Source organism: Lutjanus erythropterus, chromosome 17 (assembly GCF_056507025.1).
Source record: "Lutjanus erythropterus isolate fLutEry1 chromosome 17, fLutEry1.hap2, whole genome shotgun sequence".
Classification (NCBI taxonomy): Eukaryota; Metazoa; Chordata; class Actinopteri; order Lutjaniformes; family Lutjanidae; genus Lutjanus; species Lutjanus erythropterus.
Window position 1 is genome coordinate 13,280,737 of NC_139333.1, and position 144,179 is coordinate 13,424,915.

The 144,179-nt window shown below is 39.8% G+C and overlaps 6 protein-coding genes, 1 long non-coding RNA gene and 1 pseudogene across 18 annotated transcripts in view; 4 read left to right on the plus strand and 4 right to left on the minus strand.

The window, feature by feature from the left end:
* Nucleotides 1-16,436: 16,436 nt before the first annotated feature.
* prr35 (proline rich 35) lies at nucleotides 16,437-24,520 on the plus strand. The gene is made up of 4 exons (XM_084740947.1): nucleotides 16,437-16,520; nucleotides 17,489-17,521; nucleotides 21,445-22,997; nucleotides 23,223-24,520. The coding sequence occupies exons 3-4, from the start codon at nucleotides 21,601-21,603 to the stop codon at nucleotides 24,031-24,033; spliced, it is 2,208 nt and encodes a 735-aa protein (XP_084597073.1). The 5' UTR covers nucleotides 16,437-16,520; nucleotides 17,489-17,521; nucleotides 21,445-21,600; the 3' UTR covers nucleotides 24,034-24,520.
* Nucleotides 24,521-25,806: 1,286 nt separating this feature from the next.
* LOC146311885 (uncharacterized) lies at nucleotides 25,807-31,992 on the plus strand (annotated as a pseudogene). The gene is made up of 6 exons (XR_014772202.1): nucleotides 25,807-26,323; nucleotides 27,100-27,945; nucleotides 28,368-28,930; nucleotides 29,016-29,636; nucleotides 30,011-30,104; nucleotides 30,205-31,992. The product of XR_014772202.1 is annotated as an uncharacterized LOC146311885 (transcript).
* A 739-nt stretch (nucleotides 31,993-32,731) lies between these two features.
* Nucleotides 32,732-94,621, minus strand: mpripa (myosin phosphatase Rho interacting protein a). Of its 8 annotated transcripts, none has more exons than XR_014772145.1 (26): nucleotides 93,802-94,621; nucleotides 90,991-91,068; nucleotides 86,729-86,794; nucleotides 63,548-63,699; nucleotides 61,583-61,667; nucleotides 56,741-57,041; nucleotides 54,803-55,364; nucleotides 52,148-52,289; nucleotides 51,865-51,981; nucleotides 50,340-50,396; nucleotides 50,153-50,221; nucleotides 49,938-50,027; nucleotides 47,425-47,534; nucleotides 47,238-47,276; nucleotides 44,897-45,677; nucleotides 44,687-44,803; nucleotides 40,069-43,788; nucleotides 38,623-38,770; nucleotides 38,429-38,534; nucleotides 37,756-37,915; nucleotides 37,147-37,254; nucleotides 36,983-37,069; nucleotides 36,702-36,864; nucleotides 36,092-36,165; nucleotides 35,736-35,818; nucleotides 32,732-34,138 (listed from the first exon to the last, which is right to left on the minus strand). XR_014772145.1 is itself a non-coding variant. In XM_084740074.1 (26 exons), exons 1-26 carry the CDS (start codon nucleotides 93,919-93,921, stop codon nucleotides 34,067-34,069), a joined length of 7,503 nt encoding a protein of 2,500 aa, XP_084596200.1. In that variant the 5' UTR covers nucleotides 93,922-94,621; the 3' UTR covers nucleotides 32,732-34,066. The 8 variants fall into 8 exon arrangements, 7 of the variants coding, with proteins under 7 accessions (XP_084596200.1, XP_084596203.1, XP_084596204.1 ...); XM_084740074.1 differs by lacking the exon at nucleotides 35,736-35,818 and adding an exon at nucleotides 57,965-58,018 and having other exon boundaries at nucleotides 56,741-56,966; XM_084740077.1 differs by lacking the exon at nucleotides 35,736-35,818 and having other exon boundaries at nucleotides 56,741-56,966.
* Nucleotides 94,622-97,811: 3,190 nt separating this feature from the next.
* LOC146311887 (actin-binding LIM protein 1-like) lies at nucleotides 97,812-120,953 on the minus strand. Its single transcript, XM_084740825.1, has 20 exons — nucleotides 120,599-120,953; nucleotides 113,505-113,633; nucleotides 110,038-110,221; nucleotides 109,832-109,941; nucleotides 108,982-109,108; nucleotides 107,978-108,071; nucleotides 107,342-107,429; nucleotides 107,146-107,204; nucleotides 106,866-106,922; nucleotides 105,452-105,529; nucleotides 104,486-104,659; nucleotides 103,239-103,268; nucleotides 103,004-103,133; nucleotides 102,755-102,844; nucleotides 101,726-101,773; nucleotides 100,973-101,037; nucleotides 100,293-100,346; nucleotides 99,824-99,895; nucleotides 98,880-98,960; nucleotides 97,812-98,538 (listed from the first exon to the last, which is right to left on the minus strand). Exons 1-20 carry the CDS (start codon nucleotides 120,912-120,914, stop codon nucleotides 98,425-98,427), a joined length of 2,100 nt encoding a protein of 699 aa, XP_084596951.1. The 5' UTR covers nucleotides 120,915-120,953; the 3' UTR covers nucleotides 97,812-98,424.
* Nucleotides 120,954-124,063: 3,110 nt separating this feature from the next.
* On the plus strand, nucleotides 124,064-131,916 carry LOC146311888 (GTPase IMAP family member 8-like). Its single transcript, XM_084740334.1, has 8 exons — nucleotides 124,064-124,575; nucleotides 125,565-125,620; nucleotides 126,085-126,138; nucleotides 126,575-127,617; nucleotides 127,709-127,765; nucleotides 127,851-127,901; nucleotides 128,396-129,604; nucleotides 129,890-131,916. The coding sequence occupies exons 4-8, from the start codon at nucleotides 127,206-127,208 to the stop codon at nucleotides 131,536-131,538; spliced, it is 3,378 nt and encodes a 1,125-aa protein (XP_084596460.1). The 5' UTR covers nucleotides 124,064-124,575; nucleotides 125,565-125,620; nucleotides 126,085-126,138; nucleotides 126,575-127,205; the 3' UTR covers nucleotides 131,539-131,916.
* Nucleotides 125,454-129,040, minus strand: LOC146311889 (uncharacterized). The gene is made up of 3 exons (XR_014772161.1): nucleotides 128,901-129,040; nucleotides 128,488-128,671; nucleotides 125,454-125,762 (listed from the first exon to the last, which is right to left on the minus strand). It is a non-coding gene; the product is annotated as an uncharacterized LOC146311889 (long non-coding RNA).
* Nucleotides 131,917-133,550: 1,634 nt separating the features above from the next.
* Nucleotides 133,551-139,331, minus strand: mfsd1l (major facilitator superfamily domain containing 1-like). The gene is made up of 13 exons (XM_084740335.1): nucleotides 139,195-139,331; nucleotides 137,938-138,038; nucleotides 137,648-137,757; nucleotides 137,478-137,533; nucleotides 137,237-137,380; nucleotides 136,543-136,701; nucleotides 136,338-136,453; nucleotides 136,112-136,212; nucleotides 135,914-136,025; nucleotides 135,665-135,802; nucleotides 134,457-134,596; nucleotides 134,243-134,354; nucleotides 133,551-134,151 (listed from the first exon to the last, which is right to left on the minus strand). Exons 1-13 carry the CDS (start codon nucleotides 139,214-139,216, stop codon nucleotides 134,011-134,013), a joined length of 1,452 nt encoding a protein of 483 aa, XP_084596461.1. The 5' UTR covers nucleotides 139,217-139,331; the 3' UTR covers nucleotides 133,551-134,010.
* A 2,082-nt stretch (nucleotides 139,332-141,413) lies between these two features.
* Nucleotides 141,414-144,179, plus strand: part of eme2 (essential meiotic structure-specific endonuclease subunit 2) — a 3,682-nt gene continuing 916 nt past the window's right edge. The window contains exons 1-7 of one of the 4 annotated variants that reach the window (XM_084740477.1): nucleotides 141,415-142,118; nucleotides 142,421-142,542; nucleotides 142,658-142,750; nucleotides 142,856-142,980; nucleotides 143,112-143,190; nucleotides 143,340-143,455; nucleotides 143,616-143,805. In XM_084740477.1, coding sequence (XP_084596603.1) covers nucleotides 141,602-142,118; nucleotides 142,421-142,542; nucleotides 142,658-142,750; nucleotides 142,856-142,980; nucleotides 143,112-143,190; nucleotides 143,340-143,455; nucleotides 143,616-143,805 — 1,242 coding nt within the window. In that variant the 5' untranslated portion in view covers nucleotides 141,415-141,601. Of the gene's footprint in view, nucleotides 142,119-142,420; nucleotides 142,543-142,654; nucleotides 142,981-143,111; nucleotides 143,191-143,339; nucleotides 143,456-143,615; nucleotides 143,806-144,179 lie in introns of all 4 variants that reach the window. The other 3 variants (XM_084740476.1, XM_084740475.1, XM_084740473.1) reach the window with 3 other exon arrangements.

Sequence of the window (144,179 nt, forward strand, 5' to 3'; positions counted from 1 at the left end):
AAAAATCTGCAGAGCCTTGGGTACATGTGCTGGCCAACAGAGGAAATAATTATTGTTCTAGTAAATACTTTTGCGGTTTGGGATGCTTCATTGCAGCATACACACACATACACACACACATATATATACCTGCACACAGGACTCATCAGTCTGATCTCATTAAGTGGAAGTGCTGTAACTCCAAGCTGTTTGGGCCAAACTTGGAGCAGTTTACCTGCGTTCAGATCCTTGGGAATGGTGGCTGTCTGGCTCTGTCTGGACTGGTCCTTAACAAGTCTCCTCAGGACAACCACGCCACCATTATCAACTACTGCTACTGTTTCTCTCCTTCTCTCTCCGTCCTCTCCCTCCGATCAGCTCTCAACCTGTCACTCTCACTTAGCGTCGACATTAGCACCGGTGGTTTCCTCATCCTGGTTCTCTTCACCCCTCCCTGCCACCATCTCCCCTTGGTGCGTTTGAATACATATCTCCGATATTCAGCCCCTACTTAATTTGACAGGCCCCTGTTTTGTCAGTCTGACAGGCCCATAGCAAGACACTAATAGGCCACGGAGACCACCAGCAAAGGCACCAGCCAGGGAGGCCCCTGCGGTGCCAGTCCCCATCACCCTCCACGTCTCTCGGGGCGATGCAGGCAGGAGAGAGGGGGTCAGGGGTGGGGTGGTCAGGCAGCGATGCTGTCACACCAGGCCACAGCAGACTGGACCAGGCCTCAGTACTGACACCCGTCATTGCTGCTCTGTAACCCCCCCTACCACCACCACCACTCAGTACACACACACATACACACACACACACAAAGAAGGGTAAAAAGAGCAGCCAGTGGGTGTATCTAGGGATCTAATGACTGCGCCTGCCACTCACAGCCATGACTGCAGTCGTCACAGAGATGGCTGCTGAGAGAGGGAATTAACTCCACGCTGTTTGTTTGATGATGGACCCGTGGTGGAGCAGCTGGGACGGAGGAAGCTTATCTGTGTGTGTGTGTGTGTGTGTGTGTGTGTGTGTGTTTCCCTTTAGGCTGTCTGTCTGACTGATTGTGACCTGTTACTCTGATCATAGCTAATTGGTGGCCGGTGGTCGAGGGAGGTACCCTAAATTTCAGACAGTGGCTGTCATTCTTCTTTTGTTTGCTTCTGAGGCAGGTGAGTGGAGAGTCGAAAACCTGACATCGATTGTGCCATAGACTTATATAAGTAGGTGCTGCATTGGCCACCTTTTTGCCAGGATATGTCAATGTTGTCAGTATTTTTCTTAGGTCCAGACTGGCCTGTGAGCCAATGCATTCCATTTTTTCTGTATAACAAACACTAGAACTTCCACTCTCAACTGATTTCAGTGAGTCGTTATTACATGCAAAGGTTCACGATCTACAAGAATAAGTTAGAAAAAGACAGTTTCAATACCACATAGACCACAATCCCTTAAATATAAAAATGACTCATTGAAATCGGTTGAGAGATGTGAACGTTATAGTGCTTTTTATGAAGAGAAACTGTAGCTACCCCTTTTTCACGTATTGGTTCACAGGCCAGTCTTGACCTAACAACAATGCCAGCAGCGTTGAGGTAAAAGTGGCCAATTGCCAACTAGGTATCTATATATATATATATATATTTACATATAGTACACCACTATAGGTCAGACTGAAATATCTTAACAACTATTTATCAGATTGCCCTAAATATTTGAAGATGAATCCTACTGACTTTGGTGACCCCTGACATTTCCTCTATTGCCACCATCAGGTTACCTTTTTCAGTTTTTAGTGAAATATCTTAAGAAGTATTGCCATAAAATTTGAAACTGAAATTCATAGACTTATACCAATACCAGACAGATCATTTGAGAATTTCTGAATGTGAGGTACTGGCTAGGATGACAGCTGCTAACAAACCTACATCATTTACTTTTTTGAGGAATGTATCTTACCAGCAAGGATGCTGTGCCCAACTCTCCTCACTAGTAAGCATACGTCACCACCCCACTATGAAGAGCCACCCTGAAGACTTTGAATTGGTTTGGCCATTGAGGAATTTTTTTAACTCTCTAATTGTTTCCACATAGTTTTAACCAAAAAAGCTGGAAGATTGTCCTCAGTTTCTATTAAGCAAAACATTTAGAGACCAACGTCTGAGTCTAGATTGCCATCAACATTTATACAGACATTCGTGGTGCCAAGAAACTAAATCTTACTGGTGACCACCTGATATGTCCTCTACTGCCACCATCAGGTTGGCATTTTTTGTTTTTAGTGAGATATCGCAATAACTATCAGATGGATTGCCATTAAATTTCAAATAGAAATTCATACCGCCTAGAAAATGAAATCTCACATTTTTGGAGATCCCCTAACTTTTCCTCTCCAACACCACCGTGAGTCAAAATTTGGGTTTTCAGTGAAATTCCTAATAAATTACTGGATGGATTACCATAAAATTTGTAACAGACATTCAGACATTTTTCTAACAAACCGGCAGGTCTTTTTTTTTTTTTTTCTCACCGATCTTGTGAAATATCTCAACATCACTTACTGGATTGACATGCAATAATGATTCCCCTAAGTCTAATGCTGATGATTTCCCCTCTGGCTGCACTATAAGATATGCATGCACATTTTTCTCGTGTGTGCAAAATCTGGACAACTATTGCATCGATTGCAGTGAGATTTTTACAGATATTTATGTCTCCACAGAGCTAGTGTGACTATAGAAAGATATGAATGAGGCTTTCTGTTTTTTTCAGGACTCGAAGACTGGCTGTCAAAGATGTTTAGAGTTTTATTGTGCTTTTGTTCTCAGACATTTTATTTTTATTGTGCTGCTGCCAGTTGGCGTTGTCTGCAGAGGGATGAGCACATCATAATATTCAGGGACAAACATGAGATTAATGGGCCACATTCTCCAGAAGCGCTAAAAAGTAAAATTTGAACACCGACAAAGCCATGACAACTGGGCAAACTTGATCTGCTGATGAAGATCACGTGATATAATAGATACTCCAGTCAGCTACTGAATGCACTCTGTGGTGAGACTGTTTTACTGTCAGTACTCATTTAGCCTGAGTTTTCATTGAGAGGCATAATTCAGCGCATAGCAGAACAAAATGATTCATGACATTTTAAATGTCCATTTTCATTATTTTAAACTTCCAATGGATTGCTGTCAAGTACAGGATCAATAATTAAAGCAAAATTCTTAAATGATATTGTCAGTCAGTTGCAATCATTCTGGATTCTTCTTGTCTTTTATTTTGACTGTTAACAGGCGCTGTGATAGAGACAGAGAGCGAGAGCTCTAGAGGACGTCAGGGCTGGGATGAGAGCCAGAGACAGGGGGTCTGTCGGGGGACTCCCGGGGTCTTCCGTTTGGTGAATTATTAAGGTTTACTAATACTTCATAAATCTCCTCTTTGTCCTGTCCATTACCAGCCTGTCACATCCTCTCGCCGCTCCTCCACTGACTCACTCGCTTCATCTTAATGACAGAAGTTAAACTGTGTTCCAGAGGAGATGGGGGATGAGGGGATGAGGGGACTCTGGGAGGTGGGGAGGGGGCAACAGCACTCTGCAAGTAGGCCCCAGGGCTGGATGGCTTGGTGAGGGTGTGCGTCAGTTCAGATTGTGTGCTTTGCGTGTGTGCTCCTGCTTGTGTTTGTGTGTTGTCTTGTGTGTATTTAAAACTGAAGTATATAAATGTGCGCTTGAAGACGGTGAGTGAGTGACTGGATCAGAAGAAGAAGTCAGTGTGTATCATTTCTTAGATTCATGCTTCCTCATTAACTCCCCACGCATCTACACCACCAGCTCACTCCCTGCCCCCCCCCACCCCCACCCCCCTCCATCTCTCCTCCTCCCAAAACAGCAAACCTTGCCTCAGTGCGTGCCTGGCGGACTCTCTCCGCGGTCTCGACAGCCGAGCTGGTCGTTGCCCCGAGCGCTGAGGAGCTGTCGCCTCTCGTTAGTGTCGCTGTGGCGACCCAGAGTCCTGCCTGCCTGCTCCTTGATTAGAGAGTGAGGTGGATGGAGTGTGTGTATGTGTGTGTGTGTTTAGTAGAGAACGAGGGGGATGCTACTCAACTCTCCTCCTGCCCGCAGAGCTGCTTTTAAAGATCAGTGATTTGGTCAATTGGCCTGGCAACTCCAATCCCACGGAAGGTCACTGATGACTCAATGGACCAGTCAGTGAGGCAGGCTGTCATGTCACTACGTGTGTGTGTCCGTGTTTGTGTGTACGTGTATGTGTGTGGTTGGGAGATGCTAAGCCCCTGACAAAATCAATAGGGACAAAATCTATAAAGATGTGATCAGGATGTCAGAAATTCCATGGGCTCGTCCACGCTTGTTCTAATTAGAAATCACTCATGAATTTCTGTACCGTTAGGACAGGTGAAGTCATGGATTTCACATAAAGATGGGCCATTTTAATGTATGTGCACAGAACAAAGCAATTCATAACTAATTACAACCAATATTATATATTGGTGTAATATATAATATATTCCACATTATTTTTCTCTCTGCTGTCTTTGGTTTTTGTGCTCTTCCTCCTCTTCCTTTTCCTCTGTTGACGTACGCTTGACTTATTCTGTTTTAATGTTTTATTTCCCTGTAAAGTACTTTGAACTACATTTCACTGAAATGGTGCTATGCATGGCACATCCTGGTAGACGCATATATATAACCACAACATCCCCGGTCGCCCTTTTGCATGTCATGGCCCATCTCAATTTCCATGTGCTTTTAGGGCTCCCTACTAACAGTGAGGTGAAGTCTAGGGCGAGAGACAAAATTTTTTGTTTGTTTTTTGTTGTTTTGCACAGTGAACTATATCTCTCCTCTCGCACAATATACATCATCAACACCAACATCACTGTCCCCTGTAACATTATCTGACCTTAAGTGTTTTATCCAGCAACTCCTGATCTTTTTCTCAGCCAGGAAGAGAAAGAAGAAGCAAGAACTGACTAATACCTCAGCAGTCTTATAACAAACAGCAACTTTTTTTGACTTGTAAAATTATCTTTTAAATTGCTAAATGTCATGTTGGTTAATCATGGTACAATTCAAATTAAAAAAATTTGGCTCTCGCCATTGATTACCGTGGTCCACTGGAAGAGGAGGGACTTCAGCTATCGTCTATCGTCGACTTGGTGAGAAGAGTCAGGAGGCATGAAGCTGTTGAGGAACAAGCGTTCAGCATAATTTAACTTATTTATTCCCCTGTTTTAAACAAGACTTGAGTGAGGTTATACTGTGTTTAAATAAATTCATAAAATGTTCAGTCTTTTTGCTGGTTGTTCTGACACATTCGGCATCATTATTGCTTTTGCTGTTTGAATTTAATAGGCTGCTTGATTCATTTCCCCAAAACATGTATTTGATTGACTGAAATAATATCATAAACATTCCATGACTAGTTGACTTTTGGCTTTAATTAACTAACTTCTAGTTTATCTTTACTATAAAGCATTCAATGACGACAAAAATGTGTCCAAAAAGACAAATTGTCCTAACTAATAAACTGAATTTTACTACATACTAATGTGAAATATGTAGTGAAATATATCTTAAAAAAACAAATCTTGAGTTCCTTTACTGCATGTTTAACAGAGGAAGTGGGAAGTGCAGTTCTGTTAAACAAAACAATGTTTGTAGTCCGATCTCATCCTGTAACCTAAAACTGTGATGGATGGTGGTTGACCTTGTGAAAAACTTTGGACAGCCGACTGTCTGCCTGTCTGCTGCTGGATGGCCAGGTCAGTGAGTCGCCAGACCCTGAGGGAGCCATAAATACTGCGTGTGATTTCACTTCCTATATGCCCTGCCCTGGGCACAGCTGTCCATCTCTGGACAATTTCTCTGCCCAAAGGGAGGACTGACTGGCTCCGTGGACCTTGTACACAAGCTGCCCATCTGTTTGGGACCGTCTTTCATTCATCCCCTGGAAAACTGAATCAGACAACTTGGTTCATTTTGGATTTAACACATTACATTAAATTAAATGAGCAGATTGGCATGAAATTTGGGATATTTGGTAGATATTCATTGTGCCCAGATGACCCATCCTAATTGGTGATCCATGACTTTTCCTCCAGTGCCACCATCAGCTCAAAGTTTATTCAACATGTTGGTTTGCACCCAAATACCTGCAAAACCAATGATTCTGCAGTGATTGTTAGTGCTATTTAAAAATGTTATTAATCTAAACATTAATATGCCTTTGTTAGCACACTGACATTAGCATGTAGCTCACATATAGCCTCACATAGCTGCTAGCATGGCTGTAGACTCTTCTCTTGTTCAGTATAGTTTGTGATGCTCTTAATTAAGGTAACACACTGTGAGGTTTTCCTCGCCACTCTCACCAAGTGCTTGCTGATGGTGGTAACTATTGATTTTTCATAAATATTATGGAGAATACAGTCTAGACCTGCATGAAAGTGCCCTGAAATAACCTCTGTTACAATTTGGTGCAATTTAAATAAAATTAACTTTTGGACAATTCTGCAAAACCCCACATTACATTCAAAACAATGTTGAAGTTTTTTCTTTTTCTTTTTTTTGCATCCAATGTATGCAACAACGCCATGGTGAAGGTAAGGTTAAAGTTAGGTGACAAAAATATACTAGGCTATGGTTAGGGCAATGTCAGGATTATCGTTAATTAAAAGGCAAACATTAAATGTAGGTTTATCTGGATTCTTGCATGAAAGACAGGGTCACTACACAACCACCCATCACTCTAGGCCTCTTTTTTGCACTGACATTAGATGTACATCAGGAAGTACTCAGCTGTCCAATATGGATGTACTACACTTATGACTGGACTTAAATATGTAATTAGCTTTTTTTAAAAAAAAAAAAAAAAAAAAAAAGCCTGCAAAAGGTCCTTCACTCTAAGACAAAAATACTAAAATCAATCATTTAATATAAAAGATGCTTCAAAAAGACACTAAAAGATCACACCTTCTACATCACCCATCTACTGTGTATCACAGCTCCAAATTGTTGGATGTGAGAGGAGAGAGTCTGCAAGCGGCAGTGAGAATACGCAAGAACGACAGCCAGTGAGAGGGAAACAAGACTTCCCTCTAGCTATGGCTTCCTGACTTGTTTATTTGCTAACTGGGTGGGGGGGTTGGTTGGGGGAGAGGGTGAACATATGGTTTGCTAAAACATGGACTTGTAGTTGGGAGGCCGAAGCACCCTTAGGGATGGAGCTGACGGGCTTTGGTCCCTGTCTCCCTCAATTCCTCCCGCTTGGACAGCCAGAGCCGAACAGCCGTCCTCCAGGAGTTAGCAGCACAGCCTCTCGCTCCCTCTCCCTGCTGCTGCTGCCCACACCCCCACACCCATCCTCAGTCCAACCCAGAGATGGTGGAGAGGGGGAGGTGAGGGGCCACTGGCTTTGGGGTGTACATGGTGGGGGCCCTGGCTGCAGCTGGGAAACTGGCTGACACCATCCTCTTGTCCCTGGTCCCTAGAGTGTGGTGCTGCGCTGAGCCCTGTTGCTGAGGGAATAAAAGCCCTGGTCCCTGCAAGAGGACATGCTGGTACTGCAGTCCCAACACATATGGACATTTGCTGTGCATTAGTGTTCGGATTCTGGACATGTTTGTCGCGTAACAGATACTCTCTTCTCTGGGAATTTGTCAGACCTCAAAAATAGTGAGGTCAGGAGCTTTGGTTTTAGGTGTCCAGGGTTGTCAATAAGGGATTAGAGAGTAATAGATTACATGTAACAGGATTACATAATACAATAACAATACAATACAACAGAAAAAAGATATAATCACATTACTGATTAATTTAAAATACATTTTAAAATAAAGAACAATATGCTGCCATGTGAAATGTGTACAAATCAAAACTGTTCATGAGTTCAGCACCACTCTGGTCTCAAGTGAAACCGTAGCTAATCTTACAGTTACAATACTTACTTACTTACTTAGTAGAAATTTCATTTTGTCTTTAAATCAGAAAAGGGGAACATTGAAAATATTGATTCAATACGGGACGATGTATTTTGTTTTACAGTACTAGACAATGCCATATAATATGGGATGGGTGGCAACCCTAATCACAATACACAGACCAGCTGCTAATGTTCGCTACCCAGAAATCCAGTTAGCTAAACAATCTGTCAATAATATGCTACAACTATTGAAAAATATTTTGGTACGTGGTATGAGGTGATGCTGGTGAACAGTGTGTACAGCATACTTAACAAAGTATATTTAAATGTGCATTATTACCACTATTAATCTAAACACACATTTCCATGTAACAAATGGGCTAAACAGTTTCTCCCTGTTTGATATTGAGGTAATCCAAACATAACAGATAGTAATCAAGTTACATTACTTTAATATTGTGATACCTGGATTAGGTTACCGACTACATTTTTAACAGGTAATCGTAACTGTATCAGAATACATTTTTAAAGTAAACCTCCCAACCCTGTCAATGGCCTACCAGCTACTGCAGCTATCTTATACAGATCACTGCACTGAGATAGACAGTTGCACATTCATACACACACCCTCAAGGTCTATGTGTTTACGGACACACTCGCTCGCTGGGATCAAGGCGCTAATGTACACACATGGTCTCACACATCCTGCATTGATGAACAAACATATGCACACACTCACATAAAACTCCCTGTGGGTCAGTGACTTAATATGTGCATACTTATACACACACACACACACACACACACACACTGGGTCAGTTGTTGATAGACTTACACGTGCACACGCCCGCACACACCCTGAAGGTCAGCGCTGTGATGGACAGCGGTCCTGATGTGCTCTGACAGACTCGGCTGCTTCCTTTCATTTCCACTTGCTTTTCCCCCATCAGGTGACACCCACAGGTGCCTTGGCGAGAGAGACCCCGCCTCCTGCGGGTGTGTTTGGGGGCAGCTGGTGGAAACGGAAAGGTGGAGACTGAGACAATGAGAGAAAAAAAAAAAAGCAGGCGTCCGAGGCACCAGCTGCTTCCTGTCAGTGACCCGCAGCGCAGGCGTTGGTGTGAACTCCACCTCTGCTCACACTCAGATATATGAATGATAAACAGTGAACGTTAGGCATCAGCTGCATCTCGGTGCGAGTGAATGCCTCCGACAGACTGATACTGATTCTGGGCAAAGTTGCATCTGTATCCGATGTTAATACTCAGAGAAGGGCGTCAATCTCTGCAGAGAAAAATCCAACGAGTCATATGTCCAGTCATGTCTGAACCTTCACATCTGCCCTTTTCAGATATCAACCCAGCTCACATCGAAGGCCGTGTTTTCACCTTGGAAAATAGCCAGCGTTCGTCTTGCCCTGTTCTGTATAATTGTGTGTGTTCATTTAAGTGTGAAGCTCAAAATGTCTCATTGTGTGCTCCCAGCACTGTTCCCTGACATACTGTGGGGGCAATTCACCTCAGAAAAGGACACGTGTCTATTTTGTCAAGACTTTTGGACGGGGAGAGGGGGTCTGATAACTTAAAAGTCACCAATGACCTTTGAATGCTTATTCGCTTGCTTTCCACAAGTTAGATGAGAAGATCGATACAGTCTCAAATCTGTCAGTTAAATATGAAGGTAGATACAGTCAGCATCGTTAGCCTAGCTTAACACCGAGACTGGAATCGGGGGAAACAGGTAGTCTGGCTCTGTCAGGAGAAAACAAAATCCATCAACCAACACCTTAAAAGTTCAATAATTTATACTCGAGTTATGTATTATCATCACTATAGGTTTGCCAGGCAACTAGGAGAGACCCCAACTCCTGGCCAAGGTTGTCAGTCTTTCTGCTAAGCTGCAGACTGCCCTTTTATAGTTAGTGGTCAGCTCTTAAAGCTAACTCTCCAAAACAAACAAGTGCCTTTCCCAAAATCTCAAGCTATTCCTGTCCACTCCTTCATGAAAAACTTACGGCCTTATCCCAACAAATGCAAAATTTTTTTTATCATGTTGATCGAGGTGAAACCTGCAGGATCATTTGTGTTACTCGTGCAACACAAATAAGCGCAAGTGATCAACCTGTGAATATTTGCCCTTCTACTCCAAAAACGAGGAGAAGAGGAGAGGCATACCTCCATGTAGGTATAACGTTTCTTTCCACAATTTATTCCAGTCATTAACCATGACTGAAATAACCATGCGCATGCCTTGTACCTGTTTTGGAAGTCCCAGATATATTTTAAAAACCAAACACCATCATGTCCAGATTCATAACATCACACAGCTCGTTGAATTTCACCGCCTTCTCCAGGAACTGTGTCTGGATGACTGCTGCTTCCAGCGCTACTTGAGGCTAACCAGGGCCCAGGTTGATGACCCTTTAACTAGGATCAGATTTGTCGGATGGACACCAAGCCGTTCTGTCTTAGTGCCTGTCGATCTGTCTCTGGAGAGTTTCATTATTGGTTTGTCAAAATCAAGTTAATCTGGTTTACAACTATGAACCCAAAATGAACTTTTGACATGATTGCATTAAATAGATGCCATAACAATAACATCATAATGTATTTTTTTCAAAAGTCATGAAATCAGGTCTGTCTGCAAGACGTCTAGCAAAATACTTTTAATGCTTGTTTTCTGAATGAAGTTCCAATCAATCAAGTTTATGGGTGGAGGCTTATGTGACAGCATCACAATTTTTTTTGCGCTAGTGAAAATAAATAACATAACAAATATGGGAATGACACATTTGCGTAATTCATGTCATTTTCAGCACCCAGCTCAAATATGCACCTGTGTATTTGCTAACTAGATGGTTAGCATTGTGTTTGCATCTTAACATTGATGCTGCATTTAATGATACCACTGGACATTGATGAGTCATACTTTGGAGGGAAAGACATCAGCCCAATCGTAGCCAAAAAAGTAGTTTGCACAGTAATCACATGCTGTACATTTACACACCACAGCCATCTGCAGCTTGAAGGATAATCTAGGCCATTATCATTTAGGTTGCGGAGAAACTAAGCAGTTTGAGAGACTGTATCCAGCTGGAGATTATGAGTTCAAGCCCCTGTTGGTGAGATTTGTCCTGCTGAAGTGTCCTTGAGCAAAACACTGACGCTCCACTTGCTCTGGGACTGCTTAAGTGCCTGGAAAGAAAAGCAAAAAAAACTAGAAATGTTCAATTTATGCCTCAACATTGTGAAGAATTAGCTCAATTATACATGGAGCAGCTGCAGCGTATATAAACTATATTAGTGCAACAATGATGTAAGACAGTTATTAGCATGTTAAAGAATATTATTAAGAATAAAATATTGTAAAGCACACTAGATGCCAAAGACAACCGATGGAAGTCACCATGGGCATGAGGTTGTTTTGTCACTGTGGCTGTGTGTTAGTGAAGCTTTTGGCTGTTGGAGTTGTTCTCCTTTGAAAACGAGGGGAAAAGGGGGAAAAAGGGGAGGGGGTGGTGAATAATTGATAGTGGCTGAGAGCGATATGAGTTTAGTTAATGTGCCCAGCAGCGCAAGCTAAGAGAGGAGCTGTTAGCTATTCCACCTCAGGCCTAAAACTCAGGCAGTGGAAGGGGCTGAAGACTCATCCTGGGTTAGAGGCCGCAGTGTTCAGTCATCCATCTTCCGATCTGTATATCTTCCTATTTCACCATATAGTCCATCTTGTCGGATGCTGGATGCACATGTGTGTTGAGGATTTTTCTCTTAATTTGCATGTGTATGTATGTGTGTGTGTTTGGGCGCGTCTGCACAGCTGGATCTCCCTGGTAGCGGTGTTGTTGCAGCCCTCAGGTTCCTTTCTCTGAGTGGTAATAGAGTGCTCCTGTCAGCCTCCCCAGATGCCGCTCCATAAGGACCCTCAACTCTCTTAACTCGCCAGGAGAGTTCTGTGCTCACACTGCAAGTCTCAGTTTCTGCGTGCTCCTACTTCTTCTGCTGAAGCTTTAGCACTGCGGTCTGCGTTTGGACTGTTGGACTGTACTTTTATTCTTGGAATAAAAACCTATCAGGAGAATGTCTGTTCGTTTATTATCTGTTTAATGAAGAAGCAATCAAGAAGCCAGGAAAAATCAGGAAAACAGGCCAAATCAAGGCGCTGTGTAGTCCTTCGTACACTTCTACTTTCTGACAAAATAAATCATTTGTCACATAATGTTGATTTAATTATATAATTAAATACAGGCTAAAGTTGTTCATAGTCTTCCATAGTAAAATAAATAAACAATGTTTTATGCATAACCAAATTTGGAAGATTACAGCTGATACTTTGCATCACAGAAGTAATCATCTCATGTCCCGATCACAATTCTACCCACTATTTAAAGCTAGCTATATCGCATGGCCAGACCTGTCTCCACACTCAGCACTGACTGTGGACAACAGCACAGTGGGTGTGTAATTTGTTTGAAATTCTGTGGATGTTTTAGATAAAATCCAATAATATTTTTAGTCATTCTCACTCATTTTGCACAGGGAGAAACATGACATTTTCTCATATATTCTTTTGTCAACTACATAAGAGAAGATAAGAGAAGACTTTTGATCTTGAGAGAAGCTGTTGTGCAGCAGTTGCAAAAAATAAAATATCAAATATCAAGTTGCCACTATCTAGTGAACACATTGAAATACAGAGGACTGTCTCTTTGGAATAATTTACCTATATCTCTACAATCAATTTCTACATTATCTTTGTTCAAAAAACATCTGAAAAAGTTTTTAATGAGCAAATAGCAGTTTTAATGAGCTTTTTTTTTCTTCCTTTTTTGTTTGTTTTGTTTTTATGTTTGTTTATTTTTTTGTTAATGCATCACACCCTGTATACTTTCATTTCTGTATATCAGTTTTATATCTATTTAGTCTTGACACCTTGTCTTGAAGTTGTCCATGTTAGTTATATAGGGGAGGTATCTTTATAAGCCTTTTTGGCTTCCAACCTCTCCTGCACAATGTTTTAATCTTTTTGTTATTTTATTGTCTTTTTGTATATAAATATACACATATATATAATGTGCAAATAAACTAAACTAAACCAAACTAAACTAAACTAAACTAAACTAGTGGCTATCTTGTTTATCTAGTGCCAAAAATATAAATAAGGTTAATGGTAACAATCATAAGTTGCTCATACTGTATACCAAGCTTGTTTTTTTTTTTTTTTTTTTTTTTTTTTTTGGTGAGCTGCATATAAAACACTCATAATCATATTATTATCTTTCCTCCTAATCAGAAGGTTTCATGTTTATTCAATGGAATATTTTCTGCATACCTATATTCCTTACACTCACACCTATACTCACACAGTTCTTACTACTACATCTGTAAATCATGAAGGTTCTTTTTATATGCATATTTTATGTAACATTTTATTTATTTACAAGAAAATATTTGGGATTTGTAGAAACTTTGAGATCTTTAATTGAATCTGAGGATTTTTTTTTAAAGAAATTATTATATGCAATAGTGTTCATGTCCAATCAAGAGCGTTAGATTTTATGCAGTCTACAATATTTAGCTTCTCTAATACCAACAGTCTGTCCTCACACCACATCAGAGTTGTGGATGTGACAACAAAGAGTCTGAAGGAGGTGGCAGCACTGGAGGAGTCAGTTCTCACTTAACACACTAACACTTAACAGGAGAAACTGACAGTGTCTCCCAAGTGTCCCTGTAGCTGGACAGAAGCAGTAGCTTGGTCTCTTGGAAAAATAACTGACATCACCTCCCATGTGCCCGCGCTTTAAGAAGCGGAGGATCTTTTTCTTGCTTCTCTACTTCCTCCTCCATGTCATTGTGCGCTCCTGCCGTTCCTCCTGATTTACCAGACATCCTCTTTCCCCTGCTGTCACATTTGGTACAGATGGTTAGGCTCTATGGAGTAGCCTGTCAGTCTCCATTTGGCCGCCTCCATGTGACAGCGGCTCTGATGGCTCGTGAAGGGCCCCCGACTTTCCCAGCACACGGACACTGACATTTCTCAAAGGGGCTGGCATGCGCGCTTCCCACCCAGCCAGAGGAGGGAAATGAAGAACCTGGAGTTGACCCAAAGCCCGCCACAGGCTAAGAGAGCCAGGGATGATGGAGGGAAGAGGACGGAGTAAGTGGAGATTGAGAGGTTGGGGTTCGATTTAGAAGAAGAGTAGGAGAAAATAAAGAGGAAGGGGAGAAAAGGGTTAAATAAGAAGGGCAGGTGAAGTGAGAGAGTACAAAGAGAAGCGAGTCTGAACTGTCAGAAGACACACATGTCAATCACTGCCCATGGACATGATCCACCAGCTCAGTGAGTAACCCATCCAGTGTCCTGAACCACCGCAAAGTCCCTTCTGAAGGAGGGTGCTCTAATACAAACCTCCACTACATACCTCAACCTGCCTGCATGATGTTGGTGATGTACGTGAAGTGAAAAACTCACAGCCAACCCCAAAAACTCTTCAACCTCCACTGGCTTACTTTGGTATTTTTCAACCATATTTTCCCATGTTTTTGTGTTCAAATGATTAATTTTGTTTTTATTTTTATCAAACCAGAGTTGCAGACTTTTGGAACAGCAGAAAGACAAACCAAGACAGTACTTTGTTGCTGATGAGTTTGAATGAAGCATGTTTTACAATAATAAAATTAGTGTTTCTGTGAATGGAGTCTTTTGGCTTTGACAAGGGCAATAAAATAGTGGTCTCGCTTTATACTGGACCAGTTTTAAAAATTGATGTCCCCATTAGTCCCTCATGCACAAAAACAAGGGGAAAATGGGTTGAAAAATACCAAAGTTACCCTTTAAACACATACACACATAAAAACATGTTAGAAAATCATAGAGTGGCATTTAGAATAGTCTAAATATGTGTAATTTCATTAAATAGAGTTCAGACATACAGTAGTTTAGGGGAATTTTACTGTTGATCCAACTTTCCCAGAGCCAGAAATAAATACATACATCTAAGTAATGTAAAACTGCAATACTGACTGTCTAAATAATCAAATAACATGATTGTGATCCCATAGATATGCAGGAATTGAAGAAAATAAGCAAATAAACAAATGGGGAAATTTTCACTCAGCTTTTTTGAAGAGAAGCCCCCAGTCTCAGATTTTGAAAACGCCAGATACAATGCCTTGCAGATTACCCAGACAGATCAGCAAGACTTAAACTTAGTCTGTATTCAGACGATTAACTGCGAATTTCAGAGCAGCAAGAGGCAGAGATGCATCAAAACATCAGTAGCATAAACTGAGAAGTGTGAGGAATATTCTCTGCAGCAAATGGTTTGATTCCCCCAGTTAACCTGCATCACAACCGAAGGCCTTTATTGTTAATTACAGGTTAGATACAAGGTTAGAAGAAACTCACTGTCTGTCACACACGACACACTTGCTGAGCAGACTCTGGTTGTCTGCAGCTACAGCGACATTAGGCCTTGGAGAATTTCCAGACAGGTTTGGTAACATTCACTGAGAAACGGCACAGACTAGGGGTCGCTCATATTGTCTAATGCCCTCCTGGTGTTGTGATAATACGTGATTCTGTATGACGATTAACAATTTCTACTAAATTTATTGACTTTTTTTTAAAATAAACAGTCAAGTGTAGACATATGAAGAGAAATGATATTTTTTGCAGTAAGTCTATTTAATGTCTATTTAAATAACCTTTTTGGTAACACTTTGTGGTAAAATAAAGGTATATTTATGGTATAGTAAAGGTACATGAATGGCCATGAATTCATTCATAGTACTTCATGAACGATCAGGAATAAACATGATTACTGCAATGACAATAAGTCAATTAATAAAACAACTAAGTTATTTCAGTTATCATGATTTCTGAGTTATTAATGATGCTCATGTCTTCTTGGTATGTCTGCAGTTTAGGCATTTGTGTTTGAAAAATAAAAGCAGAAACAAAAGCATATATGGTCAGAATTTTTGACTCACAATTATGACACAATTAATCAGCTTGTAACTTGAATCAGTATATGTTTTTTTCTGCATGAGGTCATGTATGAATTCATGATAATTCGTTTTCCCTTAACTTTAAAATGGCTGCATGGTTCCAGTCCTTTACTTTTATTCCGCCTTGATGCAGCTAAAATGTAACTATTAAACACTTTTAATCGTTTCAGCCTCCAGTGCACGTGTTTTATTTAAACACAATAAAAGCATACATGGATCTGTCTTGTAAATGACCTAATAATGGGGGGGATTAACCCAGACAAATGTCATCTCTACCTTCAATTATACAAACCATCACCAGCCTAACCTTTGCCAATATTGTGTAAGTTGTTATATTGCATCCTGGCTGCAAGGTAGAGACCACGTTTGACAATCCAGAGGGGGGAGAGCAGAGGGGAGGAGAGGGGGAGAGGAGGGTGAGTGGGGAGCTGCTGTATTGTAGCGCCTGAGGGCAATGCTCCCAGTCAATATATATCTGCACAGTCGCTCCTGCGCTCCTATTTGAGCGGGACGCGCTGCCCTCAGTGTGCCACTGCAGAGGAGTGACAGACAGGCTGCCAGCCACACACACACACACCGGGACGCTCCAGAGGTACGGATGAATCCATTTCTACTCCACTGTCAGGTAGCTGCAAGCAGGATAGTTTGTTAAGATTAACTCATATCTTTTATAAAAAGGAGAGGCCTGTTGTACAAGGTAAATGGTGTGATTTTCAATTGCATGTCTTTTATTTTGTAGTTTAAAAAAATAAAAGTAATTGAATTTGAATGCAATTATGTTGCAAAATTAATATAGTTTTAATATAGTTAATTTAGTTTTCTCTAATCATATATATGTATACACTTTTGAAGTTAAAATGCATGCACTGTATTGACACTCATTTTACGTATGCAACATATCATTATAAGCTTAGATAGATTCTAATGCATTTCCTTTGACCAAGAATCTATTATATTAATTAATCTAGTATTAATTTATCATCAGCAGTACCATCCAGTGTTTGACTGTCAAATTTAAATACTTTTTTCTAATTCAAAAATACAATAAATTTATGGTTTTTGTTTGTGGAAAATAGTGTATTTTTTTTTAAAGTTGTTTGCTTGCAAAATCAAATTGAGTTAGAAGCATATTTGTTTCTGGCTTATACTGAAAATGAAACATGAAACGGAGATCAAAATGACTGATGGCTGGATCTCAACCGATATATCAGTTGACGGATGTTATTGGCCCCATCGATATCAGCCTAATACAGCTATATTGCAAGTTGTATTGTTTGTTTTTATATTTGTAAAGCACTCTGATTTTTGAAAAGTGTTGTATAAATACAGTTTTTTATTTGTTATCATTATATAGGTTTATATATCGGTATCAGCATATATGTTGTCTGATATTAAACTTTTTTCATATCATATTCTTTTTGTATTTTATGTATATTTGTTCCTCCCAAAACTCCGACAGGCCCTAATTAGGAGGATATTTGTTTCTGGATTATTATATTGAAAACATGAAACACAAGTTAAAATGACTAATGACAATAAATTCTCTTTCTTCTTTTCCAGACGACCAGCTCTTCATCCTGACAACCATCATAGGTAAAGTGTTTAATTTAAAGTGTAAATTTAATGAGGCTTAAACAAATTTGACTCACAGTCCTTGTGTGCAAACAGCCCGTCCCGTTGGCTGTCAGCAGTGCGGTTGCTGTTGCATGTAACTTGTCAAAGCTTTTAGTGTGGTGAACCTCCTTAATTGCAACAATAGATGTTCAAGCGGTCAGGCTTGTTGGATCATCAGCCCTAAAAGCTTAAAACAAGACCGCAGGGTTTGGATATGGGGCAGCAGGGGGGCCAAAGTGCACAGTCAGTGTGAGGAGAGGCGGGCTGATAGCAGTGGCCAGAAGAGGAAAAAATCTACTGTAAAAATGATTTTTATTGATTGGATCGTAGCAGCAGCTGTTAGGCTCCATTATGAGCTCAAAGCCCAGGTCAGAGCCTGGGGGCGGACAAGTGAGCCAATCAAATGGTCAGCCGCTAAACGAGCCAATTCTGGGGGTCCAATTGGGAGAGCAACCTGCCATCCTGTGTTAGCCTCACTGCGTCTCTCATCATCACCCATCACTGGGCCGTGGGGTTTATAGATGAGCTTGTCCGCTGTCTCTCAATATAACCGACCATCCATCACCTGTGTTTGCCTCACTGGCCTTTATCTCAAAACTTTGTCAGGAGCAGTCTGGCAAAGTTTATTTTTACTTCAGTTTGGACCTTGAACATCACACAGACTTTCATCTGTGAATGACCTGAGGGGAAAAGACAAAATAAAAGCCTCAAAGCAGAGTGTTTTAAATTGAGAAGCACACTCCTCCTCACATCTTCTTTCTTCCACCTCAGGGTTCACCCGACGGCCTGGCTTAAAGTATAAAAAGATCACAAAGTTTCTGTAATTTAACAGATGAAAAAGAGCGTTTATTGGAGGGTATTTAAATTTATTTTAGGGGAGAAAAGAAGGATATTAATTAAACTAATGCCATGGAATTCTTGTCTTGAATGGATGATGAAGAGGGACAAAAATATGTCTGCAACTAATGATTATTTTCATCACCAGTTAATCTGAAGATTATTTTCTTGATTAATTGCAGTGGTGTAGAGTACTGAAAATGTGCACTCAAGTACAAATATTATTACATTGCTAAAATATTACTCAATTACAAGCAAAAGTACTGGTGTTAGAAATGTACTAGAAGTACAAATGATCTTTTAACTTTTAACCATTGATGTTATGGTCACCTCTCTGAACTAGGGTTGCAAATTGTATTTGTTTTCCTTAACAAATAGTTGAAAACCCTAAAAAACGGATTAATCATTAATAATATTTTTTTCTCATTTTAAGTCTATTTTTCCTTATTTATCAAAAGAAAAAGTACAATTACTGCCATTCCAATTGATTCAATATCCATGAATACATTTTTAATCAGTAAAATTCTGAATGCTAATTAATCAGTTAATGATTAATAATTAACATCCTTACTCCAAATGTGTGTTGTCACAGCATTTTGTTTTATTTTTTGTTTGTATATCATTGCTTTAATTGCCATCTTATTGGCTACTGAAATGCAGATGAAATGTTTGGATATTAGTTCAAATTCTACTCAATACCCCCATGATTTTAAAAGCAGATCACATTTTGTAATGCATGCTTAACTGAAATTGGTTTGATCAGTGTTTCCCAAAGCTCAAGCTGACGTCCTCAAATGTCTTTTGCTTGCAGCCTAAATATATATATAGTCTACTATCAAAGATAGTATAAAATATATAAAATATTCACATTTGAGAAGCTGAAATCAGATCATTTTGACTTTTCTTTCTTTAAAAATGACTTAAACCGATTTAGAGATTATCAAAATAGTTAGAAAATAATTTAAAAATCAGTTAGTCAGTACAGCTCTAGACAGAAATAAAGAGCGATAACACAGAAAAGGCAGTGAACAGTTAAATGTGTAAATAGATCACTTTAAAACTCTGGCTCTTTAAGTGTACAAGCTATTTGCTACACATTTCATAGATTTTTAACCTTTATTTAACCAGGAGAGTCCCATTGAGAGCAAGCATTGGAAGAATTGGCCTAAACAGCAACAAAATCCCAAAGTTACAAACAGAAACTCAAAAGGAGACAAAATATGATATAAGCATCGAAAACTCAAATTTCAAAAAGTTTCTAGGAGTGAGTTACATAATCAGTTAGATTAAAACCATTCATATCCTAAGGATTCTGTTTTTAATTCTCTCATTTTGGATTTAAAAGTATTTAACAAGAGTTTCTGCAACATATTCCATGCCGAGAGTGCAGAATACACACAAGGCCTTTGTCCAATTTCATAAGGATGCAAAGAGTATTGCAAAGACATTCGGCCTATTGATGAAAGGATGGCAAAAGAAAAAAAATGTAAATGAAATAATAAATAAATTAAAGATGTTCTTTTTACATTCCTGTTGTGTATACAATATATCTTGTGCCTGTACACTGTATAATAACAATGTACTTATGCTATTACTGCTTATCGAGTAATAAAGTATGACTCAACTGAACGTAGAGGTATTAAGATGAGATGAGAGTACAGGAGAGCAGTTGAACTTATGCACCATGTCCTGACCCAGATCCCAGACCTGGCACTAATGACGCCCTATAGGCATGACGCCAGGCTCTCATTAGGAACCAGGCCTCAAACCCCCAACTCCTCTCTCCCTTCCACAGCCGCTTCTATGCAACCCTCAGCCTGGCCGCGTTCTGCCTGTAGCCCGCCTCCAAGGGTGCGGGTCCTAAGCCCATACTAGGCCTGTGAATGTTGTGAGGGCCCCCTGCACAGGTGCAGAGTCCCCTGTGACGGCCCGGTTTATTGCCCCCCAGCCGTGGACCCTGCTAGCGCCTGGTACTGCAGTGGAACTAATGAGTAGTGGCAGGTACAGTGAGAACAGAGCAGTGTGGGCCTCCCTGCAGTTAGGTTAGTGGCAACCCTCAGTTTAGGCAGACAACAAATGTGCTCTCATAATACACATATGTGCATAATGATATATACCACCCTTCAGTGCACATTCAACTTTATCTTGGATATTTAGACTTCTTGCACATCTGCGTCTCTGCAAGCTGTCTCCACTTTTCAGAACAAATAAGAAAATTAAATTGGATCATGTGGCTAAATTCATATTGATGATATGGTTTATTTGCATCCAGGTGAGAATAGAGACACTGCAGCTATTCAACTATTCACATTTGACCCCCTTAGTTTAGCTTTGCAGGATGTTGCAGTGGATGAATGGATTAAGCACAGGATTAACTTATTTTTTAGTCTTCGCTGACTTATTGTTTTCAGTTTTTTAGTAATTATTTTCAGTTTTCAGTTGCAGTTTGGCTACGTTTGGGCAACAAAACAACTTTGTTAGGTTTAGGAAAAGACCATGGCTGTAAACAGTTGCTGTATAAATAGTAAATGTGGCCAATTATATTGCTTATTTTACCCTGGGTGTAAATAACAACATTGCCTGTTCCAGTTGAAAATAGCATGGTTGTCTGAAAGGCTATATACAGTACACCTATATATAAATAGCAGCGTTGGAGATGATTGCCAACTTATTTTCTTTTGATCGTATCATCGATTTAATTTATTTACTATCTTTTACATTATTTAATCTTGTCATCCTTCCATTTATGAAATGTGTAGCAAACAGCTTCTACACCTGCAATTTAAGGAGTTGTAAAGTGATATATTTACCCATTTAACTGTTCCCTGTCTCTCTTGTAGTCACTGTTTTAATTTCTATCCCTTTCTCCCCCAGTGCAAATAGCATTGTTGGCTACGAACACTTGGGCTACATACACCTATATATAAATAGCAACACTGGCCTTTCCACCCTGGGTGCAAATAGCTTCTGCAAATAAAAATACCTAATCTATCAATTTGTTGAGGTTTGGTTGTTTTAAAGAATATAACCTTTATTCATACAAAAACTGTCTTGTGTGTTCACAGGTTCAGGAAATGCTCTTTTTCATCGACCTACCAAACTGAGGAACAATCAGCATCCAGTGAAATGTACCCTGGGACAAAAGATATAAAATCGACAAATCTGTCTTGAATTATCATTTTAATACGATCACACAAACTGTATAAATACCAAGACCCATCATGTCCAAGGAAGACACTTGTAAAGTGACGTCTGCTAGCAAACACAAGGAGCGCAAGCCTAAGAAGCCTCACTATATTCCCCGGCCATGGGGCAAACCCTACAATTACAAATGCTTCCAGTGCCCCTTCACCTGCATGGAGAAGTCCCACCTTTACAACCATATGAAGTACAGCCTGTGCAAGAACTCCCTCTCTCTGCTCATAGAGTCAGACTGGCCGTATAAAAAGGGCAACATCCTCCACCCGGAGCAGCTACGACCGTTTCAGCAGGCACACGGCCTTCAAGCTACGGGGAAAGATGGGCTAGAGCAGGCAACAGAGGAGAGACAAAGAAAACAAAGGGCCATGGAGGAGGAAGGTGAGGACAGGGAAAGCCAGGGAGTAGAAGATGAAGAAGAGGGAGGACGAGGAGAGGGAATAGAGGTCCCTGGGCTGACAAAGGAGAGCTCCAGTAACAGCAGAGGAGACGCCACAGAGTGTGCTACCAAGAAAACCAAACAGCCAGAGTCAGAGCTTCTGATGGCGGACATGCTCTCCCTGGAAGATCAGCTCTTGCGAGCGCGCTCAGTAGAGGTAGAGGCTCAGCTCAAGCACTATAAGCTATCCAAGACATGTCTAACAGCTCCTGGCCTGCTGTCAGAGCAATGGCGGCTGTTAGCGTCCAGCCACACTAAGGCCAAAGCTGAAGGTGCTCAGCCTCGAGTGAGTAGTTCAATCCCCTGTTACCCTCCTCCACCAAACCTGGTGGATTACCAGGATCCCACTGGACTCAACCTGTCAATGCTCGGGGTGGGCTACCCCATCAGCCCCAGCCTCTTCTCTTACATGAACTCAGCCATTCCCACAGCTGCCACAGGTGTCACTGCCCAGACCCACGCTCAGCTCGCCCAGCTTCCCTTCCTGGCGTCGGCCGCTCAGTTGGTGCACCCAGCCTCCAGCACCCACACAGACAGAGCTCTAATTCCCCCTCGTCTCTACTACCCCTTCCTGTGTGAACACACGTTCGGTCCGACCTCCAGTCAGAGCGATGCCAGCAAAGTACTCAAGACGTCCCCAAACAGTCTAGAAGCAAATCCGCTGTCTGGCTTCCAGCCTAAAGTTAATCTGTGGAAAGTGCCTGCCCTGCGGCCAGGGACCACCGCAGTCTCCCCTGTGGGCTGGGTGTCACCTCAGAGAGACTCCCCCGACCAGGGCTACAGGCTGGGGGATAAACTGCAGGCAACAGCCAAGGAAGGTAAAGGAAGCTGGGGTCTCAAGAGGACAGGGGCCCCACTTGGGAACCATGAGGCACCTGTGGAGAAGAAGCCAGCCATAGGTTTCACTTTAGACCTCCTGAAGAACATTCAGACTGCGTCGACTCTCAATATGGCAGCAGACAAACTTTTCTTCCATGGGAGGTAAATATTTCCATAAAATATTCTTGTTTTGTATCATGTAATTATCTACAGGGAAATTTGTTAAACTGTACTCTCTAGGCAACTCGACTTGCTTGAGGTCCCCCGAGCAAGTCCAGTTTCCTTTGTACAGCTCCTAGATAATCCCATGACCTGGATGACTGAGAATCTTTGTAGACTTGTTAAATTGTAATTTCAAATGTTGAAAAGTTTTTCTCCTGTCCTCAGTTTGCAGGATTCTCAGCTTCAGACCCGGCCCACTGAACTGTGGTACAATGATCATCTCACCAGTCCCAACAGTGAAACATCCTCTCTTTCTACCTGTGGGGGAACCAACAGCCAGGAATCGACTGCTGCCCGGACAACTGGGGAAGGAGCTTCAGAGTCTGTGGCTGCTCTCCTCAGCGACCTCTCCAAGGCCTTGCAGGAGTACCAGGAGGCCGAGCGCAAAATCTCCCACCTGGAGAAGGAGGACCTTCCCGCCCAGCGTCACCTCTGGGAACACCTGAGCAAAATCCGCAGCGAGCTCTCCCACATCCACCAGGCACTGGAGCGGACAGCTCGCCAGAGCGATGGGCCTCTCGACCTGTCAGTGAAAAGGGGTTCATCAGATTCGGTCGGTGACCACACTGTGAGAGAGGACAGCAGCCTAAGAGACAACACAACGGAGACAGAGGAGGAGGATGAGGAGCTGGAGGATAAAAAGGACGAAGATGAGAGTGAGAGCGAGAGGAAGGCCATGAAGGCTTCGTTGGAGAGTCGTAAGCAGTCGTTGGACATGCTGATCAAGATGAGTCAGGCAGCGGTGGTGAACACAGAGGTCCTCACTCCTGGTGGTCTTGGCATGAGGCCCAGTTCTGCTGAGGCTTTATGGCCAAGCAGAACCACAAAGTGTGAGGCGGACTCCAGCGTCCTACTCTGCCCTGATGGCCGATCAGTGGTGTTCACTGACATCCCCAAGACCCCAAAGAGACCCCCATCCATACAGCGACTAGAAACCCAGTGTCCTCTGAGCCCTTTGACGGCTACTGACAATTAAACTTATGTTCTTCTGACTGTTACATTACTGATTCCAGTTGTTCAAATGCAGTTGTCTTCATTATTACTGGCATGTCTTTGAGTTTCACTGACGGGACAAGGAGACTCTTATTCTCAGTTCAACTTCACAAAAACCTCAAACATTTTGCACCTTATAAGACATATAGAGAATGAAGAAAAGTCTTAAAAATGCACTACGGACATTGATTGTTACAATAATGTTCTCCTAAAAATAATTATAAAATGTTACATCAGCACTTAATAATTTCCATCAGGATAATTTGAACAAATAAATCAATTACAATCATGTTGAGAGACAATCCTTTGAATGGATTTGTAAATATTGTAAGTACAAATGTAAGTAAAATGTTTTAAAGGGTAAATGGTTTTATATGGATGATGTCATGTTGGACTGCATCATTTCACTTGATGACAATAAATTGTACTATACACACTGTATTTCTCTGAATAAACTGAGTAAAAACTAAGAGTTTCGTTCTTTTTATACACTGAAGAGAAAAGTTGAGAAAACTGCTGTCACTAGATTTTTGATTTTTGAATCAAACTCAAACTCCTAAGTTTTGAAATAAACCAAACTCAGTTCAGCTGGCCTATAATCATTTGTTGGGATACTTAAAATGTTTTCTTCTATATAAATTTGAATCTTTTAGATAAAAAAAAAACAGTACAAGTATTTCAATAATTGTTCACATTGAGCTGTGAACCTGATTTATCCTCATTTGAGTGCTCAAACATTAAATGGTGGCAACTGATAACATTAAATTATTAACCATTATTCACTTTCACTGCAATGAGTTTGCTCAGCCACTTTTGAAATACATATTTTAAGGCTTTCTAAAATATCTAAAGAAAAAAATTATCACATACACACATTAGCTTTGGGCTCAAAAATCTATTGATATTGCCTTGAAACTCAAGTGTTCTCAAGTGTTTATTTTGCAGTGTAAAAGTGGAATAATAATAAGAAAATGGAAAATGGGAAGAAAAAGAAACTAAAAACAAAATAAAATGAAACAATAGATTTTTAATCCAACTGTATAAGGTACAACATTAAGAAAAGATGTGGCTAAATACGATCAACACAATAATAGAGTCTAAATAAAAGACAAACAGATTCATGGTGGCAGCACCACCTGACTCTCCTCTATCTGCCCTGATGTAGGTGGGTGGCTGTGCTAAAGGTGAAACAGCCCCTTGAGCTAAAACACCATCAGCGGGGTCACCTGTGCCTCTGTTTGTGGATCCAGGAGCCCCGCTGCAAAGGTCAGGGCCCCATGGCCGAGCTCCACATAGACTAAACGGAGGATTACCTGTCCCCTCCAGGATGGACACCTAACACTGGGCTATCCTTCGTCCCCTGGCCCCTTCACCACCTTCACACTCGAGACACAACAGCAAAGGTCAGCCGCCACGACCAGAGGAGCCCACAGTGGATGCTCAGCCTGAAGAGGTCAAAATGTCTGCACCATCTGTTTCACTTTTGTCACGTTATTACAAATATTATACCTGTAATCTTTCTTTAAAACAACACACTTATTCTAGTAAATATTTGCAAATATTCAGAATTTCAGTTATCATGCATAGTATATATATGTGTATATATATATATGTTAAGAAATGTTAAAAGCATCATAAATATCAGCCCACCACATCAAATGTTTGTTGTTGTTTTTAAATCAGATATGTGTGCATTCATGAATAAAATCATACAGTAGAGCTGTAAAAAAAAATCCTTTGGCTTTTTAACTGATGCTGGATTTTACCATAAGAGAACAGTTTATCACTTCAGGAAAATAATCTCAATGTTGGTACAATGTCTCTGACTGGATTAAGGATTTCTGCTAAATACCAGTTTTGATGGCTGGAAGTTTTAGACACAAAATCTCTGCTGTATTCATTAAAATCAGGTTCCAAGTAGATAGCGCCCTCATGTGGACAAATGATTTAGAGCCAGATGGAGAACATGGTGCATTCAGCACTTACAACAACTAAAAACACTCTGATGATCTTTATATCACACAACACATATAACACAATCAATCACAGTCACTGTGTCTTTAAATATCATTACCACATGCAACTGGGCAGTACAAGAACTATCTTACTTTTGAATACAGTGAGTATACACACAGCCATATACAACATCCTTCCTCAAAGAAAAAAAAAGAAAACAAGAGACTGATTATTATCAAGACAGAGTTTAGAGAACTGATGCCAGACAAGGAAGTGCAGTTGAGAGAATTAGAGCAGCATAAGAGGAGTGTAAAGGGGTAAGTTCTAATGTTTTAAAATTGTTAGGGTTGGGACATGCAAAATGTTTAGCAAATATTGAAAGATGAAATATATAATGTTACAGAGTTGGGGTATAAGAAATATCAATAGGAATATGATGTAAAAACGTAAAAGAAGAAAATATGACTTTTACAATTAGTTCTGTAAAAGTTATTGCATTAATACATTATTGGTAAAGGAAATGTCTACTGTGCCATTGTAAGGCCAGATTTCTTTTCCTTTGTTGTCTGACTCCGACCTTTCACTGACAGTCTGTACATTAGAGTATTAGTGCCAATCATAACAAAATTTTAAATCTTTTATCTTTGAGCTTGGTGTAAGGTAGCCTATCATAAGTATCTTCAAGTCAAACAACTCAAATCCAAGTAACATCATGATCATTAGTGTTAAAGTTCAAGTCTGTTTTGATTTTCTCAAATCTGGTCCAAAGTCATCAAAGTTGTGAGTCAACTCTGACTTGAGTTCAATCCTTCGGACTCCAAAACCAAAAGCAGAGCTGCAAAGTGTGTAGGCTCCTGTTTACTAACAAGTTAATCATATCAACTTAAAAGGTGATAATATGACACTTTGTTTATCCCCAAGAGGCCAAAAAAAAAAAAAAAAAAAAAAAAAATCAGGCATGTCAGGTTTAAATTATTTGTCTTTTCAAGAAGCGTTCAGTGCAGCTGCAGTGTGTTTTTAACTTCCCCATGATGCATTGGCTCTTCTCTGAACATATATTTAGATTTTTTTGGTCTGTCCCCTGTGCGGTCAGTGTCAAAGGAACTTCCAAGTAAAGATGGTGCGAACTGCCCTGTTCCTGCTTCTTCTCAACACCTCGGCCTGCTGTGGTTTCGGCTTTAAAGGCTGCTCTCAGAACTTCCCCTCAACAGACATCATGTGGTGCTTCAACAGGAACATTGCTAACCTCTCTGAAGTCATTAGCATGATCCCAGATAACGTAACAACAATCAACCTGTCCAAGAACAAAATCCGAGTCATCCCACCTGGATCCTTCAGCCAGGTGCTTGGCCTCAAACACCTGAACCTGAGTGAGAACATGCTGGTCTCTCTAAAAGGAGGAGAATTCAGAGGCCTAGGTGTCCTGGTTTTCCTTAACCTCAATTGCAACAACATCTCACACATCCACTCCAGTGCCTTTGATGGACTCACCAAGCTACAAACCCTGCTTTTGACCCACAACATACTTCAAACAATCTCTCCAGGTCTGTTCGATTCCCTCCCAGCTATTGAAGAAGTGGATCTATCTCTGAACATGCTCGGGGCATTCAGCTGTGGAGAGTCCGGTGGATCCTCCACTCTTATGCGGCTTGATCTTTTCGCAAACAACATCCAGAGGGTGAATGTGAGCTGTTTTCCTGCCCTTGAGTACATCCGACTGTCCAATAACTCAAAGCTGGAGCTGCAGGCGGATGTTTTTGCCTCCAACCCCAGGCTGAAAAGTTTGCTTTGTCAAGGAGTTAAAGCAGAAATGCTGCTAGGACTCTCTGTGGAGACAAAAAAGAATCTGTCTTGGGTGGCATTTTCTCTGTTCATGGAGAAATCTCCATTGACTATCTGTAGATTGATAAAAGGCATGGACAAACTTAAGAAAGTAGAGGTACGTGCACTTGCTGATCACCTTTCTTATGCAAAATCTATGAGCCTGTTCAATTCTTGACATAAATATGTGCTCAGGGTGATCCAATCACAAGTGGACAGTTCTAAGTCAATTAGATGTGTCACATCACAGATGATGAAGAAAGGCATTAATGGCAGAGCCAAGAGACACAAAATGTGCATCTGTTATAAAATCCCAGCTCACCACTGTGTGTCTCTCCTGTATGCCTGTAACAGACACTGCTGAAAGTATATGGTCACACGCAGCCCTGATCACACAATCCTGGGTGCGTTCACACCTGTACTTAGAGTTGTCCACTTGTGATCAGATCACAGAAGACGCATGTTAATACCAGGTTTAAACAGGACCTATGTGTTTCCATGTTTTTTAAAGACATGTTATGTGCATTTTATTTGACACAGATTGACTTGAAAGGATCCAGGTTACCTCAAGCTAACACCAGCCTGCTGGACTGTGCCACTCCACCTGTAATTGTTATTGAGGATGCAAACTTTGGGAATGTTGCCCAGTTGTCACTGGGAAAGGGAAATACAAGCAGACTTGATCTCATCAACTGTGGTTTGAGGCAGATATCTCGTACCACATTTGACGGTTACCAAGAACTGCAAACGCTGCAACTGAATAAAAATAAGGCCATCGTTCAACCGGACACATTCAAAGACCTGACCCACCTCACCTTTATAAGCTTCGACTGTAACAGACTTCGTGACATTGACTCTAACTGGTTCATCCCTCTGAAGAAGCTGACTCGCTTGTCTCTCGTGAAAAATGAAATCACTGAATTACCACCAAAGGTATTCAGTGCCCTTATTGAACTTCGGCAGCTCTACTTGCAGTTCAACCTGCTAAAATACATCACCAAGAAGACCTTCCATAAGCTGCGGAAGCTAACAAAGCTAAATCTCAGTCTAAACATCATTGATTTCATTGAAGAAGGCTCCTTCCAAGACCTGACAAGGCTCAGGTATTTAGTATTCTCTGCTAGGACGTTCATCTTTCATGAACCTTGTCCACCTCTTATTTATTTATCATATCTATCTGCATATTAGTTACCTGGACTTGAGTGGGAACCGCATCAAGAGGCTGACACCATCCATTCTGTCTGGCCTGGTCAATTTAAGGTCTTTTGTTCTGTACAACAACCGCCTTCATTTTAAATCCTATGAAAGTCCTTTCATCAACCTTAATTCTCTGGTGGTATGACATATTTTTTAAAGTCAGTTATTGTGAAATGTGATGCACTGAATGCACAGATCTGTATTTTAATCTGTTAACCTGTCTTCCATGTCTTATTTTGAGTATCTGGAGATGAACTACCAGGGGCCCGGAGGTCGAGGCATTGGTGACATTGGACCAAATTTCTTCCAAGGTCCAAGTCAACTTATCTCGGTCGCCATCGGGCACAGCATCAAGATCGACTTCCATCCTGACGCCTTCGTTCCACTGGTCAATTTGAAATACCTGTACATAGCTGGAGTGGTTATGAAAACGACCAACATGAGTGCAGTGTTGTCTCCTCTGAAGAAGCTGTGGAAGTTGACTCTTTACAGGGCAGACCTTGATGCTCTACCAGCTAACCTACTGCCTCCAAATAACACACTGGAAGTTCTCCAAGTCCGGTCGAACCACCTCCACACTGTGGACAAAACGATGCTGGATGCTCTGCCCAGGTAGAGGAGATACTGAAATATCTAGCAAGCAGCTCTTAAAAAAATAATTTAGGATTGAGAAATACGTTGCTGTCTTGCCAAGAGTTAGATGAGAAGATAACACTCTATACAGAAACTAAGCTACGTGTCATCTATCTTGCACTTTTTTAATCTGTAACAAAACTTTACATCATTGCGTTGATGAGTGGCTCAGTCTGAGCTACCAACCCAAAGCATCAGTATTTAACTGGGAATGAGACTCAGCAATCAGCTTTATCCAGAATCGCTCACCATATGCTTCTATGTCCACCTCACGTGTCCTGGTATATAGATATTTGGTGTGAATTTAGATTTAATAAAGCCATCTACACTGGTGTATGTTTTTATGTTTCCAGATTGCGTGTTTTGGACATTACAGATAACCCACTCAGCTGTACCTGTGATAACGCCTGGTTCAAGAACTGGGCCATCCACAACACTCATACACAGGTACAAGAAGCTGCAGACAGTATCAATGATATATAATAACTAAAACTACATGGGTGTGGCTTTTTTTTGTTTCTTATTTTTCCTGTTAAATTCCCTCCAGGTGTCCTACCTGTACAACCTGCAGTGTGACAACAACAGGAGAGCTCCCTACCTGTGGCAGTTTGAAGACAAAGCCTGCTCCTATGAACATGTTTCCTTCTCTCTCTTCATCACCTGCTCTGTGTTGGATGTGTTGTTTGTGTGTGTGTGCCTGGTCTGGCACACACACGGCCCTGCTCTGCGCTACCTGCTGCTCATCCTCAGGGCGAGGCTACGTGGACGCAGGGGGGCAGCAGGGGCCAAGTTCCAATATGATGCATTCATCTCCTACAGCTCCAAGGACGAGGCCTGGGTGATGGAGCAGCTGGTGCCCAATCTAGAGAGGCCGGCCGCTGGAGCACCGAGGCTCCGACTCTGCCTCCACCACAGAGACTTCCGCCCCGGTGCTGCTGTTCTGGAGAACATCGAGGCAGCCATCTACAACTCCCGCCACACCATCTGTGTGGTGACGCGTCACTTCCTGAGGAGCGAGTGGTGTTCGGTGGAGTTTCAGCTGGCCAGTCTGAGGCTCCTGTGTGAAGGCAGTGACGTCATGCTGCTGGTGTTCCTGGAGGAGATCCCTGAACACTGTCTGTCTCCCTACGCACGCCTGCGTAAGATCGTACATCAGAAGACCTACCTGCTGTGGCCCGAGGAACCTCAAAAGCAGGACGCCTTCTGGGTCAGACTGGTAGATGCTTTAAAAGACAATGAGGAGAAGGAAGAGGAAGGAGGAAGAGGTGGAGATGATGAACTGGCACGCCTAATTGGCTAGAATAAATGTAAAGTGAAATTTCACTTTACTCAAGACAATCTTTTCACAAAATCTAAATACATTTACTCAAATACTGGCAAATATTGTACCTTGTACTCCTCTACAGTTATTTGACAGCACTAGTTACTTGTTGCTTATAACAAATTTTGATCACGAGTAAAAAACATACATCCAGCAATAAATTACAATATATTGTTATAAGTTAAGCTACCCAGCAGTATGCAAAATAATGAATACATTAATACATCAGTAATTATGATCCAAAAATATGATATCTGTTATCCTGAAATGGTCTATTCTGCATAACCAGTGCTTTTATTTTTTGTGCTTTAAGTGTATTTTGATGCCAATACTTTCCTACTTTTAATTAAGTAAGATTTTGATATTACTTGTAGCACAGTATTTTTCACACTGTAGCATTTCTACTTTAACTCAGGTAAAATATATGATTACTTCTTCCACCACTGGTATTGAGCAGTGTTTCAGTACCCTTTTAATTTAAAGGCTGTAATCGTAACAAGTGAAAATGAAATGAAAAATAATAACCTAGTAAAATCAATCACTCTAATAAGAAAATATAGTTTCAGAATTAATAAGTAATAACAAGAAAAACAAAACAACCCAATATCATATGTAGGCAAGTTGTTGTGTTGTTGCATTGGAATTATTAAGTTATACATGTTAATATGTTTATGGATAAATCTGTGTACCTTCGTGTTAATATTTACCATAATTGCTGCCAAATAAAAATTGCCCCATACAGCTGGGTATTTTTCCTGAGGAGCTTTCCACAACTTGTTAGGTGCAGTGTGCATTGTTCGTGTGATATATGTGGTTGTTTTCCACATGAAAAAAGAGACGAAAGAGAGCGAAAAAGAGTTGGCAGCTATTAAAAGTTTAACTGTAATTTCTTTTCTGCGGTTTGTTAAGTGTGTGTGCTTTTCATTTTAATGTTCTTGGTAGTTAATATATAAATTAAGGCACAAAGAATACATTTCTAATGCTTGTACACTTAATGTCTACATGGCTTGTGGATGTTGCATTATTAGGAGCTGCTGAACTGCTTCGGAAAACTTATTTGGTTAAATCTGTACCACTGAGCCATTAAGGTTGGTTTAAAAGACTATTTGTTCTTTTAAACTACTTTGCTTTTGTGACTAATATTTCAGAAATTGTGTCTTAGACAGCTATGATACTAATAAAGTAAGCAGCGAGAAGGACTCTTACTCTGTTCTGTTCCTTTTATATCACTGCACTGTTGGAAAAGTACTGCAGGAAGTGCAAATCTATTTTTAGCTTCTAGGTGAGCTGTATTTACTCACTCCACCTGGTTGGTGTGATGAATTACTATCTAATAAAGCTCACCTGACAGACGCGTGGCGAGGCTTGAGTAAGTTTAGTTTGAGTAAGGAGCCTCTAATAGAAAGAAACTGGAATAACCATCTCACATGTGCATGCCTCCACCAACCAGTCAAGTTGTAGTTTACATCCATGTCTGTCCAGACTCAATGTATGTAGTGAAGACTTGGAAGGAATTCATTGTGATGTCCACTATATTGCCCTGTAACTTTGAAGGAAGTGAATTAAAGGTATTAAAGGTATTTTTTGGCAAAATAATATAAGCTATCACTATATTAAGATTTTTCCAGTGAATAATTTCCAGTGAGAACATAACAATTAACCACAATTCACTAATTGGTTTATCATTATGTGGATTTCCATTATTTCAGGACATCAACTGATGGCTGTTTAGGGGAAAAATATTGCTCCAAGATTTCCAAACACTTCATTTATTTGACGTTATACATTCAAATGAAAATAAAAAATATTCATATATATTTCATATAGAGCTAGTGAGCAAGGTACAAGTTTAAAACAAAACACAGAAGTCTTCCGTGTGGCATATATATATATACAAGGCGTGGTTTGAATACTATACAGTGTGTTTCCATAGCTGCACAGGTTTCATGGATGTTTAATATTCTTCACTCAGTTGAGGCACGACTAGATTTCAGTGAGAGGTCAGGGATTGGGCCAAGTGCTTCAAGACTGCCGCTTACAGTAAAACATTTCAATCTCAACACCTAAACAGTAGGACTTGCAAAGCAAAGCTTATTAGTGTTAAAGAGTTCCACACTAAAGCATAAAGTAGGAAAATGAGGCAACATGATCATTCTGCAATTCAAAGTTACTGTACAGTCATGCAAAGTCCTAAATAGTTTAAGTTTTTCTGAGATGATAATTCTCACACCAAAGTCAAAACTGAGCAAACACAAATCCAGGTTTTAAGAAACGTAAAAAAAAAAAAAAAAAAAAAAAAAAAATCCAGTATCACTAACAAGTTACGGTTGTTCACTAGATTTGACAGAAGTCAGGATGTTTGGTTGCACTGCAATAATTGACTTGAAGTCACTACACCAATTTGAGACAAAAAAAAAAGATTCCTCAAGTAGTCAAGTGATAAGTGCAATCCCACCCTGCTCTTCCCCCTTCACACACAGACACTCAATTTTTTATAAAACTCTCATACATAAGCAAGTTAAGCATCACATTGATTTCCACTATCAATCAAACCATAGTTATAGTACAGCAGATGCCCCAACAATCAATAGCAAACCATACTCTTACATATATCCAGTAGTTATGTACAACAGAACTGGTGCAACATTAAACACATTAAAAATTATTAGATATAGAAACTGTAACAATAATAAAATACAGCAGATACTTAATTCATATTGGGAAATATATATTATTCATACTGTGTATTGCTGTCTGTTTTGGCATTCTGGAGGATCAATAAAAATGCTGTCATGTATCCCTCTCACAGCTTATTTGACACGTCTCCAACTTGGACAGATTGTACATCTATGTATTTTTTAAAGGAACCCTACACAGAATAGATTCAATAAAACTTTTTTCCATTAGTTAAAAAAAAAAAATCAAAAAATATGACAACTTATCAGAGGCATGGAAGCAGCAGGTCCAGGTTGAGAATTGACCTTAACAGATTTCCTATAAGAGTCTTCAGCTGACGCTGGCACGGCTGCAGCGATCTGACCACAAGACGAGGTCAGGGAAGAGAAAAGGAAATTCAGATTCTTGATATTCAAATCTTTTTGGAATCTTTTGCCTCAAAAAGCTTCATACGCTCCTGCACAGTTAGTCCCTCTTTCAGGCTCTGTTAAAGATAAGAAAAGCAAAGTAATTTGTTTTTAATTGATGATAACGGTCCAAGTGGGCAGAAAAGGGGAACAAAAATAACAAAAAACAAAAAACACACACAGACACCACAAAATAGTTATGTTTTATGATAACCAGCTATCAATCCCAGACACATCTGCTCTGGATGACATACTTATATGATGTACAGAAAAAGTGGTTATGTTGAGATATGATCATGCCACACAAGAGTCCCTTACAGAAGCCCTGAAGTGAGAAAAACAATTCTGCTGATCCATTTTCTAAGTCTGATCTAAACTGTTATCTGACTGTTGAAAAAGGTTTAAAAAAGAATGGTTTTTGCGAGGATAATCTACATTTCCTTTTTTTTCACCTGTGAAACATGTGGGGAAAAATAGCAGGTGATTCAGCAGGCTATTTTTTTGTTAGGGTCATTTGTCCGGTGTTTGTTGTTGTAATACTCATTTCAGCCACAGGAGGCTGAAATGCACCACTACCTCATGTTGGCTAGAAATGCATTTTAATTGGCACAATTCTGGTGTTAGTGCTAAAATATATTTAAAGGTAAAGGTACAGGTCATCCAAAAGAAAGACATGTCAATAATGTTACATACATTATACGTATATAGAGTGAATAGAGGAATTAGCTTTTTAGTCCTATTTTGAACATGGCACACTTCAGCCCCTTGTGGCCAAAATGAGTATGACAACAACAAACACCTTGAAAAGTATTTTTTTTCAACTGCCAACCCTTTTTTTAAAAATACCTATTTTTATAGATGAAAAAAGTCACTTAAAACATGATGTCGGCAATTTCTTTCCCACAAAAACTAGATTAAGGAACATCAGACCCAGAAAATGGATCACCAGATTGTTTTGTCTTACTTGCCACTTAGGGCTTGGGTAGGACCTACTGGTGCACACAACAGACAAACAGATTCAAAGACTGAGGGTTTGAAAACTCAAAACAGACAAAAGACAACAATTACATTAAGAGAAAACAATGTTGGAATATATGAGGTATGTCGCATAAAAAAAAAGAGCGCTCTTATTCCTCTACATAATGATCTGAGATAGTTCATTAGTGCATTGGTATTCACAAACTACTTTTCCAGACCCAAACAGCCTTATTCTGCATGTTATCTTGCTGTAAATCCACCTTTCTGCACCTCTAAATCTCACTAACAGGTATGATAACATATCTTAAATGATGAGCTTTACTTATCACTACAGCCACATTTCCAGTCTTCAGGCTAAACTATAGGACTGCTGGCTGTAGGTTCATATTTACTGTAAAAAAAAAAAAAATATACTGATTTTCTCACAACACTCACAACACAAGAAAAAAAATATGAATGTGTATTTCCCAGAATCCCAGTTATTTTTTAAACAGAGAGAGGACTGCAATCAGAAAGTGTTTTTTATGACACTGTGTGACAACTGCTAATGCTGACACCTGTGATATTCTACTGAGGGGGTGGACACTGCAAATGTCTTCGGTGGTGCAGGTTGGGGCAAAAAGGAAGGGTGTAGGGAGGGGAGATCATGCAAGGGTGGTTAAGGGCATGCTTTGCTCTACGTCATGCTATACCTACAGCACATCTTGGGGCGGGGGTTGGGGGGGAATCATCCCACAATGGGACTGTCAGCTATCCCATGAGACCTGTTCAGTGACAGACTGACGGACAAAACAGACAGGTGACAAACTTACAGGACAAGAGTAAAAATGTCCCGAGCGACCGACTGTGGAGCACATTTCTACAGCACGTGGTGGCTCAACAGTTAACAGTGATAAATTCTGCATGACAAAAGCTTCGACATCACATCACACAGCAGACTGACGATGGTAGCTTTAGAGTGCATTGATTCTACTCCAGCTGTTTGTGTGAATTTGAGACAAAATGCCTGTAATAAGGGAAGGAAAAACAATTTAACTGAAGCTGACACTCACCTTCGACCGTATGCCTCTTGATTGCTTAGATTGCTTTTTCATGAAATCTGGATTACTTTTGGATTTCATGATATCTGAAAACACAATGAGGTTATACCATTATTATCATTAACCTCAAACAGCAACGATAGACACAAACAGCTATGCTCATATTTCTTCTTAACTCTTAAATGCATGCCTTGGTAGTATATTACACCCTCATTCATTTAATTTAAGTAAGCACTCACCTCGCCGGTGCTCATCAAACTATTTGTTTTTAACAATTTTCTGGTGTGAAAATGATAAATAGCATTTTTGTCAAATTTACAGGGTCACTATAAAAATGTTAAACTGAATCTGAGTTGTAATGAAATGGTTATTTTTCTTTTTGTTAAATTTATCCACATATCAACATAATAATAATGATCATGATGAACAATAAACCATTTAAATTTACTCTTTAAAAGATCCTTAATAATCCCCACAATGCAGTTTTCAATCTAAACAACAGTGACAAAGCTGGTCGTCATTAAAGTTTATGACTTCAAATTGGCTTCATTACTTAGAAAACTTTGGACATGCAAAGAAAAGTTGTGAGTAAACAATGATTAAATTAACATCATATATTTACCGTATCCAGATGTGACCGTTCCATCAACAGTCCTCTCGCCTAAAGCTTCTGTGGCAATGAGCAGCTTCTCCTTCAGTTTGCTGATGTCGCAGTCAGCCTTTGCTTTCACAATGCTGAGCTCTGTATAGATGTCCTTATATTTGTCTGTGGCATATTTCTTGTCCTGTTGAAATGAAATCAATGTTACTGCCTCTTTTCAAATTTTGTTATAAGACATGAAGAAATACAGGGACATGGCTTCACTAAATTGTTTTCAATACATTAAGATTAGTTCTACATACCCTTAATGCAGACTGCAGTTCATCTTTCAAAGAGTGGATTTCCTGTTTTAGATACTGGATCTCTGACTCCTTAATTCGTAGTAAGACCTACAAGATGGCAGAAAACCCTCATAAGATTAAAGAGCAAACTCTGGTTGTGTGTGCATGTGTGTGTTTAAACATACCTCCAGTTCATACACATCTTTGCCCTGGGTAACTGGCGACAGCGCCGTTTCACCACTGAAACAAGAGCGCATCCGAGTGATCTCTGCAGTCAGACGGTTGTTTAATTCCTGTTGGGCAGAATAAAGTTACGTTATCACGGGTGGATGGGTGAAATGTTTTTCTATGTACACGCAGTGCCTGGCCAAAAAAGTCACCACCTGAATTTAACTCGGCAAATAGGTAAGAGCCTTCCATTGGATAATTACTGCAGTGATATGTTTCAGCTGGCAAGAAGTTATTTAATCCTGACTGATGCAGTGAGTAGCTTCTCATTTCTTAAACAACCGTGTCAGAAGACACATCCTGTGGTCGTGGAAAAGATGTTAGTCTGTTTTAGATGGTCAAATTATTGGCCTGCATCAAGCAAAAAAATAAAACAAAAAAACAAAACAACTAAGAAGATTGATGAAACTACTAAAATTAGGATAAGAATTGTCCAATGCATTATTAAAACCTGGAAGGATAGTGGTGAACCATCAGAATCTTGAATGATCGTGATTGGAGATCACTTAAACTTTTGGTGAAATCAATCAGGCGGTGTACAAGTGCTTGTGTGTGAGGATTCAAACCTGGTTGTGAGCGTTGAGCTCCTGGTTCTCTCTTTGACACTGCCTGAGGGCCTGCCTCTCGGCCTCCAGGGCCTGGGCCAGGTGAGCGTTCTCCAGACATTTCTGGGAGTACTGCTCTGACAACACCTCCAGTTCTCTCTGGATGGACTGCAGCTCCTCCCTGAACACCATCACAATAACATATCAGCTACATAAAAGCTCTTTTGCAGGATTAGCAAGACTGACGAGACTAAGCACTTACAGTTGTCCTTATTGTTATAAAGTTAACAGGCAAACAAGCATTTTCTCTAAATCAAGAAAAAGTCAAATGAACATGCAGGAAATATCAGACTTCTGATTCACAACAATTTAAAGGGCAACACCATTTATACTGTTTTTCTGGGTTTTTCAAATGGAAACTCTGAGCCATTGACCTGAAAAAGCAGTGACATAAGTTACAGCTCTGATGCCCCCCCCTCCCCCCCCCCCTCTTCCTGTCAACAGGTGGTTTATATGTAATAACGTCCTCATACAGAAATCTGTCAGGTCACAAATGAAAATGTTTAACTCTAAGATATTGTTGGAATGCATAAGGGACTATACTGGGAGGCTACAGAATGATATGAAAACCTAAAAATAAATAAATAAATAAAGGACTGTCCAACAGTTTTCATGTCCTTCTTAAAAAACATACTCATATTGCAAGCGGAGTTCATCAATGTCAGAGTTCAGTCCACTCAGTTGGGAGCGATGGGTCTTCTCCATTTCCTCCTTGTGCGCATTCTTCATAGCTTCAATAGCTACATTAAAGTCAGATCACACACATTTAAATAGTGGTCTTGTTTAAAATATAGCAATTAAGGGTGGAAATATGGTTTATTTCTTTACCAGCGATTGTGGCAGCCGTCTCCTCAGCCAATAGTCTCTCTCGCTCCTCCATAAGTTTGGAAATCTCCCTCTGATGTTGCCGCTGGAGGTCTTGTATGACCTTCTGGTGAGTTTCCTCCATTGCTGCAAAGCCACGTTCACACGTGGCCTGTGGGAAGAAAGGGTCAACAATCTGTCATTATAAAATTCATTTTGTACTTACCACCTACATTTAAATTTGTGACTACAGATTCAGTGAAATATCTATTACTTGTTCACTAGACTACATACTGTAGTGTGTCATGCAAAATCAGTGATAGCAGGCATGCAAGCTTGTTATGATCTAAAGCCCAGTTCTTTTAGTAAGAGAGCAAGTTAAAGCAGTGATGTTCTATACCAGTGGAGCTGCATTTGTTTATTAAGAGACTGAACTTCCTTCTATTATTGAATGTGGGAAATGGTATGTCTACTGGGAAGCCATGCTGGAGGCAAGACATTTTACACTTTTTACATGTAGGATGTTTAAATAAGGATATACTTAAGAACTTCAACCAGTGGATTGCTTTGTTTCATCATTATATAAAACTACAAGGGAAGTCCCAACCAGATATTGCCTATGTAATTTGTTTCATTTTATTCACAAAGTGATGCAATAGAATTGTATTGCAAAAAAAGACATTGGTTTCCCTGTATTTCAGCAGTATCTCTCAAGTGCATTAATCTTCTGAAGTGCTGCTGATAGTTGAAAAACTGCACTTAAACTTCAGTATTTTGTTCATATTTTAAATTAAGACATGAGTGCCTAAATCCTGCCCACAATGACACTCATTTCTCCATTGATAATATATAAAACACTACTTTGTTATAGTATTTTCTTGATTTTCTGATCTCAACAGCTCTAGTTAAAAAGTCTCCAAAGCTACTGAAATTCACTCTGTGGAAAATTGAATTGCTGAACCAAATGTCACAAAAAACCCAACCAATAATTGACAAGGAATTTCACTGAATAGTGGTGCCAGAGGCTAAGTCAGGGGACCATAGTCATTCAGATTCATCACTTGGGAGCCATGAATATCTGTACATTTTGTGCCAATCCATCAAGTAGATGTGGATGTATTTCAGAATATAATGATGATATATTTTACTTGCTCTCAACTTTAGATGGAAAGTCAGAATCACTTAAGGCAATTCTAAAAATAAGTTTCAGAGTTTCTATTAGAGGCTGTGTAAGGGGCTGGGGGGGTCAGGACATCCCTCAAAACTACAATCACAAGCATATTACAAAAAACAAACTGATGTAATCTTGGTGCAAATTACATATATCTACAAATAATCTCACACCATTTCCCAACTCAAAATCCTCTGTGCATATTAGTAGATTGATGAACTATTTAATTATCTACTACTGTCTAATTTATTTAAAAAAAAAAAAAAGATTTGGCTAAGGTAAAATGAAAGAGCAAAAACCTTAAGACTTTCAAAGTCTCTCTGGTATTTCTCTCTCAGGCTGGCCACATCTCCCTCTAGGTGCTTGTTCCCCAGTTCGTCCCTCATGGTGTTCATCTGAGTCTCCAGCTCCTGGATCCGATCCTTCAGAACCACCATGGAGTCCACCTCTGACATGTCCTGTGCGTTCTCCCCCTTCCCCTGTTCCTCCTCTTCCATTGGTGTAGCGGCCTCGTCACACGGAAGCGAATGGGAAACGTCAGGTCCCTTTTTGTCCTGTTGGTACTCTTGGACACGCTGAATGTTTTCCAGATACTGGGAACGTAGCTTTTCCAGCTCCTCTTTGTGGAGTTGCTGGAGCTCACAGATCCTCTCTTCAAACTGCTCCTCCAGCTTCCTCACATGACTCTCGTGCCGCTCCTCCATGGTGTCCATATCCACCATCAGAACCTCCAGCTTGCGTTGACTGTCCGCTGTGGTCTCCATGAGGGCCAGCTCTGTTGAAGCACGGCCTTTCTCAGCTTGGCTTAGCTCTTGTTTGTGTCTTTGCTTCATCTCTTCAGTCTCCTTCTGGAAATGCTCCTCCAAGAGGGCCAGTTGCTGCTGCTGCTGGGAGAGCTGGTTCACACGTTTGCTGATCTCACTCTTTAGTGTTCGGTTCTCCTTCTGGAGAGTGTCCACTGTTTGTGTGAAGTTCTTACGCTCCTCCTGTAAGGATGCTTCATATTTCTCCTGGATTAAGCTGACATTGTGGGCATGCTGCTGGACAAGAGCGTCCATGTTCTGACCTGTCTGTTTACACCAGCCCAACTCTTGCTCATGCATGGCCCGTAACCTGCATGCCACATAAGCCACTTGAGCCTGGATGAGGGCTTCGCGCATACAAAGTGAGGTACTTGTGAAATTATGTGAAGTCTGGTGCCCTAGAAGAGCATGGACCATTTTAGCCAGTGCAGGGTGGTTCCCACCACTTTCTATCTCTTGAGCATACTTGTGGAGGATTGTGGCTTGTCTTTGTAGCTCATTAGCCAGTTTGTCATGTGCGTTTTGCAGCGATTCAATAGAGTCAAGACCGCAAGACGGCATTTCTCCAGCCAGGTGTCTGTCTACTATTTCCTCAGCCATGTCTCTTGCCTCTTCCATTTCAATCTGCTCCATATAGGGAGCAAGCTCAGGGGGGTGAATGTCAGCTAGCTTTTGTTTACTAAATCCAAAGTTATTCTTGACTTCTTTTATTACATTTTTTAAATCAGGCCTTTTGGATGCTTCAATAATTGTTTTCAAAGCCATCTCCCTTTGATGTAGGTTTTTTCTGGCTTCAGTCAACTCCCTTTTCAGTATTTTGAATTTCTCTTCATAGCAATGTTTAAGGTTTTGAATAGAGTAGGCTAGTTCTGCTTTAATGAAGGTGTTAAGGATAACAGTGGCATCAACATCTACATCAGCTGAAACATTGCCCTCTTTGGATTTAGCAACATCCATCTCAGCTTTCTCCAGCTCTTTCCAGAATGCACTCTCCAACATCAACTTCCTGGTCAAGACATCAGCATAAACTATGGCCAAGCAATCTTTGTCAGTCCTTTTAATATTCTCTATATCTTCCCATATCTCTGCAAGAGCTTGTAGGAGGTCAGACTTTGATGTCTGTATTAACAAAGCCATCTTGTTCAACACTACTGCCTCAAAAGACAGAGTTTTGGCAAAGAGATGCAATGCTTCTTTATCTAGAGTCTCTGGGGCTTGACTTTGATGGACAGCTGGTGATTGTTCTTCCAGCACCTTTTGTCCTTGTCTAATGTACAGTGATGCATTAAACAAATCGTTCTCTATATCTGACAATGAATGCAGCTGTGAATCAGTGGTATCATGAGAGCCATTGAGAATAGTCCTGACTTTCTCTCGACTATTTTCTACACACATTAGGGCTTTGGCGTAATGCTTATTGGCATCACTACTTTGGACCCCACTTCCACAACTAAACTCTTTATCAGGGTTAGGCTTTGCTTCTGTCATCTTTAGATCAATCTTGGACATGTGTTCTGCTTGGATGGACCGTTGCTCTTCTAGATTATGTGTGAGGTTTCTGAGTTTATCCTCAGTGGCCAGTAGTTTAGTCTCTAGGGCATGTATGATAGAGATAAACTTCTCTGGGTCACTACTATGAGGGAATGCGGCATCTGAGGATATGTCTTCATTTACATCCTGATTAACTTTTTGTCTTGTGTCCCCAAAGGTACTAGTGTCCAGACCCTCTAGATTTATGTATTTTTGGCACTGAATACTGGAAAAACGTATCCTTGGTCTCTTAGCTTGAGACTCCTTATCATCTGGGGAGTTCTCTGTCTTCGATGTCTTGTCAAAGGAAAGTGGGAGCTGTGTGTTTGGTGATAAGGAGGCAGATGTTTTAAGCCTTCCCTTCTTGCTCTGTTCTGGGATTTGTTGCCTCTCCATGCGAAGGTCAGCATAGCCCAGCTGTAGGGCATTGAGATGCTGCTCGAGCTCGGCTATGCGGTCCTCTGCAACCACAAGTTTGGCTTGCAGATCCTTTTCAGCACTACAGGGCTCGACCTTATCTAAGAGGCTTTGACTCATTTGACAAAGAAGCTCCTCCTTAGCTTGCAACTTCTGTTCGGTTTCCTCCAAGCTGTTGCCAAGTGCAGTCATTTTAACAAGGGCCTCTTTCAAGTCGTCCTCTTTTCGTTCCACCAGCCTCTCATACATCTCCTTAGTTTGCCGGATCTCTTCCTCTTTTTCTCTAAGGAACTGGCTCATTTTCTGAAATTCCTGGGTAGCCCTCTCATATGAGTGCTCCAGGGTGTTGTAATCAGCCTCTTCCGTTTCCAGACGATTGCGGAGCTTATTCACTTCACGGTCAGCTTCTGCTATCTGGTTAAGAAGCTCCTGACAGCGGCAAGTGAGCTGACCTTTCTCTTCTTCTAGCCTACGCACACTCTCCCTCAGTGACTCAACCATGTCAGTCTTCTGGGCCAGCTCCTCCTGCAACTTTAGCATTTCCTCCCTGCATTCTTTCCCTCCTGAGGCCTGCCTCCCTCTTAACAGGGCCTCCACCTGCTGCTCAGCCTCCAGCACTCTTTTCTCCATCTCTTTCTGTGCAGTTTCAGCCTCGGCTAATCTTCTACACAGATTCTGCCTCTCTCTCTCATGACTCTCTAGCATGCTATGCTGCTCCATCCTCAGGCGCTCCTCCTTCAGAGCCTGACCTTCTTCAGTAGCACTTAGCCGAGCAGTCACCTCCTGTAGCCTCTCCTGCAGCCTCTGTATCTCTCGCATATGGTCTCGTTGGAGGGCTTGCTGGCGCTCCAGATGCCTAAGGGCCTGGTTTCGCTCTAAGAGGCTGGCCTCTACTTCACGGAGTCTATCTTCACTGTCCCTGAGCTGGGCTCGTAGAGTGGCTTCATTACGGCCATGCTCCTCTTCTTGGTCCTTTGAACGCTCCTGCTCTAGCTTGAGCTCATTGCGCATTCTGACCACAGCCTGTTCACTAGCCAAGATTTCAGCCATTGCAGAAGCTAGTTTAGCCTGTAGAGCTTGAATATCAGTCTCATGGCGGCCAACAGCATCCTGGGCTTCTGTGTAGCTTCGCTTTAGTGCCCGAATCTGCTGTTGTGCAAGGTCCTGCTTGCGCTTTTGGGCCTCCAACTCACCCTGCAAATCTTGATTAAGCGTGTGCAAGCGTTGCCATGGCACTCTGTGCGGTGAAGAGGAAGGGGGTGTTGCACTCTTGAAAAAGATTGATGAGACAGTTTCATTAATGACATCAACTTACCCTACCATATACGGAGAACCACATCTCGGGGTTACCAGGAAAGTAAGTTTCCTCCTTTCTTGATCTCACTCTTGCTTTTGATAAGCATTTTTTCCAAGCTTCCACTGTGCTTTTTCAGAGGTGACTTGGAAACTGAAATGTTTACATGAATACCACCAACAAACCAACAGGAAAAAAAACTTGAGTGGGTGGCTAATATAGTGATTTAAAAACAAAAAACAGACCAACTAATTAAGTTCTGCAAAAGTAAATGTGATGTGATACAAAAAAATGAAAATCTGGTTCTGTGAAAAATGCACTGTGTAACTTAAAACAGCACCATTTAAAAAGAAATTAGTTAAATTATGCATTTCTGAAACACCAAAAAGCATGCAGAAATCAAGCTGGGCAAAGACACACAAACAAAGCACAGATAAACAGAGAGAAAAAGCACAGCGCAAGGCTTATTGATGAAGTTTCTTACCTTAAGCATATCAGATCAAATCAATTATGTTCCCAGGAGATGTGAAACTCCGTAAAAACAGTTAGTGAAAACTCATGCCAAGAACACCACAACCATGCATATCAGTTTGAGAGAATAAGCACCCACACCTGTTAGTAGAATTTTATACAAGTTAAAGTAGCCACACATGAATCTGATCTATCGTGACCCAGTAGGCTGCATAGCAAAAGTACAATCTACACAGTATTGTGGTACAGTGTACAACAACTACTGCACCACGTTGGATCAGTATGTGTATACTATCTTTTAATGCTTAATCAAAAAATTTTAATGCTTAATTTTCTTAGTCAAGTTTCATGTTACAATGCTATTTGAACACAATGACAACTTTAAACACATACTAATCCTACCTGCAGTACATAGCCCTCTCTGGCACTTTGTTCTCTCCCTAGTGCATTTTCCAGCTGCTCTTTTAAAGCGTTGTTTTGCTTCTGTAGCCGGTCCAGCTCCTTCTGCTTCTGTCCCAACTGAACAAAGTAAGAAAGAGAAAAAATAGTGACTGACTGACACAAGATGACCGATTCCATAGATATGCATATGACAACATCAAGGAAACACACCTCTTTGTCTAGCAGCGCAGCAAGCTCATGTGCAGGCAGTCTGTCCGAGTTTCCAGAGTTTCCTAAAGCTGTGCTGATGGGCACTTGTTTCTCTTCTCTTAACGGTGTTGTCTCCACCTGATGCCATCGCTGCTCAATCTCTTCTTGCACGTCTGAGGTTCTATTGTCCTTCTTATCTCCACTACTAGGATGCATGGCTGCAGGGTGGTCTACTTCCATCTTTCCTTGCTCTTGGCATTCAGGCGTTGATGGCTGTACCGGTGATGTAGTGTTTAGCGTGGAAGTCATGGTGACAGTAACAGTATTTGGCATGTGGGTGGCACTGTTTGTGCTTTGTGGAGGGATACCCCTCCTAACATTCTCCTTTTCTGCTTCCTCTGTTGTAGAAGGTGGGTGAGCACCTGAGACAGAAGAGGTTTGGAGCGAGGAGGTAGAGACAGGAGAGGATGCTAATGAGGAGGGGGAAGAGGAGGGAGAGCAGTATGAGGAAGTAGTAGAGAACGATGAGCTGAGGTCGACTGTGTCTGCTCGCTCCTTCACAGGCTTTTCTGGCTTTTCCATTTTGAACTCAGTCCAGTCAAAAGTCTTGGAGCGACCTTCTCGTCTGCGCTCACGGACGCGGCTTTTACGGGGCTCAGACGGCGGGGTAGAGGCATTGTGTCCAGCTGGCTGTCTGTGGACATCTGATTTAGGGGCCTCAGAACTAGGGCTTGACTCAGGAGTAGTCAGTGGACATGTCTCCAACATCACTTGGGCTTTTATCTTCTCATCAGGGAGGGATCTAAATGAACAAAAACACAAAAAATAAAAATATATAAGACAGTTTATTTAACAAAACGTGATGATTTTTTTTACATTTACATCAGCTGAAGCTACACTTACATAAAGCTTTGCTGGACAAACAACAATGAATACATTTCTGGCAGAGCAGCATCTTCTAATTGTGCACAAAAGCAAAACGCATCAAAACGCTTACATGGCACACTGCATTAGGCTGAAAGCAGCTTTAGTGTTCACAGTCATGATCTGTGGTAAGCCTGATGCCAGCCTTTGGCTTTTATGTTAAAGGGACAGTTCACTCCAAGGTAATAAAAATACATATTTTTCCTCTTGGCCTGTAGTGCTATTTATCTACCTTGATTGTTTTAGTGTGAGCTGTCTAGTTTTGGGGATACTGATCATAAAGGTGTTTTATTTCTCTTTAATATAATTAGTTTTGGCAAAGAGATGTGGAATTCAAAGCACAAAAAAAAAGGTTGTTTTTTTTTTAACTCTTTCCAGAAATCAAGGCCTGGATAATCAAGATAATCCACAGAGCTTGTTGTGAGCAGTTTCATGTAGGAACTATTTTCTTTCCACCACTCTTTGTGGACAGTAGAAAGAAAACGGCTCTTACATGAAATTGCTCATAACAAGGTTGGTGGATTATCTTCAGTAATGGCATCATGATTTCAAGAATGAGAAATAATTTTAAAGTTTTTCTTTTTTTTTTCTTTCAAATTTTTTTGTGCTTTGAACAGCACAGACTGAGTGTTATTTAGCTCCACTATATTTGTACAGAAGACAGACACAGCCGATAGCTCCACAACTTGGAACTTCACATCAAAACAATCTAGATGGATACAAGTTAGAGGAAAATGTGTAACTGTCCATTTAATGCAATTTGTATAGTAGCTTGATGTGAATTACGTGTGTCCAGTAAACTGCACACTGACTGCTACTTGTAGTGTTGAGAGGCAGAGCATCTTTTAAAAAGTGACCTGACGGAATAATCTATTTTCACCGTGTTGTGTGGAGGTGTCAGGAGGTGTGAGTAAGGGGAAAATGAGAAGGGACAGTGCTCAAGAATGAGAAAGAGGTGTCGTTGAGGCGTCCATGCAGAAATACCAAAAATATCACGCATTCTCCCTTTGGAGACATACGGGCAGAGTAAGGAGTGTGACTCAGTACATGCGGGTCAGAGCGTGTATACAGTATCACATGTGTCAAGCCTTCTGAAAGGCAATAGCTTCTAGGTAGGTTACAAAATCCTCAGGTGAACTGTTCCAGAAAAAAAATACTTTTACATCCCCACTCTCTCTCTGTTCACTCTATCCATCTTCAGTTGTGACCATTTCCAAGAGTACAGTCACGGTACAATGTCAATTAAGGGGGGTAGATTATTCCAGTATGTTGATGTGATTGCAGTGTGTGTCTCTACAGTGGCACAACTGACAGGGAGACATTACTCAACAATCACATGACATAGGGCAGGACGACAAACACGCTGGGGCTGACATTGCTGAGCAATAACATCACTGTTCGAGGAGGGGGGAGATATTCAACACACAAGCATTCCAACCTGGGCTTCAGAACGGATAGTTTCAGAGAGATGTTTTTCCTGGAAGCAGGTTGAAAATACCGGTTGAAAGAGGAAGAGAAAGAAGGAAAGATGGTGATGAGGAGAGAGGGATTAAAATAAAATAAGTGAGAAAAGCAGTTGTTATTATCTGCCAGTGTTTAAAGTGTTAATCCTCTTTGGGTATTACCGGGTGACATCAGGGGCGATAGTAGGTCGCACATTCTTCATGATGGCCTGAATCCAGTTGCGACGGATTCCAGAGGTCATGGCCGACAGGGTGCATGCTCCCTCTTTACACTGAAAGCAGACAGGCATCTCTTTTGAATGACTGACAGGGATGTGACAAAATGTCGATTAAAATACCTTTTTGACACAAACATCTAAACATATGTTTTTGTACAAGCCTTAAATAAAAGTAAAACATGCAGCAGTGGAATTCCTGTTTCAGTGGCCAGAACAATTTCTTGCTCTTCTTTCACGGACTGTAACCAAAGGTGGGTAGAAAACTTAGATTTACTGCATTAAATGCCCTTCAGTAACTTATTTTACATAACTGATCTGTAAAAAGCAGCTTTAATTTAGATACTTATACTTCACTGTCAGGTAGCCACAACCCCACTGAGAATGCTGTTTTAAACTACAGCCGTTTGTGTTTCTATGTAAATGTGTTCTAACGTGTGCTGTTTGGACATGACTTCTTTTGTTTAATGTACCCTTTTAAATAGTTTTTTTTGCACACGTAAGCGAAGAAACATTTTTGCCTTTTGCATGCATCGGCAATGAGGTATCTTCACCAGTATCTTCACCAGTAGAATAATGGTGAAAAAAACTGTGAAATTAGGTAAAACGTCCTTGGTTTCACTTCTCCTTAGTTTTATTTTGTTGTACTGTTAAACTACACTGACCTCAGGTTTTGAAAGCTTGTTTTAGCACCAGAAGCAACAGACTGACACAAAGCTGAAAAGAGAAGTAAGGATTTTCAGGTTGTTGTCACACCCACAGTTTTAACATCATCTAGACTAGTGACAAAAGTAACAGAGGATGCTTCTGTTTAATGTGTCAAACACTCTGTACTTTCTGTGCAATGAAATTTAAATACCACTCTGCGGGATGAGATAACAGATTTTCTAGTTTTGACAGTCTAACAGAGGCAACAGTTGTTAAATGTTGAACTGTTTACTTTATGTGAAAAACAGTATGTTGCTGTTTTTGTTCTGACGACCCAATGCATAAGACCCTTAAGGGTTATTGCTCTGTCACAAATGTCGATATCTTGAGTACAGTTTAGAATGGGTGTGTAACTGATGCTGTCAAAGGTTTTCACAAAACCGCAACTCTCAGTTCAGTGAGCATCGCTATGTCAAAGGTCTATAAAAATCATCTCAAAGACAGACTTGGTAAAATGTCCTATTATCTATTAATCTAGTCAATACCAATCTATTAATCTTGTTCAACATCGACAAAAGATAAGCATTTCTCTCTTATCCCCCATCCCAGTGCCACCCTCATCTATGGTCAGGGGTTTGGTTTTTGTTTGGCTTTACCTTCTTTCTTTTTCTCAGTATGGTTGATCATTTGGTTTTTCTCTGTTACTAATTAATTTAACTTGTATTAAAATCTATAAAAATGCAGTAGACTCGAAAGAAACAACTGTCTGGACTATTAAACATTTAATTATTGAAATAAATAATAGCAATTACAGAAGAAAAAGTAGTTTGGGTTATATATAGAGTGACCTCTAGTGGAAGTTAAATGATTTCTACAAGACCACTGTTATTCATGAAAGCTTCCGCACGTCAGAATTTTAACTTGTGTTCAAGTCGACACTGCTGTAGGTGCAATGACAGAGCAACATCCCCTTCCAGTCTGACCACAGAGCTGAGGGAGTAGACATAAATACTGGAGTTATTAATTTCTCGACACCAAACCCATGTTGTTCTCAGCCAGAGAGATAATGATCCCCTTGACTTCTCTATTTCTGACTTCCTCCAAAAAAATAGCTGGGGGAGCTGCTTCAAGCAAATGTAAACAAAAGAAATGCCCCTGCAGCTACCGTTCTTCTTTTAGGATTAGTATGGCAAATTTAAGTCTATATGTGGCAGGAATGAAAACCCCCACTCATCAAATGGATAACGAATGCACTGCATCGCAGCTATAAGCGTCCGGTAAGTATTTTGCCAGCAACAAGTGCTAAAAATGTTTAATGGTCAAAGGATTATATGACGAAAATATTCTGTCATAGGGTTTCCAGCAGGATCCACAGAACTGCACAACTGTTATGCAATTATGATTCATAGAAAAACTACCATAAACAAAAATGTTTTGAGTGTTATTGAGAAATGTGAACAAGGATGGGACTTTTGACTGCATGAGGTTAGATAAACATATTGTGCAGGATGCGGGTCACAAGGGTTCAGAGCAACAAGCAGGACTGGCGACGGCTGCAGCAGATTTAGACCACCATGATGTCAGCCTCTCACAGAGAGATGACAAGTCAAGTGACATCCGTCATGACAGACAAAGAACCATTTCGGAAAGAGAAATGGCAAAACCTGATCCCTAAACTTGCACCACATGGTGTCTAAGGCTGTTTATAGACTGACAGGAGACAGCAGAGCTCAAGTGTGTGGACAATGAGTTTCATCTTCGCTGGTGACTGATGACGCAGGACAATCGATGACATGAAGAATCAACACTCACCAGGATTTGGAATCCATAATTCCTCTGGACTGGGAACTCTTTGACATCATAACACGTGGAAAGGTCGATCTCGCCATCCAGTTCTGAAGCCTAAGGATAAATGCGAACAAGAAAAAACAGAGAAAACAACAACAATAAAAAAAAAACATCATTAGTTGCCTATTCATTCAGAGTACTGGTCAAAAACTACACAGTCTCATTAAGACAAGTTTTACCTCCTCGGCTATTGAGTCCTTGTAGTACCTCAAACTCTGATCTGTCAGGACAAACCAGTGTTTCTTCCACTGAGGAGAAAAAGACACCATTAATTGGATTTCACCAGGCCTCTGAGTGTAATGTGATCTTATTCAGTAGGGAAGAGATGCAGAGGGTCATTTAAACTTAGTAATGAAAACAAATTACCATTCCATCGTCATACAGCTTTGTCATCCATCCTTTTTTGAAGTTCAGTAGATCTGGCTGCAATTGAGACATCAGAGTGAAATGATGTGATACAACTAGATTAACGCATTAAAATATTTTAATAATATATTAGGATTTCAGCCAACACTTGGAAAAAAAGTAAACATTAACTGCATTAATTAAAAAGGGAAAAAACAAACACAATTTTGCACTGATTTGTCACTTTATTAAAAGCTGACCTTAAGTGCGTAGTCATCACTGGTATAGTCATAATATGTCATTGACGCCTCTCTCTTAACACTATTGCACTTAAGTGCATTTGTTTACATTTAAGTGACTACCTCAGCTCAAGTATAAGTGCCAATACGTGGCTCCAGCTAAAGAGACCAACTGGCGGGAGCTGGACTTTCCCTGTGAAACACAAACTGCTGCACATTGAAACCAAGCTCAAGTCTGTTTATAGATTCTTAAGTAAATCATTCGTCCAAATGCTGGCTTCTGCTCACTCTACCTTGTTTTTGTTGAGCTTCATCAGGTGTGGTGTCACCGTCTGGCAGAGAGTCATTCTGATGGCTAACTGCCCTCACTTCATATGTTGACAATCTGTTTCTTTCCGTCTGTCCCAGGGACATACACACGACTGCGGCTGCTTCTGTGCTGGCTATTTATAATCATCAGTAGCGGTGGCGGCAGTGGTGTGTACATGAATGTGCGCCTGTGTGTGTTTGAGTGGGAGGGGGTTCTGGCAGCTGCAGCTCAGCCAGAGAGACCAACCACACACTGACTGGATCACCCCTGCAGCACCCTCTGAACAGACTGGTGAGAGTCAGACCTCAGAAAGACACCGGTGCAACCTCAAGAAACTTGCGAGTGACTTTAATCTCACTTATGAAGACACGCGGTCATTTGTGCACCTGATTGTTATTTTTTTTAACGATTATCTCACAATTATTTTTTCAATTACTCAACTCAATTCAACAATCTAACAACTAATTTATTGATTTTTTTTTATTACTCCATAAATAACAATTAATTAACCCAAAATAAACATCAAAAACTTGTCTCATTAATATTTCAATATTTATTCAATCATAATCCTGAAAAATTAAGTACATTCAAGTATGACATACAGTATTTTAAATTTAGTTTAATTTCAACCCTATATCATAGACCCTGTTTGTCTCAAATTGGATCTCAAATTCAAAAGGATTGCTGTGAAAATTGCTGTGATTAAATAATTAATTAAATTAATTAGAAAAAAATCCACAAAATGCCAAACTGGTCCACCCCTGGAACTTTGGCTTCAGTCTTTGCTGCAGTGCTTCTGAATTGGCACAATGCTCTATTGACCACAACTGGCAATTTTCATGGATGGGAAGGCGGTGAGCGATCACAACTATTTCTCTGCACTTAATTGTAATCTTGAATTCCAAAGTTATATAATGGCCTTGGTATTATTTTGTAGCCCAAAATAATATCATGGCTCCTTTACTATTTAGAAGTACTGGAATTTAGAAGTACTCACAGTCATTGAGGACTCTGTGACTCTGCGATCCAGGGACTTGGCTCTTCTTAAATTAGCAAAAGTGGTGCTGGACACATCAGGGACTGAACGGTCCTTTCCTGCATCCAGTGACAAATCCTATAAATTTAAAATTAGCGTTAGACATGACAAGAATTTCCTATGAAATCCAAGAGATTATGACAAACTCTTATTATATAGTACAGATGCCATTTACTGAATTCTTTGAGTATTAACACCTTTTTTAAGACTTAGTTGCTCAGGATAAACAAATACAATAACATACTTGTTTGTTAGCCAGATAGCGTCTCTCGCTGCGGCCTTGTCTCTGGATTAGTGTGGTGTTAGTGGAGGGCTCAGTGGAGCTGCTTGTGTCCATGCGCTCTATATTCTGACCCTCCTCAAATCGGCCAATGATTTGAGAACGCCTAAGAGACACAAAAAGATCATTCTTTACAAAGACATACTCCTTACACAGCACATGCAGTATTTTAACTGACATAGTTTTATCTGACAGTGAGTTGAATAACATAACACTTTGCAGAATATTAAAAACATAACAGGAAAATAAACTGGTTGTTCTAAAAAAAACAATGATGCAGCACATCATCCTCAAATGGTGGCATAATCAGCATTAAAACGAGATCAAAGCATGATATGAAAGCAAATTTGAGCCAAAAATCAATTTCCATTATAGGTGGATGCTGCCATCACTGCACAGCATTTACATTTCATTTTAAGCTCAAAGTCCCTTTCATAGACAACAATGTGCAACATAAGGCAGAAGTAATATATAAGAGAACAATCCAGAGATACATCAAAGAAAAAAAAGAGTTGTGTTATATGATGAGAGATTAAACTTTAGAAGAAAAGGAAAATGACTAGAATGGTGGATTAAACAAATTGCAGAAGCAATGGCAACACAGTAAGCGTTACCTTAAGGCACTGCACTTGTTAATGTGTGTATAGTGTGTGTGTATCTGTATGTGAAAGGAGAGAGATCAAACTGTATGTAAACCCACCACCAGTACCAACCATCAGCATGTTTGAGTGACCACAGTATATATACTTTAAATCGAGCATTTATGAAACAGTGTATGTGTGTGCTCCCAGGCAGTGCAGAGATGAAATGATAGAAAGCAGGAATCAGCGGTGACCAGCAGGGAACAGCATTGGGACAGGGGTGGAAGGGTTGGTTGAGCATTAGATCTGAGAAGCTCTGTTCAGAAGCCCCTGGAAAAGATCGAAACAACAAAACAAACTAGCAAAGTAGCAAGGGCAAAAGGTAGAGATCCATAGAAAAGAAAGTAACACATGCATTTAAATCCCCCAAATCATTAATGGCAAACCACTAGTAAGACAGGGTAGGTAGGAGTGCCTCAAGGACAGCAGCCACAAGGTGGTGCTAGAAAACTTACTAAAATGCTGAATGCTTTAAGCAATGCATGAGCTTCACATAATATATTACTTGGCATGCTGTCTATATGTTTTATGGCTATGCCAAAGGGCTAACAACCAGTGGCTCATTAATGATTATAAATCATGTGTGGCTGCCATTTTTTATCACAAGTGTATCTGCATGTATGCTTTTGCATAATGCTGGAATGCTGCATAAAACACAAATAAAAATGGAAAGCAATACATTTGCAAATCCTTTTCAACCATTGTTCATTTGAAAACCATACAAAGACAAGATATTTAATGTAATATGTTTAATATTAAATGTAATGTCAATAATATGTTGTAAACATACACTCTGAATTTGATGCCAGTAACATGTTCCAAATAAGTTGGGACAGGAGCAGCAAAAAACTGGGAAAGTTGTGGAAAGCTCAGAAAACACCTGTTAACTGGTAACAGGTGAAAGAATCATGATTTGGTATTAAAATAAGCATCCTCAAAACTCTCAGTTATGCACAAGCATGGATGGGGCGAGGTTCATTTTCAAACTATGTTTGAAAATAGTCCAATGACATTTGAACAACATCTCAATGCAAAATTGCAAGGAATTCAGAGATTTCACCATTTATAATCCATAATATCATTGAAAGATTCAGAGAATCCAGAGAAATCTCTGCATGTAAGGGGCAAGGCTGAAAAAAACAAAAACTGAATGCCCATGACCTTTGACCCCTCAGGCAGCATTGTTTTAAATAAACAACATGATTGTATAAAGGATACTGCGTGGACTCTGTAACACTTTGAAAAACTGTGTCTGTACACAGTTTGTCGCTGCATCTACAAATGCATATTAAGACTCTACCATCCCAAGCAAAAGCCATATATCAACATCATCCAGATGCACCACAGACTTCTGACTCTGAGCTTGTGTGAAACTGACTGATGGAAAGTGGAAAAGTGTGTTGTGGTCTGACAAATCCACTTTTCAGATTGTTTTGGGAAATTATGGACATTGTGACCTCTGCACTTATGAGGAACAGGACAAAGGATTGTTACCAGCACTAACTTCAAAAGCCAGCATCTGTGATGGAATGGGAGTATGTTAGTGCCCATGGCATGGCAAAATGTCAGACCTTTGAAGCCCTCTTTAATGCCGAAAGGCACATACAGGTTTTGGAGCAATCAACATCTAGATCACGTCTTTTTCAGAGACGTCCCTGCTTATTTCAGCAAGACAATGCCAAGATAAAGTCTGCACATGTTACAACAATGTGGCTTTGTAGTAAAAGAGCTTGGGAACCTAAATCAAATTCAGAATGAGTGTATATTTAGAAAACACAATACAATGTATGTGTATTCAACTGAAGATAGGTGGAAAAGTATTTGCAAATCATAGCTTTCTGTTTTAATTTATGCTTGACATGGTGTCACAACTTTTTTGGGATTGGGGTATGTATCAGAAAGCAGGTGAAACTTAAAATGTCTCTGAAGAATCTTTTTTGCAGCGTGCCGAGCATGACACTTAACTATAACCTCTTACCTGCGCTCCTGCCCAAATAGCCGAGCCACCTCCTCTCTGCCAGGACTCCGTGTCCGTGCCCTCAGCTCTTGGCGTTTTTTCTCTGAGCGAAAGGCTTCACGGTAGGTCAGTCTGCGAGCTCGTGGCACATCAGACAGCGCTGCATACTCCCTGCCAGAACGTCCGACTCTGCCTCCCCCACCACTGGCACTGCCAGTGCTTCCTCCACCACCACTGTGTCCCTCCCAGGTGGGTGTAGTGCCACTGGGTTCAGAGTCCAGTGAGCTCTGGGAGGAGCTGATGGTGGAGTAGCTGGGAGAAACAAGCGCACCTGGAGAAGGGAGAGGATCTTGGGAGGGTTGAAAAGGGGAAAGCTGGGGGTCTGACTCAGAGTTGTACCTGGGACTTAGAGCTCCTAAAGAGGAGGAAGATGCTGAAGAGGACAGGGGCAGATGCTGGGGTGGCTGGGGTGGCTGGGAATGCTGTGTAGACTGTAGAGAGGGATCCAGGGACTTGGTCTTCTCCAGGGAAAAGTAACCACTCTCCACTCGTACCTTGCGTCCAGTGCTCATAGTGCCGCCATCTAAAAGGACACAGTGACACTGATATCAAACACCCAAAAGAGTCCAGAAAAAAGACTGGAAAAAAAGAGATGCCTGGTTGCATTGTATCCTGAACTGTAGATGTGTTTGGTGCTCAGAAGAAATGGGGGAAAAACAGGATAATAAGGTTGGCATCCCGGCACACCAAAATATAATAACTCACTGCCTAGTTTTAAAACTTATATATCAGAATTTCATACAACGTAAATAGGGGATACAATATTACTATTATTGTTTTTCTCTATGCTACTGATCTCTGTGTTTCATTTGTTATACCTTTGTTTGTTTGTTCAAAGCCCTGACAAAGATCTACAGTGGTCAAAATATGTTGCCATTTTAAATGATTTAGCCACCACAGGCTTTTTTTATTCTTCCTTCCTTGCTGTTACCACTAATTCTTTGGAGTTCCTGAATTGCGTTCCCGTTTACCCAAAACAGACTGTATTATAGAGCTAAATATGTGAACATGAATTACATATTTGTTATACAGCATACTAAAAAACAGTGATTTGACCAAATAGTTAGTCACCAGAGTGAGCTAAAAGTGACATGTGCAAAGTGACCATGCCTTTATACTGACTAGCAAAGGGTTTCCAAAAGTGACCAAGTGAAACCAACAGCTAAATATATATAAAGGATGCTGAGCAATTTACATGCCAACATCTTCAGCCCCTTCCACACACAGTTCCTGGTAAATTGCTGGGATAACCTTTCAGACACCACTAGTGATTTTCACTACTGACACACATCTACATTCAGGAACATTTCTGTACATGCCATGGCAATGCTGGAAATTAATGTGGTTAGGGACAGACAGCAGATGGTTGTAATGCAACACTTATGGATGCTAAGTGCCATAAAACTCAACCGAAGACAGAAGATGTATCTGTGTATGCAGTGGAAGATTATTTAAGGAAGATGGCAGGCGAGGAGCTGTTTTTGACTCTTCTATATAATATGTTTAATATTCAACAAATTTACGAGACAAGTCATGTCTTTTGTGATCAGCTTGAATAAGAAACATGCATTTGATACATGAAAAGGCATTTAGAAAGCAGGGGATGTCTGGAGTCGTTATGACGCTAGCTGTTGTCGGTGATTGGTTCCCTCATTCCACATGAAAGCGCCTTTCATCAAATGGATGTAACCAATTATGTGCTTGTCCTTGCAATTTTACTGCTTTCATTTACAAAAAGCATTTTCCCAGAAATGTTACAATAGCTTGAAGTGGAGAATTGGTGGTACAGATCTCCCTGAATATCTATCGCTGCTCCAATTCATACATGACCCCATGCAGGAAATGTTCCTGAACATTTCAGGGATAGACTGAATGTCTGAAAGGGGTAAAGGTCCTCACCATCCTGTGTAGTGATACTGGAGTCCGGTTGGCTCTGGCCCAGCTGGCTGATACAAGAGGCACTGCGGCTGCAGGGAATGGTGGCCCTGCTCCAGCGGCTCTCCTCCTGCCACAGAGTGGCGCGGCTCACCGGGACACGCTCAGCACTAGCAATACTGCTGGGCAGGCAAGGGATGCTTCCTCCGCTGCTGCTGCTGGTCACCGTCACCTTGGCAGGGCCAGGCTCCTGGGTGGGGGTTCGGGTTGGAAGGAGTGGATGGGAAGAGGAGAGGACATAATGGGAGGTAAGGTCACAGAGAGACTATGAAATAGGAATACAAGAAGGAAAGAGATAAAGAGCAATTAAATACTGAAAAGTACATTTGAACACTGAAATAATGGAAATCCTAACTTAAGTATTCTTGACTGTGTGCCTACTTTCAACAGCAGTGGTGTCCAATCATGTGTCTCATTATACCAGGTTCTCTCCCTTATTAGTTGCTTCCTGTCTGTTTGATGTCAGACTATTCAGTGAAAATATGTTTCTGCACAACACAGTGATGTCACAGAGATATGGCTTTAGTTTGGAGAGTTAGTGATGAGAATCTTGGTGTTCAGTGGCACATAATGTCACGTCACTGATCTGTACATTTTGTTTCTTGCCTTTTATGTGCATGTGTCAGGGAAATTACAGTGATAAAGCAAGAAAAGAACTGCTTTCATCATTGGCAAAATGACTAATTCTGGGAAGAGAGGAGGAGGAGGACGTGTGGAAAGCAGAGAGAGATTGACAGCTTGACAAAGAACAAAGAGTCCATTCAGGGCACACACACACCTGTACTACTGATGGATGGAGAGACCAAAAAACTGATTCTGCAGAGGTGGAATATACTGGAATTGATTTAAGAATATAAAGTGCACATAAAATTAAACACTCATTGCTGTGTTCAGCATTTGATTTCACCATTGGAATCCACAGACGTTCAAGATTATTTGAGATCATAGGAGGAGAAAGCAAGATTTCCAAAGCAAAGCATCCCTTCACTTCTCAGCCAGCCTATTTTAATCACCCCAAACATGCTGTGCTAAGAATCACTCTTTCTGTACCAGCGCGTGGAGCAAAAATCATTTTTATCCACCCTTCACCTGGACTGATCAGGATTTAAATAAATATAATTTATTAGGACTGGGATTTCAAAGCCAAAGGGTGAAGCAGGATAAAAGGTTTGGCCAAGCTGAACTCACTGGGTGTCCATTCATGTCTTCAGTGGAAAAACACTGGCTTGGAGTTACTCCACCCTGCCGATCACAAAAAGCCTTTGATGTTAATACCTGCTACGTAGTGCTGATTGTAATCAATACATTTAGACCCAAAAACTGTCTGAATAATTTCATTGTTTCTGTATTATTTGAACTGTGGTGTTTGGTTTTGTCGCCATTTAGGCCAAATTCATGCAACTTTACGAAATAAAGAACTGTTGCAGGATGCTAAGTGTTTTGTTGCTTGAGAGCCAACACAAGAATCCGAAAACAAAAAAACATTTCAGTTACAATATGAGACAAATAAGTTGCCTGTCATATAAACTTTTTGCACTCGAGGTCAGGTGCTTTGATTTGGGGGCACCACCCAGAAGGCAAACATATTAATGTGCACAAGTATTTACAACGGTTTCCAAACACATGTCTCCAATAACTCAGGTAAAAGTGGGAGAGGAGCTTACAGGCAGAAATATGAGGTGCAGAAAATCTGTATCACATTTCCATCAAGGGCTGAACGATTTTTTCTTTAAATATCTAATTGTCATTACTTTTACTGATATTGCAGTTGCAATATAATTTGCAATTTTAGAGGGAATGATTATGGTGTGATTTTTGCTGGCATCTGTACCAAACAACATGTTTTCTTAAGTAGGTAGAATATGATGTGTAGGACATCTCAGCAGCACAGTATTTTGACACAGATTTCGCCTGTAACAAATATTGCACCACCTGCAATGTGAAAATTGTCACGGGCCATATTGCAATTTTTCCCATAAAATTTCAGCCATACTTCCATCAGAGAACAACTGAATAACCCATGAGACAATGACAGAATCTGAAATTAGACAAGCTGTGAAAGCATGATCACCTTTACACATTAGCAGCCCTAATTATATAGCTTGGCCTTAACCACTTGACTGTTATTTCAAGTGACACTCATTTCGCACACATGCAAAGGAAAAAGATAAATTCTTGTTGTTGTTGGCAGTTTTAAGACTAGAACATTTACAGAGCTGTGGCTGACCTTGCCCTCTATGCAACACTGCATTTTACCAACGAGATGAACGTCAGTGAATGAACACAGCAATAAAAAAAAAGCCAAGCATAAACAACACAGGTCACATGGGACACTGTCAAGGTCATTACTGTGTCACCAATGCCCCTCTGCAAATGAGTCTGTTAGTGTAAGCCCAGAAAGGTCACAGTCTGATTCAGGGCGCCGTCATTAGAGGAACCAGACAATGAACTTCAGATAGTTTTGTGTACAAAACCAAAAATTTGGCATCACATCAAAAAGGAGGTGAGGGGGGGCTCCATCCCATGATGGGTGGTCTGTGCAACATTATATTATATGCCTATATTTCATCTTGTCATTGAAACCATTATTACATAGTCCTGTTATTTTATGTCTACCTACCAGGGAGAACTATGACTGCACAAACATTAAAAGTGCATTTCATTCCCTATGGGCAATGTGTTTCTAATGAATGTCACATGAATGCTAAATGAAGCTGCTCACCTTGTTCTCAGACTGTTGAAAACAACTGTATTTTGGTTTCTGGTTACTACATTTTGTGTAGATATATTTAAATAAACTCTACGTACCTACCTTAAAATAAAAGCATTCATCTTTTAGATGTTACACTGACTTGTAATAGGATAAATGGTGCCTCCATCATTCCCAAAAAGAGAGTGACCAAGCAAGAGGCCACGACACAACAGTAAATATTAGACTGGCTTTTAGATGTTGGCGAGACCTTTGTGAAATTAAAGGCTACAAGACACCGAACTGTCATTCTTGCTGTTGGACTAACAAGTAACGTTAGATGGCTTGCTATGACTTGTGTTGTTGCATTTGCTTGATGTTTGGCTATATTTGCAAAGTTGTAGACTTGCTCGTTTTTGATGATGTAATCATAACAAAGGCACATGTTAAGCTGTCCATATTTCCAACAGCGGTGTATAAGTGGATTTCACTCTGAAACTGGAGGCGTCAAATCGCAAAAATGACCAAATCTTGCATAATGTAGCTTTAATATGATGCTATTTCTTTCTAGGCTCCTTGAAGATATGTTGTTCTCCAAAGGGAAAATTTCTTTCTGGCCGTCTCTACAGGGTGGTCAATGTGGAAAATCAGCTAATGAACAGCACTATAGCAGACTCAGAGGCCAAGTCCCAAAGTCCGCCTTTACAGACACACAGACTTTGACATGCATTCTCTAGAAAGAGTTAGGGTTGTCACATTGCAACATTTTGTTGATTTATTTTTGCAATTTTATGACAGAAATGACTCCGCTTCAGATAACATGTAATTTCACAAAGTATTTTCCTCATTCCTCATTAAAAATTTTGAGCTGTTGCACAATCCTGCACCCACACACTTTCACAGGACACATGGGTGATGATTCTTTAGAAAAATAAAATCTGTTTAAACCAGACAGACAAGGTTAATAAATGAACTGGCAGGACTTGGGGCAAAACTCCTGGCAGGTGAGACAGCAGCTGCTGGATGTGACAATGAAACAGAGTGCACCAGCAAATTCATAAGCGAGAGGATCAGGGTCACAGTGCTGAAAGTTGCTGCTGAATGTTATTTTAGCAGGCAGCTGTCCTTGACTGTTTGTGCAGGAAAATTATGAGAGCTTACTGATGTTTGCTGCCAACTAACCAGTTGATACTGTATAAACACAAACATATATATATACACACACACACACACACATATATATATATATATATATATATATATATAAATGAAGGTAGGTAGCTGACAATATGTAAACTTGAAATCACCCATGAGAACATCCAACCAAATGTTAACAGTGTAATTTTTCTGGTACTGTTTTCCAGTAACCACTACAATTCATTTAGACAAATATGTGGCATGCAGTCTGTTTGTCTATTGAGAGGTGGCCACATCATGTGACTCAGGAATGCAAATATGGACAGCATGAACTGTTGATCATGTTGCTGGCAGAAAAACAATACATCTCTCTCTCTCTCTCTCTCTCTCTGTCTCTGAAGGGAAAACAGCTGGTGTAGTTTGAATGGAATGAAAAGCCTCCATACTGCATACTTTCAAAGCACATGTTGTCCTTAAATATAAATATACAGTACATACAGTATATTCTTTCTTTATTGTAGCAATGGCACAATTGCCCCACGCGGATCATTTATAATGTTCACCTTATCTCAAACATTGCTGATATGAAGTCATATCCACGTTCAAAGTGTGAGCATGAAAGCATACCAGGAACTAAAATTAGCTCATTACCTGTAGTTTGGATACACCTCTATTATAATGCAGATGATGTCAAACAAGCACAGACACTAAGCAAAAGACTAAACCTAATGATCTCAAAATACTGTTTATTTGTATTCTCACTGGAGCTAAAACTCTTCTTTTTCTCTTCTATACATCTATGCACAAGAGTCCACTGATTTATTTATGATTGGTATGTTTATATATGCAGCATTCAAGAGTCAAAAATATCTAGACAAAACCTGAACTGAATCTGTATTTAGTTGCTTACTACTATTACTTTGTTCAGTGTGAGCAAGCTCAAAGCACTTCACTATGGACTGTGGTAAGAGGTACATTACCTGTTGAGTGGGTGGATCAACCTTGCGTTTTTTCTTCTGGTTCTGCTTGTTGGTCCTGGGGTACACAGTCAGAGCCTCCTGCCACCTACGAACAGTGAAATAATTTAAGTGATGTGCTTTGAACACTAAATGCAGACAATACAAACTCTGTGCCCACAGTGGATCAATGCATGACTGGGACAAAGTTCTCTGCAGCAAAATATAAACTATTATACTTGCCAGGGCAAGTCTATGCATGACCTAATACAGATGAAATAACAGATGAAAAAAATCTACAACTGTAATACAATAAATCAAACAACCTCAACTCTGTGAGCTAATGCAGTGAAAGACAGCCTTTAGTAAGTGTATAATCCCCTGGGTGGCAACCTAAAGCATCGTAAAGCTTGGTAGAGAATGGTTACATTAGATTTCCATTGATAATTTATGTTAGCTTTTTGTTCTTTATGAGGATTAACAATATTACCCTTTACTTAAAAGGCAACTCATGAGGATACCATCATTTAATTAGCTGGAGATTATTTAGATAAGCAAAAGTACATCACTTACTATACAGTACAAATAATACTCCCACACTCATAACTTTTCTTAAAAACACAACAATGCTGCTGTGCTATCACACTCTACTGTAGCACCATCTTCCCTCAACACAATATGTATACTTTCAATCAATATCATTTTACTAAAATGTGTATTCTTAGTCCACATTTAGACTGAATAAGTCATTGTGACAAAAACACAATTCATCTCATTTATTTGAATGGGGATAATGTGTTTAGACTGTGGCAGTTGGCCGCAGAGGATGCTGGAAAAAAAAAAAAAAAAATCAAAATGCAACAGGATGCGGTGAAAAAGTTGTAACAGGGTCAACTTTTGGAGAAACGCATCTTGATGTCACGCTGCAGTAGACAATTATAACTAAAACTCATTTTGACTTTTGATCTCAGGAATAACTAATATGATCTGAAGACAGCCATCATGATTAACATGAATCCTCATGTCACTGTAAATTATGGGACAATCGAGACACCAGTGGCTCTTTTGTGATTGGAATTGTCAAGTCAGTGACTATGAACACTTATGCATTATCAAATATTTTTCTACTCCACTACACCCACTTTGTAATTAGTGAAAGCCTTTGGTGTGGAGAGTTATGTTATGAACCGTCGCACTGTATATTAACATGTGACGCAATTACTAATAATGGCTGCATCCCCGGAGCACTGTTCTCATAATGAGTCAAAATACATTTTTGAAGAGCTTAACATAACCAGGAACAACACACAAAATAATACATACATACATAGATACACGCACGCACACACACACACGCACGCACATACAAACACACACACAGAGTCAGCTAATGGCAACTTTGTGAGGGCTAATATGATTGTGTGATGGTCCAGAATCAACACATGGGAGCCAGATGATAGGAGAGTGGGAGGATTACAGTGATAGAGCAGGTAGCATAACAGAGAGTGGGTGCTGTGAGTCACAGTTCCCTAAGAATAGCCATAATATATATGCTACAGCCAGGCAGGGAGAGTGTGGTGCAGAAACACACTTCTGAATGTGCAGCAGTGCAGGAGCAACACAAGAGAAAACCTAATTATGAGGCTTAAAGCTTTTGTATTGGGATCTGCGACCAGGCATATGGATTGTGAAGACGGGGAGAGGGGCTTGTGAGGCAGGGAGAGGAAACAGTTCAAGAATGTGCACTGTCACTGCAGTGTGGATTTCAAGTCTCTTAGAAGCACAGCACAAAGGAGACAGTAGGGGGCAGAGCAGTTTTGGCAGCAGAAGCAGTTGCGTACAACTATTCCCCCTGTCCAAGTCTCTATCATCCCTTTCCACTCAGACTGAAACAGAGAGCAGCACAAACCATGCTGAAGCCACAAATATAGAGACATAATGGCAGACTGACTGCATTAACAGATCACATTCCTGTTCATTATGACTTACCCATTGATTATTTCTTTACACTCTGCCCGTATGAAGTGCTCTTTCTCAGGGGTCAGGATGCACAGCGAGTTCTTCTGACCTGTCCTGGACTCCCCATCAATGACGTCAGAGCACTGGTTCATATTGATTGTACCCTGGGGTAGAGTGCTGGGCTGGAGGACACAAGAGAAACATAGATAAAGTGTTAAATGTGGAAGTGAACAGACGCTGCCCACATATCCTTCCACATGGTCCGTCTTCTCACACGATCCACCCCAGCATCAATTTTCATGCCAAGCTTGGCATGCCACATGCTGATATAACAGTCTGCGCACAGGCAAATGTTCCTGTTAGGGCTCACTGTGATTTTTATTTTTATTTCTTGTGATCTGTATTGCTGAATTTCAAAGACAGTAATTACTTAATTGCGTCATATATGCAGATTTTTATGTAACTAGCTCTATTAGTAAAAGAAAGTATAGTTTTAGTACTTAGGGTGATTGTGAACAGGGAAATTAGGGAGTTGCTCACAGCTCTAATGAACTCAGCATGACATTACTGTATTTGGCCAATAGTTGCTTTTCAATCCAGTCTAAAGTCCATAATCAACACAGTCATAATAATGCACTTTAAAGCTTCTACAATTGGTTTTTAACTGGTTATGAAGCAGTCTCGATGCCTATGTATGACCTACATATAATAACAATACGATCCGCGAGAGGACTGGTAATTTTCTGTATAGTTGTTGATAATACCTGCTACAAAGTTGGAGAGCAAGATTTGTCAGCCAGGGCATCACTTCAGGTCTTCAGTGCTTCATTTCAATGCTGTTTTGTGACATGTTACCTTCATCAAAAATTGCAGCTTCTGCAATTTGGATATCACAGCTGGCCATATGGCAATTTGATCATTTTAATTAATTGTGTAGCCCATAAATTAACTGAAGTTGTTTTATATCAAAATTATTCACATTGCATCCACTTCAAAGTAAATAAACTAGCTTTTCTACACCCCAGCTCCAATCTAAATAGCCTTGTTATATATTGTACTACTAGAAAGAGCCTGAAAGGACCTGTGTGAAGGGCTGTCCGTTCCATTTATAAACAGTGCAAGTTCATGGGTTCACTGAGCGGTTTTGAGTTTAATCTGTCTGATGCCTCACTGTGAAGTGTAAACCCAACTATGCACGCTGACAAGGATGCCATCTGTCAGCCATAAATAACATGACCACATGACTTCCACAATAATACTACTTTGTGTACAATGACTTAAGGTTTTGCTTGCAGGTTTATATGAGCACACAGTGGCTTTGTATGTAGGCACGGCTCATTTACAATGAATGAACAGGCTCAACTTGGAACAGATAAGATAATCTATTTATAGTCCATTGCACTGCATCGCTCCCAGTGAACACACCGTGCTAGAAATAGTTTATTTTAGAATTATGTTTTTCTAAGAGCATTTGTCAGTGAAGCACTTGTTTAGATGCATTCTTAGACAATGCTAGTTATTAATAGATCAGAAAACTGACTTTTGCTTACTCTGACCTCCAAATGACTTTAATGAGCAATGGGAGAACCCTTGATAATCCAATGTTGACTGAGGGATTTATATTTGTTCAATTAAGTAAATGAGTGCTGCATAACTAAGCTCACTGGGCATGAGTAGCTTTTGGGTTCTGCTTTCACTGCACTAAACACACAGGCAGAATTATAGACACCAAAATGCCACAGTGGTTCCAAGCTATAAGTACCAGGTAGCCACAGATGATAAATTACAGCCCTCAGCGAATTGGAATATATTAGGAGATAGATCTGGAAACAAAATTAAAAGGTATCACGTTCATGTTAGCTAGTAACCAAATAAATCTAACTCAAGGACCCAATTTGTGCAGCCTAACCATAGCCTGTCAGCAACAGAGCAATTGAAGCCTATGGATGGCCTCTAATGTGGACAGAGAAGTCAATAGTTAACAGTTTGTGGTAATCCCACCCTGAGGGCAGATGAGAAGCCCTGTTTACTCCATCACTGTTAAATGTCACTTTCATTCTCAACTCTTTTACAGCTGTCTATATTGTAATGAATAGCAGGGTCAAAATTTGGCACAGCAAATTGGAACGAGGGCAGTAGTTTGGTTTTACTAGGCCAGGGGTCTGCAACCTTTACTCTCAATGGAGCCATTGTTGGCCCCAAAAAATGTAAAAATACTTCTTGAGCCGCAACCATTAAACTATCTATTTTCATCTGAGACTTCTCTTCTGTTTTTTGGATTTGTCGTGTATAACTTGCCAATATAGACTTAAGCTAAGCAGTAGATGTAGGCTGTGACACACATTTTAGTTTAAATGCACAGGCTACACATTTTTACAGTTGGAAAATGTAAGGATCACTTTAGGCCTACAACATAATTTCAATATAATTTTTGTCAAAGCCACTGGGAGCCACTGAAGAGAGGTAAAGAGCCTCAGGCTGATGACCCCTGGACTACGCTAACACCATTTTTACACCAAAATTAGTGTTTGCAGGTTTTTTTGGATGCGGCAAAACTGCTAAAAAATAGGCAATTGACTGTTTCCTATTGCCAGCAGTGTTAAATGAGTTTGCCTTTCTTTTTTCCTGATGTGGAGAGCCAAGCCTGAACTCATGTGTGCAGGAGATAGTCTGTGTGTTCAGCTCTCCATACTTTTGTAGCTTTTATTTGAATCTCTGTGGTCTGAAATTTAGTTTCTCTCCTGTTTTGTTGTTTGTATCTGCTTTATTTTACGGTTTCATATTTCCTTTCAGCTGATAGGAGTTGTGTAAAGTTACTACTGATGAAAACAACATTTCCTCCTTTTCTTGCTTCCTCATAAAAGGTTCAAAATAAGTACATATCAGGGGACTTTAATTGTGGAGAATTTATTGGACAAGAAATGTGACACCATTTTACAGCCGCTAGATCTTGTTGTAATGGAGATACAAATCCCTACCATGCAGGACTAACATGCTGAATCAACCCAAGTTGAGCCAAGAAGCACATGTGTTTGGAAAAGGGGCAAAAGAGTCACAGAAGTTACTGACAGAGGCGGCAAGTCTTTATAGCACTGCACCCAAACATTGCACTGGAAAACGGGTGAAAATTAGCATCAACCCAGGTGTCATGTTTCCATCACTGACGATCAGAGCTGGAGCCAATAAATACCCCCGATTTCTGCAGTCATTTAACCTGGGAATTAATGCCAACTGTACCCTTTCCCACTGAGGACAAAGCCAGATGTAAGTGGGTTTTTGTCCAGGGTAAAAGGGGCTCAAGAGAAAGTGAAAAATCTGAGACAGCATGGGATGACAGTCAGTTTGTACAATGTTTTATGTACCCTGGTAAATCAAGTGTGCCACAGACCTGACCATTATGTTTTGGTTCAACTTCTTATGCCTGTGGATTTAAAATGCTCCATCACCGAAGGGCTCTTGACACCAAGGTGAGAGGCCAGGGCAACAGCCGTGCTTGACAGACAGACAGACAAATAGACCTTGGGACAGCTGGGCGAGGGCCCAGGCCTGCTTCAGACTGGCCAGAGAGACTGGCGTCAGCTTGACCTGAGAGCCCTGTCACTCTCAGACATGGCAAGAGGAAGGAGGTTTGGGGACAGAGAGTGGGAACAGTATGGGGTGAGAAAAGGGAGATTAAGTCTCAAGCTGGTGGTCAAGGAGAACAGCACTGCAGCTGGGAAAAAAGGGGTTTGTGGACTATGACTTCGGCCTGTTAGGCCATCTGTCTGAGTAAACAAATCTAGAGTACACCACACATGTGGGCTTGTCCTTGAGCTGAAGTCAGAGGAGGATAAACGGCAAAATATTTCAAATTCTGGGAACAGTTGTACAAGCAGCTTAAGCCCCCAGTTTTATAATCACAGCATCGGATTCTCTTGGACACGGAAAATAAATCAGACTGACAACAACTCTGATTAAAAACCTATTTTCATAAAGCTGCTCACCTCTGAGAGATTTGAGTGCTTATATGAAATAGGTGGTGGTTGTGTGGGAGTACAGTATATGTTTTGCGTTGGAGCTGTGTGGCAAGCAGCACGGGACTCCTCTCACACGTGTCCGCCCTCCCTGCCCTAGTACTGTGTCAGCTGAGTACCAATACATGCCCCTGCTTTGGGCCAGCAATTGCCACTCTAGCCCCCAGACCCAGGCCCCCCGAACCCACACCTCTCTGTCACCTAGCCTAGACCCAGTCCCCTCTCCCCGGGCCACCGCTCTCCACAATGGTCTCTTTGTGAAGCAGCACCAGTTCACACAATGTGGGATTGTCAGCCGCCACAGTCCACAGAGCCACTCCTCCCCTTAACCCTCGACAAGGAAATGACTGAGAGACATGAGGCCCAAACAAGTGTCCTTTTGTGATCAGAGCATGGAAATTATGAAGCCAGCATAAACTTATTCTAGTCTCTGAAGCTGTTCAAACAATAATAAGAATGCTGTCTCGATGGGAGTCATTGAGCAGAGTCTCCAGGGGAGACAGCGACAAATCAGATAACGATTTGGTTTCTCTAGGCCAGTCTGTGATGACTGGATGGCATTCTGCATCACAATATTTACTGGCATGTATCTGTAAAGATTATAAAAACAGATGCCAGTGCACCAATTTAATTCTCACAGAAATATTTACTGTAATATTGTGCTGCAATGGCAAAAAGCAAAATATATTGTCAAAGGCTGCATAAAGTAGATTTATGAGCATTTAATTTAAAAAAAAGTTACTTATTGATTTATTTAACATTTTTATTATTTGGTTTAACCAAACAGTTATATGTTTTGTACAATTGTGAAATCTTAAAGAACAAAGAAAACAGCAGCTTTAAACTATATCAATACTGTGATATGAGACTAGATATCGTATGTGTATGTAATTTTCTGAACTTATCAGACTGTTCTAGCTGTTCTCAGAAATCTACTCGTGTACAAACCCAAGGTTAAAAAAAGTATATCTTCAGCTGTCGACTATGAAGTCTTCATTTGAAAAAAAAAATCTACAGATCATTGGTTTCATACCCTGACATCTGTCATTTATATCTTCAAAATCTTCTTTAAAAAGAGTCTATATGATATCATGTGTGATATGACGGTCAATGAGTTATGCTGTGTCTTCAGATATGCTCCAGATGCTGCAAGTAGGCATGGGTGGAGAGAACAAAAAATAGTGCTAGACTTGCCAATTCTGCCTTCGATTTTGAATATTTAATTTGAAAGCACATTTTGATCGATTTTTGGTTTAATATTGAAATTGAGACAACCCTAATATTCAAATTACTGATAAATTATCAACAATGTCATTGTCTTAATATTTTGAGAAAGCACCAATTGTCATCCCTACAATACATTTACAATATTGATATGGAGGTGTTCGATCGAATATATTGTGATATTGGATTTCACACGTATCATCCGACCCTAGCATCATATCTAAAATACATATTTTAAGATCTCTATTTTGCCATGTAATAGGAGTGAATGTAGATACTATTCCCAGTTCACCCACTCAGGAGAGTGAAGAACTAGAACTGATACTAGAAGCTACAAAACTAGGCCAGAACACTTTCTAATCAAAGCATCTTTTAAAATTCAACATTGCATGCATGTCCACTGCATATTTTAGGCCTCTCTCTCCTCCTCTCTTACCATATAGTATTCATATATCTTGTGATCTCTGTCCAGATGTTGTGTAGCATTACGACAGTGTTCATTAGGAAGCAACTCTCTGTTTAGAAAATGGTAATTAGCAAGCTCCATGCATGCATGCATGCCTCTGCACCCTTGGCTTCCTTCACTCTTGGCCATTCCGCAGCTTAGCAAAACATCCCATTCTCCCTCATGACACAGCAAGAGAAATATTTGCTTCTTTTGGCAGCTGGCTGATGGTCTAACTTTCATTTTTGGTTGTGAAGCAAATTCTCTTCCTCTGCCATCAACATTTTTGGGTTTGACAGACTCATTTCTGGTCATGGAAAGCAAGAGTGCAGTTAAACTGACTCAGTCAAGAGGAGCATGAGGGAATGAACTGGCATTTAACTATGTGACTGAGTCATATATTGCAACATATTTTTTTATTACATTCAGCTAATATCTCATTTGTTTTCTAGCAGTATGCAAACACCTAAAACATTGCTCAATGCCAGGTTAGTTATGAACACCTGTAAGTTGATCGGAAACATCTGTTATTTGATATTAGGTGCCAATTTGTCTGCCAGCTTTGGTGGTGACAAATTGAAAAGTAACAGCTTCACTCGTTAAGTTACATTACGCTTCTTTAGACATGTAACAGCAGGATCCTCATGTACTGTTTCCAAGTTCTTCACCCTGCATCCAAAACATTTGACTTTGATCATGGAAGACAGACATGGAAGCCAAAAGGAAAGCTGATGAACTGGCACTACTTCATCCTGACTCATGAACATGGCCTAGACTCAGGTCTCTTCAGGGTCCAACATCCTCTGCTCATTACCGATAACGGCAATTATGCAATAAATCTTTCCTTAGCAACTTGGGACAACAGAAGTAAACATACATTTTTGATACCAGTGAGCATGCCAGCAACAAGCTGCAGGGGAAATGTCCTCAGGTGCCAGACGGATGGAGTCACCTCTAGTCTTGCTACAGAGGAATATCAAACTGTCTCTCTCTGTCCATCTTAGAGGAGCAATATGTAAGTCCATAACTTTCAAAAATGAGTACTGTAGTCCAATTAGCGAGTTGGAGCAATAGATGTTGTATTAAATAGGTTGAATCACAATTTCATACACAATCTATGGTTGAAGTGAGTTGCTTCCTTCTTCTCAGACCGGAAGCTCAGGTGGGTTGCCTTCAGGATGCAAGGACACTGAAGAGGAGCACACGAGGAGCGCAAGCGGAGCGCAACACTATAACAAGCAGCCTTGAGGCCTACATTGGAAGTTGATCAGTTGTTTATAATTGTCAATTATCTATCAATATAAAACTAAGCCTGTTATCCTGAAAACAAAAGCCCATTGGTCTGAAAATATGCAATCTGAAGTTTTAGTTCAGTGACTGCCTGTCTCGCTGGCTGCCAGAGTCAATTAACATATTGCTCAATTTAACCATCATAAACATCTACTCCTATTGATGTTTTGTTACAACTCATAAACAGGCATTTAATAATTCAGCAAACATTCGGCATCAATTTTAACTCTTAGAAATGTGAAACAGGCAAACAACAACAGATGTTCCCGACCAGAACAGAAGCTTCAAAGGAGAACATGCTGGTTGAAGCATTGTTGTTGAAGAAGCCCGCATTTCAATTTAGCATGTTTCCTTAATCTCTGATGAAATATCATGGTCATTTTATGATTTACTACAGTACAAATATTACATATTTCTCCTTTAAGTCAGTAATAATCATACAAACACAGAATCAGGCCTGGAGCCAGAGCTGACAGATTGGTCATGGACAAGATTACAATCATCACTGTCCTAGGGTCCTCACGGTCCTGTAATTTTACCACAATATTGAGTCGATGTTAAGACAGTGATATTTACCTTAGCCTCAGCGATAATACCAACCCTAACCCCTGCTGCCTGTACTTTGGACAAACATATAGCTCTATAAAAAACCATATGGTGGATATCTGACATCTCTGTTGCAGGGCCAAGTACAGTCCTCCAGGCATTCTCAGATACACCTCACTCCACTGGTATGCATTCAAGACATTCAGACGAATGCTACAGTATAGTCATCAGATTTAAACCTGGTTACACAGCAACAGCACTGCAGTGAAGGCTAACTGCAAGAGCACTGTATCAATACAATATTATGAGGAAAATGACCAACAAAAACATTAAATCACCACAGATTTCACACATTTTTGTACCAGGTATTTCAGAGAGGACTGTGGGTGGTAGCAGCACTGCTCTTCTTATGGAGAATGGTGAGAGGACGTGGGTGGTTGAACACTGTGTTAGCAGGCCAGCAGTCGACAAATGCAGAGGAGGAGGAAGACGAGGGAGAGTTGGAGGATGAAGACCATTTTCTCTGCTAGTACAGCAGGCTTGGTTTTTGCTAGCGCTCAATCAAATGCAACTGTACTGAACGTGAGCCAGATCTTTTCCACTCCAGGGTAGACTAAATCAAAGAATGTGTGTGGGTATCAAAATAATGTATCTTGGGTATCTAATTCTACTGTATGCAGCACTGAAAAGTCAAGCTGTATAGCAGTAGCATGGTGTTTATGTAATGTATATAACAATAATAAATGAATAATCGCAAGAGACAGACATGGTGTGAGAAATCAGTCAGTCTATGTCTGGGTGGTGACAGAGTAGATGTGCCGGCTGCAGAAACAGGTGCTACGATCGAGTTGTGTCATGTTGCCTTGGCTGTTCAGACTCAGACTGTCTAAGGTGAATTATTGTGAGTGTGTGTGGTTTCCCAGACTTGTAACATTTTCCTCTCTTTGCTATCCAACACCCCCTAATATCCATCAAAGCTGCTTCTTTTCCTCTCCTATTTCTTTACTTGTTGTTTTCTTTCCTCCTCATTTGTGATGAGTGATGCCTCAGTTACGTCTGCTTGCTCCACTTATCAGCTCAGTTTTTACCTTCCACTCTAGATTGTATAGGCTAGTCAGTGCTAAGTAGGGCTGAGCAATACATCAAATTAATCTGATTTACTGAATATGTAAAGTATCAAAATAAATCACAAAAAGGTTACTTTTGGCCAGAAAGTAAGGTAGATGATAGCTGGGTAAATTAGCTGTCTTGAGTCACAACAGTCTCCTAAACTCTGATGTGAACAGTTACACTATAGAGCTGTGAAGTGGGAAGGTCTGCAAACGGAAGCGTTTTTCAAAAATCTGTATTCCCATTTCATTTTTATTTGCCTTTACTCACTTGGTCATTATATCCACATTACTGATGATTACTGGTGAAAAATCACACTGTGTGAAAATATTGTGTGAAAGCACCAATAGTCATCCCTACAATATTGTTCCAATATCAATATGGTAAGTTAGGGATATCTGATTTTGTCCATACTGCCCAACCCTATCTAGATAGTTAACTTCCACTTCAAAGTTTTTCTGCTATACCTGTGAGGATATTTTTATGCTGATCCAAGCTGTAGAAGACCTCTAAACTTGAGTCATGTAACGTTGCCTATGGGAGAAAATGAAGTATGGGAGTTTTATTTTCGGAAACAGAGGCACCCGAAATAGCTCATCCCACTTTGCAACTGTACACGTGCACCTGCTACAGTTTACTGCACTGTTGTGACTCCAGGTGGTGTTTGTGTTTGTTGACAAGGCATTATCTCTGGTTACGAGAGGTGATGCCACAGGAATCAACAAAACAGTGTGCAGATTCTATTTCGTTCAGTCTGTCCCTGCAGACGGGTGGCTAATGTTAGCTAGCCAGCTGTCCGCAGATATCAGGCTAATGTGTTATCGAAACACAAACAGCAGGGGCAGATGAATTAGTGCACAACTTCTCTGTAGCATCTGCGCTAAAAATGATTATTGAAGTGGATGTTGCTGTTGTTGCTCTGAAAATGTTTTATGCATGTTTAAATATTAACTTTTATACTACACTTATTATAATCATGATGAGTCCCTAAGCTTGAAATAAGTCAAGATGTTATTTATTGGCTATATCACCCAGCTCTAATTACTGCATGTGGAAGGTAAACACATTTTTGCTATTTGCCATCTTTCAGTTAGATGCTGTGAAACATTTCAGATTTGTTACACATATCAGGGTTCCTTGGTGTGTGGTGTTTAATGCACAAATGCATGTCACACTAATAACATTCAGGCCCTAACTAAAACCAATATAAATTCATTGCAACTTCTCCTCTTCAAAAGCCAGTAATGATTAAAACTGGATGCCCTACATATTGAACTGGTTTTGATTTGCAACACCACTATTAACCAGAGTTGTTCTCCATGTATCTTAATGATCTCTCAAATAAAGTACCACTCACTCACTGACTTCTACAGCAGTAAATTCTAGAATTGCAGTGGTTGGATCAGCTTTTTGTCTCCACTGCAAAAAAAAAAAAAACAGTTGCTCCAAGATCACAATGTGCCCCAAAACAGCAGTGTCTGGACTACTGCAGCGCCCGATATGGTGCTCTGACACAGCACTCTGGAAAGTAGGCCAAGGTGAATAGACACCCATTAAATGCTGTGGCTATTGTAAAGTCACAGGGTCCCCAATGAAAACTACTCTTATCAAAATACAAGCACACATAAATATCATTCACTTCTTTAACACAATTAAGAACAAGTTTCTGCAACTCAGTCAACGCTATACAGAAATTACATAAGACCTGCAGTCAGGCTTCGACTACCTCTTTGATAATGACTGCAGATCTGCCAAAGCCTTGCTAAGTCAACGCAAATTAGCCCATCAGGCAGAAGGGAAGGGAAAATGGGGGAGGGATAGGAAAATGTTCCTTTGGGAATTCAGCTAATACCTCGGTTTTGGAGCTAGCTGTTTTTCCACAGGGCTGAAGAGCAGCTTCCTACAGGCCCAGGTCTGCTGGTTGGCAGTTAACCTTCCCAAAACAGTGCTGACAGCAGATAGCTTTGGAGGCTTAGAGACAATTTATCAAGTAGGCAAAATTTATATCCAGATTTATTTATGTGTTTGGAGATTTGTTAACACATAACATTTCAAAACTAGCACCAATACAATGCCTAAAAAATACTTTTTACGAATGTGCTAAATCACTTCAAAAAAATAAATCAAACTTCTTGAAAGTATAAGATGTTGTGTCAACACAAAACAGCAAAACAGGGACTTTTCATTAATATAACACAGCATGTAATTAACAAATTTATGGTTAAACAAGACAATATCTAAACAATATTTACCAAGACTATGAATATGATCAAGCACTGGTACATGACAGTTTAATATTCAGTCTTACATTCAATATTTGATGAGGACTAGGGATGTCACAATTTCAATATCAAATTGAAAGTTTCAATAACTGAAATCAGAGCCAGAATAACTGATTCTACCAGTATTTTCTTTTCTCTTCAACCCTACGTACTTGTGGCATTAGGGGTGGGATAAATAATTGACTCTTCTCCCTTTAAAGATTATGAATCGATAAGGAAAAGTCAATAATCCAATAATAATAAACCAAATCCTTAACTCTACGATGGCCCGTAACAATTTTGTAAAACCGGTCGTACATCATGGCTGAACCAACTGGATGATGAAACAAAACAAACGTGTGCATTCTGTGTATGTTCTAGGCTACTTCTTGAGCTTTGGTGAGGATGGCTGAGCGTGATCAACTGCAGATAGATACAATCTGACTGGCACCCCACGGCTTAAATGCTTAAAATCTTACTGTGTCAAGATGCATTGATAATTGTTTTATAGTTGCATTGTAGACTTCTGTATCAGAGTCAAATCAAATTACAAGGTGGCAAGAGATTTCCACCCCAATGAGGCACCCTTCGCATGTCAGAAGAAAGAAAAATAACAGTTAAAAAAAACAACACAGCATTGCTGTTCACACTTGATACCATCATTTGTTTTTCAGTTAGTTGTGACTTCTGTTGACAACTGGAGTTACCAGATGTCTTGCCCATTTCATCATCTTTGTGTTTTATATATTATTACATATCTGTTTTCTGTTTTTTTCATGCCGTTGTTAATATTTCAAAGGACTGCAGTTTACTTAAGCGGAGAGGGCATTTTTTGTTGCTTTCTCTTTAAAGCTGAGAAAAAGCACAGAGGAGAGAGCACTAAGCTGATTAGGTGCTGAGGCTGGAGGTAGGCCAGTCCATGGCTGCTTGAAATGGGAATTTTGGGCCAGGTCCTGAGGAAGCTGGAGTGGGTTATTAAAGAGCAAGTGGCTCACCCAACAACAATTAGCAGCAAGCCAACATACTCAAGTTGCAGGTTATGTGGATTTTACAAGAAAGATGTGCAGATGAAATAAGCCCAGAAATGGTAGTGAGAGCTTCAACTGGAAATTGAGGAGCAATTTTCACCTGCATATCAAATATTTTTATCTAAATATGTCTACCATGACTTCTATGATACCCTTGCTTTTCTATTCACGTGAATCATCCCCCAACCCAAAGCCAAGGCTGCACTTTCTTTTTCTAAAAATATCTCAGCTGCAAAGCTGACCTTAACAGGTGGCTGGATTGGCAGGTTGCCGAGTTGAGGTGAAAGATTAAAGGTCATCCAGCACACCTGCACCTGTTGCACCTCTGAAAGACATTCAACTGCAGCTGTGGCTGATGCAGGCCACCACAAGGCAGCAGTCTATTAGCCACCCAGTCCTGGGTTAGTTTACAACTGGACTGCATCCAAGTGAGACGTCTTACTGTAGTGATGTAACTAATAAACTCTGTCCTCTATCTCCACAACCTGAAAACCACACAGAGTTATAGCTTAAGAACGGGAAGTGTGTAGGAAAATCTTAATTTACATGACAAATATTACGTCAATATACTGGTGTACTACAGTGGTGTGTATCTTTGGGTTATTCACAATAGAGTTTTCATGCTCTGAATTGGAAATGCTTCTCGGTGTCCCTAGACCCCCACCATTACACGTCCAGACACCTAACCACCTACCCCACTGTTTTATTAGTGCCTGTCTCAGAGCTAGCTAACCCCTCACCCTGATGCTTTAAATGAAACCTTTTGTCAGTGTCCTGCTCTAGTGTTTAGAACAAACTGAGCGAGCAGTCCGTCAGGCCGTGTTTGGCTTTATAGACAAGGAAGGGTTTGGGGGGAGAGAAGTTACACAATACTGCTGGCTGCTCTCTCCAACACAAATGATTTATTGGCCAGTGAGAACTGGAATGAAAGACAGAGATACGAGAGAGTGGCAGAATAAGAGAAAGTGAGGAGGTAAAAGGAAGGGAAAGTGAATCGAGACTGAGTAATGGGAAAGTAAAAGTGAGGACCATGCAAGGGAGAGTGGACACTGGTTTAGCCAAAGCCTCCTGGAGCCGGCCTTTCTCTGGATAATGAATAGCTGGAAATCATTAAAAAGAAGAAGAAAATGAAGGAGGGTACAAAGAGAAGGATGGTAAAAAGACATCCTGAAAAAAGAGCCTTTTAAGGACGCCTCACCATGGCGCAACAGTGGACCGCCATCAAGCATTTGGCTCAATCCAAGATGGCAATCATATTCACCGAGAAACAATCAAATGAGTCCAAGTTCACCATCAAGTAGAAGCCCACAGCAACAGAAAACTGATACCTTATGAGAAACCATTTGCTATGAGCAATATAGTACTGTTTTACTCAAGGTGCTGATAGACCTAGTGCCCTGTGTTAAATGATCCTGTCCACAGGTTCATGCAACAGTGAGCACTAATATAATAATAGACCAGAGGGTTGAACAGAAGGACTGTCTCACTTGCTTACAGCCTACATTAGCTGAAGCTTAAGTAGAGCCTCAACCAGAGGCCATGTGAAAAAGTTTAATTTTGATTTGTTAAGAGAAGACAAAAGCCTACTTATCGAGGTGAGATGTTTTCCAAAGTGCCTTGGATTTTGGTCTGACTTGCACCAATTTGTCTATGCATTTCCAGGTCAATACATGTCAAAAGGAGCACTTTCTGCTCATCCAATCAAAGTGGAACAGCTTAGTCCCCCTTTCTGTGTGTTCTGAGTGTGCATACTGGAGAACAATGCTGTTTTATTGACTGTAATTTGAATTTAATAAGTGTAATTTGACAGCCATTATTTTTAGACTCATTAAGCCTTTTGGCTCTGGAACACACACCCACACAACAAATGGGGAAAGCGAGTCGGTGAGGGGGAGGTCAGTGAGAAAGCATGAAAATGTCTCTCTGTCCTTCACATTTGATCCTTGAGAGCTTAGAACAAGCACAAAACCACAATTAAGTTTAGCTTCAACTCAGCTGGGATCATGTTTCCTGGCAGCCATCCCTGTGTGTATGTACACTAATGAAAGTAACAGCTTTAAATTACACTTTTAAACACAATGAAAGTGACCAGTGGTGCCATGTAGAATAGTGGCTCATACTCAGGCCAGGCACAGGAGTTTAATGTTAAAAGATTTGGCCTTGAGCCAGACAGTTACTGTACTTCTGACTATGAAAGAATTCAAAGAGTGAACAAGTGGAGGAGATAAGATTTTTATCTTAAGCCACATCCGGGATGATGTGATGACTAAAGCCAAGGCAAAACTAAAGAGCACAGATAACAGGACATTGGAAAGCCAGGCGAAAAGGCCAGCAGAGAGCCAGACTGGTCATTTATCAAGTGAAAATACTACCTGACCCATCTTACATGAGACCTTTCAGTGTATTCAGCTTAATCATACTAATAATAATAGTGAACCAAAGCCTCCTCAGAAAGCAAAGCACTCAGTTGAAAGGAGGACACCAAGGCCCTTGGTTAGTGATCAATATGAGCTGGTGGATACGACCCTCTGCCTAAGCAGGGATGTATACTCACTTCACAGACTACCAAATTGCCTCTGGTCTGATTTGTCTTGAAGTTTGTTGTGTCAGGTCGATCATCTCTCATGGGATCAAACTGAGAGTCAGGAGGACTCCTTGGCTTGGATCTGACAGGGAGATTTAGGCCGAAATACACTGTGCTTGGTCAGGGTAGAAGACCTTGCCAAGTTGCCTTGACAGATAGGATGAACAACTAAATATAGTCCTGTCTTAAGTTAGAAGGCTGCAAATGATAAGTCACCATGTTATCTAATGATACAAAGACACTTCCAACTCATTACAGTGCCTGTTTTCCTGATAAAACTTTACAAGAAAGTAGTGGGTGTGGTGCCGTATCTTTAAAACCTGTGCTCCCACGAAATGACATGTTCACACTGGATCTTGTGCTTATGAGGTGGCCTCATGCGTCACTGTACAGAGAATCAGCCCAGAGAACAGCCTAAAAAGCATTGTCAATCATTTTATTTCCAACGCACTGCAGTCCTTGTCACTGCCAAATCCTTTGGTGACCTGAGAAGGGTGTAACCTGCCACCCTGGTAGGCCCCAGGAGGGTGCAACCCTCTCTCCTCAATCTGTCTTGCAATCCTACCTCTTAAACTTTTGTATTCTTATATAGTTTTAATGTATGCTAGGAAAAATACGCAAATAATGAACTTCAGAGTCACTTAGAACATGAGTTTGCTCGACCAAAAATTTTTTCAAGAACTGTGTTCATAGATGAGAAAGGCTACTGAAGGTTCCCAATTTGTCGCTGCATTTTTGACTCTTGGTTGGTCATGGTACCTGCACAGCAGTTGCTAAAACTGGCAGTGATAATGCCTGGCGCCGAAGTTCAATATGTTCAGTTTCTCTTGACCAACAGCAGACATGGCACTGACAAAGGCAGAGTGCAAAGGGAATTGAAAATTCCGAACTGGGATAAAACTGTGATAAAAGTCTACAAAAAGTTCCCATTTCTGTCAAATGAAAATAAAAACAACGGACACTATATTGGGTGCCTGTTTTGAGATGTGGTGTTGCCATTAGTTTGAGTGCCAATTACAGTGTTGTAGACCCTGATGATTACAAGCTGTATGAATGGCTGTTCCCATGGTTTTGTGGCTTTGTGCAATGCGAACAGTGACCCCACTGTAATCCATGGCTGTTTACATTCCAGCAGATCAGTTCCTACTGGAACCATGGGGAAGGAAGGGCAGGGGTTAAAGAAGACTCTCACGCACCATATCTCTACAAAACCAACACACGCCTCACCCAGGACCCACACTTAGTAAACAATCCACAAAGACCCAATATGGAAGGCTTACACCGGATGAGCTGTGACCAATATGTCATTTGTTCTTTACACCTTTCCTTATAAATCATCTGCATCTCTTCCCAATTTGACTTCCAATTCTAAACCATCTTGTATTGTAACACAAACTTCATACTCCAACCAGTCTTTACTTCCCTCTAAACTCTGTTTCCCATGGCTTGCTGTGAGTGCAAGACTGGAGCTCCCCCTATAAGTATCCCTAATTTGATGGGGTGGGGTGGTCAGCCTCCACTTATTCCCTGCATAGAGTGCCTGAAGGCAACAACACAGCTTAGGAGCCCTGCCCACTCATCCATCCCCCGGAAAGCTCTCCTCATTCCCAAACCAACACAAGACAAAAGCTCCTCAAAATTGGTTAAAAATAGCCCTCAATTTCATGTTTCAAAGGGCTAGAAAAGGGAGAGAGTTTATGCATGTTTCAGCATGTCAAAAGGTCTTACAAGTCTGAGGGCAAACACTTGCTGAGGTTGTATATGCTCATGTCTGAATGGTTCAGGATAGAGGCAGCAGAATGGTGTGCCTCAAGTTAAAAGAATGCACAAATATGTGGGAAATGGAAGGAAGTTTGTCAGAACTCTCTCGGTTCTTGGACAGTGCTATGGGGCAGGGGTCCACTATTTGAATTCCAGTAAACACAGGAAATTAATTGAGCTACGATGAAATGAGAATGACTTCAGCAACTGAAACATCATGAGAACATCATGTTCTCCTTGGAATAACAAGGGATATGGCTGTGAAACAGACAGTCAACTGCAGTCAATACAGTCTAAAGGCAGATACAATTTAAGCGTCTCTGAAATGGCCTTTTGTGTAATGCAACTCAATAGGTAGCCTCATTCTATTTGCTGGTTTACTGTGCTTGTTCAGTCTAAACTAAAATACGTAAGGAGGCAAGCATGAAAAACATAGTATCTTTTTCAAGAACCTGCACAGGACACCAAATAAGTAAGGAAATACTGTACACAATCCACAATCAACAGTTAAGAGTTTCAATGCAAAAGCCTTCTTTAAGTTCTGTTGAAACGGCTAGTAGAGTGCTTATTACTTATGCATATTATGTGTTTCCTGTAAAAGACAGGCAGCTAGGGAGGGACTTGTCATGGACACTGATTGGTGTTTACAGTAGCTAACAGCACTGAATGTGTGTTACACCCCCCTAAAATGCAGCTATTAGCTGACTGTTTCTGGACTGAGAGCTCCCAAAGAACAGGAGTGGGACCAAAAACCACCTCTGAGACCAATGGAGGACAGTTTGATGACAGGGAATACAGTCCCGAGGTGGTTTTCTTGCCAGGTTTGGCTCCTGAAACCCAGGGGCTGGGTCATAGCTAACTGCTAACGTCTGTTCAGTTGATTAATTAAGTTACTTAAGCAATAAGTAAAGCCATCTTTCCATCAAGAAACTCCGTAATTAACCTCAGTACTGTATTCCGTTTGTCTTAGAGGCTGTGTTCGGTCCTGGTCCACCCATATTCACTGTGAGGCGGTTGAGCCTGGTCCATCAGGAAAGCTCTGTAATTAAATCACCAAGAGTCAAAGCTGAGCAGCTAGTTATAAGTTGGATGGATGTATTCCGTTATATCCCCACATAAATGAGAAAGTGTTTAACTGGACAAAATTTAGCGTATGCCTCCACGTGCAGGATGAGTCATCAACATTTTTTAATCTTTTTCTAGGGAATAACAAATACCATCAAGAATACCAACAAAACATTACAGCCTGATACTGGCGTATAGGTGATGTATAGCACAACGCATATGTGATACCGTGACTTCATGTGAACTTTAATCTAAGGATGTAAAAAAAACAAACTGGGACTGTGATTCAGCATGAGCTCAGAGACCACAACAGAGACTAAGACATTGCAAACAAAAAAAATATTCAGCTTAGATCACATGATGAGGGGTGTGTCTGTGTCTGTGTGTGTGTGTGTGTCTGTAAGAATAGGTTAGAATTAGGTCAACACAAGGTTAAGAGGAGCTAGGTGTTGTGTGGGGTATTTAGGACTGCATAGCGAAGCAGTGATTATAGTGTAGGTGTTGATCATTTTAACTTGTACTGATGTCATCAAAGTGGCTTTGTGGAGCTGGAGAGTTCTTTACACCCACATAACTGCCCTCACCACATGGTGATAATGGATTTTTTGTGTGCATGTGTGTTTCTCACATCACTTAAACAACTTGAACAACTTAATCACACAGTTTCTATGGGTGGCCTCTGTTCATGTTGCTTATTTTCTTTTTCTTCACCTCTAACTGATTGGACCACTTTCTATCTGCAGTGTTAAGTCAGTTTAAAACTCAGGTTTCTCCAGCCATACAACACCTGTTCCTGACATGGCCTCTGCAGTCAAGCACCCTCGGTACCAGGTGCATTCACTCACACACACGCAGAAACGTGGAGCTCAGCACAAACTATGAGGCTATCCAATCCAGCCTTGCACATTTGTTTCAATGCTGTGTCTGATGTTTTTTTCTCCAACTACTGTAGAAAGGCTTGCTCACCATATGACTGAGCCTAGAGACAGCTTCAGCCCACACACTCGTGCTCTGCTTCCAGAGTGCTCTGTCCTGTATCCATACAGTCAGGACAGGACAGAGACAGCCAGGGTTCTCCACAAAACAGAGAATAACTGTCCCATGTTACACATGCCATGGTCAACTGTTGCTGGACAAAGGGACAAAACATGTTGCCTTGGCAACGCTCCCCTGAAATAACTGCGTTGGGTTGCTCTGGGAAAATCTAGCTTGTGCATTCAGCAAATACTGGAGACTGCATTGACTGTGAATGTGTCTTATTTCCATATTTACAGCCAACAAACTGTACTGTGCTAAAACACGGTTTATTAGCTTAAACACAACTTATTTCACTGGGTTTCTACAAGTTACAACAAATTGAACTGAAGACTTTTTAAGACCCCTTTCAGACCATTGCAATTGTAATTTAAGAACCATTTCACACCCATACAGGCAAAAAAGTACATGCACAGTTTGGATTAATGTTTATTGCTTCCCAAAAACACATTTAAAAGCAAGACGGAAATTAAATAAGTCTGTATGAAAGTAATCTCAATTTATTATTCCTATCAAAATTGTATTCAAGACATTTTAAAGCCCAAGATTTAGATTATTGGATTTAAGACTGTTACGGGACCTGCAGAAAACCCGATTTCAATTTTCTTCTTTGGTAATCTACGTCAAGACCAATCCTGTACTAACACATTAGCCTTGCATGGCAGCACATGTTCTATGCAGGCCAACATATTCAGCTATTCACCTTCTCCATCCTTCCAGTCAGAACACATTTTCTCTTTATCTTGCTCTTACTGCAGCTATATTTTCTTCTTTCTACCACTTGTCTCTTGCACATAATGGTTCTTCAAAGCCACCACTGCTCTTAGCAGAAAATGATGGCAGTGGTGTGCAGTGTTGGGTGTTCACCGTAGGTGGGCAACCCCACATCGATGGCTCTCCCAGGCCTTTGCTAACCCATTCCTTTCCCCCAGAGCCGTGCCACATCCTGAAGGTTGGGACCGCAGCCCATCTGGGTTTGGTTAGAGCCAAAGACACAAGAGCCATAAAACTAGGCCGAGAGGAAAACAGAGGGGCACCTCCTCATCTACAACCCCAACCAGTGCTCTCAGATGGGGGCTCTGATGTGGTCTGGAGCAACGTTATACTGGCGAAAGCTGGCAGTCTTTAGATTTGACCTGATGTCATTCACAACACATTTAAACTAATCTCAATGTCAGTTTCCCACTTGTATTTAATGTAGATTGTAGCCAACTGAAGCATGTTGCACTAGGGGTGGAACAGTATACAAAATTCACAGGTCAGTATGTACCTTAGACTGAGTATGGTCACATATCCACAGAGATACACACTCCTATAGCATTAATTATTGCTTTGGTCAGACTCTGCAGAGAGTGACTGCCTGAATACTGTGCAGAGAAGAATTTGCATTCCACTCTGTTTTATCACATTCCACTGATTGACACATTTGGGTGATGCCATCATAAATGATGTGTTTGAAGAGTTTTCACAGACAAGCCCAACTTCAGTTGAACAATGTCTGCACACAGTTTGACACTAATCCTCTTCCAATTTTCATTGTAACTAAGCTGAAGCAGCGACATAACATGAGCTTGACTAACCAGCTTAAGCCAACTAGCATGCTGCAGTTGATACACAACAACTGGTGCTCTGTCAAAACTTCCTGGGTAAAACTCACGCTCTAGAATTTCTATTCCACGTGCACGTGTAGTAAATAGATGACTTTTACAGGAAGTTGTATACCTATCTGAAAATCCTGGAGCGAACAGTTTGGGACATATACATGCAAAGGTCCACCCCTAATTTGTACTGAATATTTTAACTGTATGTAATAGGTATGTCACAATTTCCAAATTAAATTGAAAATCTGTTGAAATGCACAAAATTGAACACATTTTTTTTTCCTCTCCACCCTCGCCTACTTGCAGCATCTGGCACGTCGGAAAACAACACCTCGAAGATGACGCAGCACAGCAATATAAATGACAGTGACAGAATCAATGATTTGTTGACTCTTACAAATCAAGACCCAATAGCTTTGGCTTAACAAAATCTTAGGCATCAGTACTTAAAAGAAGTTTAAATCAAAAAATCTAATTGACTTGAAACCTTGTAACTGAACAGTGGATTTGGAAAATCGTAACCAACCTAGTATGTAATATGCATATAATATTGTATGGTGCAATCAAGTTCAGATTATAATTTTGGCATAACATAAATCACAAAAATGAAACATTGCAATAATGGCAAAGCTGAGACCACGTTAGAAAAAAAAAAGTAGTAAACAACTTAGCCTTGATCACTGGCAAGAATTAAACCAAGTCACACACTCAAACTCCTCTGGTGTTATTCATTATTTCAGCTTTAAACACGGCCCTGATGTTAGTCCAAATATTAATTTTATCTCACAGTCCAAAAAGAGTGCCAGATATGGCAATTAGCCAAGTTGTACAGCTGATTATTCAACACAAAACAATTATTCTAATGCACTTGGTGCAACAAATAGCTTCTATATTTAGTGTCACTTGATATTTCCAGCTCCAGACTCTTGCTACCCCCCTCATCTTTTGATCCTGCATTCAGAGGGGAGATGAAAAGATGAAGAGTGACATCCAGAGAGACCGATGAATGGAAGGAGGACATCCGCCTCTTTCCATTGTCCCTTGCAGTAAACACCTCATCTGTCCCTCTTCTGGTGTCATCATTCTCCACCAATGCCTCACATACACAATTTATTGGCTCCAGTTTGAAGAAGACATCAAGGACGGCACAGTATTTTTTTTACTGTGTTTGGTAAAATAAAATTCTCGGTTAAAAAAAACAAAAACAAAGGACTTGCCATTGAACATCATATTTCTATCAGGGGAATAAAATGACCCCAAAGGGTACAGCAAAGAAAATAAATCTACACAGCATCATGGGTCCTGCTGCTTCTATTACATAAACCCTCTCAGCATCTCTCTGCTCTGCCAGAGAATGCCACGTACAGTATGAAAGGGGTCAAAAGCAACAAAGCAAGTGCTGTTTCAACTACTTCTTCTTTCACCTCATTTCAAAGCACATCCCACGTTTAGAAAAAACTGTTGAGCGCTGCTTTGGGTCAATCAATATTCAGCGAGGGCACATGCTGCAGTATAATGCAGTCATAACAGAACAGATAACTATATAGTATTCAAACAAGTGACCCACAAAAACATGACCTCAAAACGAAAGATAATCAGTCTACGTATTAATTTTATAATTATGGTATAAATATTCAATTACTGACACCAATAAAGATAACTACAGACATTAGCCTTTCTGGCACTGAGTTGGTTTTTCTAGTTTTTCTTTCAGAACAGGATGTCACCATGGGGCTCTTGCATAATAAGTGTGTTAGCCAGTTAAACAAACACACACGCAGCTTGGCACATGACTTTTAGCATCAACACCATGTGATGTCACTTCATCCCTTTTGACACCACTGTGCTAGTTGGCTTAGTGTTTAACACGTTCAACAAATACTCTGTTGTGTGCAAGAGAGTAGTGGCGTTAACAGTGTGGTAGTGGGCCCAAAAAAAACACCCCCCAGCTATTCTTTGGACAAACAACAAAATACCACTTACAACATAATAATTCATCCTTAACTACCAAACTTTTCCATTGTTTAATGTCTATAAATGAGTTATTTTCCTTTTTTATGCAACATAGCCATGTGAAATGGAATGGAAAGGAACAGCAATAAAAACCAGCCTTTCAGCTGGAGTCAAAATTAAATATCTATCCACTTAACTGTCATGGGACTGATTATATAGGAAATCAATCAACAGTGAAAGCTACTGTAAATGATCAAATACAGGGTTTGACTGTACCTCTTAGTTCAACATGCTACGAAAACGGTACGCAGTACTCGCCGCTGGCTAGCGTATACATCTGGACTACTGTGCATGGGTTTACTAAGTATACTTAAACTGCAGTCCTTACAGAAGAACCTGAAGAACCAGAAACATAAAACTTTGGGAGTGAATGGAAATAGAAGTTTAAGTTGCTAGAATAAAACACACCTAAAGGAACACTGCGTTATGTGTCACCAGTTTCCTCAACCAGCCGAGGAGTCCAGCAAGATTTTCATTGGAAACAATGTCTTCAGGACACACCACATCAAACGTCATGGGAAAAGTGGACAACACAACTGTCACAGTTAAGGAAGGTTGTCTTAAGTTGCATTAAATTGCCTTTCCTGTATTGTTTTTACATTTGGGTCACTAAAAATGTACTTAGGCCACCAAATTTGGGGGCTTGTCAGCCTGTGTGGCCAGTGCTTGTAAGTATTATCACTATTATGGATCCCTGAAATAGTCAGAGCCAGTCTTTTTTTTGAGACGTGCTTTTACCTTCAATACAATTTGTGGTCTGTTCCTGTTTCTGTGTTAAGTTTCTATTCCTGTTGTGTGCTGGTAATGCAAACTCAACACTTCCTCCCGCAGCTTCACATTAACACTTCCAGGAGTTAAAGAGGCATAATCACTCATCTTTTACTGATAGATATGGTGCTGAGTTTCATTAACAGCCAGTTAACACAAAGGCAGAAAAATGCTGGGGTAACAGTTCTACATTTAGTGGGTAAAAACTGTTCAGACAGAATGATCAATAGAAGGGTAAGTGGGATGTATGGCATTACTATGTCAAATGTGCCAAATAAGGTTGTGTAAATGGACAGTGTATACAGATATATAGTATTTTTATTTGCTCAAACAGACCACGCCACAAGCTAGATTGACACAAGGCCATTATTCAAATATCAGCCTTTATTTTCAAATTTATTACATTTAGAATATTTACTTAGAGCAAACAAAAACCAGCATGTGACAAGAGGAAAGCTTTCACTCACCATTTCGTCCAGAGCATAGCGAAGTAAGCCATGCTCGTAAAGGATGAAGAACCTCCTTTGCCATTTCTGCATAAATAAACAAAAACAAAAAAAAAGAAATTCTTGAATTACTGACATGGTCATATGATAGGTATCAGGATCAAATCCAGCAGTAACCCACACCAGCAGTTTATTAAGGATGAAGCAACATGTGAAAATGTGCAAATATTTAGCACAGGGTTTGAAAGCTGTTATGTATTTGTTAAACTGCCAATTTTACCCTGGCATTTTAACAAATACTGTTAGAAGTATGGGCGGATTTCTATAAAGCCAGAAATTCTTTATTGGATCTGTAAATGTTCCAATTAAAATCCTGAACCTTACATGATATATATGTCAGGGTGTAGTGTACTACTTGGCCACAACAATGGTACACACACACACACACACACACACACACACACACACACACACACAGTAAATACACAAGGGGAAGCACGCCTTTGGGAAACAGTTGTCATGCAGTTGTCAGTTCTTGGCAGACTTTCAGCATCTCAAGTTTGCAGAAAAATATTTTATTTATCAGTTCAAAAATCAATCATCAGTTTGTTTTTCTTCATAACTGTATTGGGTAAACAAGACAACAGACAGAACGCCTGTTGTTTCTTTGTTTTTTTAATGTCCCAGCTAAATGTGGGTGTAGTGACAACAAAAGCTGCATAGGTGAACCCTTTTATAGCAGTACACAATATTACACTTCTGATAACACTAACCATGTCTGTCTTACAGGGACATATACATGCATTCATATATATTGGGATTTCACAGTTTCAACAGCAAAAATCAATTAAAATAAGATTCCAGTTTTATTTATCATAATCAATGGAAAGGATCTGTGACTCTCCCAGTATTTATTTATACATATCACAGTATGTATTTATTATTTTTCTCTCAACACCCCCGATTCTTGTGTGCGTCACACACGTCTGAAGGAAAACAACAACACTTAAGTGATGACACAGCGTAGCTTATTGGTAATGTTAGTTTGCAGCTGCACTTTTCACTGCCAGAGTCGGAGATGTATCCAATTTACCCCTCATAAGTCCCACCTATTTTGGCTCTGTGCTCCAATACCAGTTGAACAAACTTGGTTACTCTGTCAAATTCCTCCTTACCTGTAAAAACAACATAAGGTCACATCTTATTTTAGCTAATGTTAGTACAACGCCAGCTAACTATCTACATAATGATTGATGTAGATTAGCTAATTAGCTAATTTACCGTGTGAATATATGTGTCTTTTTACAGGTCCTCCAGACACATCTCTTATTCATCTTCAAAATGTAGTTTTCTTTTCAACATACACGAGCTGAGCACATAGCATATGTAAGTACAGGAAACAGGAGAGGAGAACGTTGACCAAGATAACAAGCTTGCTCAACTGTAATTGGAATAAGAAGGGGTGGGACTTATGAAGGGTCAATCCTTTGATTTACCCTTGCTGTCCATTGTCACTATGGTTATCCAGCCGCTGGCTCATTGTTTCCACTTAACATTTATCTGTGATAAATAGTGTTTCACCCTATTATTATTATATGCTTATCAAGCCACATTAGAGTTGACCTGACTTAACTACTTCTTATAACCTGAAGCACTTTTCTGCTAACGGCAGCAACCTGCTGGCACTGGGAATTTGAAATAAGAATTTGAAATTTTAAAGAACATCTGCACAGCATAAAACCAATGATCTGTTGATGTTTACAAATCAAGACTCAATAGTCTAACAGTGGAATAACCGTAAGTGTTAAAAAAAAAAGAAAATCTTATTAAAATATAATAAATGCACACAATCTTTAACTGATGTCTAGCAGTATCATGCCAAATACACAAAGCACAATGTTAATGGATCCCAGCATACTGAGGAGGATAAAGCCTATTTTATGTCTGAAACTACAAGGTCAGATTGAACACATAATGGCATCCTTTTAACTCTCGTTAAAAAGGCATTTCTGCCAATATTTGTGCAACTGATATGGTGACAGTTTCCATTGATCTCCTTCCTCATTGGCTTGACGAGCTCTTCACAGCCCTCTTCCTTTCTTAATGCACCGTTTTGTCTCAGTGTTAAATATCCTGGGCTCCAATTCCAACTGAGCCCAATCCATGAAATATTGATATTGGTGCTTTGTAACCTACAGTAAAAGACATTGGGAGGTCTCAACAGGGGGTCAGAGAAGCTCCACAGGTGATGTTAAAGGGACATTTCAGTCTTATCCAATAAAAGAGGCCATTAAAAAAGTGATAGACACGTGGCGTAGAGGCAGTTTCTCAAGATCAATTCTGCAGAGTTGTTGATAGACAGGGTATAGAGCCACAGATCCACAACCTGTCGGACTAAAGTGGTCCTAAAACATGACTCATCCAACATGTCAGCTCTTTCCCTCTGTTATTAGCTCACTGGTCAGTCAAAACCTGACCAACCAGCTCACCTCAGCACTGTGCACAGGCCAGCAATTATACCCCCACAGCGGAAAGCTGATTTTAAGAATAGGCAGAACACATCAGTGATTATGTCAAAGCAGCAGCAGACTGTTGACAGTAGTTTGAGTTGAAGGATCCAGAGGTGCTTTTCCCCAAAACCCATATGGAAGCCATCAGTGTGGCTGTGAGAACTGGGACTTTTCCTTCTCCTCCCCCACATTCTCTTGACTCCTTCTTTGGGATGCACCACCACATTATAATCTGGGAGCTGATAAAGGAAACGGTGGGACAGAGCAAGGCTCCCATTACATGATGCTAGGGGGAGCAGGATTCATGAAATAAAAGTCAATATCAGGCTGATTATTGCCTTTTCTTCTGATAGAGGGCCAAGCCTCCCACAGGAAGCTGCTGAATCCATGAAACAGCGACAGGAGCCACAACAATAAGACCTCCTGTTTGTCAGATGTCAAATGAGGGCCAGAATGGATAACAAAATTAATGGAATGGTTATACAAGCCAACTGCCTTTTTTCAACTTAGCCAGCACCATTGGAGCTGCCCTAATATACTAAAACAGACCTGGAATTTCATCAGTTTCATCATTTTAGGTCTTTGGTGTTGTTATGTTTTTGAGAGCACAAAGGATAAATGGCAGGGCAGCAAGACTATCAAATGAAACAATGATTTTAAATCCATGGAAATAAAGAATTTGTTAAAGCACAGCACAGGTACACCTAAAATCAATTAGAGGTTAGTCTTAGTGTGATATACAAGTTAGTCTCTCAGAATAATAAGAAACTTTCTCAAAATAGTCACTCATGACAATGGCGGTAATGGGCTTTCATAGAGAGAGAGAGAGAGAGAGAGAGCACATGGCCAGCAGTGCAATGAAAGTACAGACGTTTCACAGAGAAGACAAGCATATATAACACAGATCTAGCTGATTTCCACTGTTAACAGAGACTCCAGTCTGCAATGTAAATCACAGAATTGCAGAGTCATGGTCAGAGAAAGTTTGTATCACGTCAATCCTAATCCTAATCCAAATCTACATGCCCAATCAGAATCTCCACAAAAGATGCTCATGTCTGAAAACCGTAATGACAGGAAAGAGGCAGAGGAGAAAACTGCTAAATCAGCTTGGCCAGTGTGGGTGGAACATCAAGGTCACTATGGCCACCAGGCATATATTTTTTTTTTTTTCAGGCCAAGCTGACAGGGCACGGCCACCATAGATATCGTGGCCACCATGAAATTTCTGCACAGTACTAAACTTAATGCATCTCACACTAAAAGCTGTTTATAACAAAATCCTAAGCAGAGCAACAACAATAAGTTGATCAAAGGAAAGTTAGTTGCCATGTATTTTGATGATTTATGTGTCAAATAAAATTTCAAACATTTACTGGCTCCGGCTTCTTAAATTATAAGGATTTGCTGCTCTTTTTTGTCAGTCTTTGGGTTTGAACTGTTGGTTTGACAAAAAAAAAACATTCTGAAGACATCACTTTTGATTGTGGGAAATTGTGATGACATTTTATACACTAAATGAACTGGCAGATTAACTGATGATGAATATAATCCTTAGTTGCAGCTCTAATACTAATTACTGCACATCTTGGCATGAGCAGAAGCTACAGTCAATGGGTCAAATAAAGTTGCTCCCTTTAGGGTTACCATTTTGTTTTCATGAAACTCCAGCAAAAGTCTCTTCTTCAAAAGGAAGTTAAAAAGACGCGAAAACGAAAAAATATTCCCTATTCTGTATATAATCAGATTCAAGTCAGCAAAGGAATCACTTACCCGTGATCTGTGTAAGGGATTGTCAAAATTTGTTCCCTCTGGTGCCAACAGCAACCATCCTCCATATATGGGTTTTGCCTGGTGAGGAGAAAACACAATTACAGTGTTGAAAGCAAACAGTAAAACAGGCACATCAGCATATTGATCAGCAGTGCAGTTCAATTATGCATATTTTAATCTACTGCAGATATAACTGGAGGCTAGTCCCAAGTTTAGGCTACAAATGGTGACCCATTATCAAACAGTATGTGGCAGTGACACACACGCTTTTTAGTTTAACTCCAGAAAGGTGTGTATTAGTCACTAGCTGCTTTGAGTTGACTGCAGGCTACATTCTCCGGCTGGCTGTATCCCAGAGCACCATGCTGTCCTGGAAAAAAAAGAAAGGCTAACACACATGATTTTCCCTCTGATCCTCTAAGTGGGTGGACTGGTGGGTGGAGGGGGCAGCGAGAGGCAGAGGTTAGAAAGAAAAACAGTGGATGAGAAACAGGAGAGAGAGCGCAGAGCCTGGGAGCTTTAGTGGCTACAGATTTGCAATTCAAACTTGAGAAATGCAAGTTGGCCTGGCAGTCTGTCTTAAATAGTTCTGGTACGAATTTGAACAGTAGCCATACTAGTAGTCAGCATTTGTTTGCTGAGCCAAAGAAGTCCTGCATATCCACTGCAGGGTTGTGCGCACAGGAGCACAAATTTCACTAAATATATTTACACTGAAATCTCACCTACACCTAAAGAGCTTAACAAATTAAGTGCCTTACGTAATTCAACTGCACTCCCAAGTCTATGGAACAGTAGTCTGCAAATCAAGTCGGAAAAGCTCTGACATTTACAGTGGTCTGGCACCTCTGGGTCCCTCTATCAGTGGTTTTGATTACAGTCATAACTTCATGTAAAGCCAAGAATAATCCAGCATAAAATCCTCTTTCGCTTTGATTACAGGAGGTGCAGCACATTTCTCAGCTCAGTGACTCTGTAAACAAAATGACATAACAGGAATTTTCAATCATAAGCCCGTAACCATAACCTTGGATAGGCAAGAGTTTGTGCAGACTTGCAGGAGAGAAACATCCAACTTTTGAAAGACAACCTGAGAGGCGACAGCGCACAGGAACAGCACCTTGCAGATGTTATTTGATAATGGGAGTGCAGGAAAAGGGCAGTACAGTAAGTGTTGAAAGAATCACATTAATGCTGGGACACTAGCTTCCTCCTTGCCTGTGAAAAATGAGTCTAAATCACAAGGAGGAACACTGAGACTGAGAGTAGTTTAGAAAAACGTCCCATCTCTCCTCACATGACCTGACAGCAGCCCGAACGGCAATCCTCCTGAGAGAGGGAAATAAACGAGATGAATCTAGGTCATTTTTTACCCTTCAGTAGTTCAACGCAGTCATTTGAGCGTATTCGCGTGTGTTCATTTCAAAACAGCCCCTGACCTCTTTTTGCCCCCCATCATAAATGACTATGTGATACCTTGATGACTGCGTCAGTCTTTGAGTGGCAGTTAGTGGGGCAGCAAAAGGAATGACAAAAGTTCTTCAGTATCTTCTTGAAGTAGGACTTTTAGACAGTGAACAACATGACCAGGCTGTCCTGGGCCTTCTGACAGCAGATGATAACCTTTAACTGGGTGCAGTCATGAAAGGATAAGGTTGATAGCCAATGGGTGAGAAATTCCACTGACAAATGACCCCAAGACTATTTCCATTCCCACAGAGAAGCCATTGGTCATGACAGGGGAAAATACGTACAAAGTTAGTCCTCACCCAACCACGCTGAAGACAACGCCAACTGATCCCTGTCAGTCACAGAAGCGTCATTCATATAAACTGTCAACCTGGACAAAGGTGATTCTTAACCTGTCCCGTTAAACAGCTTACCAAAAGGACTGATCACGATACAGGCCAACCGAGTTCAGTGTGACCTGATGCCACCATTCACTGCTTGCCAATATCAAAAACACAGTCCAGCAGGGACTGTTAGTGGAAAGTCTTCACTGATGGTGCATACATAAATGGAAAACAACTAGTGCTGCAAAAACTAATCGATTAGTTGTCAGCTATTAATTAAAAACCAACTATCTTGAAAACTGATTACCTGATTTAGGATAATTAAAAAGAAAAAGTTAAAAATTGTCTGATTCCAGCTGCTTAAATGTGTGTATTTTCCGGTTTCTTTACTCTTCTGTGACAGTCAACTGAATATGTTTAGATATGAGACCACTGAGGACATCTTTCACTATTTTCTGACATTTTATGCACAAAGCAACTAATTGGTTAATCTAGAAGAAATTGTGAACATTGATGAACAATAAAAATAACTTAGTTGCAGCCTTAAAACAATGTGATTTTGACAGCCTCCCACTCTTCCATCATAAGTGCCTGCAGGAGTGAACATGATGGCTACTTTGGGAATAAAGGAGACAACAGTGTGGCACAACAATTAGGCAAAATGCCAAAAGGATGGGACATTAGCAACTTTTAAAACAAAATTTCATAGAAATGGGTGTAACCTAAATGACTCAATAAAAGCAGGTGTCAGGAGGCTACTGTGCTGGAAGGCACAGAGCAGGGTGGAGGCCTATATCTGCATGAATTAAGGTCAATCTGCGCCCTTGGGCTAGAAAATAATTGTGTCCAATTAACTTAACCTTTGCACTTCATGCTCTATTGACACATGACAACCCGACTGAAACGAGCACATCAGAAGGAAACATAAAAACAGGCTTCCTCTTTCACATTTAAATTGATTTCATAAACAATATCACAAGTATGACGTATCCAATGTTTTAAAAAAACACTCATTCACCTGATTTAAGTCTTCATCGTTCAGCAGATGTGATTCTCTGGGCTTGAAGCAGTTCTGGCATTTACTTTTGTTGAAAATGTTGGCTTGAAATTTCCGACAAGGATTGTCTTTGAATGACATGGTTGTGGTGGGAAAAGGCGACACTTGATGAGGGGGGGAAAAAATGTCCAAGAACTCAAACGTAACTGCTCAATTCTCGCAGACAAACGTGCTGGAGTCAAGTTGCTGATGGTGAAATATAACAGCACAACTTTCTAGAACAAACCCTCGAGAAGAAAGAAGCGTCAAAAGAAAGGTACTACAGCGCGTTATTCACCTGTCCTGGGTTACCTGAGGCGGTGAATAACCTCTCGTTAGGTGATATCTATCACAGTCATCTTGCTAACTTTTCTCTCTGTGTAAAAGCTAACTAAGAAGTTGTCAGGTAAAAAGTCGTCGACAGCGCAGACAGGTGTGCGCGGTCTTTTCCTTAATTACGTCCTCCACCGAGGCGTCGAAGTCTCACAGGTGACATTCCGGGCCTGGAGCTCTCTGCAAAGGTCCCGTCAGCCTCCATCGGCCGAGGGAGGGAGTCCACTTTGCCCCCTCTGTCTCTGTCTTTCTATCTAACAAGTGACACCGCACTCATCGCCGTTAAACGTGTTAAACGCTTCTTAACGTCTCCGTTCAAGGCCGAACACCGTTATCCAACTTTAAAAACGCCATCGACTCGGCTGTCACGCCGTTATGTCCATCGTGTCGGGTCCCGTCCGTCGTAGCACCCGTCTGGTTGGCACTGATACGCAGTCTGCGGTGGATGTTTTCGTGAAAATCCTCGCTGCTTGGGCCGCACATCCAGTCGTTGGGGAGGTGGGGAGGGGCTGAGGCGAGAGTGAGCGGTGAGTGACGGCGAGCTCGACCAATCAGATTTCTCGACACGCCCACAAACGAGCCCCTTGTCTTTAAGTGACCAATAAGAAGCCTCGGAAATCTCCACTACTTTCGCTCAAGCTAGGTGGGCTTTAAAGAGCCCATGATAGCAAAAACTAACATCTATGTGGAACAGTTATGTTGTTAATAAACGCCTGAGCTAATATTTTTCATTTCAGGCTGAAAGGACCGACTCTGAGATACATTGTGTTTTTAGTAGAGGATATTTCTTTGGCTGATAATTTTGTTTTTTTTCATCTGGTGTGCTAATCTTCAAAATCCACAACAACAGGATAGGGAAGAAAAGATGAAAATATTTTTTTAAATTGTTACAACATTTCTAATTCCCTCCTTCCCCCCCTACACTGAACAGCAGACTGCTAAACAGTCAAACTGTCCATAAGACTCGTATCAGCTGAACATGATTAAAACTAGTTGATGCTTTCTTTTGAAAAGGTAAGTCATAAGATAACACCTTGATTATTTGACCATTAATGAAATATGTGCATGCACAAGTCTAAAGCTGGGGTGGGCAATACCACAAAATTTGGTTTCAGTTTGATACCAAGTAATACCAGGGCCATGATCAGCAATAACATCAAAGGAGCAGAATATGTCTACTATTCTACTTCTGAATATATTACCACCAAATAATTTGCCCAGCATGAGGCATTTCACTGTTACTAATCTGTTAATTACTTAATTACATGCATGCTTAATCACAAAACTGTTTTTAAATGAACAAATGTTCATTTTGTGAATGATCACTTTGCACATGCACACAAAAGCTGCAGAGATGAATACATTGTGGCATAAGAAGAATGTTCAGAATATCATTTAACCTGTGATGGATCCATATTTTCTGTGTACATCTTAGTATTTATATTAAAATAGAGACTATCTAATGGTATAGAATGCACTGAGTACTACACAGAAATGTTCCTTTATGACCTACCTTTGAAATGCCAAATGAATGAGGGTAGGCTATCAAAAGCTACACTACAGCAGTTTCATCATCTCATCTGTTATGTGTGTATTACTCATAACATGACTCATAACAGTGTGACATAGTATTATTGGAAGAGTATCTTCAATAGACTTTAAAAACTTAATATATTTGGTAACAGATGAGTGAAAAACAGAAACAAAGCATTAATGTAAAGCATTTTGTGATGATTTAATTTGCTTACATTATCTTATCTGTCTTGTTATTGGTATGAAAGGTTACAAAGGAAGCTTGAGGGTATTTTTACACTACTACTGTCACTACTATTATTGCTACTACTGCATGACATCTGGATAGATACAAGTAAAGAAAAACGATGTCTCAAATAGCCTGCTCAAAAAAGCTTAAAGCTTAAACAAAGCCTGGCAAATGTTAATTTTAAACATGGAAAGCAATCCTGAAGTGGTGTTTTGATTCCAGGCTCCAGAGCACCATCTGTTGGTCTTAAATTTCCAATGAGTGGGTGCAAGACGGGGTTAAGTTTAGAGATAGAACAGGAAAAAAAAACAAAAAAAGGAAAGGAAAAAAAACACGTTGTACATATGTGCCAGAGCCAAATCAAATGGAATGACTTATGGATAGCAGGTGAAGTTAAGTCAGGGAATTTTGCAGTTCTTCCACCATGCAGCTGTTTTTACGAGAGTTGTGAGTGTTGTTCAGTTTTGTGATGTAATGAAAATGTTCTCATGCTTTGCAGTGTGCTGGCACACAACCTGTAGTCTTAACTCTTAAAATAACAGTAAAAAATCTGATTACCACATTTATTTAATAACACTAAGCAGCCTATCTTATTACACTATTAACATGCACTCATGGAAATGTAGCAAGGTGTTATTAAGATCCATGGAAAATATTTATACTGTAGCAGTTGAAAGAATCACTAATGTTCTTTGGTTGTCCTCTTGCTTGAGTTCTTCTGTAAAGCAGTACATCTTAAGCTGGGCTGACCTGCCTCTTGATTTTGACAGGAAGGCAGGGAAGTCAGGTAGTAATTAAGATTTCGGCTTCTTTATCTTTGCTGATTCTGACTTGATCTGCGTGCTGGGGAAGTGCACACTGTATAGAGAGAGTAGTAATCATGAAGGTATCTTTGCACAGTATAGAAAACTAAAGTCTTTTCTTTTAAGTTTCATTCTTATTGATGATCTGGACTGTAGGATTCTCCTGGGAGATGCACCAAGAAATGAAATTATGCAGAAAAACAAAAATAAAACTCATCATGCAAACACAGCCTTGTTCATTCCATCAATAAAAAGACATTAATTTACTCAACTTGTAAGAAGTGCAAGATTTTATTTAGGGCGCTTGAGGTGGTGTGCTGTGACAGCAGTGTCAAGGTAATATATACAGTGATGTTCATCACAGCTAAGTCAGGAAAAAAAAACAAAAAACAAACAAAACAAAACAAAAACAAGTGTCAAATAATCTTAATTATTACTTAAACAGTCCAATAATTTCAGTGATTATTCAGTGACATAAAAATACAGCTCTCAAAAACATCTCTTTTCAGTTTTGTGCCTAAACATTTGTGCCTCCAGGAGACAACAAAGCGAGTAACAACTGAGTAACAAAAATATAACAGAATATTGTAGCAACACTGACAAAATGGGTGAAATGCATCCAGTTTTTGAGGGTTTCATTTAATATATTGTACATGTTGGCAACAGGTTATATACACTAAATGAAGCTGGCTTGAAATCCTCCAACCTGTTTTAACATTTTCTTATGATTCATATTTTAACCTAACCTTACACACCCTGTAGTTGCCATGTGCTGATATTTTAAGAATAAATATTTGAAAAAAGTGTTAGTGCTCCTCAAAACTGTTGCCACTTATCATCATTCAAGGTTTTGCACAGCATCCCTAAATGACACTGTAAAAAAAAAAAGAAAAGAAAAGTTGAAAAAACTTTAAAATGTAAAGCAACCAACTTCAAAGCCTTTTTGAGTTTACTCAAAAAAGGACTAATTTGTTGTGTCAACTTAGATCAAGAAATTCACTTAACATGCAATCTTAAGTTTGTCAGATTTAACATTACAATTCAGATCTACTTATGTACTTAAGATAACTTAAATCTACATGAGTATTTTTTGACGAACTGATGATAGCACTTGATTGAACTTCTTAACCTAACTTAACACAACAAATTAGTTATTTAGTTGAATAAATTCAAAAATGCTTTGCAGCTGGTTGCTTTACTTTGAGTTTTCTCAGCATTTCATTTTTACAGTGGCAGGATGAAAAGCCTGGTCTTTACTATAAAAGATGAACATGTTACTTTCTTTATACTCTTAACTTGCTTTTCATGCTAGAAAAAATGGCAACACTACCTGTTGAGCTTATGATGAAAGGACAAAATGTATACAGCCAAATCATTCAATATGAATGTAATCCCAAGGGAGACCAGGCTGACTTAAGAAAAAAAAAAATTATAATAACGACGATCTATTATTGAACCCAAGAATATAGGTAAGTTGAGCTCTTGTGTTCATGTGTTTTGAGGTATTATAAATTTAAACATTATTCGATATAACAGGCTATAGAAACTAACTGGTAAACATAATATCCCCAAAAAGATGCAATTTATCCAGTTTCTAGGCAAAAAATGTCTAATTTTATGTCAAATGCAGAGAAAAAGATAATGGGCCACCAAAAGTTGAAATGTACCGCATATTAACAAAGAGTTAAAAAATGCATTAAGCAGCATTTAGAAGAGATTTGCCTTCCGCTTCATGTCATTACGTTTCCACAGCGGAAGTCTGTCGAATTCTTGAATGTCCATGCCAAAGATTTCAAAGAATGAATCTGGGGATAGGTGACGCTGCAGAGGAGAGCAGGAAAGAATAAAAAAAATAAATAAAGTTACTGTGGAAAAGCTGCACAGTTCATGTTCATGTTCATTGGTGCATGTCTTCCTCTAACATAAAACTCATATTGTAGGTTTGACTCATCAAGGCACACATACATACAAGATCTAATCTTTATTTTGAAAATAAAATGAAAAATATTTGTTGCATGTCAAATTTGTGCCTTTTTGGCAAACATCAGCGTGCAATGCTATGTTTCATTCATTGTCAGTTTTTCTTTTCAGGGCTGCAGTCTGTTCAGTCACATAAAAAAGATGTGTCACATGGTTATAATGCTTTTGTCACATCACTGTACCTCGAGTCTTGTTCTGTCAACATCCTTGGGAAGCTTCACCCGTCCTCTATTAGCAACTGTGAGCATTTCATATGGGTAGACCTTCACATAACAAAAGAGACCGGTAGAGAATGCCTTAGAAATCGATTATCACACATCCTATAGCTAAACACCATACTTTGTACACTTCTGCTGTGAGCTTTTGAGATAAGAGATGGAGTTAGAACATCATGTACCATACAAATATGTATATTGTATAACCACTGCACAGTTATCACAGATAGTTGTAGTGCTTCAGCCTTCAGGAAAAAGGATCCTGTGTTTGTCAATGTTGATGTACACTATTAAAATGTATATTACCTCAGCATCCTAGAGTTACTAAACTACTGTAGCAAGTCTAATCTAAACTCAACAGGGCTGTAGGGGAGACTGGGGACAGTTTCAACACTTTTTGTATTAGAGCTGCAATGATGAATTAATTATTAATTGCCTATTAAATTAATTGTCAACTATTTTGATAACTGATTAATTTAATTAATAAAATTCAGATTCTGGCTTATTAAATGTGAATATTTTCTGGTTTCTTTACTCCTCTCTCACAGTAATTTTTTGGGGGGGACATCATCTGGGTTTTGGGACACACTGATCAACGTTATTCGCCATTTGATGTTTGGAAATAACACTTGGACCAAACAACATCGATTAATCAAGAAAATAAAAGTAAAAAACATGAATAGAAATGAAAATAGTCTTAGTTGCAGCCCTATTTTGCATTTCTGTCAGTCACCCAGAGACCACCACCAAAACTATATATTAAATGAACATCTGTCTGCTAATTACTCACACCATTTAAAGATGATTACAATCATATCCTACTGTAGTATTATTATTAAGTCTTTTCAATGAACACATTTTGGAAGATAATTAAACGGTGGCAAAAACATAAATATACAAATAATACTTGCATTTGGTTCCAACAAATTAGGCATAGACACTCCTCTGTCCATTCGTGCTAATGGATGTTGACCGTCATGGAGCTACAGAATGAAGCAAACACATGCAATGGGAAAATGTCATGGCAGGATTAGTCATTTCAAAGCTAAAAGCAAGTAAAAGCTCTTATTATGTTATGTAATATGTGCAATAAAAGAAGCGATTTGCCAGTCCAGCTCCAGCAGTTGAATGTGCACTTGATAAAACATGCTGACAGAAGATGACCGAAGTCTTTTCAAAATGCAGGAAATCAAACGGGGAAATGAAGCATGACCACGGGGGATTCAAGATCACATAAAGCTCCATTCAGTTCTCGTCACATACCTGTAAGTCTGAGAAGCAGGGGAAAGACAAAGAATGAGAAACACAGTTAATTTTTAAAGAATTATCTATCGAGTTAATATTATGGTGACTTCCCTGAGAGATAATAAAGATACCTACAAACCTACCTCTGTATCTGTCACCGTTGTAATGGGAGAAATCAGCTGACCGTGGCTTAATGAGAAGAAAACACATTAAACATTGATTTTTTTTTCTCTAGTTTTTACAGAATCAATACCTGTAACCCTAGACACAGCATCTCAGATATCTGTGTGGTTCAGCCTAATTAACTGACACTTCCTAATTCCCTACCGTTTTTGGAATCTCATCAATTTTCTCCTTTTCCTTTTCCCTGTGCTTATATGCTATGTGCCAGGCTGGTTTATGTTAAAAAACAGAAAACCACATTTCACCAGCAACATCTTTTAGACATCTTCAAAATTTGGCACCAAGCTTGCTCAACTGTTATTGGAGCACATAGCAAAAAGGGGCGGGACTTAGGATTGGTCAGTTCTATTCATTAAATTGTTGGAAGTTGGACAAGCCTTATATAGAGTTTTGTGTTTCTAGAGCTACCTAATAAAAACACTGCGCATAAAAGTACGTGCCTCTCGTCACTATTGTGCAGAGTGGAAGAGGAGGTGAAATATAAACAATCTGGGAAGCTGGTTGAACTCCATGTTTTTATTAACCTGTATGTATATTTGCACTGAATTCAGCCTGCTGTATCAGAAGAACGTTACTGACAGTAATAGTATTACACAATAAACGCTACGTAAAAAGGCATCGGTTGCTCTTACCGGATTGAGGCCATTGCGACCATATCCAGGCAAAGAGGATGTTTGGGATGTGGAGGAATTTAGATCTGTGTGAAAGTGAAACAGCAGTTAGGTAAACTCACAGTGAGACGACTTTCACTCAGACTCGGCTCTCTGCCAAAATTAGATCAGACTTACTGAGCAACATATACCTCACCGGCTTCTATAATTAGCCTTCTGCTAACTGTTCTGTAAAATGGACTTCTCAGTATTCCTCTATTTTTATATTTTCCATAAAACCATGTTGACCATGATGTCTACTAAACAGCCATTGCTTAGGTTAAGCGAGGTTACCTCACCTACTGATTACCTATAGCTTACAGTAAATACCTTGTATACTGATTTACACTGTAGGGGTACCTTACATGACATGTCCATGTTATGTAAAATTGGAGCCAGTTTTTATATGTATACAGTTATATGACAACAAAAACACCAAGATATATCAATGCCAATATCTCTAGATTGGCTAAAACTGAAACACTATATGAATATATGAATTCATTTTTGCTTATAACTTAGCCTGACTGCTGTGATTATATTTCACAGTATATTTCATATTTTACTGATTATTATTTTACTAATTTTACTTGAAGTCAAATGTTAACTAAACATTCATCAAAAATATACAACTAACATACCAACCAGCTTTGAAAGTTATACTGAGCTGATTCAAGCAGCATCACTATGATCTTTTTAGAGGGTTACTTTAAGAGTGAAAATGTCATATTGTACCTTGCTGTTTATAAATCGGAGGCCTCCTGTACATGTTGAAGCCTTCTGCTGCAGATAGAAAAGAATGAAGCATCAGTTCATTCTGAATTATCACACAACACAACCAAAATAATGCATTGTTAGTAATAAACCAACTTCACATTAAAAAATGCACTTAAATCAGGGGCCATAGAGCACAAATCTTTGTTGTTTTCGTTTTGCTTTTTTTGGACAGATTTTCTTCAGAAAAAAAGGCCAAACAATGTAGGGAATCATATCAAAATTCATTGATAGTAAAATACAGCATGTGTACATATAATTTACTTACTAAAAAGTGCGTTTAGTGTTAAGAACTCTTTAAAGCACAAAGTATAAATGATTTAAGATTCTAATGTTTCAAACTGATTGAAAACTAAATAAAGTTACACGCTGCTCCCTTCTGTATGCAAAAATCAAGGCTGTATAGGTTGTCAGTAATTTGCATTTCCCACCAAAAACACATGCCAGTGACTGATCAAAGCTTGTCACATTTCACACACACACACACAGACACACACACGCACACACACAATAAAACAGGCTTTAAAAAAATCACAGCTATAAATAGACACGACTGTGGAGGAATGTTTGAGTGAAGCTGGGAAGAGGCACAGGAATATTTACTTATTTAATCAATCAAGCCAGGTTTATAAATATCTTCTTTGATATAGATTTACTGAAGGGATTTGAGAACTGGGTGAGTTGACAAGCGAGGGGCAAGAAAAGTAAAAGACTAGTGAAATACAAGAGAGGAAGGAAATAGCTAGCTGGTACAGAGTGTTTTTTTTATGATATGAAAAGAGTGTGTGTGGGGGCGACTGACAGTCTGTCTGAACTTTGACCACTAGATGGCTCAGTGTTTCTAAGAATAACGTGAATCACATCTCTGTGCCATCCTTCTTTCATAATCCAGCTCTGGCCTTTTAACCTCAAACCAGTTTGTTTCTAGTTATGTTCTAGTTAAGACAAGAGAGGAGAAGGGGTGCAGAATGGGGTGGCAGGGGTTCTTACCTTTGGTTTGGGGGAGAAAGTGGTGACATAAAGGGGAGGTGGGGCAGGAGTCATTGTGGCCAGAGAATAAAGAGGGAGAAAGCATCAGCGCTGCTTGTTATTCCGTGAAAGAAGTGGGAGGAGGAGGAGTCGTGGAGGGAGAGGATATAAGGGAAGGTGGTAAAACAGAGAAAAAGTGAGCAGAGCGGGGTTAATATATTTGTGATAAGAAGAGTGAGATCATGTTGTTGTGTTGAGAGTCCTTCTCACCTGGCCGGTGGAAGTGTTGTGGTGATCTGGACAGCGTTGGGGTGTAGCTATGACGATTGTACACCGCGTGAACTCCAAAACAACCGTGGCTTGTAGATTTTGGTATGCGCTTTGTCACTTCAAAGCTCTCCTTGAAAGAAGACAAAAAGCCCGGGTAAAATGCACAACATATTCAAAACAGTTTGTGTCAATGACTGTTAAATATGTATTAATTCAAATGGGGGTAATTATTTACCTCTGTGTTTTCAGATATGTTTCCTGGTGACTAAATAGAAAAGAAGAATAGAAAAGAAAAAAAAAACAGTAAGAAACACAACACACACTGCAGTCACTTCAAGTGAAAACCTTGTGTCTCCAAAGAAAAACAACCTTGATCTTATGCAAACCACTACGCATCTTTTGAAGAGGATGGTGTGAATAATACTTATAAGTCTGCAAGTTTGATTTGAACAATCAAAAATAAATCACAAACTTGGAGTCTGTGAGGTTTTCACATGAAGAGAGACATCAAAGGTAGGAAACATGAGGTAGGATTTGATTATAAACGTACTTTCTTCTAATGAATCTCAGTTAGTTTCAGATTATTAATTGATGATTGTACCATTCATAGCAACTTTTTATCACTTGACTCCACATTAAGTAAACATTATTCTCTGTTGTAATTTACTCTGTAAAAGAGCATCAGCCATATTTTTGGGCTGGGTTGCACCAACACAGATTACTTTTTAAACCGTGTTAAGTCATGGCTTAACTTTATATCATGTTGCACCAAACTTTAAAACTAGCATAAAATGAACAAAGATTTGATTTTTCTTTAAACCTGACTTTTTTTTTTCACTCTAAACCTGCATTAAATTTAATTCTGTTGCTCCAGAACCTTAAACTCTAATTTAAAATCCAAAAATGGCAGCCCTTTTGAGATGGATTGAGCAAATGAATGTTAAGGGACAGACTCAACCTAATTGATATTGTACTGTTCTGTTTTTTTTTTCTATTTTCTAATTATTTTGTCATATTGCCCCATTAATTCAGCCAACAGGTTTTACTCAAATGATTAAAAAAAAATAAAAAACAGAGTTTCTCTGCTGAGCCATCATGAGTAACACTAGGCTAACTAGGCTAACTGACTTTTAGCTAGCTGGCAAACAAAGCTGGACAGCAATTAATGTAATGTTTTGTAAACATTTTTAGCAAACTTTCAAACAATGTATTTTTTGGTTTGTTTTTTAGCTAACTAGCTAACAATGTAATGTTTTGTTAACTTTTTAGCTAACTTGCAAGCTACCGCTTTGTTAAAGAATACAGAGCAACTTACTAGGCCACAACAGCAGTCAAAATGTTTTTTATATTCATTTAGAACAGCCAAACAACAAAACAAGACTTCACTTGGTTTGACTCCTAAATCAAACCAAGACAAAAACACTGAAACAATGACACACAAACATGTCACTGGATATAACTTGGAGCGTTGAATGGAGTTACCTCTGCAGGGCTTTGCCTGTCCTGTCTGTTGCCTTTGTTGTCCAAAGTAGAGGAGTTGCTGTCGTTCACAGACTTATAAGATATCATATCAGGATGCTCTATATCATATATAGCCTTGACTCTGGGAATTGCTGCTAAGTCTCGGTAATCAATGATCTCATTATCTACTTTTGCCTGGGACCAGGACAGGGAGGAGAGAAGGGAGGATGCGGATGAGGAGGAGGAGGACACAGAGGGTGAAAGACAGAAGGAGCAGACAGTAAGGCTTAGGTCAGAGGTCAAAGGTTGTGTATTACATCACTGCATGGAGGAATGAAAGTTTAATCCCACAACACCACGATAGTCAGACTTTGGCACATGGAGTGCACAGATTAACATCATAATCTGTGGCCTGTTTCTTTTTCACTACATCATTTCTCCTGCTCTACAGTATAAAAAAAAGTAATTGGCTCATATTTTGAGGTGTTTTGATGGGGTTAAAGTTTATTCCACATAATCAACAGGGTATGGATCATAAAAGGACAAAGAAAGCACCAGGTTGTTTTCATGATCAAATGCCAATGCATTCAAATTGATCAGCCAAATAAATCTAAAATCCCGTTCAATATGTGGTTGATTTTTATCAGTGTTAATGATTCAACTGAGAAAATTTGCAATCTTCTTATCATTCAACCACAATTGAAATGCCATTTTCACTCACAAACAAAATGAAACTAGTTCCGATCAGTCAAGGTAAAGTAAAAAAAAAAAAAAAAAAAAAGTTTGTATAAATGTTTACTTTTTTTTTTACATTTTCATAATAAAAACCTTAATATGTATTTACTGTCAAAAAGAAACATCTTGCAAGAGAGACACTTTGTCCATGCGACTCCCCTGTGTAAATAAAGGATAAATTAAATGTAAATCAACCCACGGCGAATTGTGCACCATGGAAGACGTTAAGCATACGTTGTCACCAGAACTTACACAGATAGTTCGACTGGGACTCCCTGGAGTGCATGATCCCGGCCTGGAACAGGAGCTTTCAGATGAGGATCTATTAGGCTAAAGAGGAAGTAAAAACATCTGTGTTAGTTTCACTCATAGGACACTGAGGAACTTCAGTTTCTGCTTCAGCTCAATTGTCAGTAGACAGCCTCTACTGTCATATACACACACATTTGGTCCTCACGTCTGGTCTTGTTATGTGGGTAAAAGCAATAACTACTTATCATAATGCAGCAGTGTACAACCTGGCATCATGCAGTTTGAGTGCTTTGTTTCATATTGCAATTGGCTCAAGATCTCTACCTCTATCTTTACTTTTTTAATATCAGCCAGACTTTTATTTTGCACAGCGCTCACATCGAGCTGTATCAATACTTATTGGTTAAAGAACAGGTTAACTTGTGCAGCTACTAGTGGCACCAAACATGCAGCATGGTCCACGTTGAAATGCCATATGCTACGGCTAATTTATTTTTAAAGGACCAGTGTGTGGGATTTAGTGGATAGTGGTGAAGTTGCAGATTGCAACCAACTGAATACCACCCGCCTCCCCCTCCAAGCATGTAGGAGAACCTACTGTGGCCATAAAAAATGCAAAAGGGTGTATCTAGAGCCGGTGTCTGGTTTGTCTGTGGGCTACAGTAGAAACATGGCAGTGCAATATGGTGGACTTCAAAGAGGAAAAAACTGATAAATGGCTCATTACAAAGTAATAAAAACACGCACTGATAATATACTATTAATTATATAAATGTATTATATATTATAATAATAATAATCTGATTCTGATAAATGATGAAATATGCATCCCATGCTTTCCAAATCTTTAAATTTCTCTTCCTTCTCCTTCCTGTTCTCCTGTAGTTTTGATTCCCCCATGGTTTTACAGGAACAAATAAAAAGCTTTAAATTGGTGGGGTTATTTTAAAGATCATACAGCCGCAGAGGGGCAGAATCACTTGTTGTTCAGCACAGAAAAAGGTTCCTCTGTTGTGTTGAGCAAGGTTGCTGCTTGCTGCAGAATTGATGTGATGCAGCGTTTTGCAGCGTCGCCATCTCCTGTGTGCCCCAGGCGTCATTTTCAGGTGATTATACACACTGGTCTTTTAAAAGCGTTACTATAAAATGTAGTGATTATTGCATATAATACATGTTGTACAGGTGCTCTACAAAGTAAAAGCTTCTCTTCACTATTATCAATGCAAAAATCATAAGAAGGAATCTTATTCTATGTATGAAAAGTGATCTTCTTTTTGCCTACTTGAATTAGCACACAGTAATTGGCCGGCCTGGCGAGCAAAGTGAAACAAGCGTGTGCGGTTAATCTCAAGACGTGAGATTACAGCACGATCACTCTAGAGAAAGCCACCAGTGCACATGACACAGTATTAACCTTCAGTTCATGTGGGGGGAAAAAGAAATCGAGACAGGGTGTTTTTGGTCTGCTGACCTGCAGGAAGAGAACGTGTAATGAAATGATGAAAATGTAGGACAGCAACTTACACAGATATCACACTCACACCCCCATTTTAACAGTGATCACATCAGCTGGATGTCCACATCTTATTTTGAGAAGTTATACATATGGTATTGTGTCATGTTTTGACACACATTTTTGTCTGCATGTTCCAGAATATTGCTTCTAACACACATGGCACACATGGAGATCTTACCCTGTAACTGTCATCAGCTCTGCTGCTGTCTCTGCAGTCTGGGTGCCAAACTGTTGATCCTGTGAACACAGGGACAGTTATACTGCAGGTATCATGGTGAAAAGACTCACAAATGCACAGTTTACACAGTGAACAGCAACCAGCACTGAACATTTATATCCACGGTATATCCATATAGTTATTTTCTCAAACTGACCTTGCACATACATTTCTTCACCTTCTTTGAACATTTTATCACATCGGCTGCATGTTGCACAGGTGGGGTGATAATGTTTGTCTCCTGCCTACAGCAGATAATGAGAAAGGCAAAAGCATCACAATTAGGCCTTGATCCCCTGAAGATATGATTCAATATACAAAAATAATCAGATTATATCTAATAATAATTTTTGTCGGTAGGTTATTCTACATTTTTCTCCTACATTTAATCTACAAAACATGAAAATGTGTGGACTGGCATCATTTTGCATAGTGAAGCTCAAACATCCAAGTTAATGACATAAGAGAAATAATAAGAAGACACATTTTTGACTGAAGAGACGCTCAAACAAATGCATTCACTCAAGATAAGTTGTCAAAATAAAAAAATGATAAATTACTCACATTATAAATAGGTTCATTCATTTAAATAAAGGTAAGGAGGTAAGAAGTGAGAAATGTAGTAAAAAAAAAAAAAAAAAGGCCTATGATGAAATTGAGATGTCAGCAATTTTAATTTCAACAGCACTTTACTGTGGATGAAAAATTACTACTGTGAAGAGGCATGTAACAAAATGTATTTTGATAAGCAAATCAGGAGCATTACTCTTCACTGAAAGTAAACAATTCTCACCTCTAGGACTTTTCCAGTTATAAACTTCTGACATGCTTCACATTGTACCCCAAACTGAATCTGGTAGTCCCTCTCACAATAGGGAACGCCATCCCTGAAAGATAAGACATTTAATATTAGAAACGCATATTCTTATATGTGTACTTGTACTCAGTTCTTACTTGCACAATGCAGTATGACTGTTTTACGAGCCGTGTGTCTGTTTACTTCCTGTCAGTGATACAGTAACGTTACCTTTGCCCTCAAACTTAAGTTAGTTTCTTCGTCTGTCACAGTTAGGTTGCTACATATTTTTAATATTATTAAAGTTTGTTTTGCATACAGTGTTTTGGAGTATTTTGATAATCACCTCTGTATCTTAGGAAACTACTAGCAAACATAGCTAGCTAGTTAGCGTGTCATCTTCATTTAAACCTGACTCAAACAAAGTAAAACACACCAAAAACTCTCTTTCTCTCTTTCCACTCTGTCAACAATGACTTCTGTTGAAATAAAACCTTACGTTTCCATGCTTGATGTGAAACTCTTGTGGCTGTACACGCCAATTCTCCCTGCTGCTTGATATCCAACCCCCCTCTCGCTCCGCTCCAGATATTTGGGTGAATTAAGAGTTTTTGACCAGAATTTTGACCAGACCAGAGTTGGGGATTGATAGAACAGTGGAAAGACGAGTCAAGACATTTTTGGCTACACTAGCTAGCTAACATTGCTTACAGTTATCTGAGACTCTGCAGTCATTATCAAAATGCTCAAAAACATTACAGTATGAATGGTAGATACTATTAAAATATGTACCAAGTTAATTATGAAGTGACTAACTTAAGGATGAAAAATCACCAGGGTTTGTAGGCAAAGCTAATGTTACTGCAGCATTGGCAGGAAATAAACTGACATGCAGCTCGTAACATGAACGTGCGTCACACTACACTGTACAAGTAGAACTGAAAGGAAGTACAGAAAGAACTGTGAATAGGAGAAGGTGTAATTTACAGATTTGTATTTACTTGCTGATATATTCTCCGCTCAGCACTTTCCCGCAGGCTTTACACTTGAAGCAGCCGAGGTGCCACTGGCCACCCAGGGCCAACAGAGCCTGGCCGTTCTTGATGTCTCTATTACAACCAGAGCAGCCTGGAAACACACACATACATTTTCACTGAACATTTGTACATTTTGGGTTGTGATACCTCTGTTCTTCTTGATTGTTTCTGAACATAAACTAACCACTAAAAGTGAAAGTCCTCATCTGACATAACAGAACTGTTTGAGTAGCTGTGCTGTTTCCTGAAGATTTTCTGTTCAGTCCTGCAGAAAGATCCTCTTAATCCAGAGGCTTTGTGAGTCTGGATCCTCGATTGAGCCCTCTTCTATCTATAGTTGTGAGGTGGATGAGGTCATGTTGAGGTGGAGGGTTGAGTTCTGCTTTCTCTCTCAGTCCGTACTGAGTCATTGACCTGGCAGGAACCCAGCAGGATGACTGAATTTTCAAGGTAACATGGATTTAGTGTTGTCAGAAAGATATCCAGTGCACCAGGAGGGGGTTAGACTGGAATTAGGGACACTGTTTAGCCTGCATTTAGTGTCCTTATCCCCTTAAATACATATAATATATATAATTAGATGTGTCATCTGCATAAAAGTGCAAAGATTTTATGTATCTATACTGAAGGAGGCTGACAGATGTGGCACTGACCTTGAGAACAGGATGAACTAAAAATACATGCTGGCACAGGAGCCACAGCTGGCCAGCGTTCAGTGCTTAATCCACTGTCTGATTATGCCTGCAGGGGATCATATTTTTGATATGAACTCTGGATCAAATGTCCTTGCTCAGAGAGTAAATTCTGCACTTACTACTGGGATAGCTGACGTTGTTAGGAGTAGGAGACACAGGTCGAATACAGCGCTGACAGAGGCAGTCTTTTCCACTGAAGGTGACACAGTCGCCAGCGGGAAAGGCCTGTCTGAGAAACACAGAAAGGCACAGGGGTATGCTAGACAAATTCTTCAAAAATAATTCACACTTTGCTTCCAGAGATGTTTGCATAACTGAAACTTACTTGCAAACGGTGCACACAAAGCAGGCTGGATGGTAGGTCTTCCCCAGGACTGTGACCACTTCACCCTCCACAAACTCCCCACAGTTGTTGCAGAGCGTGCCGTGAAGCCTCTGGAAGTCCAGCGGGCAGAGGTAGTCACCGCTCTTCATGAAGAAGCCACTCTGAGCCAAGTCACAGCCACACACTGCACACACACATGCGGGGAGAAAGAGATAACAATGTCCGACTACAACAGAAAACAACAATATCACATCACCACAGTTCTATAGAGCTTTTTAGATTAATTTAGCTATTGACGGTATATCAAGTAGCAAACATAGCCACCATGACGTCGCCCACTAGTTTGTAGACCATCGTTTTGAAGCCTTAAGTCTGGCATTACGAGGGTAGCCATCTTGGTTTTGTGGAACCAGCAATGACCAAATTTGGACGATCCAGGTTGCTAAACCTCTATCCTGATTGAGGTCATCATCATAGCAACTTGTCAGTCACAAGGCAACCCCACCCAAAATCCCTAAATACCCTGCGTTATCATCTATTTTACTCTAAATTTAAAAAAAAAACTGTAATTAAGAAGACTTGAAACTAGTGATTGAGACCATAAACATATTAGGTAACAGTTTACCCAGGTAATAAATTAAATGACACTTAGAGTAATTTTCTCATAAGCTCACGTGCAATCTGACTTCATTTTGCAACCAGTGCTGGACATTAGAAAGAATGCAGGTTTAAGGCACTTTTGCGTCGGCTTCACTTTTCAGAACCCGCTACTCTGCTACTGTATATACAGTCTGTGTGTATTGTTTTGGTGTTCTGGCCCACGAATGCATTTTTCAACCAAATTTTCAGTTGCAGCAGGCAACTGTTTTTATTAAAACAGCTCTGATAGTTCCACTCTATGATATGCCCAGCAGACAAAGTTAGTGGCTGGCTGGAGAGGTGAAGAGTTGTTAAATGCTCTATAACATTTAGCAGCTCTATAAATGTGAAAGTCTGTCCCTGACTGACTGAGTGAGTTTACCCATTGTTTGGCCAAGTGTTTCTTTATTTGCCAGTGCTATTTCAAAATGGATAGGTGCCAAAATTCCTCAATTATGCATCTCCAGGAGCACATTGACATACATGGTCCAGCCATGTACTAGATTTTCATTAGGTTTTGTTTTTGCAGAGTTGATGGAGACTAGTCCACATTTGTTTGTCATAACTTTATAAGAGGATAACATGTGTTTTCAGATTGTTCCTGAAGACAAAGATCTCAATTAATGCAGCTTTAACAAAACAAAGACAGTGAAAATCTGTTCACATCAATCTGTTAACACCATACTGCACTACGTTCTTCATGCAAAACAAGGAACAAGGTATCAGACAGCTGTTTCCCTGCCTCATTCAATATTTCTGCTCTCATGTCTACGTTTGTAAGGAGGGTTGAGACAAGGTATTTGTAACGTCTTACTATATTCATACATTTAATTTTTTATTTATTTGGATGAATTTACAGTTCAAATATTCACAGTTTTTCATGGTGTCATCATAGTTGTAAGTTAAAAGCAACTACGTCATCCATCAAAGGGATGACATTTGCTATTTGGGCTGTCTGACCTTATGAGTCTGCCAGGGTTTCTAAGTGTTTATGTGTTCGCATGCATCTGTGTGTGTGTGTGTGTGTGTGTGTGTGTGTGTGTGTGTGTGTGTGTGTGTGTGTGTGTGTGTGTGTGTGTGTGTGTTTGCTGATCAGCCCAGTGACAAGTTACTGACAGGGAGGCAGTGTTTCGTCTCAGCTTGTTTGGAGTCATTTGATACATCCTGCCACAGTCCTGTCGCAACACAATGCACTGAGAAGTCAAGGACAGATTTATGCTGCTCTATTCCTGTCCGACTGAGACTCACTCACAATATACATGGGTTTTATTTTTAAAAACACTATTTCAAGTCTGAATGAAACCCGCACATTCCTCTGATCCCAGAGATTGTTTCAAGGAAATAACTTCAACGAAAACAAGATGAATCTTTATTCATCTACTGATGTTCATGAGTGCCTCAGATTCTTATATTGTTATCACTGTCATTACAATTATTATTCCCCTTTTTATTATAACATAAAGTTAAATCTACTTAGATAAATGTTTATCCCCACAGTCAACAAGCATTTCCTAATGCCCCTGATGGCTTATTTTAATTCAAATTTATTCACATTCAAATTTCAAAGTGTCCACAGATCCCTTCAATCTGCACGTCTTCCCACTGTTAAAATACTGCAGGCTTCTCTGCTCTGAGAGTCTCTTTGTTTTCTCTGAGCTGTAAACACCATCACAATGTGATGAAAGGCCAACAACACGAGAAGCTTGTCAGTTTCGATTAGTGAGGACAATAGCTCGCAGAGGAAATATGTTTTCCACGAAACAGAGTAATGCAGCTGAATGACTGACAGCCCAGGAGGTTCTCACAACAGCCCATTGTAGATGTAGAATAACCAGCAGGACTGATAACCAATGAATGGCCAACAGATTCTGCTCAACTAACCTTCTGAAAATAAGTTTCTTAATACAACCTAAAGCAGTCAACTTGCGCCCCATGGGCCAAATCTGGCAGCCAACAGGATGCCAGGTGGCCCCAGTTTCTAGTTCATAATGAAAATAAGATGACGCAATGTTTTTGCCAGGAAGGAGGGACAGATATGCCAGTTTTGTATGATGGGATAAATTAGGCTGTTATTAAGGGAGAAGATTGATGTTTGTGTAAAAGCCAAAGTTCAGCAGAATCAGATGGTGAACTCTGCAGGGGAGAACAACTATTAGCTCAAGAAAAGCAGAAGATACATAGACATGTGGATTCCATAAACGTGTATTTCATACTAAAAGAGCATAAATATGCTAATTATTCTGTCCCTAGTAGCAGTAGTTTGACTTGCGGTTATTAATCATTTCAACACTTCAGCGACTGCAAGACGGAAGAGCTTCCATCTGTCAAAATCCCTGTCCCAAGTTTATGTAGTTAATTAGTTAGGTTAATAAGTCATACCTCAATTGAGTTATGGGACATTTAATTTTTTATTAATTTTATCTGACAAATAACACATTACTAATACTTGTTTGTTAACTGGCCCCTGGTCATTTTGCAAAAGTGGCCCCAGCGCAAAGCAAGTTGAACATCCCTGACCTAATGGGTGTGTTAAATTGGTAATACATGTATTAAATTAACTGAGTCAACACTGGAAAATACTCTGGAAATAACACAGTTTAAATTCCTAATGTAAAGTCAAGACAGCATTTATCTTTATGAAACATGATGAATTCTGTCCATTGGATTGCTCCCAAGTCTCCCAAATGTCCAAACTTAGACGCATACAGGGAGTCCACCACCACTGAGTTTTCCGCATAAAGCATTGAGTCTATTCTGACGGGTGTGATCGCAGGACGCTCCACAAGTGCACCTGTGTCAGTTCACATGGACGTATTGATGGTGCTCACCCTTGCATGTAAAGCACTTTATGTGGAAGTGGTTGGCTTGGACTCGCAGCACCTCTCCCTTGCACGGGCCCCCACATCTGAAGCACTGGATGATCCGCTTCCCCGCTGGAGAACTTGGAGTATGTAGCACTGTAGGAAAGAGAGGATTAAATGAATTGGCTAAGTCTTGACAGATTCATATAAATGTCACTTTACAGTGCCCAACCAAAAAAAGCCACTGGGCCTTATGCCTCCTATATTCACAATTTGTATACCTCTTTCAGATTTTCTTTTAAAACATTTCTACTCTCAGCCAGCAAGCATATAATAATAATCATGCTTACATGCTGCTGTTTAGCAGCTATAATACATCAGACCAGCAGTACATCATCCAGCCTGAGTCGACAAAGTCTGGGGGTAAACTTATATAATGAGAGAGATAGAAAAATGCCGAAAAGCTCCTGTAAAACAAATAAGCACACAAATCAATCACAGTCTCCAATTTCCTGTTGTTTCTGGACAGGAAAGAATCCTATATTGAGAGCAGTAAGAATGTATGACCTCCAGAGAGCGGTAATTGTTACTACTGATAGAGAGCTAACATTAGCGTAGGGCTGATCAGTTCAGTCGTAATGTTACAGTTTAGTAGCATCAGACTGTCATTGCTAAATAAATCTCAACCTAGATTAGATCGACAGTTTTCTATTGACAGGTTTTGCTATTTAAAGGCAACATTAAGCTTAAGGATACCCAGTAATTCAATGTTAGCAGTGTCTGGTTACTGTGTGTGCTCAGTGATCCAAGTGGAAAGTAGAGGACTGAAGGAGCTGATTGATTAACCTTAATTAATTAAGATATTGCTAAGGCTTAGATTCAGGCAAGGTCACAGAATAATTCTAAGACATGTTTATAAAGCAAAGGTTCGTTTATCTTGACATTAATTCACACAAACTTAGCTGAATGTGTTAGCATGCTGACATTTGTTATTTTCTAGGAATAAGCAGAAAGCGTAAAGCTGAGGCTGATGGGAAAGTCAGTAGATCTGCAGGTATTTGGTCAAAAAGGCATTGCACTAAACTAAACATATGACTGACAATATGAAAAGTGAAGAGGTCACCAAAGTTGTTATGTTACATCCCTCTGTACCAAATCTTACAGCAATCCATCCAACAGTTGTTGAGACAGAAACTCAACATTTATTGATAGAGCATGCTAATCATTTAAAATTGTACATGTTTTTTATCTAACAAATAGTCTATTCTGCTGCAATATTTGTTGGGATGTAACCAGTGCAGGAAAAAAAACAGTTTACTCTCTTGTTTGCTGCACACACCTGTATTAATGGGGCAGGTTAGCAGCAATCTGACAGTGCCGTAAATTACATTTATATAACAACAATAACAAAAAAGTATTTAATCTCTAACAACACTAATCCGATGAATCACTTTGTTCAAATTGAGGATTTTTTATTTTTTTTAGGGTGATGGTGTCATAAAATATGATTACAGACATTCAAAAACCTCAACAGAAGATTTAAATGTATAAAAAAAAGACCTTCGGTACAGCCCTAATCATTTTCTGGCTGAGCTGTTCATTACAAAACATCAGTCCCTCAGAATTGTCCTGTCAGTGCTTACATAACTGAACATAATGTATAGACACGCTTTGCTTCAGCAGAGAAACAAACAGTCGTAGTAATCTGCAGAGCGCCTCACAAAGACAGACGAGAGCTCATGAAGAAGTCTGTCTGCTGTACTCTACTGTACCGTGTAACCCCGTCTGATACCGAAGCAAGAAACTCAACCTCATTCCTTCTCCTTCTGTCTCTTTCATGTTCATGTGGCAGCAGGAGCAGTGGATGCCTGTACAATCTAATCACAGCCCACTTGAAAGGTCTTGAATGTGATTAGCAGAGGAGAGAGGGGAAAGAATGTGGCACGTTGAGAGCTCTTCTACTCCCAGTTTGTGGACACACCGCATAAAAATAGATAAACAGACACACGAGCTTCATCTTTTCTGTTTTAAAATACAGCTGGCCACAGCAAAATCATAACAAATGAGCTTATTAAGCAAATAACAGCTGAACTGGAAATATACCTCAGATAATCGCAGCTGCACTAACATCAATGTCTAAATTTATCAGACCGAACGGGAAGATTTCCACACTCTTGCAGCTGGAAGTGGAAATGTTTTTCTTAACTGTTACGACTAGCCGACTCGGCCTCGTGAATACTGAGAAAACTGAGTAAAGCGCCACTGGTATGTGGCCCCGACTCTTGCCTCACGACGGGAGTGATTTGTCACCATGGTAACAAGTATGTAGTAACAAACGAGATTAAGAGACCAGGCCTCTCAAAGGTGAATATAAAGTTCACTGAAACTGATTGTGCAGTTTTGAAGACATGAGTCAAGCCAGTGTGTTGGTTAAAAGCTCCCACTCTAGGCCAGCTGCTGTAATTCAGACTGTTAGTGATAAAAAAAAAACTTTTCATCTTGTATGATAATAGTAATCCAGAATCTGTCACACTTTATTCTACAGTACACTAATATGATGTAACAAGCCATACTTCGGATCAAATTAGACAAAAACTACAAATATACTATTTCTTGGACAATATTAGACCCTTTTTTAGACCCTTAATTAGACTTTATTGGAGGGTAATTAGTGACACATTACAACAGAACTGTACTGTAAACTAAAGTGAAATCACACATATTAAAAACAATGTCTGAGCCAGATCTACCAAGGTAAAAAATGATAGAGGCAGAGGAATGTTTTATCTATGACTAATAAAGAAATTACTGTTTTTAGTTTCCGTAAAGTACAGCTTATTACATCAGTTACATATTATTTAGTGTACTGTAAGATAAAATGTCACCATAAAGTCTAATGAGTAAGGATTCTAATAAATACAGCTTTTGAATAGACTTTGGTTTTTGCAAGCAACAATACAAATTTTACTGTAACTTTTCATCAAAGCAAAGAAAAAGCAGTTTTCTCATAGAGACTCATAGAGAAAAACTTTAATTTCAGTCATCTATTGCTTATTATTTCTGCCAGCACATGAACAGTAGAAGGACATTGTGTGATTGTAATTCCTTAAAAAAAGAAAATACGTGTTGTTTCTGCCAAACTTAACAAAATCCCAGTGGGAGTGTAACCCGTCCTTTTGGTCGTGGTAGTCCAGCAATGACTGAAAACCCAGCCAAACTGGCCTTTGTCCTAGAACGTCTCAGATATTTGTTAATGACAGAGTTATGATGCCAACACAAATACATGCAGGCCATTTGTCATGGGGGCATTCACAGAACTACAGCTACAGCTAAGAATCGTGTGAATGTTCTGTTGTAAATTGATGGAGGAAAGGTTATAGTACATATTTCTTTGTGTATATACAGAAATACAATATGCAGTGTATTACAGCAGCCTGTATGGTATTATCCTGTCTATAATGCTGTTTGTCTTCTTTTATTTTTTTTTTGCTTTTGTGTAAATAGCAAAACTGGTGCATAGAAATATTTGAGGAGTCCAAAATGTCGTCCACTCTTTCTTGATCTCTCCCAGAATGTGAAGCTGATATGGTGTCAAGTATTAGCGAATGGTAGATTTAGAAAGACGGCAAATGGAAGGAAACCTGACACGGGCGGCTAATCACACAACCCACTATCTCCAGCTACGAAAATCTGCATCTGTCTGTGTGTGTGTGTGTGTGTGTGTGTGTGTGTGTGTGTGTCTGTGTGTGTCTGTGTGTGTAAGGAGTGAGGGAGTATCTATATTAAGTATCCAGTATTTTTTTTAAGTAGAAGTACAACTGACTCTATTTTTATGCAAGTACAAAGTATTGGAATGTAATGTATGCTTAAAGGAATAGATCAACCAAAATTAAAAAAAAAGTTCTATTTATCCATCTAGATTGTTTTGGTGTAACTTGCTGAGTTTTGCGGATTTTGGCCATAGAGATATTTGATTTCACTTGAATATAGTGGGAGTAAATGGCACTCAGCTTGGGGTGCTCACAGTACAAAAACTCCCAAAAATGATTTAAAAAAAACTCAACAGCAATGTCTCTTTCCAGAAATCAGGATTCAGTTACTCAGATAATCCACAGACCTTGCTATTAGCAGTGAGAGAAACGGGGTATTTTTATGTGCTCTGGGCACAACAAACCACAAAATCCGCAAAACTCAGCAACTGATTAACAATTTAGATAGATAAACAGCACTGCAGGCCAGAATAATATGTATGATTTGGGAGTGAACTGTCCCTTTACTATATTATAGACTATAATTTAAACTATCCAATATAGTACTGTGTATTTGGTCACGCTCTATGTGTTAACAGTCCTTTTTAGAATAACACTGGTGTTATACTTGCACAAGATGATGTCATTTTTACTAATATAATGATAAATAAAGAGCTTAGGTCATTGTCAAGCAGCTGTCGTGGTGAAGAAGAGGATGTGAAGGAGTGAGTTTTCAGATTTAGAGCTTTAAGCGCCCCTGAATGTTTTTCTGGTACAAAGATTGGAGGTCATGTACCTGCAGGAACACCAGGTGTGGAATATAGTGAGTATACAGAGAATCAAGAAACATAGTTGAATATCAGTGTAATTACGTGTAAATACAGAGTAATGAGTGTAAATGCTCAAATAAATTACATCTTTATTACTTAAGTAATTTCATGAATTTCTTGAGGACATCACACAATAGTATCAGAATGTCAAATGCTTTGAACTCACTTCACTTTCCAGTAGTTTAGTATAAATGAGTGACTGTATTTTTCCCACAACTTTACTCTGACTAATAGTCACGGCAGCAGTTTACTCACAATAGACTAACTCTGTTCCCGGCAGCAAAATTGAATAATCAGGGTGAAGTCCTGCTTTATTCAGAGGTATTGCTAAAATCACATGCTAGTATTACCTAACCATGATGCTCAATGATTAGCTGTAACAGCTGTGCTCGCACTTTTCCCCACTTGGCAAACCACACTTTTTATCTACAAATTCACTTTCTAGACTTGGCAGCGGTTTGAGAATGTTTGCCAGGAAAGAATTCTACAAATATAGCAGAAATTAATGTGATGTTGTTTTCAGAATTCACATACCAGAGTAATTTCAAAGTCAAACAAGGTGCACCAAATTACAAATTACATGTAGTTTAAACAAGATTAAAACAATGTGTAACACAACAATATTACAATACTACTTTCAGGAGCAGCTAAGACAAAGTGATAAGCAATATTTGTTTGGATGTTTAAAAGAATCAAATGCCAAAAAGACTGCAAGCACAAACACAAAAGGTCACTTAAAGTATACAAATGTATGAAGTAATAGATTTAGCACAACAGCATTACACAGTGATACGGTTCATTTTCTTGGTCAAAAATGAAACCATGGATGAAGCTCAGACATTTTCTGACTTAATACCAAGTTGCTAATAAATCAAAAGTACGTAAAGCCAAATATAAAACAAAATAAACAACCAGACACATTTCACACAGACAGTCTTAAAAATATCTACCTTTCTCTTTCATGACAGTTGATTTCTCTGCACTCCGTCTGTGGGAGCGCTCAGTGCAGCGGATCAGAGAGAGGAGAAGGACTAACTGGACTGCGAGTCCACGGGAAAAGGGGGTGGTCCAAAAATCACAGAGGGCAGGAGTGTGTGAGCATGTCTGTGTGTATGTGTATATTCTCAAAGAGGACAGGCGGAGTGGTAATAACAACTCACCCCTGCTGAACAGGAGAGTGTTTGAATCAGGCCGGACAGGCATCACTGACATGTGTTTTTTCCCAGGCATGTGATGCTGATATCATGCTTGTGTGTCTTATATAGAAATTGTTTAAACTTACTTGTCAAGTTTCATCACTTTTTAATTCTGTCACATATTATGATGACATTCACCTACAATAACTTGCTTATTGATGATGCATTCAAAAATATGAAGCGTCTATTTGCACCCGGGTGAAAAGAGTCATGTGGTTACAAGCAACATGGCTATTTACACCTCTGGTTTAACTATAAAGAGTTTAACTATGAAGTTTGAATCCTGTGTGAAACTAGAAATCAGTGTTGCCTTTTAATGTTTAGACTTAGTTGACTTTTTCAGTTTTCAGTCGCAGTTTGGTTAGGTTTAGGCAACAAAACTACTCAATTAGGTTAAGGAAATGATTATTTACATTCTGGGTGCAAATAGCATTGTTGGCTGTTGACATCAGGTTGCTGGTGAACTAGCAGACTGAGTGTTTTGTATCTTTATCCACATGAGCTTTATAGTCTGCATGTCAATAATAAGTTGTTAGTAAGCCTTGAGCTCATTAAACCTTATAAATGAGGCACAATATTGACCAAGAGTCTGACTAAAAGTGCTTGTTAACTGTAAAAAAGGAAAGAAATTCTGTGTCACGTCTGTCAAATAAATTCTGAACTTTGATTTAACAGAAGCAAATTATATTTTGGATGCAAATGCAAAGTATTTTGGTGACAGGAGAGTCAAAGATTACTCCTTTCAGGGCACCAATAATATCCATGTTGCAGTCTGACTGAGCAAAAACCTTTAACATTTACTTGAGCTCAGAAGTGTAGAACTATGATCATTAGGTCTGCAACAAACTAATTATTTTCATTAGCAAATAATATGCAATTTACTTTTTATGAGTAATCTATTTACTAATTGTCTACAAACTGGGACTGGCAAATGTTTGACATCTTTGCTTGCAAAACGACTGAAATTACTGAGAAATAATATGGTACTATATCAGACTATATTATGGTGCTATATTAGGCTTTGCCTAATGGCATAGATTTCTTGTTACACCATAAAATTATTTTCAATAAAAATAAAGCAGAGTCTTCACCTTTTCTTACTGAAATACGAGATGATTAAGATGATACATGATTTTACAGGTTGTCTCTTTGTAATATACAAGAAAAAGCTCACAATGAATATATTAAATACATGTTGAATCTAATCATTCAGGCTTTTCGCTGTTGGAAATCTTTGAAAATATGCTACACGTACAAAACACTTCATGGCTAAATTCTACTGTAGAAAAATAATAACTTATGAGCCAAAATACATCACCCACAAAAGGAGGAAAACTGTTCATTACCTGACATCTCTGCAGGTATACTGGCCAGCTTTTCACACAAGATGTAGTCGTTGGGGTTGAGGAACGGCAGCTGCTCCATCATGCACTGTTTGGGAATAAGGTAGAGGACTTCTGCAATCTCACCGTCCTCAATAATTGACATGCGTCTGACAGAGTTCTTCCTCTTGACCCGGTCCAGGACGACCATCTCGTTGCTGTGAGTGGTGCCACAGATCCTGCCCAGGCTGCTGAGGTTCAGGAGGCTTGACATGCTCATGCTGTCGAGGTTTTCGGCCAGACAATTCAGGCTGCAGACTGAGCCCAAGTGAGAAACCATAAAGCAAACCTCAAGATGTTAAAGCCCTCTGTCGAAAGTCAGGTATTAAGTTGCTCTCTAAGACTCTCGGTCTGACTCAGTGTGTGTGTGTGTGTGTGTGTGTGTGTGTGTGTGTGTGTGTGTGTGTGTGTGTGTGAGAGAGAGTTGTCAATCAGGCAGTCAAAGACTAACTCCTACCACACGCCCTGTAAGAAGATTAAGTAAGGTATATTTTTAGGGTTTATCTTCATGGTAAACAGAGGATCTTAGCTCAAGGAAGTCTGCACTCTTAGAAATAAGGGCTCTATTTTGAAAGTAAGGGCACGTCAAGGGTTCTTTGAAAGGCTAAGGGTTCCATTGAGAACTCTTTTTATCCAAAGAACCCTTTTTTTAGATGAAATAGTTCTTCAAGGACTTCAACAATCCTTTAACAGCAATCCTCTTTCCTCGGAGGTTTGTTCTTTGAGCCAGAACATAAAAGGGTTCTTGGTAGAAGCCTCCTGGTTGGGTTCTAGATTAATCACTGGAATATAAGAAATTTTTCAGTAGAACTCATTGGATGAGTTCTTGTTAGCACCGTTAGAGGGTGAAAAGGTTCTGGAGAAAATCCTCAGGCAGACCTTTTCACCAACATGGAACCAGCCCAGTCCTGGTTGAAGCAAATAAGTTTGAACCATTCTGAGCATTTCCACAAAAATATAAATTGGGGACCAAAAAGGATTCTCCTATGGGGACAAGTGGAAGACAAGTGGAAGAATCCTTTATGGTTTAGTTAGCACCTTTATTTCTAAGAGTGTGTCAGGCAACCTTCTTCCCTCCATTCCAGTAACATTCTCATGAGATTCATCCTTCTAGTAATCCAGTGATTGAGGCATTCTTTTAAGAAGATTATGAGTTATTGTATCATCCAGTTATGTATGAAGTTATATTATTCAAATCTTCAGTAATGTCCAACATGTCTGCACAAGTCTGGCATTTTCTGTCTGATCTTTGGTTGGATTATGACTGAATACCATGAACACAAGATAATTAATTTTGGGAGCCTTTCATAACCCTTCGACTGCAAATATTGTACATGTGATTGATTTTTGATGTCTCTCAGTAATCCACTGTGTATTTCACATGGACTGAAGTCTTTTTAACTCTCCACATCGACAAGAGGTTGGCACCCTGAACATGGCTCTTTAGTTTAATCATTTGTACTGAAGTATTTCAAGACTGCAGCATTATTAAAGGTCAGACCAGTCAATCTAGAACCCTTTAAGCACTCTCTAGTTTCACTCTTTTCCCAATTTCTTGCGCTAAAACTATTCAGATGTTTACAGTGTGTTGATTATATATGAAGATGGATGGAAGTTGATAAAAAAAGCACATGCACAAAGATGTACAAGGCGACATTTTCCTGTAACACACCCTATCAAAACAGATTTGCAAACTTTTTCACCTTTCACACATTTTCATATGTGGAAAGTAAACAAATAACACTTACCTAGACTCACCATTGTATTGCTGGGGAATAAAGTAAAAGGTATAGGAAGAAAATAAGTGTATACCTAAAACATGGTGCTGCCATATTTGTCTGTAGCTATTCAAATGCAGTCTACATTCTTAGCTGCTGACAAGATGATGGATGTGATATGAAGTGGGTCTATTGTTAGCAACTTCCCCTAAATGCACACACTCGCTCACAAAAGGGTTTCCGATATGTAAGAATCTAGTGACTAAGAATCCAAGTAACTAAAATAGAAGGTTGGATATGGGAGAAATCTGAAGAGCTGAAGTAAAAGGTGGAGGCATAACAATCCCATTCTTACTGCATGAACTGCCTCACAAATGTTCAAAGAGCTCCACCTACTGGCTGAGCTGTGCTAAAGTGCTAAACTGAGAAGAGAGAACACTGGTTATATTAGGCAATCTTATATTGCAGATTGTACTCTGAGTGTATAGTACTGATTTGACAGAGTGTGTTAAAATTATGTTTTTTTTCTATTTTGGAAAATTGTTTAACCTTTTACTGTGAAAAATGCCATTTCCACAATATGTGTCTTGTTATTGTGATGAGGTCAGTTGTATGTGTGTGTATGAGGGTGTGTGTGCATGTATGCATGTGTGACCAATGGACTTGGAGCATGTCCGTAATTAATCTTGCATACTACTGGACCGATTAGAAAAACATTTTTTGTGCACATTTATGACTGTATGCTCAAGGACCTTTCTGAAAAACATTGAAAAACCTGTAGAAAACATTTATATAACTTATTCAAACTGTTGACGCTCCACTCTTCTGAACTGGATGGTGGAGGCAGCAAGTTATCAGCAACTTCCAGGGTAAAGCAAGGCTTGCCCACACTGTAACAAGAATGCTGTAAAATTTACATTAACTTACTGGCAGCAATTAGCTGGTAAGTTGCTGTAAATACATTTCACAGTATGATTACTGCAAATGTAATCGCAGTCCCACTGTACTGTAATTGTTATTACAGTAATAATCATCACACTGTATTTTTTTTTAATCACAACACTAATTCAACTACTGTAAAATGAAGTCACTTTTCTAATCACAGAAATGTAATTTATTTCATCAATTCATTGGATTTTTAAATACTGAAATACATTTTAAAAACATTTTAAAGCGTTTTAGTTCAAATAAAAAAACTAGTTCAAATTAATGCTGAATACTCTGTCAGTGAGTAAGTGTCTGTTTATGAGTCACACAGCTGTGCGTGGTCTGATTATGGCTGCTTTTTTTGTCCTTTTTTTTTCATAGTTTTGCACTAGTGGCGGAGATGTTTGAACATACAAAATGCATCTTATTTTCACATACAGTCAGCTTTGGCTCACCCTAAAGTCACAATTTATTAGGGCCTGAGAGCTAACCTTGTCGCGAGAACCCAGTTGAAACTGAAGGAATTAGTTTTATTATGGCCTGAGTGCCTATGATGCCCAGAAAGGATTTAATGTAATTCAAAACATGTATGTAACATCTAGACATGATTGTGATCAAAAGTTATTAAAAGATTTGGTCAGCCTTAAACCATTTGGCCATGCTGTAGCGTTGAGTTTTAATGTCTCGCCAAAAAACTACTATAACTTTGGATTAAATGATGCAATGTGCACAAATGTTCACATACTTGGATCCCAACCTCACTTTGGTCAGCGCCTCCTGGGGCTGGCCGGCGGCTGTTGGGCGCCTGACCTCACTGTGAATGTGACAGCAGTGACACCGGGACTACACTTTACACTTTGGCCATGCCGATTAAGAAAACTTGTATCATATGTTCAGGCCTGGACTACTATTGAACATGTGAAGTTTCAGGAAGATTTGACTAAGTAAACAGAAGTTAATGCAACTTCGTTTTTTTTGGCCAAACATCGACCTTTGCTGTGCCGTCATGGCAACGGAATTTAACGACACACCAAGATCTTCACAATATAGCATTACCATGGACTTAGGGGCTTTCGGACGAGGAAATTCAAGTGTACCATACTGATTACATCACCACAGCAATTTAATAATTAATCAGACTGACAGTGTTACAACTAACCTGGTGTTACAACACTCCCCAGTGTCCCCTACTGTTTTTTTTTTTTTTTTTAATCACATGTTCTAGAGTCACGCTGTTTCTTTACTTTCACTTTCTCTCAACTTGTCTCGCTGATGGTCCAGCACAAGTTTCAGATGGTGAGTAAATGACTAATACCAGTAAATAATAAAAAATGATCAAATGAGTCCAGCAGCTAAATGCAGTCTGTTGTTACTTTACGAAATGAGCTGGGAACAGATTTGTTTGCTCACTCATAAAACTGAGGATTCACAATAACCAATGATGACCTGCTTTTCATGGCTGACTCTCATTAGATAACTGATCATTTCATATTTTTGATTTTTTTTTAATCATATAATGTGCATGTAAGGTGTAATATATGCACACCTGAAGGTAACTGGAGCAAAGGTGGATGATTTAATATTTCATAGTTCTGACTAAACCAGCACCATTACTATTACACCAGTTTGGATTCAAATATTTCTGACAATGCTGTGATTATTCTGAATAAATATCATATTATAAAAAAGAATAGAAATGGTAAATAACTGTATACATCTGTTTCTTGGTCCCTGCTTTTCTTGCCATTCACCTTTGTGCTCTGTTTTTGTCATGCTTTTATTTTTATATATCCTTTTTGGATTTTCAGTATTACTCCTCTGTTGTTTCCTTTTTGCACTATTGTAGTTTGATTTTTGTCATCAACTTTTGTATATTTGGTCCCTGTCTCATTTTGTATATTCTAAACAGAGTTAATTAAAAAAAAAACAAAAAAACTAAACACTATTACATACTATTTAAGAAAAAATCTGACTCTTCAGAAGTTCATTTAGGTTTTTTTGTAAGTTCATCAAAAACATTGCAATGAAGCCTACTTTAACTTTTATAATGACTTTTGCTGAACAATTCACATTTAATGCTTTGATATAATCTTTTAAATCAGATATTAATGTAGCCAATATTTATTGGCTAATATATGCTGATACCAGTTTAGAACAATATAGCTGTGATCAGTCCCAATATTTACTGTGCATCCTTATAAAATATTTCTCAAAAGAAAAAAGAAGAGATTTCTATTTCTGAGCCAGTGTCAGTGAGCCTTCGTTCAATTTGTTCTTCCCTGCAGTTGAATTCATCTCTGATGTTTCCAGCAGAGTGACACCATGGCGAGTGCATCATCTGGTGAGTCCAGTCGGTTTCTATTAGTCTGGATAACACACTCTTTTCTCACTGTCCACATAATAACCTTGTCCTCAGAACTTAAATCAGGTCTGTGAGTCTCATCGATGAACCTCATCCAACTTGACAGCCTCACTGCAAAACACTAAATGTGTGAAACGATAAAAGAGTGTCAGTGACAGAACAAACGTCAGGGAGCAGAGGCTTCACACGGCTCACTGCAACACCACAATCTGACACAACTTGACATCACAGAGATACTATGTGGAATTAATATTTTCATTATTCATATTCTTAAACAACAATGATTTTTTGTTTATGACAAGTAACAAGCATTAAAGCACTTCAGTTCTCACAAACCAGGTTCAGGTTGTGAAGCTGACCACTGTTTCTGTCATGCACGTGAACAGAATATTACTTATTGGTCGAAACATATTTTTTAAATGTGTTTTTCTGTATTTATTTAGATGAAGATTTAGACGCCCGGAAGCGAAGCAGCCCTGACTTTGGTCGTCCTAACTGTGAGTCAAACTGGATGAGATTCTTAAATGTCTTAATTTTATGTATCATGATTAAAATGCCCAAGTAGTTAAACCATCAAATGTTTTTGAATGAAATTTAAAGTTAATTTGAAGCTCCTGCCTTAAAACCTCAGACACTGGATTTCCTGATATTACAGAGTTATATCAGGCGAGAATCTTAATCAGCTGGTCTCAGTGAACATCTGTCTGAACTATCCAATCACAGACAGACAGATTGAAAGCTGTTTCATGTAATATCAGAAAATATTAAGGTAGAAATATTCTGAATATTATGAAGAGTCGAGGAGAGGTGGTAAATCTCAGTTCTTAATGCAAAAACCTACATTTGAATGATGCTGTTGTTAGTGTCCCAAGCATGTCCATTATATTACATGAAAAAGAATGAATTAATGTTTATGTTTCTGTATCCTTATAGTTGAAGATGATCATCAGCCCCGTAAGCGCAGCTGGAGCTCTGAGCTTCTGCCGCCCGACAGTGAGTCAAACTTAACTGAGTCTGAATCATTCTTGTGTTTAATTAGATTTCAATTCACAGGGTGTGGAAATGCTATGTAACACTAGCCAATGGGTAAAATTTACCCACAGCTGTTATTCAATTGTATGTAAGTTTGTTTCAATAAAATATTCAAGCCCCCCAGTCTTTTACTCTTCAGAAAATGTGTTATTTATCACCGCTGTTGTTAAAAATTGTCAAGATAAAGCCAGATTCTTAAAAACGACCATTTATACCATAACAGCCAGCAGGTACAATTTATAGATCGATCTACAGAAGATGCATTCACTTTACAGAGGAGATTTAATTGAACTAATTTTCTTTTTCAGTGTCTGAGCTGAGGGTTGTTCTGCTGGGGAACAGTTGGTCTGCGAGGAGTGCAGTGGGGAACTTCATACTGGAAACGAATGCATTCAACACCGAGCAAGAACCAGACTATTGTCATAAAGTCACAGGACAATTAAAGGAGAAAAAAATAGTTCTTATCAACACCCCAGATCTACTGCGTCCAAACATCTCAGAAGATGAACTGACAGAACAACTGGAATTATGTATGAGTCTCTCTGATCCTGGTCCTCATGTGTTCCTGCTGGTTCTACAGCCTGAAGACTTTACTCAGGAACAGAAAAGCAGACTACAGTCAATCCTTACAAACTTAAGTGACCGATCATATAACCATTCTCTGGTTCTGATATCACCACCCAGAGAGGAGAGCCCAGGTTCCATGGAAAAATACATGCAAAAGCAGCTGTTAGCAGACATGATCGCAAATTGTAGATCCAGCCTGTTGTGGCACCGTGACCATCAACAGTTGTTGACCCTCATGGACCGAATAGTGAAGGACAACAATGGAGATCACGTGAGCTGTGATGTTTTCAAAGACGCAACGTCTTACTGGTCTGGTCATCAGAGCCTGAAACAAGGTGAAGGAGTCCATTTCAACTTGGATCCTTTAAGAAGTACTAGTAAGTGCAGGAACTCTTTTTATATTGTGATGATCCATGATCAAAGTTGAATATCATTTTTTTTCAGCTGATGACATTATCTCTGTTACAGGACTGATGGACTTAATGTCAAGCAAACTGGACTCAGCAAAGAACTATTTCACCACCAGTGAGTAGTATACTTAAAAATGATTATCATTAAGGGAAGAAGTTGATGGACTGTAATTAATAGTGATGCTCCTGTCTTTTCACAGTCAGCAAGCATAGACCTACATCATACACTTCACCTACAGTGGGAAGCACAAGTAAGTAAATAAATATGAAAAAACATGAAGATAAGTATTTATTTTATTGTGATTTTTATTATAGTGTTTCTATAAAATTAACACTTTTTACACTTATTAGAACAAACATGTTTATTTAAGTTTACTCTCGTTTGTATTTTTATAAATTTGTTTTTAATAGTTGATATGTGACTTGTGTTTTCCAATATTTCTTTTTTCTAAAATCAGGTATTATTTTTGAAATATTACATACCCATTTGAAAAATTATCAGCATCGGTATTTATATTAATACACCTGTGGGTTAGGGTTAGGGTTATAGGGATATATACATAAGAATTGCACACTGTCCTTGTTTGAAATAAACCAATAAATGAGGTGAGCTTGTAGATGTGTCTGGTGCCCAGGTTAGGGGCCTGTAAGTATGCCTCACAATGGCATGTGTTCAGTTATGAAGCACAGCCTCCCTGTCACCAAATCTAAACTCTGACATTTCTTATCCTCTCTTTTATCACAGTGTCGGCACTCAGGATTGTACTGATGGGAAAAAGTGAGGACAAAAAGATAAGGCTCGGTAACTTCATCCTACAGTATCAAGGTTTTCATTACCAAAAGCAGTGCAGAAGTGTGGATGCCGATGGAGAGTGGGGAGGAAATCCTGTAACAGTAGTGAAAACTCCAGACATCTTCAGTCTGCCCGTGGAAGCAGTCGTAGAAGAGATGAGGAGGTGCATCAGTCTTTGCCGCCCTGGACCACATGTTCTTCTGCTGTTAGTGAAGCCTTCTGATTTCACTGAGAAGAACAAACAAACACTCAGGTTTATCCTGAGTATGTTTCGTCAAGATGCTTTTAAACACTCTATGGTCATCAACACACACGAGTTGGGTGAGACAAGTTTCACTGTGAACTGGCTCATTAAAAACTGTGGAGGAAGACATCACTTCATGCCTGAAGGTGACCACAGATTGTTAATGTCGAGGATTAACAACATTGTGCATGAAAACAGAGGAACCTTCCTCACCTTCACTGAAGACACCATAAGGCCAGAATCTGAACACGTCAAACCAGCTTTAAACCTGGTTCTGTGTGGGAGGAGAGGAGCGGGGAAGACTTCAGCAGCCAAGGCCATTTTAGGTCAAACACAGTTTCATCCAGTCTCCAGCTCATCAGAGTGTGTTAGGAATCAGGGAGAGGTGTGTGGACATCGGGTTTCCGTGGTCGAGCTGCCTGCCTTGTTTGGAAAACCTCAGAAGACAGTGATGGAGGAATCATTCAGGTGCGTCTCTCTCTTTGATCCTGAGGGTGTCCATGCCTTCATCTTGGTCCTACCTGTGAGTCCCCTCACCGACGAAGACAAAGGAGAGTTAAAGGCCATCCAGAACATATTCAGCTCTCAGGTCAATGCCTTCACCATGATTCTGTTCCCTGTGGAGTCAGATCCTACAGTTCCAGCTGTTGATAACTTTGTGAGAGAGAACAAAGACATACAGGAGCTCGGCCAGAGGTATGGAGGAAGATATGTTGTCCTCAACATGAAGGACAAGCGGCAGATCCCCAAGCTGTTTAACATAGTGGAAAAAATCCGTCAGTCCAGAATTAAACCATACTGCTACACAACAGAAACATTTGCACATGCACAAATGGATAAAGTTCTGCAACAGGAGAAACGCATCAAGATGCAACAAGGTGAACTGGAGAGGCTGAGACAGAAAAAACACAAGACTTGTAAGTTCTTTAAATTTAAGTTTTTTCTCTGTACTAAACAAAGTTCTACATTACAGTCCTGAGCTCATACTGTAGCAACTTATATTTAAAGTAATGCAGATGCTATTTGCACCCTGGGCTGGAATTTCGAGTGTGGTTATTTGCACCTGGTTGTATAGAGCCTAGCATGCCAAAGGTGTCCGACCAAGTAGTTTTGTTGTTTTGTGAATAGCTGCCTTGTGCCTGTTGGTACAGGGTGCCAGTAGACACTCCATTAAAGTAATCCCAGTTCTTTTGATGTTGCAGGTGTTGATGAGGAGTGTCTCAGGATTGTGCTCATAGGGAAGACTGGCTGCGGAAAGAGCTCTTCGGGAAACACCATTCTAGGAAGAAACGAGTTTAAAGCCAAATCGAGCCAAACATCGGTCACCAAACACTGTCAGAAAGCAACGAGTGAAGTGGATGGTCGTCCAGTCGTCGTGCTCGACACCCCTGGTCTGTTTGACACCTCGTTGTCCCATGATGAGGTCAATGAGGAGTTGGTGAAATGCATCAGTCTTCTGGCTCCAGGACCACATGTCTTCCTGTTGGTGTTACAAATCGGCAGACTCACACCAGAAGAGAAGGAGACACTTAAGCTCATCAAGGACGGCTTTGGGAAGAACTCTGAAACGTTCACCATCATTCTTTTCACAAGAGGAGATTCACTTAAGCGGGACAAAGTGTCCATTGAAGAATACATTGAAAAAGAATGCGATGATTCATTTAAGAAGCTGATAGCTGACTGTGGAGGAAGATACCATGTGTTTAATAACTATGACGACGGAAACAGCACACAGGTCAGTGAGCTGATAACCAAGATTGACACCATGGTGAAGAAAAACGGAGGCAGCTGCTACACCAATGAGATGCTGCAAGAGGCAGAGGCGGCAATAAAGAAAGAAGTGGAGAGGATCCTGATGGAGAAGGAAGAAGAGATGAGGAAAGAGAAGGAGAAGCTTCAAAGAAAACACAAAGAAGAAATAGAAGAAATGAAAAGGAGAATAGAAGAACAGAGAGCAGAAATTGAAAAGGAGATACAACTGAAAGCAGAACAACTTGAAGAAAAGGAGGAAAACATTAAAAAGGAGCAGGAAGAGAGAAAGAAAGAACAGAAGAAAAGAGAAGAAGAAGACAGGGAGAGAAAACAACAAGAAGAAATCAAACGACAGGACTGGGAACAAAAAGTTGAAGCTTTGGGAGAAAAAATAAGATCAGAGTCAAAAATGAAGGAAACCATTGACAGGAAGCTGGAGGAGAGCAGAGAATTGTTGAGAAAAGAACGTGAGAACTGGGAGAAAAACCAGGTGGAATGGTGGAACAAGCGATATCAACTGGATGAACAGAGACGACGGGACGAACAAGCGAGACTGAGAAAGCTTCAAGAGGAGTATGAGCAAGAAAGAGCAAATTATGAAAAGAAAAGAAAGGAAGAGGACCGAATAAGAAGAGAACAAGAGGAAAAAGAGAAACAACAGATCGAGGAGGACTACAAGGAAAAAATGGAGAATCTGAAGAGGACGTATGAAGAGGAAGCCAGAAAGAAAGCGGAAGAGTTCAATGAATTCAGAGAGAAATACACCAAAGAATTTGCAGATCAGAAGAAGAAGCATGAGGAGCAAATGGAAGACAAAGATAAGCAATATGACCTCCTAACGGCACTTTCAGCCCACAACGAAGAACAGATAAAGATAAAACATCAGGATGAAATTCATGACTTGGTGAAATGTGTGACCAAAGAGAGAAAAAATCTTACAAAGATCAATGACTTACTGATGAAACATGAACAAGAAATGAAGCCGATGAAAACTGAGGAAGGCAAGAAAAATCTGATGCAAAAACATGAAAAAGAAATCAGCGAGTTGATACAGAAACTTATGACTGAGGTCGACAGATCGAGCTGTTCCATTTTATGATGTTTGTTTGATGGAAAAGTCACAACAGAGCAGTGACATTTCAGCAATACCTGAAAATGTAAAGAAGCAGAGTTTAAATTGTAATACTTTCTAGTAGACTACACTATAATATATGCATGGCCACAGGAAATACTTCTCATTGGCTGTCAGATGTCTAAGTCGGCAGCCTATACAACTTTAAACTATAGGTAACCATAACAACCATACTGATGCTTCAGGCTTTTCTAGGTGAAAATGAAGCTGAGTGCAGAATAGTTAATAACAGTTTTTGTCCCAGACTGTTATCTCAGTGGTTCATGACACCCCAGAATAATCAGGTTCCTGTTTGCGACCCCATAAAAAAAATCCATATTTAAGCTCGGGGCTCAGTGGGAAACGCTGGCCTCAGTTGATGGTGCTGCTGTTGGGCGTTCAGGTGACCCGCATTGAGACAGTCTCCATTTCCTGTCCAGTCTCCTGTTGGCCCGGGTCTTGAGCTGTGATAATTTTCTCTCAGTGGCTATCGCTCCATAGTAGTCGTCCCATGTGACTTGAAAAACTGGCCACAGCTGCTTTATTTGGCAGTGTGTCCAATCAGAACTCATGTCAACTTGCACTTTGACTCTCACAAAGACATTCAATAAAATCTATTCTAAGACAAATTTTATCACTGGTATAGGTGACGTAAAAGGTAACGTGAAAAATATTTCCCAGTCTTAAGTACGGCCCTCATTTCCCATCAGGCTTGCTGGACTGAGTGGTTTGCTAAGTTTGCTATTTTACATTACAAATGGGGCTTTTAATAACTATATAACTCACTGATTCTGCAAAAGTTTCAAACTTGAGGTTAAAGTTTTTGTTTTTACCTTTTCACCATTATGTTGATTACTGTAAAGTAACAGAAAAGGTTTTTTAATAATTTGCTTTTTTGCAGTTTTACTTTTTCCTGATAGTTTGTGGATAGTTTTAAGTGAAATGAAATATTTAGGTGTCGTCAGTATTATCGATCATGTGATGGGTTGTGTGTGTGCATTAGAGGCTTACGTTTTTTGGGGGGAATCCTGTTAGATCACTGCGGGATGGAAGTCAGCTTCAGTATTCATCACGGGACTGGGATGGGACAGGAAAAGTCAGTGGGACCAGATGGGAGTGGGAATTATAAGAATGGGTCAGTAAACAAAAATTGAGTAAATATGCATTTCTAATATGAATAAACATGAATAAATATGAATATAAATAAACACCATTTAATTTGCTTGTCACTCTGTTGTGAAAATCATAATCAGTTACAGTTACAGAAAAATACATTATTAAATTACAGTTACTAATCTAAATGTTGGTGATTACAAAGCCGCCTGGTGGAGATTTGCACTCACTCACTCTTCTAGTTGACATTTGTACCTTGTGACTTTATTTTTTTTTTTGCTTGGGAGCAGCAGTTGATATGGAGAACATGATAGCAAACAGTATTTACACATCCAGCTGTTACCAAGTAAGATTATCATTTATCTTTAGTTGTATTCCTGGCTACCTGGCAAACGTTAATCCAATATTCTCTTTCTTTTAGCTCTTTGCTCTTTAGCTGCTTATGCTCACCAGCTAGTCGCTAACTGTGTCTATCTGCTGTTTTGTACTGAGCAGGCAGTGTATAGTGGGTTTTTTTTTACTTTTATGACTTATGAAAACAATGCCATGAGGGCTGTGAGACAGAACCAAAACAGTAAAGTTGTGGGCCAGAAATTATAGAATCACAGCCACTTTAAGTACCCTGTGTGGGTGTCAAACTGTTGGTTAGGGTTCTCCTTTTTCCAATGAACTAAACCAGACTAGTATCAGAGATCAGGACCACCTGACATGTAGGAATCAAGCTTATTTTTTTAAGGCATATAGCAGAGATCACACAGTCAAAAAGATAAGCAGCATTTTATTTTCGCTGTTTTGGCAATGTACAATGGAGTAAATTCCCTTTTTCAAGTAGAGTGAAATCTCTAACCACCAACATACAAATAAGAGGTACAAATAGCAAATCTTGAAAAAAAAAAGACATAAGATTTTTGAAACATGCATTTTTACCATGATATTAAAATTATTTAGTGACCTCAGTAAGCTTCACACAGTCAGTTATGGCAGCACAGTTTACATCTGAGTGATGATGTGGTTGATAAAATGTGTTGCAGGTCAAATAAACTACAAACCAACTTTAAAAAGTTAAAGGGATAGTTCATTTTTTCCTACGTAATTATTTTTTTCTTCTTATCTGTATTATTGAAAAATCTGCACCTGGTTCACATTTCATACAACCTTTGATACTATGTGGGTGTAAACACTGTTTAGCAGAGGTTTGTTCTGGTTTAATAAACTGCTCAGTTATCTGCTGTAGTACCTGCAGATAAATGTGGCTTCAGTGAGGTTCAATTTGAAACTGATACTTATAAAAAGAATATAAAAAGAGAAACACAGAAAAACAGCTGTTCAAACTGGTGGAAACAAAACTTAGGAGTTGACAGAACGAGATCTGACCGCCTCGCCCTCCTCATCCTCATTTGGCTCTTCCTCTCCCCAGGTGAGCGGCTCTCTGTCGGAGCCACTCTCCACCTGCTCTGACCTCTTGGTTGTCTTGTTCAGGGTCCCGCCCTGTACAAAAACAGACATTAACTCAACACTCTGTATGTGCAGCACGTACTGTGTATAAAATGGTAACCAGGCAGGGTGTGAGGTGTCTGACCTGTCTGTGGTCGACAATGTTGAGCAGCACCGAGGTGATGATGCAGCTGACGGTGTTGGCCAGCATGAAGATCATCATCCTCTGCCAACGCCACAACGGAATCTTAGTTTCACTGTAAACGCAGGAAACAGTGAAGGTCAGTAAAGATCATTCATACAGCATCGACCTCCCCATGATGCACTGCGATGAGATCCTGATGTGAAGCCCTTCCTACCTGGACTTGGTGCCCAAAATCTGTCCAACAACCAGATTGGAGATCCCGATCCCAATCATCTGTACGGAGGTGGCCAGACCCATGGCTGTTCCCAGAGTCGCCTGAGGCACCACGAGGGGAATAGACGGCCACATGCTCGCCTGGAGTACAACACAGAGGGTTTACATTAACAGTTGATCTGTATGGATCAGATTCAAAGTTGTCTTTCCTGGTGCATGGCACAAATAAGGATAAAATACTGTAAATATAAAAAAAAGAAACAAACAACAAGGGCACATAAAAGGACCGTGCATTACATCTAATAACATTTTTTTTTTATTTGTTAGATGATGTGGACTAACAGGAGTAGGAGCTGAAAGTTAAGTTGGGGACAATGGATTTTTAAAAACAGCTCTTCCATGCACAGGGGGCTCTGAACCCCTATCCTTATGGTATCATCTCAAAAAAGGTATGAAGGGGATGCAATATTCCTTGAAAACATTATTAATCTGAAGTAATTTTGACCACTTTTTCCTTTAATCACAAGTACTGTCCTTTCCATATATTCCTTCTTTACTTGCCAGGCATTTTTCAAACATTTCACCGTTAAACATAACATTTAGATGTAAGCTTTGCAATTTCAGTAGGTCGAACAGACTAAATTATGTTCTACTTTTATTGTTTTCCTCTGTTTGACTAAAAACACAGAGGGTCTTTTGATAAGTACGTTGTTTCTCCAAATCAAGAATATCTTGGTCCATTTGTTTCAATTTATCTTTTTCTGTATCAATGTGGATAAAAATGTCAATATGCAACTTGTAATAAGAGCTTTCAAATGATACCAGATTATCAGTGGGCATTCTAAACTATTATTATGTGATTCTTAAAAAAAATATAATTGTTGATTAATGTAATTTTTAAAAATCTTGGTTTTAAGTCAAAGTAAAGATGAGTCAAGTAAAAGCTCTCTAAAACTCATGCAAAACTATATGCTACTGACATATTCACTATTGAGTAGTTTTTCATAGATGATCAATGCCCTCAATTGAAATGCTCATGCTAAAATACTGGAATATTAAATTGAGTAAAAAATAAGACAAATATCAGTTATAATCATGGGATCATCATAATTAGGACAATAAGGAGTAGTATCTTCTGTTGATCAAATGCACGACTGACATCTCCCTGAGAAAAAGTAGGAGTTAAAATTAAAATTGATCTAAACTCACAGCAGCAAATGAGTAGGTGACTCCCAGCCATATGGTGGAGACGAGAGGAGGGACAAAGGTGAAAGCCAGGAGTCCAAACACAGGCAGCGTGAGGATGGCGCAGGCCACGGCGAAAATGCCTCTCAGACCCACGTAATCCTGAAGCAAACACAAGAGAACGTCACATGTTACTCCAGCTTACCTACTTATTTTATATTGCTTCAGAGGTTTGACCAGGTTTAGAAACAGATTAAGGTTACAATTACTCACTATGAGAATGCCCACGCTGGCTGAGAGGACCAGTGAGCTGTCATAAACCGCCCCGGCGATATAGGCCGCCTCCTTCTGACTGTAACCACTGTATTTATCCTGAATGAACTTACTGGACAGGAAAAATAAAGAAATACGTTAAAATTAAAATATTATTTTTAATATTTATGCACCAAGGTCATATCAATTTAGCTCTACCTGGCATCCGCGATGAACGGAAAGATGCCGTTGTAGAAGAACATGATGGTGAGAACCAGCAGCCAGTATCTTATCGACAGGAGCTTCACATCCTGAATCCTCTACACACACGAACACACAACACAAATAATTTAGTCCAAACAAACACATCAGGGCATTAATAACAAACAAAGAAGTTACTGAACATTTAAACAAAAAAGAAACAGAGGTCAGATCTGGCTCATACCACTTTGCGGGACTCCTCTTGCATGGCACTGTCAAGACCCAGTTGCCTCATCCCGACCTTGTCCAGTGTGCTGACTATGATGGCAGATGTGAAGCCCAACACACACAATAATGTTCCTAAAGAAACATCAAGAGCCATGTAACATGAGAAAAAACTTTTTTTCCCCAAAACATTTTATTATCATTCAGTAATGCCATGAACCTACCACCCCAGAGTGTCCACTGAATGCCATATTGTTCTTCAAACTTCTGGGTGAGGAAGAAGTTCAGGACTGAACCGAGGCGAGAGAAAGCCAGAGTCAGACCGAAAGCCAAGGCCAGCTCCTTCCCTTTGAACCAGAAGGCCGTGATGCGGTTCTGAACAACTGAGGACACAAATGAGAGAGCAGTTTAGGAACTTTATTCTGAAAGGACATCACAAAGAGTATTCCTGCATTCATTTGGTGACAGAATAATCGGAAAAAACGAGTTCCTGATTGAGAAAATCCACGTTTATTCAAGTTGGAACAAGATTTTGTTGCATGACCTGCTGAGTTGTTTTCTGTCAACATCATATATACACAAACATGGCAGACAAAAGTAATAGCTGATTACTTTACATTAATTCACATATCACATATAAATATTTTGCTCATGTGTAATTTGTAATATGGTAATAGGATGGAACCGTTAGGTGTCGTCTACACTGAGTGACCTTGATTAGTCAGAAAAGTTATTTTTTAACATTAACCCCAATAATAAGTCAGGTATAGCAATATTTTAGTGGTTTAAGAGAACATACTGGTGTGGTCAGTGTTTCTACATTATGACCTAAAAGCTCATGAACACACCGAAGTCAGACGAACGACTTGAGAGGCACGTGAACGCAGCGTATGTGTGACTTGTGTGAGGTGGCCTTACTGGTCAGAGATCCATTGCCTGATCCGAACAGCAGTCGGCCTGTGAGCATGAGTGGCAGCAGATATGGAGTTCCTTTGAAGTGAGAACCGAGTGCAAAGAGCGACGAGCCCAGAACACACAGAAACGAGAACAGAAACACTCCAACTGCAGACAGCAGGAAACGGGATTCAATTTATCATGAGTTCGTCTAAGTCCATTATTTGGTTAAACACGTTTGCAGATAAGATGTGTGCTGACTTACAGCGGTTTCCTAATTTGTCAATCAGGAAGCCAGCCATCACCACCACCACTGCATTCCTATTGATTGGGGAGAACACCAACTGTAGCTGTTTTCTAATAAAACCATTTATCAGTGGGTTACAGTTCAGTCTGCGTGTGTGTGTGTGTGTGTGTGTGTGTATGTTTGCTTACGTCCAAGCATAGATGGCATAAAGAAGATTGTACTGCTGAGGGGTCATCCCCAGTCCCTCCACACAGTCCACTGTCCCATTGATCACTGTCGCATTGGGACATGTCAGGTTCTATCAGATGAGGGGAAGACAGCAATTACAGTTTTCATCTAACTAAACACAAACTGGGGAATGACTTTGGCGTTCTGACACCGAACTACAATGATTGTGTTGCGCTAATGAGGAAGAATCATTCAATGCTGATCTCCAGTGTCTTTAAGCTGGCCTGCCCTCCTGCTGGATCTTACTCACCCCCTGGAACTGATCCTGCAAAACACTGGGGATGTCAAAGCAGAAGTAGGAGCCAAACGTCAGCAGACAGTTGAAGAACAGCACCATGAAGCGGTAATACGCTGTAAAAATGACACAAAGAATGGATCATTAGTTCTTCCTTGCTTGTGGGGCTCGAGAGGTCGAATCATAAGGTTGGTGATGTGATCCCCAGCTCCTTGAATCTGTATGTCGAAGTGCCCTTGTTTTGGATAAAATGTGCCTGTACCATTAAATGTAAGACTCAAACTTCACTGTGAAAGTCAGCTTAAAACCTGGACAGGAAGTGATACACTACCGAACACTTCAGTATTTCACATGAAGCGACAGCAGCCTGATGCTGATATTTAGAGAGCAGATATCATTATTGCCATCCGATAAAATACAGAAATGTATTACCACTACTACTACTAAATATATAATATATAATACCCAATTACCTTATGTACACTAAAGGTCACATATTTAAGTGACATAACCATAAGAAAAAACAGTGATAGAAGAAGTACTATTCCTTGAATATATTATTAATCTGAAGGATATTTTACCATATATTTTTGATTTTACAGCGAACTGTCAGTTTAAATACAAGTATTAGCATCAATATATTTAAAGTGCCAAAAGTAAAAGCCCTATTAACATGGAATGGTCCATGTCAAAATAATGTTCATTTTTACACCACTGGATTATAATTAGTGATGCATTAAATTGTAAGTCACTTTAATTTAAACAGCGTTATACACTGCTGAGTAGCTCCATTTACATACATAATAATTTATCAGTTGATTGATATTTTGTATTTACTAAGCGAGGGATAACTAATGCTGACAAATAAATGTAGCGGATTAAAAAGGACAACATTTAATACAATCAGTCAGCTGACGTATATTTCCTTTAAATGTGTACAAAAGACAGACTTGGTGTAGCCTGTTGCCTCACATGAAAAACAAACTGCTGAGTGAAAGAATTAGCTCAGAGGCGGTAAATGATTTAGCGAATGAAAAAAGACAAAGAGGCTTTTTCCATAAAATAATAATGAAATAGCAAATCTCAAGGTTTTGGCAACTTCTCATTCAGTCACATGAGCTCCTCTAACGACACATAAAGCTGAAAATGCTGAGTTGGTCAGTTCAGTGACCCAGTTTTTTTTTTTTCAGGGAAGTATACGGAGGGTTACAAGGCATAGCTCTGCTAAAATTTAAAGTCATTTTGTAAAAATAAATCTGAGTTCAGACGTACCTTTTTCTGCCGGCTGCGTCATGGTGAGAAAAACAGGACAGTGGCTATAAAAGAAAAGGTCTGAATCTCATCCTTCTCTGTTGTTTACATGAGCAGGCTAATGTAGCAGCAGAGTTAGCAGCTGTGTTCAGCGCTGCCTGACCGCACACCGCAGATCTTTAAACCACACGGATCCATCTGACGCCCCGTGATGACGCAGCGGATGGTTTGGAAATCTTCAGCGTCCTCTTCTTCTTTGTGTTTTTTTGGCGGATTGCAATGCCAGCTTTCACGCGCATACCGCCACCTACCGTACTGGAGTACGCAAAAAAGTATCAGTTTTACTTGCAACAGCTTAGTTTGTAAAATTTAAAATGTATGATTTAATATTCTATTAAATACTACAGTGCTTTTTAAAAATCCTAGTTTGAAAATCTGCCAATAACCTTGCTGGCACCCGCAATAGGGTGTGGGCGGGGCTATACATCAGATGGGTGGAGCGTAGCGTATGTTTGCCTAATAAAACAAATAGCGCTATCTGCTGCAGGACCAAGAAGCACAAGCTGCAAATCTGTACTCAATTAATATAATGGAAACTTATGTTTAAAACAACTTTCCATGAATTAAAGGCAAAAATATACTTTAAATAGACTTTTTTAAAATCACTCATTTTTAAATATATCTTCTTTTTTTTAACCACATGTGCAATGTGGTACTACTATGCACATACAGAATATACTGTATATATAATGTTGATATAAAGCAGATATACTGTTCATCCCCAAGCCACTTGCATATTTTTTTTATATTTGATAAGAGTATTTAAGTTCTTCTTTTTTTTTTTAATTTATTATTTAGTTAGTGCTGTACTCTTACCCAGTCCATATATTTTACATCCTACATTACACAGCATTTCAGAGATATTATGTTTTGTTTGGAGGGTGTTAAAATAGTAGTCTACTTCAGAAATGTGGCTCCAACACTGAAATTTTAATAAAATGGCTACAATGAAGGTTTTTTGGCTTCCAGTTGTTGTAACTCTTTCTAACTTCTCTCTAAAGACCCAAATAGCTCTGTTGATGTTGGATTTTTTTTTGGTTGATTTATTTAAACTTTTTTCACGACGGCGGGTTAGAGCCCCTCTTGGATAACATATGACATGAGCCTCATGCCACTGGGTTAAATGTAGATAAAAACTTCTATAATTAATTTGGCTGGACCAACATTTTTCATTTAAATTACAGTTAAAAGGGGATCTAAATAATGCATTTTCATGCTTAAATCCATGGATTGTATCACTTTAATACAACAGTTGCGTTGATTATCTCCATATCTGCATATACACATTTTCATATTAATCATTCTAATAACCCATGGCAGGGTTCCAATCTTAAAAAATGTGTTTCTAATATGCTGGCAACTATAATGACACAAAGTACAGCACCATTTAATATACAATCCCATCCCACCCAAACCATGTGTCTTGAGATATAATCCAATAAAACTAATAGATGTGTCAGTCACAGACTGTTGTGACGGCTGATCTGTACTCCACCTGGTGACAGCAGCTGCGTGTCTCTCTGCCTTCTGCTGTTCTAATTAACAGTGAACTTCATGAAAGAAGTTCTCTGCTCTTTTCTTAAGTAAAAGCAACAAAAACAGTAAAATACTCTATTATGAGTATAAATCCTGAATTCAAGATCTTAGTACTAGCAAAGTAGTAAAATGTTAACATAAACAAAGGTTTAAAAGTTATTATGCAGAATGGACTACTTCAGAATATATATTGCATGATAATAATAAGTTCTATTAAAAAAAATATTTAATTATAGTTTGTGATGCATTAAGCATCACTACTGTTGTATTGCAGCTGGAGATGGTGGTTTAAAAAAAAAAAAAAAATTGGTAATTGTATTGTTAAGTGCTTATTTTTATACTTCCTTGTAACTTTTATCACCAAGATCTGTAATTTTCTTCTTTACAAATATTTATGGATCTTAATACAAAGGATCATTTGAGATCCTTGAATAATTAATGATTAATTTTAATTTCTTGATATACTGCTGTGCAGCTTTATCCATAATAATACATAATAATTTATTGGATTTATACTTTTTGTAAACAATCATAAACTGCAAAGTAATTTAAAACGGTTCTCAAATAAATGAAGTGGAGTTATTAGCAACTAATAAAAAAAAAAAGGTGTCATGAAATTGAAGTACTCAGGTAAAGGACAAGTACCTGAAAACTGTATTTGCGTTCTGTTTCCTTTGTACGGGTGTCCCGGGGGACTATATTGGAATATACGTAGCGCGTTTTGGATGTTTTATCCCTCAGCGGACACCGTCGAAGTGATCCAAACATTCAGCATGTGTTGTGTTTGGTCTGTGAAAGGAGTTCTGGGGGTTCTTGACTATGTATAAATGAGATGTCTGTGTTGCGCAGAGCTAAAACCTGGGAAATATCTGAGTCAGAAGACAGCGACGCCGAGACAAAACCAGATTTAAACCGTGATGAGAGCAGTCAAACAGAAACAGTCAGCACAGATTTAATAACAGAGGACCAGACTCCAGAGGACAAGTGCAAAACCCTCCCATCGCCACATAAGAAAAGCGAGTCTACTCAGTCTGCTGCTGTTTTGTCTCCTCCGCGACCAAAGGGACGTGGGACACCGAGTCCTGCTAGAAAACGCCGCAGCAAGGAGGAGATAGAGGCGGACAGACAGACAGCCAAGGACAGGAAGGAGGAGAGAGACAGACAGAGAACTGCTAAAGCCAGGGACAAGGAGGACAAAAGACAGGAGAGAGACAGACAGAGAGCAGCCAGAGCCCGGGACAAGGAGGAGAAGAGACAGGAGCAGCAGAGGAGGAGAGAAGCTGCCGAGAACCTCAAGAGTCTCAGGCCGGAGAACTGTTTAAAGTGTCTGACTGTCTGCATAGATCCAGGTACGCAAACTCACCATGCTGCCTTCAGGAACAGCTAGCCAAAATTCACAATAACAAATATGTGACAGGGATTTTGATTAAAATTATAGAATCTTTTTTTTAGAATTTAAGATGCATAGTACAGCAGTGTTTCAGAAGCGTTTCAGCAGTGAACAGCAACAGAACAGCTTACAGCAAACGTCTTACTTGACTTTGTTTTTGCTCCTCTAACCAAAACGTGCCTGTATTCACAAGCCTCAGTGTCTGAGCCAACGAGGACCGCTGACAGGCATCATCTGACCAGGTGTTTTTTTCCCCTCCAGCTCTCCTGCAGCAGGATGGATCAGATATCTTGCTGGACACCCTGGCTACCTTCGAGTGGAGGTTTAACATTGAGAGCCAGCAGCTCCCCCGCAGTATCACCTGGACCAGAGATTTACCCCAGGTAGACAACGCACGCTTCTTTGACATAATTTCTGTGCATATTGCTGCTACACCTGCAACTTTAAATTTACATTTTTTTTTTTTTTCTAATTCCTCTATTGTTTTGTTTTTAGCAGGGGGATGATGGTAAGGGCTTGGTGGAGGAGGAGCAAGTGGTTCTTGTGCTGGATGTGACCGACTTCATGGACATGGTGATCTCTGTGAAGAAAGTAAGCAAGCTTTTCATTTTTAATAAATTAGCTTTGACTGCAGCCTACATGGTGGACTGGTTGGAGACTTTGATGTCCTTTTTTTTTTTTTTTTTGCCTCTGCAGATGCTTGATAGTGAAGGGGAGGAGACGGGGGTGGGGTCTTTCCTCAGTCCTCTTTTTGAGTGTCTCAACCGGGATGCAAAGAGGGTGGTCACACTGTTAGTGACAGACTCTGAGCCAGATTACAGGTTAGTGTAGTGGTGGATAGACATTTATAAAAGCCAGTGACTTTGTTATTTACTAACTTTATTGGTCTTTATTGAATCAAAATACTTCTTCTGTCTTGGTTGATTTGAATTATTGTTTTACTCACCAACAGAACCAATGCTTGTGGTGAGCATTTACTATATGAGACGCTACACTCCAAACTGGGGATGGAGGATGTGGACATCGAGGAGGTCAGTTTACTGGCAGATTAATTTTATGGTGTGGATACATTTTTCTTAAACACTGTACACACTTGACATATCCTGTACATGAGCTGAGCTTTAACTGATCCAGTTCAGGTATGGAAGATGAGGGTGTCTTTGTCTTCTTTTCTCTCCAGGTTCTTGTGTACCTGCAACTCTACAAGAACATCTCGCTGGTCTTCCTGCATGACTGGCAGGACATCACAAACCATGTGTGCGCTGTCACTAAGGCCTTATCAAAGCGCCCGTACAAGTACGCAGCTACTGTCACATTAACAGACAAGGAAAATTTCCATCAGACAGTAATTTACATTTCCCCTGAGGTTGATATAGTTGTTCCCAGAGCCGTCAGACAAATATGGTGATCTTGGGTGTCACCCCATCACGTGACTAATCTGTCACCATCCTGACAGACTCCTGACGGAGCGAGCAGAGTTGCCCTTCTGCGTGGACGGCTCGTGGGCCAGCGGGGTTCGGGTTGAGCGGGACGGCTCGGGGCTGATCCAGGTCTGGAGCAAGCAGATCCAACAGCTGAACAGAGTTAGCCCCGCTGTGGCCTCTGCTGTGACCACAGCCTACCCGTCTCCTCAGCTGCTGCTGCAGGTACACCTGAGTGCACTTCAGTACAGTCCTGTAGAGCTCAGTGCAAAGAAGGCAGGTTCAACACTAGAAGACGTGGTGGCCTGGTATGCCACTGAGGTACTGAGGCTAAATCAGGGGACTGTGGGCCTTTTTAGTGCTTTGAAAGCATATCTCAAACCATATATGTGAATACATAAAATCACAGTGTCTAAGCAGATGATTTAAAGGGATATTTCATATTATTTGAAGCGGGGTTTTATGAGATAGTTAACCATAGTCGGTGTATTATCTGCAGTAGATGTTGATCGGCACACCCCTGCTATATTTAGAATGTTTTCACAGCTTGACCGCTGCATAGGTGAAATCTGTAATTTTACCTTGCAGAGCACATGAGT

What these genes read in the sequence shown, in the direction of transcription:
- prr35 (XM_084740947.1), top strand. Translation starts at nt 21,601, where the DNA reads ATGTCCAAGGAAGACACTTGTAAAGTGACGTCTGCTAGCAAACACAAG. An exon ending in AAACTTTTCTTCCATGGGAG is followed by an intron (nt 22,998 to 23,222) that starts GTAAATATTTCC and finishes TCCTGTCCTCAG; the next exon opens with TTTGCAGGATTCTCAGCTTC.
- mpripa (XM_084740073.1), bottom strand. Translation starts at nt 93,921, where the DNA reads ATGTCATTCAAAGACAATCCTTGTCGGAAATTTCAAGCCAACATTTTC. An exon ending in GAACTCCGCTTGCAATATGA is followed by an intron (nt 37,916 to 38,428) that starts GTATGTTTTTTA and finishes GATGGTGTTCAG; the next exon opens with GGAGGAGCTGCAGTCCATCC. An exon ending in AAGATGTGTATGAACTGGAG is followed by an intron (nt 37,070 to 37,146) that starts GTATGTTTAAAC and finishes GCCATCTTGTAG; the next exon opens with GTCTTACTACGAATTAAGGA.
- LOC146311887 (XM_084740825.1), bottom strand. Translation starts at nt 120,914, where the DNA reads ATGGTTTCTCACTTGGGCTCAGTCTGCAGCCTGAATTGTCTGGCCGAA. An exon ending in TTTGTGTGCACCGTTTGCAA is followed by an intron (nt 109,942 to 110,037) that starts GTAAGTTTCAGT and finishes TGTGTTTCTCAG; the next exon opens with ACAGGCCTTTCCCGCTGGCG. An exon ending in CAACGTCAGCTATCCCAGTA is followed by an intron (nt 109,109 to 109,831) that starts GTAAGTGCAGAA and finishes GTGTGTTTCCAG; the next exon opens with GCTGCTCTGGTTGTAATAGA.
- LOC146311888 (XM_084740334.1), top strand. Translation starts at nt 127,206, where the DNA reads ATGAGTCTCTCTGATCCTGGTCCTCATGTGTTCCTGCTGGTTCTACAG. An exon ending in ACCTACAGTGGGAAGCACAA is followed by an intron (nt 127,902 to 128,395) that starts GTAAGTAAATAA and finishes CTTTTATCACAG; the next exon opens with TGTCGGCACTCAGGATTGTA. An exon ending in ACAGAAAAAACACAAGACTT is followed by an intron (nt 129,605 to 129,889) that starts GTAAGTTCTTTA and finishes TTGATGTTGCAG; the next exon opens with GTGTTGATGAGGAGTGTCTC.
- mfsd1l (XM_084740335.1), bottom strand. Translation starts at nt 139,216, where the DNA reads ATGACGCAGCCGGCAGAAAAAG. An exon ending in TATGCCATCTATGCTTGGAC is followed by an intron (nt 137,534 to 137,647) that starts GTAAGCAAACAT and finishes CCCAATCAATAG; the next exon opens with GAATGCAGTGGTGGTGGTGA. An exon ending in ACATTGTCGACCACAGACAG is followed by an intron (nt 134,152 to 134,242) that starts GTCAGACACCTC and finishes GTTTTTGTACAG; the next exon opens with GGCGGGACCCTGAACAAGAC.